The sequence below is a fragment of the Heteronotia binoei genome, chromosome 21 (assembly GCF_032191835.1).
Source record: "Heteronotia binoei isolate CCM8104 ecotype False Entrance Well chromosome 21, APGP_CSIRO_Hbin_v1, whole genome shotgun sequence".
Taxonomy (NCBI): domain Eukaryota; kingdom Metazoa; phylum Chordata; class Lepidosauria; order Squamata; family Gekkonidae; genus Heteronotia; species Heteronotia binoei.
In genome coordinates, this window is record NC_083243.1 from 35,271,762 (window position 1) to 35,415,940 (window position 144,179).

Below are 144,179 nucleotides of genomic sequence, written 5' to 3' on the forward strand. Positions count from 1 at the left end.
CTGCAGACTAAATTGGGAATAAGTGCTATAGTAGTGAATGACGCATTTGAGATCACTCTGTAAAAATGTTACACAAGAATGTAAAAGTGGGCTTTCCTATCTTCAGGTGATTCCTGAAGATCTCTCACTGTTACAATTGATCTCCGGGTGACAGAGATCAGTTCACCTAGTGAAAATGGCTGGTTTGAAGGGTGGACTCTACGGCATTAGACCCTGCCGAGGGGCCTACCTTCCTAAACCCTGCCCTCCCCATAGGCTTGCCAATCCCCAGGTCCCAGTGGGGGTTCTCCTGCTTTCCCAGGGTCCTTCCCACCCCCAGTCAGCTGGCCGGTGGGGGGGGAGCCCCGCCCCCACAGTCCCCGTGTGCCTTTCCACCTCCGGAGGCTTCAAGCTCTGCTTGGAAAGGCTTCCTCTTGTGTCTGTAAGGTTGAATGGATGGAATGTCTGTGTCTTTAAGGCTGAATGGGGGCAGGGAGTAAGCAGAAGAACATGGCTGCTCCCAGTGGCTGTGGTTGCACAATCTTTTCAGAGGTCCTTTGCATAGGAAAGGTAAACTTGAACCTTTGGTTGCTCTGCGTTACTTTGAAGAAGTTGGAAGTTCAGCAACTTGTGACTTAGAGATGCCAATCTGCCGCTTCAGAGTCATCAGAAATGGGGGGGGGGGGGGCGAGGGAAATGTCTGCTGGGCACTTCATTATTCCCTATGGAGATCGATTCTCATAGGTTATAATGGAGAATTTATATGGGGTATCTGGGGCTCTGGAGGGGCTATTTTTTGAGGTAGAGGCACCAACTCTTCAGCATAGCATCTGATGACTCTCCTCAAAATGCTCTCCAATGATTGGACCAGGCGGTCCAATTCTATGAGTCCCAAAAGAAGGTGTCCCTATCCTTCATTATTTCTAATGCAGGGAAGGCGTTTAAAAGGTGTGTGGTTCCTTTAAATATGATGGCCAGAACTCCCTTTAGAGTTCAGTTGTGTTTGTCACAACTTTGCTTATGGCTCCACCCCCAAAGTCTCCTGGCTCCACTCCCAAAGTTCCCAGATAGTTCTTGAATTGCACTTGGCAACCCTACAACCCTACACTCCCAAAATCTCCAGGTATGTTCCAATCTAGAGTCAGCAACCCTAGTGTAAAAGTTGCACACTTGTAAATGCGTGCTATCGTGTACTCATTAAAAAGTCAGGACTGGCTACAACTCCCTGTCTGATCCAGCAAGGCTCTTAAGTTCTTATTCTGGGGACCCAGAAGAAGCTGGGAATAATAGAGCACATACATAAGGAAAGATCCATCTCTTGCTGCAAAAAGGAAAAGTTATCAACAGGATTCCTCAAGATCAAAGCAGAAGGCCGAGCCCCTCTAACCAGGCCAATGGCTTAACAGATGCAAAGCAGAGAAGGGGTTACAGCAAGCAGCTTGCACCCACAAGCTGTCTGTGTGCTAGGCAGACACACTTCCAGCATGCGAAGCAATGAAGACTTTTGTCAAAACCTGTGCCTTTCCTCTCAAAGAGCTCTAGAATGCTTTATGGGGTTTAGCAGAGATTGCATCAAAATGGAAAACGAGAGCCATACTGGTCTGCAGACTCTGTGGGTTGTGCGGATCGTTGCTAAATTAGGTACATAGGAGTGTGATAACATGATGCACACCCAGCAGTCTTCTTAACCTAAGTATAACCGTATATTGCCACAACTGTCAAGTCTGCTTCAACTCTGGTCAAGCCTGTGTGTCATCTTTGGTTCAGGGGAAAGCATTCTGGGTAAAAGCCATACTGTATGCCAATGCTGCTAGCTCTACCCTTCCTCCTCCCCCCTTCCTGTCTTTTGTTATGTAGTTTTGCTCTGAAATGGAAGCATGTGAAAGAGATAATAGTGCCTTCTCAGACTGGGCAATGGGGGAGAGGCGCCTTGCCCAAGGCCAGCCGGCCTGAGAACGATTTGTAACATCAATGTGTGAATGTGCCCTGCATAGTACCCCCTCCCTAAAGAATTCCTTTGAAGAATACCTTATATGATTATCCTTACTGTATGTTCCTCAGTCTCTCAATCTCTTAGCTGTTGGATACAATGATTTCAATAAACTAGAAACTTTTTATCAAAGGGTCTCGTTATTGAATCAGCCGACTTGACAACAACTTCCCCCACATGTGTGTTGACAACCATCATCCTAGGGGAGCAGCATTTCAGTGGGGCATTTTGTGCTGCAGCAGGTGGGAGAAGCAAAAAAAGTCAGGCACCGCAGATGGGAATCCTTCCACCCAGGAAAATGTTTTGTTGGAGGCAAGCCCATGTTTTGAACCTCACTCCCACTCAATCAGAGACAGAGAGTGCAATCACATGAGAGCCTGATCATATGAGCGCATCTGCCTCCTGATTCCTGCTGATACCTACCTCGTCTCAGGATCGGCTGGGACTGAATTAAATAGCTACCGAGAATTTCCAGATAGCAAACCTCTAAATTGTATGTAGGGTGCATTCCCTTGCTGTCTGAATGGCTGGGCACACGCAGTGCCGGATTAAACTCTGTGGAGGCCCCAGGCAGTCAAAATTTGGGGGGGCCCTTTGCAAATTTATCTCAGAGTCAGAGCACCTGCCCTGCCACCCATGGCCCCTGCTGCAGCCTGCAGGCACCTTCTCAAAAGCCCCTTTGACAAAGCTGCGGGGGAGAGGCAGAGAGGGGCAAACTTGGCAACAACACCAACAGCAGTCGCACCAGGCAAGTTGGGCAAAGAGTGGCTCAGTTGCTGGCTGCGCGTGCAGGTTCCAAGGGCTGCAAGCAGGGTGGAAACTAGGGGGGGAGTCAGCCTAGGGCCCCTAAAGGCATGGGGGCCCATAGGCCAGTGCCTACTTGGCCTAGTTGTTAATCCGACCCTGGGCACGCACTGCTCCTGCTCCACCCCTGCTTGGCATGCACATGAGCAGTCTGAAGACTCCTCTCAGGTATATGTGGCTGGTGCCTCTCCCAGCAGCAGGATGGGGTCTGTGTGAATGACGGGGCACAGATAAAAGAGAACCGGCTTTTTCAGAGAAGGGATAATGCCACGCCTAATCTCCAGTGTGATCGCACCCCAAACCAGGGAGTTCAGACTCCTTCCTTCATAGGACAAACAGCCTCCCCTAATGGTGCATTTCAGCCACATTCTCTGCAGCCTGATGTAAATGCAGTGCTAGCAATGCAGCCCTGCCAGTTGGCATGCCAAAGGTTTCTAGCCTGGGTGGATGTTGTGCCAGCACACAAATTAAGTGGGTGTAGCTACTTTGCATAGGCAGCAGTCTAGAATCTGTACAAGCACAATGTCTCAGAAACAAGAGCTTTTCAGTGCAACCCTAGGCATTGTTACTCCAATCGAAGCCCACTGAAATTAATGTGCTTAGACTTTAGTAATTCTGCATATAACATCACTGTTTGTCTGACTGGTTCATGTTTAAATCAACTCATAGGTTACAGACGCAACTGAATGGCTCAGTGCAGTGCTTAGGTCAGTGATCATCAACATGGTGACTGCCAATGTGCTTCCAGCCTGCTTGCTTGTTCCCCAAGCATTACTTCACCAAAAGAGAGAGAAAGAGACTATCCTGGCTTTCCTCACTGGAGGAAGAGGTACTTCAGAAGAGGCCAGGAGATAGCACCTTTATGTTTGCAGCAAGTCCCCATTTGGAAATAGTTATATTCCATCATCGGAAGACCAGGGCTATTTTGTAGCAAAACCCCAGCAGAAACTCATATTAGGCCACACCCCCTGATGTCACCATTGATTCATATTAGGCCACACCCCCTGATGTCATCATTGATTCATATTAGGTCACACCCCCTGATGTCACCATTGTTTCAGGAACTCATCTGTATATCAGGCCACGCCCCCAACACCAAGCTACCAGAACTTCGTTTCTGTGCATTCCTGATCAAGAAAAACCTTGAGGAAGACACTTGACTTGAGGCCTTTTACAGTTTTGTAGGACTCTCATTATTTTGTTCTTCCCCATGACAGCCAATTTGTAGCCTCTTGCTCACACTTCCAAATCAGGGTTTGTAGGACATTATTTTGTTCTTCCCCATGACAGCCAATTTGTAGCCTCTTGCTCACACTTCCAAAACAGGGTTGATGATCCCTTTTTGAACACTTTCCCATATAAAATAAATTCCCTAAGGAGTAAAAAACTAGCATGGCAGGGACAAAGCATCTATCCCAACTAGGGTTGCCGAGTCCAAATCAAGAAATATCTGGCGACTTTGGGGGTGGAGCCAGGAGACATTGGGGTGAAGCCAGGAGCAAGGCTGTGACAAGCATAATTGAACTCCAAAAGGAGTTCCGGCCATCACATTTAAAGGGACCACACACCTTTTAAAATGCCTTCCTTCCATAGGAAATAATGAAGGATAGGGGCACCTTCATTTGGGGCTCATAGAATTGGACCCCCTGGTCCAATCTTTTTGAAACTTGGGGGGTATTTTGGGAAGAGGCACTGGATGCTATGCTGCAAATGTGGTGGCTCTACCTCAGCCCCCCCCCAGAGCTTCAGATACCCACAGATCAATTCTCCATTATTTCCTATGGGAATAAGTTTCCATGGGGAATAATAGAGTTCCCAGCAGACATTCCACCCCCCACCCCCACATTCTGATGATCTTGAAGTGGGGGGAGGGCCTCTAAACTGGGGGATCCCCTGCCCCCACCTGGGGATTGGCAACCCTAATCCCAACCCATTTCTTGCTGTTCTAATTTTCTTTTTGCTGAGAAGCCAGCCTTCCTTCCTTCCTTCCTTCCTTCCTTCCTTCCTTCCTTCCTTCCTTCCTTCCTTCCTTCCTTCCTTCCTTCCTTCCTTCCTTCCTTCCTTCCTCACACAGTGAAAACGCGATTCAAATGGCATGGCCCATCTAGTTCATTCTTCCGCTCCATTTTGCTGCTAATGCAGACCAGGCCCAGCCCTATCATTCCCTGGGAAAATAACAGAGGCTTTCCCAACATTCTCTCACAGCTCATTTGAGTTGCCTTGTGCTGTTTTGCCCTGCCTTCCTTTAAGGTTCCCTAAGAGGAAAATTCTGCCAAAGCTTTGGTTGCCCTTCGTCCTGGGACAGAAGGAGGTTTCTACTTGGGAAGAGACAGCAAGATGCATAATTGACGGGGGAGGCTGTCCTTGAGCCCAGTGGCCAGATGAGAAACCTTGGGGGCTGGATTCACATCTCTGCTGAAAGTTGCATCTCTGTTAAAGAAACAGTTTGCCTTTTGAATGCTTGTTGATTCCTGTGCCTTGTTGGCAGTTATCCAGCAGTGCATTTCTGTAGGTCTCAATGGGAAAAATACATCAGACAAGGAGGAAAAAATCTGGGGGAGCAGCAGTAGGGGAAGCAGGGGGAAGGAAGATGAAAAAGAACTGTGCCTTCCATCCAGGGGACAGGGGCTATAAATAAATGCTAGTCTAAAAGGAAGGTTTGAAAAAGTGATGGCTGGGTTCTGTTTTACTATTACTCACATCTCAGTAAATCTCACACTAAGCCCTAGCTGAGTGATGGAGCAGCCTGCATGTTTATCGATTGCTTCTTTATTTAGTTTCCCAGGCAGTGGGAACCCAGCACTGGGGGTTATTTGTTTCCAGTGACTTGTTAAACTCTCAGAAGGAACAAAAGGATGTGTTATTTCTGTAGGCAGGGGATGCAGCAGGGGGTGGGGGAAAGACCAAGGACGGATCGGAGAGACCTGATCTATCACACTGGGGACGGGGAAGCTGAGTAGGGGTGGATCCAGAGCTTCTTTTGTAGCAGGAACTTCTTTGCATATTAGGCCACACACCTCTGATGTAGCCAATCCTCCAACAGCTTACAGGGCTCTTAGTACAGGGCCTACTGTAAGCTCCAAGAGGATTGGCTACATCAGGGGTGTGTGGCCTAATACGCAAAGGAGCTCTTGCTACAAAAAAAGCCTTGGATGGATCTGACCGTTGCTGGAACCTTATATGAAAGCTCAAAAACTTCCTATCTGGAGAGCAGCCACATCCTCTGTGCAATGGTGCTCAGGGACAATAGCAGTGTCGTATAATCATTTGAAGAAGAAGAAAAAAACAGCTGACATGGCCACATAATCTGGCTTTGTGCAGACATCCAGCCACAAAACATGGTTTCTATCAAAAGAAGAGCAGCCTGAATAGACCAGAATAGCCTGAGTTCATTAGAGCTTGAAAACTGAGCAGGGTTGACTGTAGTTAGCGCTTGGATGAGAGAGCACCGAGGAGCAGGGATGTCATGTGGGTGCAGAGCCACTTTGGTGTAGTGGTTAAGTGTGCGGACTCTTATTTGGGAGAACCAGGTTTGATCCCCCACCCCTCCAATGCAGCTGCTGATGTGACCTTGAGTCAGTCACAAGTTCTCGCAGAGCTGTTCCTTTCAAGAGCAGTTCTGGAAGAGCTCTCTCAGCTCCACTACCTCTCAAGTGTGTCTGTTGTGGGGAGGGGAAGGGAAAGGAGACTCCTTCAGGTAGTGAAGGGCAGGGTATAAATCCAATCTCTTCTTCTTTAACTAAAGTTCGTCACAAATTTTGGCCGGTTTGTGGTTCATGAAGTGATGTTTGTAAACTGAAGAACCACCACAAACTTTCTTCACAAAAAACAGCTGAGTGGTGAGGAAAAGGAAAGGTCCCCTGTGCAAGCACCAGTTGTTTCCGACTCTGGGGTGACATTGCTTTCACAACGTTTTCATGGCAGACTTTTTATGGGGTGGTTTGCCATTGCCTTCCCCAGTCATCTACACTTCCCCCCCAACAAGCTGGGTACTCATTTTACCGACCTCGGAAGGATGGAAGGCTGAGTCAACCTGGAGCCGGCTACCTGAACCAGCTTCTGCTGGGATCAAACTCAGGTCGTGAGCAGAGGGCTCCAACTGCAGTACTGCAGCTTTAACACTCTGCGCCGTGGGGCTCTTTGAGTGGCGAGGAGCTCCTTGCTAATCTTCTGTTTGGAAACCCATACTTTCTGCTCCCCATGGCTTTTTGCAGGGAGCAGAAAGCAGGATTTAAATGGCTGGGTGTCATTTCTATGGTGGTACTGTTGCTCAGCTCTTTGGAACCCCCTGCTTTCTGCTTCCCATGAAAAGCCATGGAGAAAAGAAAGCAGGGGTTTAAACTTTAAATGGCTCATGAACTGATACAGACTGGGTCAGTTTTTGAACCAACCTTCTGGTCCATATGGTTCATATGGTCCGTATGGGTTCATGGTTCATAGCCATAAACCACAAACTGAACTGCAAAAATGCAGTTTGTTTCTATCCCTAGTGCTGTGCAGAAGAAGTCAAGGGCAAACCACCTCAGCACTTCTCTTGTCTTGGAAACCTGGTTACAGGGTCGGCTTGCCCACTAGGCAAATTGGGCTCTCCCCCCTCCCGGTACCCAATACAAATGCCTAATTTCCCCCCCCACACACCATTTGTCTGCCAGCTGGCAGCAGTGGCAGACCACCTTCCATGCCACCCCCCCCCCCCTCCGGCCCAAGGCTGCGCTTAGAGGAGCGCTGTCAGCTTTGGCCCTACCTGCTTTGACATGGGCATCTCAGCGTTCTCTCTTAGCGCTGGACAAGGCTTCACTCTCCTTCACTTCCAGTTCCAGAAAGGAGGGGAAATGAAGCCTCATCCAGTGCTCTCTTAAGAGAGAACACTGAGATGCTTGCATCAAAGCTGGTAGGGCCAAAGCTAGTGGCATTCCTCTGACTGTGCTGGGGGGGGGGGATGTGGCAGAGAAGAAGGGAAGGGAGGGGGAGGAGGGGGCGGCCTCGGGTGTGTGCACGTGCACCTAGGGCCCCCAGGGGATCAGGCCAGTGGGGCAGTGGGCAGTGAGTCTGCTGGGGCTCCATGTGCCCTAGGGCCAGCCTGCCTGGCTATAGGTATCTAGGGTTGGCAACTTTGTGTGTGTGTAAAACGCTGTCAAGTCACAGCTGACTTATAGTTACCCCAGGAAGGAGGTTCCAAGACAAATGAGAAGCGGAGATGGTTTGCCATTGCCTTCCTCTGCAGAGCCTTCCTTGGCAGATTCCCTTCCATGTTCTAACCCTACTTAGCTCCTGAGATCTGATGAGATCAGGCTATGCCATGCTGCCTTCCCTTCCAGGGTTGCCAACTACCGGGAAAAAAATTCTCTCTAATAGCAGTTTGATGGGATGCTATCTACCGGGTGATGTTGGTCACCTCCATGACTTGAAAACATGCAGCATTTAATTTCCATGCATTAAAACTCTATTAAAGATACAGGGCATTTTTTCCCTCCAGGCCTGTTGGTAACCCCATGCCATGCGTGAGAAATTTCCCCTTAGCATTGAACACAGTTCATCACCCCACCTGTGCAGGAGTGTTTGTTCCAGTTCATTTGCCGGTGCTTTGCCCAATGTTCCACTCTGTTTGGAGAAGCCTCGATTTGCTTTCTTGGCCTCAGGCTTGTTCTTGCATTGTGTGTGTTTCCAGCTCTTCCCTCTTAACAACAGAGGATAACGGGGATGGAGGGGGGGGGGAGATACAAATGCAGAATCCTGGGCCCTGATAACATAAGAAACGGGCTTCTATTCCAGGAGGAGACAGACTTTTTAAAAGCAAAACAACCCACTCCCAGGAAGGGAAACAAGCAGGAAAAATACCTCAGATTCATATGCACAGTTCAGTGCTTGCTTTCACATGGATGCATGAAGCTGTCTTATACTGAATCAGACCATTGGTACATCCAGGGCTTTTTCTGAGCAGGAGCGCACAGGAATGCCTTGGTGCCAGGGACATGGCCTAATATGCAAGTGAGTTCCTGCAAATGAGTGTGAAACAATGGTGGTGTTAGGGAGTGTGGTCTAATAGGCAAATGAGTTCCTGCTGGGCTTTTCCTTTTTTAAAAAAAGCCCTATAGATCAAAATCAGTAATGTCTACTCAGACCGGCAGTGTCTCTCTAGGATCTCATCTTTCACATCAACTATTACCTGTTCCCTTTTAACTGGAGATGCTGAGGACTGAACCTGGGTCCTTTTGCATGCCAAGCAGATGCTCTACCACTTTGCCACAGCCCCTCCCATTTCAGATAGGATGCTTGGCGAGATACCTGCTTAATACTTAACACTATGGATTTGTATGTAATATCCACCTGTCACATTACATTGGTTTAGATCCAACAGCTTTTCTGCTGGAAGAAGAGGAAGGAGACATCCCCTTTGAGCACCTCAAAAAGCCTATGCTAGTGAACATGATGCTTGCATGCAATAAAGCCATATACAACAGGAGCTATAGCAAGGAGAGGAATTGGGTGGGGATGAGTAAAAAAGATGGATGGATCCAACCCAAGACTGGTTGCCAACATGACCTGACTTTGGCATAGCCTATGGCTGGATGTAGATAGCTGAAAACAGAGGACCCTCTTTCCCCTGGCAAAACCATTTTAGGAATTCTATATGATTGCTAAGGGAAGAAGAAGGCAGGGGAAGATCTGCATCTAGTGCATCCAGCTCTCTCAACGTCTCCCAGTATGTTCCACAAAGAGAATCCAGTGTTATATTGGAAAGCTCCACCCCTGCCGCTGTAAGCAAATGGGCCTGTTCGCTACACATTAGACACAAATGTAGTTAACTGACTTCCAACGACAATTTTTAAATGAAAAGCATTTCAGGAGAGGGGAATTTAGACTGGAGAGGGGTGCTTAATCCCTTCCCTGTCTGCCTTCACCTCCCTGTGGTTTCTACCAAAGTTTTCAAAAGCTTTGTTGTGTGTGTGTGGACCTTAGTGAAGACTTCTTTGGGTGTTCCTGCAAGGCTCAGTCATTGGAGCCATAAGGACTGAGCCTGGGGACTCGGGAGCAATGGGCAGCAGCAGGATCCAAATCCATGCTGCCTTGATCCAATCATAGGCCCCCTGCTGGTTGAATGATTTAATAACGTGCCTGCGCGGGACCCCTGAGTTGTACCGTATTCGCCGGCATACAAGACGACTGGGCGTATAAGACGACCCCCCCCACTTGGAGGCATGTTTTTCAAGGCAAAAAAGTCATCTTATATGCCGGCAAATACGGTATCAACATTCACCAAGTTTCTGATATTTACTTCCAACAGCGTGACTTCCCACACAGATGTCACAACTGTCCAAAGTAAAACAGTCCCATCCGAGGGAGGCTTCGCTAGCGACGAGAAGGCAGGAGCCAGCCAGGCTCTGCCCCCCGTGTGAATCTGCCTCTCGCCGGCGGGGGAGGGAATCCGACGCCATTTCTGGTGGAGCGCAGCAGCAGCAAGCAGCCGGCTTTGGCGCTCTCTCCCTCTCTCCAACCGCCAGGGCTTGGGGGGGGGGGGGAAAGGGGTTTCTCTCCCCCCCAGCAGGCTGCGCTGTGATCAGCAGCAGCGAGTTGGGAATCGCTACTCTCTCCCCCCCCTCCCCATAGCCGCCTTCCCCCGTTTTCTTCTCCTCCCCTCGAAGCCCCCCTGAGCCGGGAGCTGCTACCGAGAGCGCTTCTCCGCTCGGCACCAGTCCCGCTTTGCGCGCCGGGAAGGGGAGAGCAAACTGCGGCGGCAGCGAGCGAAGGCAGCGCAGCACTGGGCTTCTTCCACCCCCCCCCAATGGATACCTTATGCAGAAAGGCGACGGGGGAGCTCCAGAGCTGATCCCCCTCCCGGCGGCTTGGAAGGGTGCATGGTTTGAGAAGCTCGCGTCCCCCACCCCCTTTTCCCGGGGGGCAACGCGAAAGCGTCTCTTTCTCTCTCTCTCGCTTTCTCTCTCTCCCTGCAACGTGGAGGCTTTTTTTTGTGTGTGTGTCTGCTTGCATTGGTTCGGGGCAAGTTGCGAAAGTTCACGCTCGCCCACCTGGCCTTCTGCGATTGAACTCGCCTTCTTCTCGTGTGCCCTCCTCCCTTAAAAACACACCGTTGCTGGGGGCGAGCTAGCAACTCGCGCCTCGGGTTTGTGGGTTTTTTTATACCGGCGTATAAAATGACTGGGCGTATAAGACGACCCCCCCACTTGGAGGCATGTTTTTCAGGGCAAAAAAGTCGTCTTATACGCCGGCAAATACGGTATATAGTGGGCCCTGTGAGTCAGTCTTATAGTGCAGCCCTACACTATGCTGTACCTAATAAAGAGCTGATGATCACTACCACCTCGCTTCTTCATTGCATTGAACCCACTATATTATAAGTTTGGTCATCAACATTATTATCTTCACATCATAAGTGAGAAGCTGGGGCTAAGAGAACTCTGGTTTTGTTAAAGCCTTTTAGGGAGCTCATCTCAGTGGTGAGATAAGAAGCATGGACTGTCCAGCTCCCACTCTTGACCAACAATGTGACATCAGCTCTCCTTTCTCAAACACTTTACTGTGGATGAAAGAAAGAAAAGGTATTCTGCCCATGTCATTGCTTGCCCTGGCATATATCCAAAGGCAAGAAAAAGGAAAGCCATTGAGAAGAAGAAAAAAGATTCCCCCCCCCCCCAGTCTTCTAAATGAATGTGAATTATTTTGCTCGCACATTTCCCCACCACCTCATTTTATCTGGTGATGGTATTATTTTGCTGTATAATACCTACACTTGTTCTCTCAGGCGTTGTGCCAGTCAGACCACTTAGCCATGAAGTTCTAGAGCAAGGTCATTTGTCATTTTGTAGTCTTCTCTGCACCATCCCACAGTTGACATGCGTGCTGTTTTACAGACAATGAACTGCAATTTGCAGGGATGGGATGCTTTGTGCTTACCATGCCAAACTGCCCTCTCCATTCCACCAATGGTTGATGTAAATTAGAGGAAGGGAGAGAAGACACTTCAAGCCACACCGAAGTAGCCAGTCATTAGCTCAATATGTCACACAAACAACTAGACCGTGTAAACAGATAGGGTGTACAGTTAGATAATTCACAGTGTAACCACCAAATGTGAGTAATGGTGACAACTGACAAGTTTGGTGGAATTGAGGCCATTATTTCAAAGCAATATATTTAATGATATTTCTCAATTTTGGGGCCTGGCCAACCCAGACATGATTATCCCCCAGTTTCTCAACATCTGATCCTTCCTTCATGCACATATCAAGCATTGTAGGAGGCCAGAACTTTTTTCGTAGTAGGAACTCCTTTGCATATTAGGCCACACCCCGTGGTATAGCCGATCCTCCAAGAGCTTAGAGGGCTCCTAGTGCAGGGCCTACTATAAACTCCAAAAGGATTGGCTACATCGGGGGGGGGGTCTAACCTAATATGCAAAGGAGTTCCTGCTACAAAAAAGGCCCTGTAGGAGGTGATTCTACATGCTGCTGCTGGTGGTATTCACATGAAACTATTCCAACAATGTAAGCACAATTGGTGGGGAGGTGGTTCCCATTGCTGTTGCTCAGGGTAAACAAATGCACAGCTCCTTTGTAAAATATTGCATTTGAGATGACCTATCAGAGAGTTTTCTTGATTATCACTTGAGGTTGGAACTGGGCAAAAAATTCTGTGAATGAAACAGAAGGGGCAATTTCTACCAATTTCCCTTTTCATGGCATTCCCAAGGGGTTCCCTATCCTTCAGGAGCAACGTTTTGTGGAGATCAGTAGTCTGCAGTGGGAGGGGGAAGGCAGAAATGTTCCATTCTGCTGCTGGAAAATTATTCTGGATCCAACCCTTGATGCTGTCCTCATCAACACAACAGATGTATATGTGAGGGCCAGTCTGTGGAGCAAAGGGGTCATCCCAGGGCTTTTTTTGTAGCAGGAACTCTTTTGCAAATTAGGCCACACCCCCTGATGTAGCCAATTCTCCTGGAGCTTACAGGGCTCTTAGTACAGGGCCTACTGTAAGCTCCAGGAGGATTGGCTGCATCAGGGGGTGTGGCTTAATATGCAAAGGAGTTCCTGCTACACCCCCCCCCCCCGGATCTTCCTTTTGCTATCTGAACTTGAACTCATAAGGCACACAAGGCAAGTCAGGTGGAGTTGGTCCTTGCGTATTTTTCTATTCTGCATTGTGGTGTGGGTTGAATTAGCAACGCCGAAGCAAAGATACGCAGTCATAACTGTGCTTTGATCGCTCCCCCATGCTTGGTTTTTTAAAGTGCTTTCTCAACATTAAGCCTCTTAACACCCCGCTGAGATAGATCTACATTATTATCCAAAGCAAAGAGAGGTTAACTGCCTTTCCCTGGGCACTGAGAAAGCAAGTGGTAAACACAAACCAAATTATAACCCTTCCTCTGGTTTCTCAGGCCTTCAGTATCACCAGAAGATTCTGCCTGTCATGGGGCCAGCTTTCAAAAGAGCTAATTATCTCCAATTAAAGTTGAATTTTTCCAATGTTCAGCTTTTGTCCTAAATACAGACGAGGGCTTAATAGTCTGTCTTGCAGCTAAGAGGAGAATAGGTGAAATGGTTACGGTACTTTCTACTACCCCAGCTAAGAGGAGAATAGGTGAAATGGTTACCTTCTACTACCCCAATTGCCGGCTTTAAGAAGCACTAGGTTTTTTAGTTGTTTTGGATCCACCAAAGGCAATATACTGGGCATACCCATTGTACAAGACAACTTCCAAATGTGCTTGGTTTATATTTTAACCTACAGCAGAAAGTGTGGGAAGGAATGGGTTTCAGGGCCGGCCCTAGGGCATATGGCGCCCCAGGCAGACTCATGGCCTGCTGCCCCTCTCCGCAGCACTGCCCTGTGGTGCTGTGCCCCACTGAGTGCATGGTGGACAAGTGACAGGGAGGAGGTGGGGCAAGAGACCTATGGAGGAGGGGAAGGGGCAGTCAGTCAGACAAAGAGGATGGCAGGGAGGGAGAAGGCAGGGTGGGTAAGAAGGAGGGAAAGGGGCGAGTGGGCAGGCAGAGGAAGAAGATGGATGGCAGGGAGGCGGGGTGGGTGAGCTAAGAAGGAGGGGAAGGGGCGAGTGGATGGGAAGAGGAAGATGACGGATGGCAAGGAGAGAGGAGGTGGGGTGGGCAAGCTATGAAGGAGGGGAAGGGGCGAGCGGATGAAGAGGCAAAATAGGGATTTGTCTAGGGCATGGGGGGGGCAATTTTGTGCCCTGCCCTGCCAGTCTAGTTTGCCTACTGGGCAAGACGGCTTTGATGGGTTAGATCCAGCAGTACTTTTACACCAACAGATTTTTGCTGTATTCCTTTTTCTGCTATAAAATAGTTATCCTTCATGCTGTTCCTGGAAGGGGGTCTCCTTTCCCCCCATGAATAAAATTTTGGGGAGCCCTTTGAGTGGCAGCAAAATGGGAAAGATGAGAAAGTTGCATTCTGCTGATGGAAAGTCCTTCCGTTAGAGCTATCCAAATACCTGAAAAAGAATTCTGTGGGGGTTAGAACGAGCCCTTGTGAATTTAGGGGAGGAATACATAGTCAAGAAAATGGATAACATAAGAAGTTTTCAACACACCAATCAGATTTAAGGGCTTTGATCCAGTTCTAGGTGCTTCTAGGAATGGTTCCCTAGGTTCCCTGAGGATTCGCAAGGGAGTTCCTGCTACAAAAATAACTCTGTCTTGCCCAGTTTGAAGGAGGGGAGGGCAGAGGGAGCTTCCCTGACCTCCTGAGGCCATTCCACAAGTGGGGCCACACCAGGGAGGGAAAGCACATGTGGAGAAGCCACTGAGAGGATCCCATGTATTGAGCAGAGGTCCATCAGTGGCTATTAGCCACAGGGTCCTGATGGAATTTTCTGTCTGGGGCAGTGATGCTCTGTATTCTTGGTGCTTGAGGAAGGGCAACAGTGGGAGGGCTTCTAGTGTCCTGGCCCCACTGGTGGACCTCCTGATTGCACCTGGGTTCCTTTGGCTACTGTGTGACACAGAGTGTTGGACTGGATGGGCCATGGGCCTGATCCAACATGGCTTCCCTTATGTTCTTATGTTATTCATATGGTGCCCCAGAGTTTCAAATCATTAACCATAGTCAACTGCAGTTTTTTGTATGTAACACTCTGAGGAGACTGAGCATATGTGGTGGGTATTGTGGTAGTCAACCCTGCTCATATCTTGCCCAGAAATCCTGCCAGTGTGGTGTAGTGGTTAAGAGCAGTGGACTCTAATCTAGAGAACTGGGGTTTGATTCTCCACTCCTTCCTGTGAGGCGTACTGGGTGATTTTGGACCACTCTCTCAGTCCCACCTGCCACACAAGGTATCTACTGTGGGGAGAGGAAAGGAAGGAGACTGTGAGATGTTTTGAGACTTCTTGGGAAAGTGGAGTATATAATCAACTCTTTTTCTGTTAATATCCTATCATAGGCAATACTTTCCAATTGGCATTCCAACAGCAAGTTACTGAGCAAGTTACCATGTTACTTTGCAACTTGGTGCCTGAAAACAAAGTGACCATTAGATCACTGAAGGATATCTTCTGTTTTAAAAAGGCTGAGAAATTGGGGTGAGATGGGGGAGGCTCTTCCATGGAGGAAATCCAGGTTAAACAAATGACTTGAGTGTCTCTGTAATGTTTGTTTCATGCTAAAAAATATAGCACATTTATTAAAAATAGATATTTATAAACCTTGGTATGAAGAGACAGATATCAGGCGGACGAGAGAGAAAAGAAACATGTCACAGACTTCGCCAAAGGTTTCATCTTTTGCTTTCTCAGGCAGCTCAACAAAATGGTAGTTTCCCCCCACCCACGCCACTGCATTATATGTCCCTCATTTTCATTATTTCTTTTATGTAAAAAAGCTTGTTAGCTTCAATGTAAATGAAAAGAGAAGATGATGTGATCTAAAAGACACAAAAAGACAGCTACTTAGCTATCTGTGGAACATATCTGGGCATGACTATGCTATACATTGGAAACTGTTTACAAGAATGTTCCATCTTCCTTTGGCTGTATCAAAATGTCCGGTCTGTAGTGGGTTCCTCCAGAGCTGATACTTACATATTTGCAGTTCTTTCTTGAGAACAAATTAAAACAGAAAGGGCAGAGCAGGCAGGCAGGGGAGAGTTCTGCTGATAACCATGTGAAAAAAGTCTTGTTAGATTAATTGTGCTTCAACCTCCAGCCCCCTGCGGGCAACGGTTTTATGGCATCTTAATACACAAAAACGTCTGTTCTCGTTAAACCACGTGTCAATAACGCACCACAGTTTGCTGTCACCTTGTGTCAGCTGTCTGGAATGGCTTGGCATCTGTGGTTCACAACGTTGTGTAAATGTACACAAAAATGATCACAATGAGGTTAAGGATTGTCCCGATGATTCCCAGCATTGCCAGGATGGTTTCTTCCTTGCTTTCCTTTTCTTGGTTGGCTTTTTCTTCTTCATTTCCACTGGTGATTACCATCTTGGTAGCCAGTTTCTTTACCCTTCTCCTCAGGCTAACCTAGTAGAAAAAGAGAACAGAGAAAATAGGGAGCATCAAACACTGATTTTGCTACCTCTAAAGGCCTGTTGGCTTATAATATTGAACACAGTAGGGTTGCCAACTTCATGGCGATTGGAGATCTCAAGGTGACAGAGATCAGTTCTGCAGGAGAAAATAGCTGCTTTGAAAGGTATGGCAGGGGTGTCAAACGTGTGATCCAGAGGCCGGATCAGGCCTCCAGAGGGCTCCTATCAGGCTGGCGAGCAACTCACTGTCATCTGCTTCCTTCTCTCTCTCTAACTTCCTTTTGCATCACAGCTTGCTTTGCCAGGCTTGCTCAATTGCGCAGAAGCTACAGAGTAAAGCCTCTTATTTTCTCCATTGGCTGACCAGTATATGACGCAACTTATGTACAAAAGCTTGCAATGCCCAGCCATTTCATGTTTTCCCATGGGACTTAGGCTCAAAGCATTGACCATGAGATTTCTGTAATGAATGAGTTTGACACCCCTGCTCTATGGCATTATACTCCACTCCTTTCCCCAAACCCTGTCCTTTCTTAGGCTCCACTCCCAAAATCTCCAGGTATTTCACAATCTGGAGCTGGCAACCCCAGAACACAGTAATGCAGTCCATAGGATTGCCAAGGCTCAGACTCTGCTGGTTTGGGGGGGAATGCTCAGGATGCTCTGCCAGCCATCAGTCTTGATGGCTTCTTTTGAGACTCCTGTGGATTTAGTACATAATTAATTGACATGTCATTTCACAGTGTGTGGACTCTTATCTGGGAGAACCGGGTTTGATTCCCCACTCCTCCACTTGCAGCTGCTGGAATGGCCTTGGGTCAGCCATAGCTATCGCAGGAATTGTCCTTGAAAGGGCAGCTGCTGTGAGAGTCCTCTCAGCCCCACCCATCTTACAGGGTGTTTGATGTGGGGGGAGATGATATAGGAGATTGTAAGCCGCTCTGAGTCTCTGATTCAGAGAGATGGGTGGGGTATAAATCTGCAATTCTTCTTCATTTTTTTGTACGAAGGGAGACTCACTGGACTTGCTGGAGAAGACCCTGATGCTGGGAAAGACAGAAGGCAGAAGAAGAAGGAGATGGCAAAAGATGAGATGGCTGGACAGCATTACTGATGTAACTGACACAATTTTGAGCAGACTTCGGAGGATGGTAGAAGACAGGAGGGCCTGGCATGACTTTGTCCATGAGGTCACAAAGAGTTGGATTCGACTGTGCGATTGAACAACAAAAAACTTTTCAAGGGACATAACTATGACTGCTCACATTTACAAATAATACATAGCACAACTGCTTGTGGCAGGTGGAAATCAATTGTTATTGGCCTCCCCCCTTTCATTCCATCCCAGTGTTATAGGACCTGGACCTGAACAATAGGCCATGTTTTTGAGGCAGAATTTGCCATTTTAGTCTCTGCTGTTACTCTGTAATTTTAGATTTTATATATTTTAATTGGTTTTAACTGTTGATTGTCTCTTATGATGTAATCCACCCGGAGCCTGTTCTGCAGGAAGGGTGGACTAAAAACAAACAAATAAATAAATATTGTCATGTGTAGGGTTGCCAGCTCTGGGTTGGGAAATACCTGGAGATTTTGGGCATGAAGCCTGGGTTCAGTGGGATTTGGGGAGGGGAGGGACCTCAGCAGGGTACAGTACCACAGAGACCATTCTCCAAGCAGCCATTTTCTCCAGGGAAATTGATCGTGGTCATCAGTTGTAATAGCAGAAGATCTCCAGGCCCCACCTGGAGATTAGCCAAAAATATAAAAGCAACCTTGAAGAATGTAAACAGGACCTGTTTTTTACAAAAAATATTTATAGGGAACCTGGGCAGTATAATAAAAAGTAGAGACATCACTCTGCCAATAAAAGTCTGTATAGTCAAAGCGATGGTATTCCCAGTGGTAATGTATGGCTGTGAGAGCTGGACCATAAAGAAGGCCAAGCTGGCTATAAAGAATAGATGCTTTTGAGCTGTGGTGCTGGAGAAGACTCTTGAGAGTCCCTTGGACTGCAAGAAGATCAAATCAGTCAGTCCTAAGGGAAATCAACCCAGACTGTTCCCTGGAAGGTCAGATGCTGAAGCTCAAATACTTTGGCCACCAAATGAGAAGAGAACACTCTCTGGAGAAGACCCTGATGCTAGGAAATACAAAAGGCAAAAGAAGAAGGGGACAGCAAAAGATGAGATGGCTGGACAGTGTTACTGATGTAACTAATATGAATTTGAGCAGACTTCAGAGGATGGTGGAAGACGAGGGCCTGGTGTGACTTTGTCCATGGGGTCGCAAAGAGTCGGACTCGACTGTGCGATTGAACAACAACAAAGTGTAAACTACATGCAAACTACAAAGTGCATTATTACATTAAAAGACATACAAAATACAGGTGGGAAATAAACCCTGCTGAAATGCAATCTTAAAAGGACTGAGCTGATAAACAATCCTCTTAGGCTGAATGAACAAGAAGAAGCAATCTCTGTAACAGCTGAAACCTTGAGCATGAAGACATCAAGGTTTGCAGTACATGACAGGTCTGTTTCGAATCCATATCTTTATCAAGCTGTTAGTCTTCATAAGGCTTGTGGGACTTTTCACTAGTTTCTAGCATTGCCAGGTCTTACCTGGCTGCAGCAGGGGAAGCCTCTCTTTTGCATGCAGCATGATGATAGCACATGAAAGTGACATCATCATGCCTGGCATTTTGGGCATCAATGGAGGTTTCAGGGGTGGGGATCCCCCAGCTGGCCAGCTCTGTGCTGGCAGGTTGGAGGCCCCCAAGCCAGGGGAAACCCTGCCCCAGTGGAAGGCTGGGAACCCTACTAGTTTCCAAGAGTTCACAAATGCATGGTGACAAGTGTCCTGCAGTGACTAGGGACTATCTGTGACTATGCCCCTACTTCATGATATCACCAGGACCTATCTCACATGCCTTAGAATTTGGGGACATAGCAAACTAAATCCAATCAGATATTCAACTTATGTTTAGGAAGTCTCCATTACAAAGTTTGAAATAGGCTTGCCAATCCCTAGGTCCCAGTGGAGGATCTTCTAGACTGGCAGGCTCTTTCCCTGCCCCAGTAGCCTCCATGTGCCTTCAAACCTTAGAAAGCTTAAGAAGATGCTTGGGAACAATTCACTTTTAGAAATGTGTGTGTGCCTTTAAATCTTGAGCCAGGCTGAATGGGGGCACGATGAGCCTGCAGAACAACATGCCTGTTGAAAGAGAGGGAAGGAGCCCAGAACCTCTGTTTGTTTTCCAGTACCTTAAAAAGCCATTTGCACACTAACAGTAACCTCTGGTTTCCCTGTGTAAGTCTGACGAACTGGGTTGAGTACAGAGCAGTCAACAACTTCCATGGTGAGTAAATTGCTGCAGTGAGACCACAAACTGTGTGCTTCCAAACTGTGTTTATTTTGGCTGCTGTGTGCCTCTGTATGTGTGAGAGAGAGAAAGAGTGGAAGTGCAGCCAGCTGCTGGGGGATGAGGAAATGATGACTGTATTCAGGGCAACTGCACTGCTGTATTTTTATTTATTTTAGGGAATGGGAAAGTCTCCTGGCTCTACCCCCAAAGTCCCCAGGTATTTTCTGAGTTAGACTTGGCAACCCTAGTTTGAAGATAGTTTTACTTTGGATTTGGCATCAGAAGGCTCCCACCCCAGGCCTTCTCTGGCCTCCACTGCCTAGGCCAAGCAGATACTACCTTCTATAGGCCCTCTCCAAGCACCAAAATGGGAGGGACAGTGGCTCAGTGGTAGAGCATCTGCTTGGTAAGCAGAAGGTCCCAGGTTCAATCCCCCCGCATCTCCAACTAAAAGGGTCCAGGCAAATAGGTGTGAAAAACCTTAGCTTGAGACCCTGGAGAGCCGCTGCCAGTCTGAGAAGACAATACTGACTTTGATGGACCAAGGGTCTGATTCAGTAGAAGGCAGCTTCATATGTTCATATGTACAATGTTTCATTTCAGGAGCTGCCAATATTGGCAAACCTAATTTCTGTTAAAATAGTAGGAAAACAACTGCCCCAGATCAGGATGTTCTTGGTCCTCACTAGAAAGGAAACAACAATGATTTTCTTATACATAATGCAGAATAAAACCAAGATGGAATCATTACTTTCTTTGCTTTTTATTTGCTCTTCTTCATATAAGGTATAAAAGGATTTGCAGTGCTGACAGCTGGAAAATTTCAGTTTATTTAGTAACGAGTTCTTCTGGACACAATAAAATGATGGTGTTGAGGTCTGAAAAGCAAAGAATGTCCAGGTTCTCCCAGGAGAGATTCATAAATCACCTGGTTCTGCCCTCCTCAGCCATAGTCTTGGAGCTAGTGTGGTGCAGTGGTTAGAGTTACAGGTGTGCATTCAACATAAACTGAAATGGAAAAAAACCCCAAAATACCTAAGCTAGTTGTTGATTGGGGCTTAATTTCTGCTATCCAAAATGGCTAAGTCCCCCAAATATTCAGGATTTTCAGGACTACTGGATAGCTGAACGTAAAGGGCATTTAAAGGAATTGTGGTTCCTTTAAATGTTTTCTCCAAGCTGTGTGACTCTGAGGCGAGCTCACCTAGAAGGTGTTTAAAGGGCTTGCAGTGAACTTGCCACTTGGAGGTATTTAAAATGTCTATGAACACTTTAAACACCTTCAGAGTTCACTCAGTGCAGAGTCGTGTGGCTTGGAGAAGGCATTTAAAGGGACTGTGATCCCTCTAAATGCCTTTTCCCCCTTCATTAAAAGCAATGGCGGATGGGAGCACCTACTTTGGGGGCCCATAGATTTGGACCCCCTGATCCAATCTTTTTGAAAGCTGGGGAGGTAAGGAGAGGGACCAGTACCTATGCTGTAAATCTGGTAGCCTTAAAAAACAGCCCCCCACCCCTGAACCCTAGATACCCCTGGATGTATTCTCTATCATACTCTATGGGGACTATAATAGGGTTTCCCAAATAGCATCCATGCATATTGAATGAAGCTTATTTGTCAGTACAGAATTTGCATCAGTGGGGCACTTTCCCCATGGACCAGAGTCCCAAACTGACTTTGGCCTGTGCATGGCAAGAAATTAAATTCCCAGAAGGGAACTGCCAGCACATGTCTGTCATAAGCCCTCATAGGAGCTGCAATGACTTTGCAACGTATGAATCAGTCCTCAGAGGCACACTGCCTTAGAGCACGGAGGCTGCATTTAACCATCATGGTCTGATAGACCTAAGGATGGATAACTGTATGGGGAGTTAAGACGAACCAGCCTAAATGCACTAAAATTCTGCAAATGCTAATGGGCCTTTCTATGGAAACATCTGTTCTTATTGCGGACCAAGGTAGGAAATCTTTTCATCCTACAGTGCAGCTAGGATATTCTAGACTCTGGACTCAATGATCTTATAACGTCTCTTTAGTCATGTATACAGTAAATGCAAAGCCACAGCTTGCTTCTGGGCCCCCACAGTTATGCTTGTCAGCCACAGCCCCAGACTTTGCCCCAAGACCCGTGCAATGGGCATTTATCCTTTGCTTGTCCTTCTGAGAAGAGGCGCCAGGGGAGGCATCTTTGGTTTCATCTACAGGACAGAGACCATTCACAGTTAGCTCGTTTGAAATCCTCTGCATTTGAGCATGCTGGTTAACCTCAACGGCAGGGCTGCATGCTTTAGAAAATGATAAATAACAGGAGAGAAAATAACAATCTTCCATTCTTTTGTCTCACTCCTAAGGCTCCTATGGAGTGCTGAAATCCCCCAGAATCTTCTCTTTCCTACTTTGTAATTTGATCACTGCTGGAGCCTCTTTTCTTTGGGAGATAAGAGAGATGCTATGCTCAAGGGGGGGGGGCATAACGAGAACTCATGCTCCCCGTTGTCCCCTTTTCTTCCCTGGGATCTCTTCCGTTTGCTAATCAAAGCAAGTTTCTGTTGTGTATCTCTCATCAGCAGAGGGCTATCCTCTGAAAATTAAAGTCCTCTTATCTCTTCATGTGTCATCACAATTAATAGCCTGGAGACAGAAAACACACATTTCAGAAACATTTGCCTGGCTGATTGTACCCGATTGTGAAATAAGAATACAGAACTGGTACAAGTAGCTGATAGTCAAGGTAGACAGAACAGAGGTGGTCACGATCCTCACAGGTCCTTATTTCTGCCCAATTCGAGTCAAGGAGAAGTTACCCTTGGCTTACACTATCAGAAGATGTGACCTTTTTTTTAAAAAAAAAATACATCCTTATAGAACAGATCCCAGTAGGCAGCCGTGTTGGTCTGAAGCAATAGAACAAAGCAGTAGACAAATGCACCTTTAAGACCAACTAAGTTTTATTCAGAATGTAAGCTTTTGTATGCTGCTTAAGAGCATACGAAAGCTTACATTCTGAATAAAACTTAGTTGGTCTTAAAGGTGCACTTGTCTACTGCTTTATCCTTATAGAACAGTTTGCCTTGTTTTGCAAAGCATCAGATATTGCTTGCTAGCAACATGTTGAGCTGGATCCAAGCACTGTGTCAAACAAGCTCTTTTCTGTGATGTGCTAATTAATTTCCTTTCGGCACCAGTGGAGCTGTAAGAGCTGAGGGCATTCGTCTCTCTACGGGACATGCTCTTCTTGTGCTAGCGTTGACAACTTCCAGGTGGAACCTGGAGATCTCTTAGAATTACTACAACGATCAGTTCCTCCTGTAGAAAATGGCGGCTTTGGAGGACGAACTCTGTGGCATTATATTCTGCTGCAGTCTCTCCCCTACCCAAATCTATATATACTTCCCAGCCTGAAGTTGACAACCCTATCTTGTGCATCTCTGTCAATTATCAAGCTTTAGCATGTATCCTTGGAAGTAAGCCTTTTTTATTCAATAGGAAAATGATTTTAGGATCACCACCTTAGAGGGTAATTCTAAACAGAGTTATATCATTCAAAGTCCATTGAGGTCAATGGGCTTAGAAGTGAGTTATTCTGTTGAGGACTGCACGGATAATCAGTGATTACTTACAGTGTAGACTTGCAGCATCTCAACAGTGTTCACAAGAGCTGCACCATCTTAGCCCATCCTACTAAAAAGCCAAAGTATTTCCTTCAAGATGCACTCCATCTATATATACAAGGGGTGCCCAAGAGGACTGTAGTATATGCATGTGGGTTTGTCTGTAGGCCATTGTCTTTCTTCACTAGGGTTGCCAGCTTTTGACCTGGGTACTGTAGCTGTGCCTTTAACAACAGGCTTACACATGACATGCATATCTATTCATGGTATGGAAATCTTATGATTTCTGCACATCAGGGCAAGGGATCTTCTTTTGGTCAGTAGGCAATGCTGGTCCTGATCTCTGGGTTAATGACCTGCTTTCCCAGATTCTCTTATATCTATAAGACTGCCAACTTTCCCTTAGCAGGGCTCCCAGTCCTTTCGATAGCTAATACATCTTTTCCCAGCAAGGAGAGACAGTGATGGCAAAATTTAGAGATTTTATAAAGAGGTGTGAAAAGGATGGTTTGCTGGTGAAGATTCTCTAGCTTGACTAAACTTTACATAAACTCTATAAATACTGAAACAACATAAGGGAATATTGGACCTTCCTGGTTTGGGTAGAAGAAGAAGATATTGGATTTATATCCCGCCCTCCACTCCAAATCTCAGAGTCTCAGAGCAATCACAATCTCCTTTACTCCCCCCCCCCCGCCCACAACAGACACCCTGTGAGGTGGGTGGGGCTGAGAGAGCTCTCCCAGCATCTGCCCTTTCAAGAACAACCTCTGTGAGAGCTATGGCTGACCCAAGGCCATTCCAGCAGGTGCAAGTGGAGCAGTGGGGAATCAAACCCGGTTCCCCCAGATAAGAGTCCACACACTTAACCACTACACCAAACTGGCTGTCATCATCATCATCACCATCATCTAGCATTGTGTGTAGAATAGCCAGAAGATCTTAAGATTGTCTGGCAGCCAGAATGTCTAACTATTTTAGTGTTAAGCCTCATTATGTGGTGTGCTAGACTTGTTTTTTAAGGCATGAGACATTTCAGAGGTGGTTTCCCATTGTCTGCCTCTGTTAACGCCCCTGGTATTCCTTGGAGGTCACCCATCCAAAGACCAGCCAAGACCGACCCTGCTTAGCTTCCGAGATCTGATGAGATTGGGCTAGCCTGGGCTACCCAGGTCAGGGCTCTTTGGGTACTTGTAGCCTAACAGGGAAAAATAGAGAAAGGAGTTCAGCATTAAGAGCTGATGCAACCTAGCAGCAAATGGAAGCCTCTGCTGCACACAGGCCCGTAGCCAGAACATTTTAGGTGAGGGGGGCCCAGGGAATAAAATTTTAGGTGGAGGGGCCCAGGGGCCCAAAATGATGTCACACACTTTAAAAAAAATAAATAAAAAAGGAGTGTGGAAGTGGCAAGAGCAGAAGGAGAGCAGGGGCCATGAAAGCAGCAACGGCGGCGAGTGTGGGGTTGGCAAGAAGAGGGCAGCAAGAGTAGTGGGGAGAGCAGGTGCAGCAAGAATAGGGCAGCAAGAGCAGTGGGGAGAATAGCAGTGGCAAGAATGGAGCAGGAAGAGTGTGGGGAGAGTAGTGGCAGGGAGAGCGGTGGGGAAGGAGGAGCCATACAGGTGGAAGGGGGGTTTGGGTGCGGCAGCCTGCCCCCCCCCCCCCCCGCTGTCTCCTGTAGCTACAGGCCTGGTTGCAGATGGCGCATTGGCTGGATGTGCAGGAAGTGGCCCTAAGCAAGCCACCCATTTTTAGTATGGGAATAATGATACACATCTACCTTAAAGGATTATTATAAAGGACTATGGAGATAACAGATGCAAAGTGACTTGAATGAAAAGAGCACTGAAGATGTGTTTAATATTAACTGGCCTGGAACAAGTGCAGGGAGCTGAAGTCAGTTTAGGCTGAAATGATAGGTTTGTATTATGCAGCGGGAAAGTACAAAACCAGAGGCTTTTGCAGCGGTAGGTAGCAGCTAGAAAGTGAAGGTATTTCTATATCGTTCTGCGCAGTTCTTAAAATGACCTCCTCCCCAGAGTTCATTTGGCGAGTAGGAACATTCCAGTCCAGATCCAGTGAACGGTGCTCTATGAACAATCGAAACCATAAAAGAGGGTTTTGTGCGGGAAGGATGTAATCCAATAAAATATAATGGGGTTAATTAAAGCTGGGCTGCAGAATGCCGCTGAAGGATAATATAAGGATGTAAAATTGGGCAAGGGAGACACATTGTGTCTTGGCATAAGGCTGTAAGCATGAAGCATCTTGCAGAACAGAGCTAAGGGTAAGAGGAGAAAGCTTTGTAGCCAGGAAGAAGGCTACAGGATACTGGAAGAAGTATGTTAGAACTTAAATGAACATTAAAGCATTTTCCCCTGGGTATGAAGTTCTCAAAGCTCATCACAGCAAATCTCTTTGAGTCAAGAAATTAACAGTTGTTCTGTTCGCGTGAAACAGCAATTCCACCTGTGTAGAATAGGGAATGTAGCATACAGGGCTTTTTTTGTAGCAGGATCTCCTTTGCCTATTAGGCCACACATCCCTGATGTAGCCAATCCTCCAAGAGCTTACAAGGCTCTTAATATAGGGTCTACTGTAAGCTCCAGGAGGATTGGCTACATCAGGGGTGTGTGGCCTAATAGGCAAAGGAGTTCCTGCTACAAAAAAAAGCCCTGGTGGTATATACTTTTACAGTCTTCAAGGCATCCTGATGGGATGTAACCCCTTATCCTCCAGCATGTGGCAGATATAAAGAGGGACACGTGACTAGGAATGAGTGAACATCTCCCATGTAATTTCTTATTCGAATCACGTCTATTCTTACCAAGAGTTTCCATTTTCTGCATTATGCTTGTGGTTTCCTAGGTTTGGTGGCACACGTGTGGTGCATGGTTTTTTTATACAGTTTATGTGGTCGTTATATGGACACTGTATGCCATCAATAAATATATGGAATTTACACATGTACTTAAGTGCTGTTGAGCTGCAACCAATTTATGGCGACCCCAGCAGCTGGCTTCCAAGGCAAGTGAGAAGCTAAGGTGCTTTGCCATTGCTCTCTTCTGCAGTGTCTTTCTTGGCAGATCCCCTTCCAAGTTCTAACTCTACTTAGCTTTGGTGGTTTCCCATCCAAGCAGTGACCCTGTTTAGCTTCCTGGATTGGATGGGATAGGGCTATACTGGAGTGGCCAAACTGTGGCTCAGAAGCCACATGTGGCTCTTTCACACATGTTGTGTGGCTCTCAAAGCCTCTACCACCACATCAGCCAGCTTGGAGAAGGCATTCATCTCTTTAAATCACTTCTCCAAGCTAAGCCAGCTGGCAGCTTGGAAAATGCATTTAAAGTTAAAGTTGTTTTCTTTCCACCTCTCCCTCCCTGTCTTGTGGCTCTCAAGCATCTGCCGTTCAGGTCTTGCGGCTATGACATTTTTTCTATGTGGCTCTGACATTAAGCAAATTTGGCCACCCAGTATTTACGTCCCAAAGAAATTTGTTTTCTATCAAACCAGGGACAGCACACCAGTTGTCTGCAGCTGCTTGAAAGATGAGTGATAACTCTTCTCCACTCTGTCCCCCCCCCCCCCAAAAAAAATCTTTCCGGTAGGCCACTATACAGGACTGCTGGGCTGCGTATGTCTTGGTGTGTTGCTAGGGTTACAATCCTTCAGGTGGGACCTGGAGATCTCCCAGAATTGAAAGAGATCTCTAGATCATAAAGAGAGCAATTTCCATGGAGGAAACGGCAGATTTAGAGTGTTGACTCTATAGTATTACATCCCTGCTGAACTCTATCTGCACTCCAAACTTTGCTCTCTGATAGACGTTGCAGTTTTCATGAAGTAAAACCTTTACTTAACCTTCAGATACACAGCATGGATAACTAAAGCTACAAGGCAAACTTCTCTCCTGCTCTGCAGCACAGTTTAGAGAGTGGCCAGCCTCCAGGTGGTGGCTGAAGATCTGCTATTACAACTGACCTTTGGGCGACAGATTAGTTCACTTGGAGAAAATGGCTGCCATGGAAGATGGACTCCATGGCATTCTACTACACTGAAGTCCCCCCTCCTCAAACCCTGCCCCCCTCAGGGTCCATCCCCCCAAATCCCCAGGTATTTCCCAACCCAGAGCTGGCAACCCTACCCAGAAAGCACCAAAAAAGAAGGAACAAGAAACAGAAACTAGAAGCTGTTCTAGGCCCCGATCCCTTAGCAGGCAACTTCACCTTCCCCTCTATTTGTTGAATACATTTATAAGTAAATTAACCCTTTAAATACCTCTCGGCTTCTGCAGTGTGTGTGGGATGGGATCCATCGCTATTGCTATCCTAATGCCCTCTCCGGGCACCACCTGCAAATTACCAAGAATTCCCAGAGCTAGGGGTGGCAGTCTTACATGTTACAATTTGCGCATCCCTGATCCAGAGCCAGATCTGGACTATTCATTAATTTAGTTTATAACTGAACTCTCAACATGCCCCCAACAGATTTTTGAGGTCTGTTCACAAAATAAAAGTAATGTAGGGCAGTGCGGTGAATGTTTCAATAGTAAATCTGAAAGTGGAAAAAATCCAAACGAAATGTCTAAAACCTCAAAACTATAGTGGCTCAGCTTGGATATCATGCAAAACCATGATTTAATTAAACCAGGTACTATGGTAGTCTTCGTGTGTGCCATTCCACTAAGTTAGGCTTCATCGAACCAGGATCTGAAGCTGCTTTATTCACCACAGTTAGTTTCACCTGGGCTTTTTTTGTAGCAGGAACTCCTTTGAATATTAGGCCGTACACCCCTGATGTAGCCAAGTCTGAATAATCCTGATACAATTCCGTGCTAGAGAGAGAAGGCAGTGCAACCGTATTTGTCAAAGCAAACCAGGACTCAATGGATCAAATGTGAGCCAAATCCTGGTTTCACCTACTAAGAAAATTTATTTCTTAATTACATTTATTAAATGTCCAAACCGCCCTCCCCTGTAAGGCTCAGGATGGTGCCCAACATATTATTCAAAATAAACCATGGTTTCATGTTATGTCCAAAGAGCCACAGAGGTTGAGCAGGATCAATCAAGTTTGAGGGCCAAAATATATAAAAGTCAGTATGGTGTAGCAGTTAACATGTCAGACTAGGACTAAATAGACCTGGGTTCAGATCCCACAGTCATGAAGCTCAGTGAATGACCTTGGGCCATTCATGCTCTCTCAGCCTAACGAGCCTCATTTTTTATTTTTTTATTTATTTATTTTTATTTATCTGGGATTTATATCCCGCCCTTCCCATCGAGTGGCTCAGGGCGGCTTACAACATATGTAAAACTAACATAAAAATAAATTACACTATAAAATTAACATTTCATTAAATAATTAAAATCCAACGTTTGTTATAAATGTACATGTCGTTAAAATCAGACAGCGGTCATAAAGCTACACTCTATTCAAATTCAAATACTGATTCGGTATACCGTCTTCAACATTTCGATGTTCCATATTCGATATTCAGTAGTCGGTATACAGGTATACAGAGATACAAGGAAACAAGGATACAAGGCCGGTTAGTTGTGGGCCAGCCGGAAGAGGGTTGTCTTACAGGCCCTGCGGAATTGAGTAAGATCCTGCAGGGCCCTTACCTCCTCCGGCAGCTGGTTCCACCAAAATGGAGCCATTACAGAGAAGGCCCGGTCCCTTGTGATCTTCAAGCGGGCCTCCTTTGGCCCGGGGACGACCAAAAGATTTTGAGATCCCGATCGCAGTGCTCTCTGGGGAACATGTGGGGAGAGACGGTCCCTTAGGTAGGCAGGTCCTAGACCATATAGGGCTTTAAAGGTAATAACCAGCACCTTGTACCGAACTCGGTAGGATATTGGCAGCCAGTGCAGAGTCCGAAGTCCCGGCTGAATGTGCTTCCATCTTGGGAGCCCCAATAACAGCCGGGCGGCGGCGTTCTGCACCAGCTGCAATTTCCGGGTTCGACACAGAGGCAGCCCCATGTAGAGGGCATTGCAGTAGTCCAATCTCGAGGTGACCGTAGCATGGATCACCGTTGCTAGATCGTCGCGTTCCAGGAAGGGAGCCAGCTGCCTTGCCCGCCTAAGGTGGAAGAATGCAGACTTGGCAGTGGCTGCTATCTGGGCCTCCATAGTTAAAGAAGGCTCCAGAAGTACCCCCAGGCTCTTGACCCTGTGCGCCGCCATCAGCGGAGCACCGTCAAAAACCGGAAGGGGTATTTCCCCTCCCGGGCCGCGACGGCCCAAGCAAAGGACCTCTGTCTTCGCTGGATTTAGCCTCAGCCCGCTCCGTTTGAGCCACCCAGCCACAGCCTGTAACACCCGGTCCAGGTCTTGTGGGGCGGAGACCAGCCGGCCGCCCATGAGCGGATAGAGCTGGGTGTCATCAGCATACTGGTGACAACCCAGCCCATACCTTCGGGCAATCTGGGCGAGGGGACGCATATAGATGTTAAATAACATCGGGGAAAGAACCGCACCCTGAGGCACCCCGCAGTCAAGCGTGTGCCTCCGGGACAGCTCATCCCCAATCGCGACCCTCTGTCCCTGACCTTCAAGGAAAGAGGAAAGCCATTGCAAGGCCGACCCCTGGATCCCCGCGTCGGCAAGGCGGCGGGCAAGTAACCGATGGTCGACCGGAAGAAGCCAGGCTATGCGTAACAAGATCCAGGGCTTTCTCGGTGGCAGCACCAGAACTTTGGAACACCCTCCCAGAAGCTATAAGGGCCCTGCGGGATTTGTCGGCGTTCCGCAGGGCCTGTAAGACCAAACTGTTTAGACAAGCTTTTCTGGTTGACTGAAAATGGGCTGCCACCGGACATCCTACAGAAGCTGGCGATCATAGTCAGAACCCAATACCGCCAGACTGGATTGAGACAGCGCAAATAGTTTTAAATTGATAAGTGAACTATGTTTTTATATGTTTTATGGAATTGATTGTTTTTATGATATTGTAAGCCGCCCTGAGTCCGCTTGCGGAGAGGGCGGGATATAAATGTAAAGTAATAAATAAATAATAAATAATCGAACGCTGCCGATAGGTCCAACAACATCAGTACCGCCGAACCGCCCCGGTCCAGATGCCGTTGCAGGTCATCTACTAGGGCGACCAGCACTGTCTCCGTCCCATGGCCCGGGCGGAAGCCGGACTGAAGAGGATCAAGGACGGAAGCGTCATCCAGGAAGGTCTGTAGCTGCACCGCCACTGCCCTCTCGATAAGTTTGCCCAAATAGGGCAAATTCGAAACCGGCCGATAATAAGCCAATTGGGCCGGATCTAGAGATGCTTTTTTTAAGAGGGGGCGGACCACCGCTTCTTTGAGCTGTGTTGGAAATTGCCCTTCCGCGAGGGATCTATTTATGATATCCCGTACAGGATATCTAAGCTCCCTCTGGCAAGATTTAATAAGCCAGGAGGGGCATGGGTCCAATTTGCAAGTTGTTGGGCATGCAGATAAGAGAATCCTGTCAACTTCCTCCAAACTGAGAGGGCTGAAACCATCCAGAACAAGATCCGAAGACAGGCCCGGAGCCTCGGTTTCACTAACTGCCTCCAATGTGGCAGGGAGGTCAAGGCGGAGCGATGCGACCTTATCCGCAAAAAAATTCGCAAAAGCCTCACAGCCAATTTCCAATTCCTTACAATGTAGTCTGCCCTGAGGCAGTGTTGTTAAGTTCCGAATTATACTAAATAATTGTGCCGGGCGCGATGTTGCGGACGCAATCTCAGCTGCAAAGTATGTTCTCTTTGCAGTTTTGATTGCCACCTCATAGGACTTCAAATTCTCTCTATAAGATGTTCGAGTCGCTTCGTCTCGAGTACGCCGCCATTGCCTCTCTAATCGTCTGAGTTCCCGTTTTAGTCGCCGCAACCCCTGGTTATACCAGGGAGTCGGCTTCAAACGGGGGCGCAGAGGACGCCTAGGTGCGATTTCTTAGATAGCTCTGGAGAGTCTATCATTCCAGGACTCCACCAGACCATCCAAGGAATCGCCAGGGGGCCCAGGGTCCTCATGAGCTGCCTCAAGAAAGGGGAGACCCTGAGCTCCTTAATAGAAGGGCAGGACCGTATCCCACAGTCTTTTCAGTCCATTGGCTGCTTCTTGGGGGTGGGTGGGCAGTAAAGCACTGAGGGCAATGTGCTTTCTCTCACTGGATGGGGAGTCATCTGAGGAGGTGGCCTGTGTATTTATAGTTCCATGGCCTTGGGTCAGCCATAGCTCTGGCAGAGGTTGTCCTTGAAAGGGCAGCTGCTGTGAGAGCCCTCTCCAGCCCCACCCACCTCACAGCGTGTCTGTTGTGGGGGAGGAAGATAAAGGAGATTGTGAGCCGCTCTGAGACTCTTCGGCGTGGAGGGTGAGACACTGAGGTGGAGCCAAAAGCAAGGGTGTGACAAGCATAATTGAACTCCAAAGGGAGTTCTGGCCATCACATTTCAAGGGACCGCACTAGTGTTGCCAAGTCCAATTCAAGAAATATCTGGGGACTTTGGGGGTGGAGCCAGGAGACTTTGGGGATGGAGCCAGGAGACATTAGGGGTGGAGCCAAGATCAAGGCTGTGACAAGCATAAATATGGTGCCTCTACCTCAAAGAACATTCCCCCCCCCCCCAAGAGCTCCAGATATCCGTGGATCAATTCCTCATTATTCTTGCAGGGAATAATAGAGTGCCCAATAGACATTTCCCTCCTCCCTCTGCTTTCTAAAGCGGGGGGAGGGCCTCCAAACTGGGGAATCCCCTGCCCCCTCCCTCCCTCCCCCCCCCTCTCTCTCTCACACACACACACACTTACTGGGTCTGGTTCCTCCACAACTTTACTTACACTGAAAACAAAAGCAAAACAAATGGAGGGTCTGTGCTCTGACGAAACTGCTGCTGACCCTTCCCCATGAAGCGCTTCCTGTTTCCTGCTTCCTGCTCAACTTTAAAGGCACACATTTTAAAAACGGATCTGTTTGCAGGTTTCTAACCCTGCCAGAGCTCTAGAGATACATGGTGACTGTGAGGGCGGGGCTTCCCCCCACCAGCCAGCTGGCTGGGGGCAGGGGGAATCCTGTAATACTGGGGGATCCCCTGCTGGGACCTGGGGATTGGGAAGCCTAGCCCCACTATGTGTGAATGTGAACTGTAAATAATCCAATGGTCAGTTCGTGGGGTAGCATTGTTGTATGAACATGGTGAATATGCATGTTGCCCCTTGTTCTCACAGTATGGCAACTGCATGTATTGGGAAGATCTACACAACAGCTGGTAGGCCCCTGGTAACTGCAATGTCACAGGAACCCACACGTGAAGCTGTCTTATATTTAATCAAACCATCAGTCCATCAGGGTCAGTATTGTCTATTCAGATTGGCAGCAGCTCTCCAGGGTCTCAGGCCGAGAGGTCTTTCACATCACCTACTCCCAGATCCCTTTGAATTTATTTATTTATTTCAATTTTTATTCTGCCCTCCCTGCAAGCAAGTTCAGGGCGGATCACAACAACAGTATGCAGGAGCAAAACAGTAATCCAGTGATTAAAACAGTTAGGAATAATATGAATTAATAATAGGTAGCACTGTCAGTTAAAGTGTAATAATCTCAATGCTAGAGTCACTATGCCCAGGCCTCATTTTGGGCAGGAGCTCACAGAAGCAGAGCTCCTGATCCTCTAAATTTGATCATGCTCTTTCTTTTTTGCTGCCCCCCCCCAAAAAAAACTTGCTTCTGGGCTACATTGTCCAAACCCCTTCTGCAGAATTCTAAGATTTGACAAACCTTCTAATATTTTTCCCCGCCAAAAAAAGGGGGGGGGGACATATAAAGAACATATAAAGCAGACAGATGGAAATCTTCATCATGCACTGGGGCCACATAGGAGAAAGTAATTTTAAAAAGTATGATGGGAGTAAGGTTTTATTATGACAATTATAACTCAACAAGCATTTTAAGGTAGATGCTGATATAATTTAGAACCCCTTCTGGTGATGTCAGGGCCGGGTATGTGGCATATGCAAATGAGTTATACAAATGTCTTGTGCTAATGAGCTCCGGCACCATTTTTTCTACATAATGACCCCTGACTATGCCTATAAAATCTACTCAGTCTGGGCTGCTTAAAGATGAAGGGAGGCCGACTTAATTGGACGCCTGCCACCTCATCCGAAGGCCTGGTGAGACAGCTCCATTTTACAGGCCCTACAGAACAGTAGAAGGTCCAGCAGGGCTCTGATCTCAAGTGGGAGCATGTTCTACCAGGCCAGGGCTTTTTCTGGCCCTTGTTGAAGCTAAGTGGACATCCTTTGAGGCAGGGACAACCAGCAGATGTTGATTTGTTGAGTGTAAGGCTCTTCAGGGCAAATATGAGAAGAGGTGGTCCCTCAGATATGTTGGTCCCAGGCTGCGCAGCGCTTTGAAAGAGATGCCAGGGCTTGAACCTTGGACCTTCTACATGCAAAGCAAATGTTCTACCACTGAGCTATGCAGGGCTTTTTTTGTAGGAAAAAAAAATCAGCAGGAATTAATTTTCATAATAGACCACACCCCCTGACATCACGATTGTTTCACACAGGACTTTTTTGTGGGAGTTCCATTAGGAACTCATTGCATATTAAGCCACACCCCCTGACGCCAAGCCAGCCGGAACTGTATTCCTGTGTGTTCTTGCTCAAAAAAAGCCCTGGAGCTATGGCTTCTGTCATAAGAGTTCTGAAATATTAGACCAAATGCCCAGCATCCTCTTTCCAACATTTGCCACATCTAGGAAGCTTGCAAAGCAGATTCCAGAAGCCCAGGCTGTCTTTTAAAGCACCTCCTGCTTAAGTTGCAGGCAGCAACTTAGAATGGCACTGGAGAAAATGAAAAGAGTGCTGAGTCTGGCAAGAAGAAGAAGGAAAAGCAAACGGAATTGCATGACGTGGCTCAAAGTACATCTGGAAGATCTGCAGCGGTGTGCAAAATCCACCCCACTGTGAATTGCTCACTGTGAGTTTGTGCTCGCAGTGAGCATTTGGGGTTGCCAACTCATCCCTGCTGCCAACATTAGCAGGAGATAATGTTTCTCTCCATGCCATTAAAAAAAACGCTCCATGTGCAGATTGAGCAATGGATGGAAGACACAGGAGCAGCCCCATGCCAAGGGCTTTGGTTCTGATCAGCTGGGAACCCTGCAAGCAATTCTAACAAAAGCAAGTGGCCATGTACAGTGAGCAACTCAGACTTCAGCAGGCCACAAATTCCAAGCCTTTGGAGGACTAGAGGCATTTGTGTTTCAACAGATGATGAACTGAGGATTTTTGCCCCTTCTTTAGGGTTGCCAATCCCCAGGTTGGGGGGCAGGGGATCCTCCAGTTTGGAGGCCCTCCCCCTGCTTCAGGGTCATCAGAAAGCGGAGGGGGGAGGAAAACATCTGCTGGACACTCTATATTCCCTATGGAAACCGATTCCCATAGGGTATAATGGAAAATTGATCCATGGGTATCTGGGACTCTGGGAGGGCTGATTCTTGAAGTAGAGGCACCATATTTTAATCATAGCATCTGGTGCATCTCCTCAAAACGCTCTATGAGCCCCAAAAGAAGGTGCCCCTATCCTTCATTATTTCCATTTTAAATGTTTTATTAGGTTTCAAGGGTGTTAGGGAACAGGTTGTGGAGAGGGATATAGGGAAAAGAGTTGTTACATGTTTACATTACTGATATAAAGCATAAAAAGATCTTACATGCATAAAAGAGAGAAACAAAAATTACTAACTGTAAGTCACAAATTGCTTTCTAATCCTTAATTATTTCTAATGGAGGGAAAGCATTTAAAAGGTGTGCGGTCCCTTTAAATGTGATGGTCAAAGCTTCCTTTGGTGTTCAATTATGCTTGTCACAACCTTGCTCCTGGCTCCACCCTCAATAACTCCTGGCTCCACCCCCAAAGTTCCCAGATATTTCTTGAATTGCACCTGGCAACCCTACTCTTCTTTCAACACTTACTATACCAGTTAAGGTTGCCAAATCTAATCTGAAAATTTCCAGGAGATTTGGAGATTGAACCTGTGGAGGGTGAGCTCTGGGAAAGGGAGGGATCTCAGGGAGGTGTAATGGCATTGGCATAGAGGTCCCCTCCAAAGCTGTGGTTTCCTCGAGGGGATCTGTAGTCTAGACTAGAGATCCATTGTAATTCCAGATCTCCCAGCCCCAACCAGAGATTGGCAACCCATACTCCATCATTAACCTAAATTTTATGGAGGACTTATATTTTACTTAGAGTTGCCAGCTGTGGGTTGGAAAATACCTGGAGATTTTGAGGTGGAGTCTGGGGATGGTGGGGTTTGGAGAGAGGAAGGACCTCATCATGGAACCATGCCACACAGTCCACCCTCCAAAGCAGCCATTTTCTCCAGGAGAACTGGTCTTGGTCATCTGGAAATCAACTGTAATAGCAGGAGATCTTCAAGTGCCACCAGGAGGCTGGCAACCCTAATCTACTTCGAAGTCCAACCCTTTCTTAAAAGAACTCAGGCCTACTTTGGGGCTAAAGTTCAAACAAAACTTGTGATTAGGGTTTGTAGAATCTTTCGGGCTCAAGTGCCGTGTTTCTACTTTCCCCAGTAGAACACGGCACTTGAGCCCGAAAGATTCTACAAACCCTAATGATGTTACCAGCCGTGAAAACCTGAAATCTTTGAAAACTTGTGAGTTGCCCTCATTTTGGGCAGGAGCTCACAGAAGTGGAGCTCTGGAGCCTCCCAATTTTATTGTGCTCTTTCTTTCTTACCCCCCCCCCCCTTAGATACTTGCTTCTGGGCTCCATTGTTCAAACCCCTGTGAGAATTTGGCTGAACTCTAAGATTTGACAAACTTTGTTATATTTCCCTTCACAAAAAATGAGAAAATAACCAAAACATATAAAGCAGACAGACTGAAATCTTCATCCTCCCTTTGAACAACTTAAAATAACAACTGAACCAACAAATGGTTGGAAACCATTGATGTGTAGGATTCCTGCAAACCATAGAGAGAGAGATCAAGATGGCTAGCTGTTTTAGACTGCCTGACTGTCTGTAGCAGTAGAAAAAAGCAAGAGTCCAGTAGCACCTTAAAGACTGAAGTGTATAAAAAAGTGAGCAGTGACTCATGAAAGCTCCTACCTGGCCACAAATTTCCTTAGTCTTTAAGGTGCTATTGGACTCTTGTTCTTTCCTGCTGCTGTAAAACATAATTTCCTGCTTCACTTTAAATGTAATGGCAAACCATCGCTTTATTTATATATTTTATTTACTTCATTTATATGCCACCTTTCTTCCCAAAGGGGGCCCAAACTGGCTTATACCCTTCTCCTCTTCCCTCCTCCATTATTCCCTATGGAGACTGATTCTCATAGGGTATAATGGAGAATTGATTTGTGGGTATTTGGGGCTCTGGAGGGCTGTGTTTTTAAGTAGATACACCAAATTTGCAGCATTGCATCTGATGCCTCCCCTCAAAACACTCTCCAAGTTTTAAAAGGATTGGACCAGGGGGTCCAATTCTATGAGCCCCAAAAGAAGGTGCCCCTAACCTTCATTATTTCTAGTGGAGGGAAAGCATATAAAAGGTGTGCAGTCTCTTTAAATGTGATGGCCAGGACTCCCTTTGGAGTTCAGTTATGCTTGTCACAACCTTGCTCCTGGCTCCACCCCCAAAGTGTCCTGACTCCACCCCCAAAGTCCCCAGATATTTCTTGAATTGGACTTGGCAACCCTAGGCCTGCGTTTTAGTATCAAGTTAGTGTCCCAGCCTCCCTTCAAGGAACTTGGGTTAGCATACATTTGGGGCTTTGCTACCTAAACAACGCCATGAGTTTCAGAGTTATTTTACATCTCACGGCTCTGTTGAATTATTTGCAATTCTGGGCAATATTTTTTCTGTCTGCAGTGGTGGGTGTGCTACATAAAGAACATATTTTGATGTCTGATGTAATTTAACATACACATCAGGCTGCCTCAAGGTCATAGTACGTCCTATTGCTTTGCATGATGCATCCTGACATGTTCTAATGTATTGGCAGTAATTTGAAAGAATGCTTATGCAAAGCAGAAAAAAAAGCAGGGCTTTTGCTCAAAAACAAATTGCATATTGCTTCCATCTTGCAGGGGTGGTAGATTTTAGAGCAATACAGATAAGAAGGCTTTATCTGTGGCTGTTCTAGAAAGGCTGTCAGGTCATTACATTCAGGTCATCATTTGAGGTTTCTCTTCATAGGTTTTCAGCAGGACACTCAGGGCTGGCCCTGCCACTAGGCAAACTAAGCAACTGCCTAGGGCACCGGCCTTCTGGGGGCGCCAAACTGAGTGCCCCCCATGTGTCTCGGTGATGTTATCAGCATGGGGTGTGTGTGCCAGAAGTTAGTCTCGCCTAGGGTGCTTGACAGGCTAGGGCTGGCCCTGAGGACACAGAGGAAAAAAAGCCAGAAGGGTCATCGATGTACATAGCACCAATCTAAATTTGTGCACAAGCTTAACTCTTTGGTACTCAAGCAAACACACAACCCAGTGGTGGCTGGTGAGATATACGTTTTCATTGATGGCACTGTTGGCATGTGTGTGGGGTGTGTGTGTAATTAAAATGTGCAGTGATGTGATAGTAAGCATGACGGTGAGCATCGATGAAACAAAAGTACATTGAAGAAATTGTTCAACAAGAGCTCATCCTACTGAAAATATTACTTTCAGGAGATTGCCAAGGTCGGTGTCATCTTAGATTATCTGCAACTCAATGCAAGCTACACAAGCTAGAGTCAGCCAGGGGCTTTCTTCTCTCAGGCAGAAGGTCACTAAACACTCATGGTTGATCTATGGCTCCAGAGACACGAAGAAGAGACCAGTACCAGAACAGAACAACGCATTGCATTTTAGTTGTGGCTCATTTCCATGAACCTTCAAATGTGGGATTGTGATACTACCCCCACCTCTTTGTACAAAGGGGGCAGTGGTGAGCAAATGCTCCACCCAGATGACCAAACTTGCTGTCCCCTCCCCAACTGCCAGGGGGCTGAGTTCTGTTCCAGACCATGAAGTTGGTTTCTGGGTGGAAGTCAGGACTCGAGACTCAGGCAGAGCCACCACCAACTGATGGTGACCTCTGGAAGGAGCCTTCAGGGCAAGGGAGAAGCAGAAGTGGTCTGCCATTGCCTTCCTCTGCAGAATCTTCTTTGGTGGCCTCCCATCCAAATACTAACCTGGTTAGCTTCTGACATCTGACAAGATTGGGCTATACCAGGGGTGTCAAACATACAGTTTGGGGGCCGAATCAGGCCCCCGGAGAGCTCCTATCAGGCACCTGAGCAACTGTCTGTCATCTGCTTCCTTCTCCCTCTCTCTTGCTTCCTTCTTCATCACAGCTTGCTTTGCCAGGCTTGCTCAATTGCACAGGAGCTGCAGAGCAAATCCTCTATTTTATCCATTGACTGAGGCTCCTCCCTTGAGGAGGAAGGGGGGAAGAATAGCTTGCTTTGCCAGGCTCTCTCAATTGCACAGCAGAGCTACTGAGCCAAGCTTCTCCTCCTTTTTTTGACTGAGGCCTCTCCCAGTCCCCTGGGAAAGGAAGGAAAGAGCCAGAGTTTCCTTTGCCCAGTTCCCTGGATCCCATGGGAGAAATACAAAGAAAGCATCTTTAAGACCAATGATTGCTTATGTTTTAAGCATGTTTTAAGTTTTTTAAATATATATATATTTGTGTTTGTCTGTGTTCCTTATAAAATTTATAACTCTGCTACCTAATCTTAAATAGGTGCAAATGTGGCCTGGCCTGACATGGCTTGGCCCAACCCACCATGGCCTGGCCCAACAAGGTCTCATTTATGTCAGATCCAGCCCTCATAACAAATGAGTTTGACACCCCTGGACTATACCATGCTGCCTTCCCTCCCATTAGGCAGAATATGCTCAGTGGTTGCTGAGCAAAATGGTTTGTCTTCCTTTTGTTGACAAGTCACATCCTTCCTCAGTTCCTGTCAGTCAAGAAAGTCTTTGCCAAACCCTTCCAGGTTTCATGAAAAGATGGAAGGGGCGCAAACTTTAGTCTTTCTGCCTCAGGAAGAAGGGAGTAAAAGAGGTATCGAAGAGGAGTCTGAGGTAACTGAGAAGAAAAATGGAAGGGAAAGACTCATATGTGTAAGGGCAATAATAACTGGGATTCTAGGACCCGTACTCCCATTGCAGCTCCAGTTCAAAATTCATTCCTCACTTTTGTAGTACTTCTTTTTTTCTTGGATAAGATGTTTCAGATCTCTCTCTCTGACCGATTTCTCACTCACCCTTACGCCGCTCTCACATCCGTCTTCGCAGTGCTGCGTCCTCCCAATTTCCCAATATTTGTGCCAGGGCTTGCCAGGGCTGCAGCAAACATTGCTGTTTATGCGCAGCAAATAGAAACAGCTAAAAACCAGTTTCTGTTTGCTGCACGAAAACTGCAATGTTTGCTGAAGCCCCGACGCAAATAGTGGGAAATAGTGGGACACCGCGCTGAGAGGATGGATGTGAGAGCTGCATAAGGTGAGTGCGAAATTGGCCTCTCTCTCACTCTGGATCTCCAAACCCTTTAGGACAATGCAGAGTCTCCAATTGTCTGAAATTCTGAATACTGAAGGACTAAGAGTTCCAGGATAGCTATTTCAGACTGAATACAGAATAAGTGGCCATCACTTTTGTGTCTAGGGGGTGTTACACCAATGTAGCCCCCAGTATAGCTGTTTCAAAACTAGGCTTGCCAGTTTCCAGGTCCTGGCGGGGGGATCTCCTTGTTTTGCAGGCTCCTCCCCACCACCAGCCAGCTGGTCGTTGGGGGGGAAAGCCCTGTCCCAACAGCCACAATGTGCCTTTCCACCCCAGAAGGCTTAGAAGAAGCTTTGAAGAAGCTTGGAAACTTGGAAGGTTTGTGTGCCTTTAAATCTCTGAATGAGCAAGGCTGAATGGGGGTGGGGCGAGCCAGCAGAGTCATGTGTTCCTGGTGAGTCTGTGAAGCTTTGAGAAATGAAGAGAAGCCAGCACAGTCCCTCCATTTGTTTGACATTCCTTTTAGAAGTTGTTTGCATAGGAAAGAGTAAACTAGAACCTTTCATTTCCTGTGTTAGTTTGAAGAAGCTGATGAAAATACAGCAGCTTCCATGAGTTAATTGCCCCAGTGAGATCACAAACGTGTGTGCTTGCAAACGGCATTTGTTTTAGGTGCTTTGTGAGTGTGTTCACTTTCGTTTAGTGGAAGTGCAGCCAACTGCTGGGGCACAAGGAAATGAAGATGGTATTCAGGGGAACTGCATTGCTGTATTTTTATGCATTTGTTTTAGGGAATGGGGAAGTCTCCTGGCTCCACCCCCAAAGTCCTCAGGTATTTTCTGAGTTGGACCTGGCAACCCTATTCAAAATGAGCAACATATGCACCAATCAGGTAGCCCCAAGTAATAGATGTCACATCCTGGACCAGTTGCAGTTTCTGGATTGTCTTCAAAGGTAGCCCAACACAAAGCATGTTACATTAACCCAACTTTGTCATTACAGAAGCATTGATCAGCATGGCCAGATTGACTGAGTCTAAGAAATGACAGGATTGGTAAACAAGATTGTAGTTGAAGGTGCTCTTCACCATTGCATCAAACACTGAGCATTCCAAGCTATTAATCTGCTCTGAAAAAGTCAGCTCTGTTCTTTCTAGGGCAAGTGGATCCAGTCCCTCTAGAACTGAATGCCTTCCTGACTAGGGATGGGCACAAACCAGTTCAAAAGTTTGTGATGAATTTTGGTGAAGTGAAGTTCATGGCAGGTCAACTGAAACAAACTTTCCATGAACTTTCAAGCAGTTTATGGAGGTTCATGCTGGTTACTGAATAGATACATTTCCAGACAGACTGTTTCAAACAAAATGTTTACCAAACTTTAAAGCAACGGTGGGGGAGATTGGAAACACTCTTGAAGACACTACTGCCAGCCTTGGACACACTCTTGAGAGTTTCAAACTAGTCATGTCAGTCTCAAGAGGGTTCCCCCCTCCCTTTGTTGGTATTCCTTTGTGTTCACTTCCCATTTTCTTGCACAAGGCTTGCAGAATCCCCCACCCCCAACTTGGATTGTGATTCTGTACTTCACGTCAGTCCTGTAGAGCAGGCATTGCCATAATGACACTATGTTCTGCTGGGCACTAGTACATTGCAGTGGTTCTGCTGGGCTTGCACCCCCCACCCTTGCTTGGGGAGTGATTCTGGCTTCACATCAGTCCTGTCCAGCTGGCATTGCTACAATGGCATTGGATTCTGCTTGGCAATCTTTGCATTGTACTGGTTCTACTGAGCTTACAAAAATGTCCCCTTCACCACCTTCAGTTTCTACTGCAGAGATTCTCTGGCTTGACTGTAGCCCTGTGGAGTTTGCAGTGCCACAGTGGATATGGTTCTGCTGGGCTTGCAAAAATGCCCCCCCCACACTTCAACTTCTACTGAAGAGAGTCTTTGGGACTTTCAATCTGTTCATCTGGGTTTATACTGCCCTTGCTTTTTTTAAAAAAAATGGTCTTTTTTCCTCCATTGGAAACAATGGATAATGGGGATACCTTCTCGGGGGGGGGGGGCATAACTCAGACCCTGTAAAGCCAATCCTCACCAAACTTGGAGAGCAAGAGAGCCACACATAGACTTTCTGAAAGTTTGGTGTCACTAGCACGTTGGAGGTCGTTCTACCATGTCACAAACATCACAAACGAAACCGGTTCATTTGGCCATAAAAGCTTGTGACACTTTGTGTTTCATGAACCAGGGATGCCACAAATGGTCACAAACTATGTTCATGCCCATCCCTATTCCTGACCACCATTACTTCTGCCCTGTCAGGATTCAACTTCAGCTTGTTTTACCGTAGTCATGCCACCATTGCTTCAAAGCACTAGTTCAGATTACAAATGCAAACACACAAAGAGATGTTGTGACACGGACAATGCATGCAAAACATTTGCGCTTAGGGATAGTAGCTACTTGATACAGTACAGAGATGTGCTTGCTTATAATTGGGAATGGTAATAGAAAAAATGAAGGGAAATGAGGGAAAATATCTGTCTTTCTTGACCCTATGGAACACAATTTCAGAAAGTTAGTACCTCATTAAAGAGCCACTAACTTTCCCACAAAGAAACTGGAAGCATCAGGGCAAACAGGTCTCTATATTAAGTACAGACTATGTATAATTGTATTTTCTTGCATTCATTGTTCTCTTTCTTTTCTTTCTCCTTACATTGCCAAAATTTGGAATGCAAGCTCCTCAGGGCACATCTACACTTTTTTTCCCTTATGCTATTTGATAAAATGTTATGCACACCAGTGGGGCTATGTAATTAATCACATATCCAGTGCTGTACTGAGCCATAGAGAATGGATTTATATGTCAGCAAAATATAGCTAGGAACAGAGGAGGGGATTTCTCTATGAACTTGATGGAAGTCCCAAGTTTGCAGAAAAATCTGAAATCTTATTTTTAAAAATCTGAGGAATAAAGATCTACCAAATAACAGAAAAAAATGCCCATAGCTTTAAGAAAAGACTATCCACTGAACTCTCCATGATGCTAGACAACCACAGGGCTTTTTTTAAATAGCAGGAACTCCTTTGCATGTTAAGCCACATCTCCTGCCTCCCCCCCCTCCCATGTAGCCAATCCTCCAAGAGCTTACAGGGCTCTTCCTACAGGGCCTATAAACTCTTAGAGGACTGGCTACATTGGGGGTGTGTGTGTGTAGGCTAATATTCAAAGGTGTTCCTGCTACAAAAAAAGGCCTGAACAACCACAACAATATTCCTAAGCCTTCTGAGTCCTTGTTTCTATAAAGCAAAGCCATGGCAAAGGATGGAGTGGTCTTGGACAAAACAGCCCATGGAACAGCATGTCTTCTGATGGAGGAAGACTTACTAGAGACAGATCCAGCAGCAACCACCAAAGACTCACTACTCACACCACTTGGCCCCATCCAGTGGCTACAGTCCAACTAAGCCCCAGGGCTGGTATCAGCACACCATCAGCATTGCTAACCTTCAGATGATGGCTAGCGGTCTTCTGGGATTACAACTGATCTCCATGCAACAGAGATGTGGCTATGTTGGAAGGTGGACTCTGTGACATTATATTCCATTGAAGTCCTTCTCTTCCTCAAACTCCACCCTCTTCTGGCTCTGTCCCCATCTTCAGGTGAACTCAGAGCTGGCAACCTTAGAAGTGGAGCAGCTGGCAGGGTTAAGGGCTTCTGGTGGGGACCACTGTCACCACCCTCCACACCTATTCACCTCCCCTGCTACCTGCCCATGTGCCTATCCTTGCCCATTTGCTTGCATGCACTCCAAAACCCATGCTCCCATTTCCCCAGCAATGATGGGGAAGTGCATGCAAATGGTGCTTAGCACAACCAGTGCTGTTGGGGAATGGGCATGAATGTGCTGCAGGAGGCTTTGAGGGTCATCTAATCCAATCGCCTGCACAATGCAGGAAACAAATACTTCCCCCCACACACCCAGTGATACCTACTCCATGCCCAGAAGAAGGTAATCCCCCCCCCCTCCAGGTTCTCTGGCCAAACTGGCCTGGAGAAAAATTTCTACCTGACCCCAAAGTGATGAACAGCATTCCCTGGGCACGGAAGAAATGTCCATGAGAACTAAGCACTGATGCAGCCCTTCATGCCCTCCTTCTCATGATCTGCCTAAGTTTACAGAATCAGCATTGTGCAGATGGCCATCTAGACTCTCTTTAAAAACCTCCAAACCACCACCTCACAAGGAAGCCTGTTCCATTGAAGAATAGCTCTAGCTGTCAGGAAGTTCTTCCTAATGTTGAGCCAGAAGCCCTTCTGATTTAATTTCAACCCATTGGTTCTGGTCTGACCTTCCGGGGCAACAGAAAACAACTCCACACCATCCTCTATATGTCATTCCTTCAAATACTTGAAGATAGTGATTGTATCTCCTCCTGAAGCTAAACATACCCAGCTCCTTCAGTCTTCAGACAAGGGGAAGAATTTACAGGTCATGTAAAAACACACACAGATGGATGGGTGGGAAGAGAGGCATAAGGGGGTCTGGTGGTGGGCAAGAAGGGGCCCCTGTCTGCCCAGGGCCTCCCAAGGAAATAGGGCTGCCAGGCTTCCGGTATAGGCGGGGTTTCGCCACCCGGGAGGTTCCCAATCCACCGGCTCACATTGGGCCTGCAGGGGGAACCTCCCTCTACATCGCTGGCATGATGATGTCACCCGGAAGTGACATCATCAAAATGGCGGTGCACATGCGGGGCTGCTCAAGGTGTTTCCAGGAAAACGCTATGGTTTAATAGGTACCATAGAGTTTTTACCTCTCAAATGGCTACAGCGTCTGGGAAAACTATAGAGTTTTCCTGGGAACGCCTAGAGTGACCCATGTGCGCACTGCCATTTTGATGATGTCACGTCCGGGTACTGTCATTGTGTCACATGTGTGCAAAGTGCGTGCAAAACTCCCTCATTACAGGAAGCTGGGGACTTGGCAACTCTACAAGGAAATGGTACTGCCTGGGCTTGGCCTAGCAGCAATGGCTACTCACTGCTGCTAGGCCAAGCCCAGCAGTACCATTTATGTCCTATGACTTGTCCCATTGTCAGAAAGAATATCCTGCTTGCAAAGGAGCCAAGGGGTTAACTGGTTTGATAAGGGCAGCGACTGTACTGAAGAAACAAAGCTGCACATTTGACAAAAGGCTCAATGCTTCTAAGTTGAATAAAAAAAATTAGACCAAGGGCTCACAAACTCTAATTTAAAATCGCAGCAGGGCTGACATTTAGGTTGAAGCAGAGCACTCTTTTTAAATATGTGTTTGTCCACTGACTTTCGCAAGAGAAGCTTTCCTTCCCTGGTTCCAAAATTTATATTCCTTTTGTTATGTGAAAGCCTCTCTTGAGACATATAAACTCGCCCGGTGCTGTAATTACACTTGCTTCCTTTTTGTGTGTTCTGTGCATGTCGAGTGGAGACCTGTAGGCACACTTTGGCGAAGCTATGGAGAGACCAGGAGTGTAACTGCATGCCATTGGTTCTGTGAGAACAGGCAACGTTGCTCCTACTTTTTTTTTTTTTTTTGTAGGATCTGGCCCCAGTTATCTGTGCTCTGGTCATATATAGAATGGATTACTGTGGTGCACTTTAATGGGGATGCCACTGATTACAAGTAGTCCAAAATACAGCAATATGAGCTAGGAAGTCATATCTAACTCTTGTCAAAAGAGTTTCGCTGGTTGTGCATCCAACCACAATTCCCTCCTCAAATGATTTTTAAAGCCCTAAATAGTTTGAGATTACCTTGCTCCCCTATGAACCTGCCTAAGAACAGAGATTGGGACTTTTTTGGGGGGGGGCAGAAAAAGCCCAGCAGGAACTCATTTGCATATTATGCCAAACCCCCTGATATTACTAGAAGAGACATCACCCATTCTGTAGGCTACTTTCTGCATATTGACACAGAACAGTACAGTGCCATCAGCTGCATTTCATGGATCTGTGTTCTCACACAACCCAATGAGGGACCTTGTTTCACACACACACCCTTAAAAAAACCCACAGTCAGAGAAAGAGAACCACATGCAGCAGAGTGGGCAGCAGCAGGCCCAGCTTTTCCTGGGAGGGGGCACTCGTGGGCAGCTCCGTGTCTCTCACTCTCTTTGCAAGCCCACTGGAGGCTGGAGGTGGCAGAGAGGATGGAGCATGCACTTTGGAAGTGCATAGCTGCCTAGTACCTTCCCTCCGCTGGAGACCTTTTTTGAGCCAGAGCCCGGCCAAGCCAGCCAGAACTGCATTCCCACTCAAAAAAAAGCCCTGACTGAGATAATCTTGAGAGGCTTTCATTTGGGCATCCGCTCTTTCAGAAGTGGTGAGTGGAGACTCACAGGAACATACGAATTCACTGCCCACTCCCTATATGTAGGACTGCTAATTCCATTCCATACTATTGTCTGACAAAGTATGCTTTTAGCACACAAACGCTCACATTTTGAATTAAACTTTGTTGGTCTTAAAGGTGCCACTGGATTCCAGTTTTGTTCAGTCTCTTACAATGCAACACTGTCATTTCCAGCTTCATGACTAGAAGTGATATTGCATCACAGGACTCTCTAGCATTTCCCTCTAAATTCTATAGTTTTTATCACAGAGTTTCAGATAAATGATAGAGCTGTTGGTGGTGACGTCACCTCTGACTATGAAGCCAGAAATGACACTGCAGTATTGCCAGATGCCCCTCCCCCCTGCCTTTTCTCCCACAAGCCTATTGAATTCTGGCAGGGAACAGGAATCCATCTAGAGGAGTCTCTTTGCTGAAAACAGGTAAATGGTACCACCTAGTCAGAAGTGAGATGGAAGGCTAACCAAGAGAGGACCTTGTCATGGTACCCCATCTGTGGGATGCCTTCTCTACAACTGTTCACCTGGCAGGCCTTCTCAGTTTTAGGTACCTGTGACCAAGCCAAATCTCTTCTGATTATCTTGGCTTTTGTTTCATATTTCAGGCTGCTTTGGGTTTAACAAACCCAATTCTGAACCTGATTTCAAATCTAATTTAATTTTTATTAGAGTAAGAATTTTCAAGCAGCCCCTCACAAATAGAATGCTGGAAGAGGAAAAGGCCTGCCCCCTACATATGCTGGGAAGTCCCACTATTTAAACATAAGCAGAGAACTGGTGGTACTAATTTAATTTCCTTTTTAAAAACTTCTGAGCCACCTGTCTCCCTCAGGAGTCCTGAGGTAGCTTACAAAATGCTGAATTCATAATAACAATAGACTAAAGCTAGCTTGAAAACCCCAAATAATGAGAGATTAATAACTAGCAATATCTGCTATATGCTTGTTAAGTACTATCTGAGTACTTAACAAGAAAATGAATAAGTTGACACCACTGAAGGCTTACTGGAATAACGTCTTTTTACACCTTTTACTTATGGCAAGAGATCGGGGGAGAAACGCACAACCTCCAGCAGCGCATTCCATAGCACTACGGGTGCCACAGAAAATGCCTGAGGCTTTTTTTGTAGCAGGAACTCCTTTGCATATTAGGCTACACCCGCCTGATGTAGCCAATCCTCCAAGAGTTTACAGGGCTCTTCTTACAGGGCCTACTGTAAGCCCATGGAGGATTAGCTACATCAGGGAGGTGTAGCCTAATATGCAAATGAGTTCCTACTACAAAAAAAGCCCTGTCTGAGACCAGATTCAAACAAGAGGATGGCAAGTAGGCCTTTTATAAGAGGAGCCAAGGGGGCACAGTGGACCATGAAGGGAGGGGCTGTGGTTCAGTGGAAGGCCTTCTGCTTTGCATGCAGAAGGTCCCAAGTTCAATCCCTGGCATCTTCAATTAAAAGAACCAGATGGGAGGCGATCTGAAAAACCTCTACCTAAGACTCTGGAGAGCTGCTGCCAGTCTGAGTAGAAAATACTGGCCTTGATGAACCAAGGGTCTGATTCAGTATAAAGCAACTTCATATGTGTTCATGCTTTAAGAGACAGTCCTTCAGGCATGGGGGTTCTGAGTAATGAAGGACTGTATAAAGATTAAAACCAGTGTTTTGATTTGGACCCAGAAATGCACACATAACCAGTGCAAAGGTTTAAGCAAAGGCATAATGTATGTGAAGCAAAATATCAGCAGCTGCATTTTCAATCTATTGACCATGTGGAAGATAGTCTCTTGTAGAGTGTAAAGGCAGCCTCTTGTAGAGTGTAAAGTTTGAGTCCAGTGGCACCTTTAAGACCAACAAAATTTTATTCAAGGTATGAGCTTTTGTGTGCAAGCACACTTCTTCTTGACCTAAAATGAAATGGAAGAAAACCATTCAATCTTATAGACAGGGGCTGAATAGCAAATTACTATTAACATGAAGACATTTTGAGACAAAAATGGAACAACAAGCCAATTCTATTGCTTCAGATCAACATGGCTACCCACCTGGATCTATCTCAATCTAAAATTCTGGTCACCACACCTCAAAAAAAAATTATAGCATTGGAAAAAGTCCAGAAAAATGCAACTAGAATGATTAAAGAATTGAAACACTTTCCCTATGAAGAAGGGTTAAAGCACTTGGGGCTTTTTAGGTTGGAGAAACATCTACTGAGGAGTGACACTATAGAGGTTTACAAGATTATGCATGGGATAGAGAAGGAACAGAAAGAAGTACTTTTCTCCTTTTCTCACAATACCTGTGGGCACTCAATGAAACTGCTGAACAGTTGGGTTAGAATAGATAAAAGGAAGTACCGTACTTCTTCACCTAAAGAGTGATTAACACACTCAAAGAGTGATTAACATACCCAAAGAGTGATTAACACAGGAAGTGGTGCCAGCTACAAGCATGGCCGGCTTCAAGAGGCGATTGGATAAACATATGAAGCAGAGGTCCATCAGTGGCTATTAGCCACAGGATATAGATGGAACTTTCTGTCTGGGGCAAGTGATGCTCTGCATTCTTGGTGCTTGGGGAAGGCAACAGTGGGAGGATTTCTAGTGTTCTGGCCTCACTAGTGGACCTTCTGATGGTGCCTGGTTTTTTGGGTTTTGGTTTTTGGCCACTGTGACACGGAGCATTGGACTTGATAGGTCATTGGACTGATCTAACATGGCATCTGTTATGTTCTTATCTTGTTGAGTGTGCCATGGTAGCTCATTCTTGAAGTTACTGTGGGATAGATAAGCAGGGCCAGGTCAGTTGATGCCAGGAAGAAAGATAATTGGCACTCTATAGGCAGCTGGAATAAAGCGTTTTAGCTGTTGCCATAATTTGTTGTTGTATGAGATACAAGAAAAACTTGGGAAGGGATCTCAGCTTTGTCGCAGAGCATTTAATTGGCATCCAGAAGGTCTCAGGTTCTATCCCGGACATCTCAAGTTAAAGGGATCAGGTAGCAAGTGACATGAAGGACCTCTGCCAGAGAACCTGGAGACCTGCCACTGTCAGAGTAAACAATATTGACTTCAATGGACCAACGGTCTTGTTCAGTATAAGGCAGGTCCATGTAGTTCAAGACACCAAGATTTCATTGAAGATTTAACGGGAACTTCAAATCATCCAGGATAGAAAGCCATTCATGTACTTCACTATATAAACCTGAGAATTGCACTGGCTACCAGTTGAATACTGGATCCATTTCAAGCTCCTATTTAAAGCCTTACGTAGCCTGGGACCAACATACCTACAGGACCACCTCTCCCCATTTGTGCCCTGAAGATTGTTACAACCCAGCTCACAACATCTACTGACCATCCCTGGCCTGAAGGATATCCGACTTGCCTCATCCTTTTCAGCCTTGGCCCCGGCCTGATGGAATCACAAACCATTTGCATCCACAAGAAAACTAGTACATGTGCAACAAACTAGTTTCATGGCTGCCAAACTCAACTGTGTACAGAAGACAGGGGATTTTTAGAGGCAGCTGTAATAGATCCATCCTCGATACTGGGAAACATTTTAGGTCCTGCTTTGGTCTCTGGCCAGCAGGATCTGCAGAGAAAAGGAGCTACTTTTCATTGGCCAAACTGATGGATACTTCGTAGAGCAGAGGTGTCAAACTAATTTGTTATGAGGGTTGGATCTGACATAGGCTTGCCAATCCCCAGGTCCCAGCGAGGGTTCTTACGTTTTCCCAGGCTCCTTCCCACCCCCAGTCAGCTGGCTGGTGGGGGGAAGCCCCATCCCCAGAGGACCATGTGCCTTTGGAGGCTTCAGTCTCCAATTGAAAGGCTTCCTCTTGGGATGGTGTGTCTGTGTTACTTTAAAGAAGTTGGCAGCAACTTATGAGTAGAGAGGCCAATCCCTCGCTTCAGAGTCGTCAGAAATGGGGTTGGCGGGGGGGGAGGGAAACGTCTGCTGAGCACTTCATTATTTCTTATGTGGAGATCGATTCTCATAGGGTATAATGTGGAATTGATCTGGAGGTTTTGGGGGCTCTGGGGGAGCTGTTTATTGAGGTAGCGGCACCAATTTTTCAGTATACTATCTATTGCCTCTCCCCAAAGTACCCCCCAAGTTTCAAAATGATTGGACCAGGGAGTCCAATTCTATGAGCCCCAAAAGAAGGTGCCCCTATCCTTCATTATTTCCTATGGAAGGAAGACATTTAAAAAGGTGTGCTGTGCCTTTAAATGTGATGGTTAGAACTCCCTTGGAGTTCAGTTATGCTTGTCACACCCTTGTTCCTGGTTCTACCCCAATGTCTCCTGGCTGCACCCCCAAAGTCTCCTGGCTCCACCCCCAAAGTCCCCAGATATTTCTTGAATTGGACTTGGCAACCCTTATCTGACATAAATGAGATCTTGTCAGGCCGGGCCACGTGTGTCATAAAATGTAATGCCAGTTAGCAGAGATATAAACTTTATAAAGGACACAGACACAATTAAAATTTTTTAAAACCCTTAAAATAAAATATGCTTAAAACAGAAGCACTTGTTAGTCTTTGTATTTCTTCCGTGTGATCCAGGGAACTGGACAAAGTTCCCCAGGGGACCAGGAGGGGGAGGAGCCTCAGCCAATAGAAGGAAGAGAGGCTTGGCTCAGTAGCTCTGCTGTGCAACTGAGAGAGCCTGACAAAGCAAGCAATTCCTCCCCACTTCCTCCCCAAGGGAGGAGTCTCAACCAATGGAGAAAATAGACTCTGTGCTCTGTAGTTCCTGTGCGATTGAGCAAGCCTGGCAAAGCAGGCTGTGATGCAGAAGGAAGCAAGAGAGAGGGAGAAGGAAGCAGACGACAGCCAGTTGCTTGCAGGACTAATAGGAGCCCTCTGAGGGCATGATTCAGCCCCTGGGCCGCATGTCTGACACCCCTGTGAGCTTCCAGTATTCACTGAGTTTTGGATCCTCTGCCTGATAAGGTTTTACGACAGTTATATTTGGATGGAGCTCCTAGATCAGAGAACCTTCTCTAAAAGGTCAGAAAGAGCTCAAGGCTTCTTTTCCAAAGTGTTGCTTCCTTCCTTTGAAAGTGGTCTTCAAAGAGCAAGATTTGCTACTCAGGTTGAGCTGGCTGGGCCAAGGACATTGGAGAGGACAGGAACTCTGTACATCTAAGCAAAGTGTGCTGGCAGGGCATTTTTCATACCTGATGCTAAGATCACCTTGTAGTTTCCACAGCATCATGTGCAAATGTTATCAATAAGGTTGGGGAAGGGAGAAAGAAGGATTTTAACTCCAGTGTACATTCCAGTCAATAGAAGAGGGGGAGATTGAATTTATACTCTGGCCTTCACTATCCAAAAGAGTCTCCAAGTGGCTTACAATCTCCTTCCCCTTCCCCTCCCCACAAGAGACACCCTGTAAGGTAGATGGGGCTGAGAGAGCTCTGACAGAAACTGCTCTTGAGAAGAACAGTTCTGTGAGAACTTTGACTGACCCAAGGTCACACCAGCAGCTGCATGTAGAGGAGCGGGGAATCAAACCTGGTTCTCCCAGATTAGGGTCTATGCTCTTAACCACTACACCAAACTGGCTCTGTACTTATGAAATATGATTCCCACATTTGAGGAGGGCAATTATCAGATTAAGTTTCACTTAGGTAAATGGTCATGTCCTATTCTCAGTTGAGGGGGTGGGTAGCATTTTTCTCAATATACAGGAGCATATATACACAACAAAAGAATCTTAATATAAGTACATACATACTTCATGGTTTTTTTTTCTTGCAGGGCATCATCAGTGCGTGCACACACACATATACACACACACATCAGCAGGACTTCTTTTTTTTTTCTGGAAAAAGACATGCTGGAACCAATGTTCCCTCTAAGCTGTGGAGTCTTTTGAGCCAAAATTCTATTTTGTGAGCTACTGGCATTAAGGTTGTGAGCAACTGGATAAATTAGTTTGCTCTGGGGCTGTCCTTCCTGAGATAAGACAAAAATGTGTGAGCCAGAGGTAAAAAAAAAAAAAACCTGAGCTAGCTCACAGTAAATCAGCTTAGAGGGAACACTGGCTGTAACTCTCAAGAGGGAAATGAAGGAGAAACACATGGGTGCCCCTCATGAACTTTTAAACTTGTTTGAGAATTTTGTGTCCATGAAGATGTTCTGGAACTCCATTCTGCTGCATCCCCCCCCAAACCCCCCCCCCCCTTGTGCATCAGTAATGCAGGTATGGGCAAAGAGACAAAGTAACCGAATGAACTGAAAGCCACAGTTTCAAGTGCATGCTTCAATTCCAGAATTAAATGCAGAAATTATCCTGGCTGAGCCAGCATTAACAAGAAGCAAAACACAATACAGAGAATATTTTATTTCCCTCCCGGGATAAGGATCACTAGGTTGTGCCCCTTTTATACACCACCTATTAACTGTATGTTGTTTTATTGAATTGTTGTTTTATTGAATTGTTTAAATATTTTAATTGCATGGAGTGTTTTATGAATGTTGCTACCCGCTCTGAGCCCTGTTATACAAGGGAGGGAGGGCTAGAAATTGTATGAATAAATAAAGAATAAATGAGCAATAAGTGTACAGAACAGGAGGAAACTGGTGCATCCCTGTTTTACACCTCTTTTCAAGAACGGTAAGAGAGCAGAACGAACATTTATGAGGGATAAGCAAGAAGATGGCAGGAAACGCCACCCAACATGCATGCATGAACTGTATGTATGCAGCATATGCATGTACACATGCATGGTGCAACTGTGAACCCTACTTTTTCAGAGATCCCTATGCACATGTCCTTGTACACATTGAAGTGCACATTCATTCCAATAATTATGCATGTATCAGGGTTAGGGTTGCCAGCTCCAAATTGGGAAATACCTGGAGATTATAGGGGTGGAGCCTGAGGATGGTGGGATTTGGGAGAGGGAGGAGCTTCAATGGAGTAGAATGCCATTGAGTCCACCTTCCAAAGTGGTAGTTTTCTCCAGGTGAACTGATTCCAGGAGATCTCCAGCCACCCTCTGGAGGTTGTGCAACAGGAAAAAGGTCACACGGACAGGAGACCTCTTGTCTATTTATTGGGGAAGGCATCTTTATTGAAAAATTTTGTGAGTACTCTATATTGGGCAAGAGGTACTTTACACACGGAGCTGTTGCTTTTATTTCAACCCTCTGGTGGTTGGCAACCCAGGCGCAGCACTTGCCGCTATGATTCAATTCCCCCACTCTTTGAATTAATCCCCCACATCTGAATATGGCATATTTCTACAGAAAGTGGCCTGTATCCAATTGCACAGGTCCTCCGATACACATCATTTCTGTTTCAAAAAACCAAGGGCTGTAATTTGTGCTGCTTGCCCCCTTCCACCACAGATGCCTCATTTTACAGAGCCCTCACTTTGCCCTCTCTGCTGTTCCTGAATATCTGCTGATACCCTGGAACAAACTGTCAGGGGTCTGCAGAAGTAGGAAGAAGTGGGGAAGTCCTTGTCCACAAAGTCAGTGAATAGCTGGATATGTACTGCCATGTTTCTTGAGCCTAGGATCGCCAGGTCTCCCACTCAGTTGGGAGATCTCCCATCAGCAGCCTCCATTTCCTGCTGTTGCTCCACAGAGTGACAGGAAAAAAATGGGAGGGAACAGTTGTCACTCTGCTATCACAATGTTACTTCTAGCACAAAAACCAGAAAGGGCTTCATCACATTGGGACAACAGGCTAGGGTTCCACTGAAATCACTATTGTTGGAAGCCGCCCTGAGCCACCCGTGGGAAGGGCGGGATATAAATTCTAAATAAATAAATAAAATAAAAAATAAAACTATGATGGTGATCCCACCATCGGGGAGGGATGGTGGCTCAGTGGTAGAGCATCTGCTTGGTAAGCAGAAGGTCCCAGGTTCAATCCCCGGCATCTCCAATTAAAAGGGTCCAGGCAAATAGGTGTGAAAAACCTTAACTTGAGACCCTGGAGAGCTGCTGCCAGTCTGAGTAGACAATACTGACTTTGATGGACCGAGGGTCTGATTCAGTATAAGGCAGCTTCATATGTTCATATGTTCATGCAGTTTTGGGGAATCCTAGAGCGTTGGCCCAATGTAATGATGTCATTTTTGGGTTCACACTGGAAGTGACATCACAGCACAGAGTGATGCAGGCAACCCTTACTTCAGCCTAGTGTCATAATGACATAAAAGAAGCCTCTCCTTCATGTACTGGCTCAAGGAAAAGAACATGGCTCCAAAGAAGGTTTAAACCCACTTTTTTTTACAATCTTTTCTTTGACTTTTTAGCTGGGCAGAGAGGATTTCTCAGAAATGCTCTAGATAACTGCCCTTCAAATGTCCTGGATGATTTAGTAATAATATAGTGAATGAGTATGGTGATCAATAATAGAATAGAAAAACACTATATGTGGATGTCTAATATCTAGGATTATTGCATGATTGGGCCTAGAAACACACATTTGTCTTTAGGAACAGATGGGCAGTTTGTTTTTTAGTGCTAAGACTCAAAAGCTGCTTTTATATGGTGTTGATGACCAATCTCCTACTATGCTGTGGGAAAGGTCCAGCTGGTAAACCCACATACATGATTACTTACTGAAGCTCTTATTATTGGTCTAAACAGCATAGACCTGTTACAAGCATTAAGATCACACAAAAAGATAAAATAAATTAACTAAGCAGATAACAAAACTGTGCTATGAGTGGGAGTTGGGAGGGTTGTCATAGAATGGTGTGGGGCCATGCATGGTTTGCCACAGATGGGACATCCCTTCCACAGATCACTCTCTCCCAACACACCCTTTTCGTTCCTCCTGCCCTCTGCAGCCCTAGAGCAGGAAAGCAACAGTGGGGACTGGGGACCAAGGAGGATCCACAGGAACCCTCCTACTAGAAGCAGGAAAGTGGCACTCTAGTGGTAGTTAGTGGAGTTTGTGGCCTTATGAGGGACACCCCTTCAGATTGTACCATATGTGAAGCTACAGACTGACTTTTGGGGCTCCAGCTCAACTTGTATGCCAGGGCCATGGACCTCCACCTCAAAGTTCAGTGCACCCAGAACCTCTGCTCATATCAAATAGCAATTTTTTTTGCCATCTGTTTCTTAGGTCATATGGTAACACCCTAATGTTTCTTTGTCTCACACAAGTTTAATGATGGTTGAAATGTGGCTAGCCACCTCTTCAGAAGAGGCAGCAGTACTAGGGTTGCCCATCCCCAGGTGGAGGCAGGGGATCCCCCAGTTTGGAGGCCCTCCCCCCACTTCAGGGTCATCAGAAAGCAGGGTGGGGGAGGGAAATGTCTGCTGGGCACTCCATTATTCCCTATGGAGACAGTTTCCCATAGGGTATAATAGATAATTGATCTGTAGGTATCTGGGGCTCTTGCGGGGGGGGGACTGTGTTTTAAGACAGAGGTACCAAATTTGTGCCATAGCATCCAATGACTCTCCTCAAAATACTCACCAAGTGTCAAAAAGATTGGGCCAGGGGATCCATTTCTATGAGCCTCAAAAGAAGGTGCCCCTATCCTTCATTATTTACAATAGACGGAAGGCATTTAAAAGGCGTGTGGTCCTTTTAAATGTGATGGTCAGAACTCCCTTTGGAGTTCTATTATACTTGTCACAACCTTGCTCCTGGCTCCACTCCCAATGTCTCCTGGCTCCACCCCCAGAGTCCCCAGATATTTCTTGAACTGGACCTGGCAACTCTAAGCAGTACTCAGTCATTTTTTATGACAGACTTCTAGAGGTAGCTGCTGGCATTAGGCCGTGACCTGTTTGGAACAGATAATACTAATATATCTATCTATCTATCTATCTATCTATCTATCTATCTATCTATCTATCTATCTATCTATCTATCTATCTATCTATCTATCTATCTATCTATCTATCTACCTACCTACCTACCTACATACACAATTAGAGTTGCCAGCCCCTGCTGTATAAATGGTATGGGGAGTATAGAGATGCTGTTCTTTCAAGAGTCTGGTTTGTACTTTTCACTCATTCCTTCACCTAATGGAGCTGTCTTAAATGGACAGAAGCATGATTGGGAAATCAAACTTTTTGGACAGAAAAAAGCAAGAGTGTATCGATCCTCCTGTACTTATACACAAGTGAGCTGATCCCACATTCTCCAATCAATTGCTTATAAAAGCAGGAAATCCAGATGCTCAAGTCATCAGTGCACTAAAAAAAGATGAAACACTGTTAGAACCGGGAAAGAGAATGGAACATGAAGGTGTCACCATGTAGATGGCAAAAATGAGCACATGGCCTGTCCAGGACATAAAACTGTCTGCCAACACACTGCGAAGCCTGTGCAGTAAAAATGAAGCTCAATTTTTATTCGTTTTTATTTATTTAGGAGATTTGATGCTGCTTCTCCAGCATTCTGTGCAAGGTGATGTATATGAAAAATAATAGACTGTCAATATAAAAACAAGCAAGCCATTAAAACAATTCCAGGGACACAAAGCCAGCCTAAAACTATCTATAAAACAGACCGCAGACTAAAATCAGACCATAAAACAGCTGGAAAAATAAAATCCCTAATTCAATGTTTTTGGCCTGGCACCTAAAAGACATAAAAGGGTGACTGGGTGAGGCTCAAGGGTAGGGTTACCAAGTCTAACTCACAAAAAACTGGAGACTTTGGGGGTGGGGCCAGGAGACTTTCCCATTCCCTAAAATAAATAAATAAATAAAAGACAGCAGTGCAGTTCCTCTGAATACAGTCTTCATTTCCCAGGCAGCTGGCTGCACTTCCATTCTCTCTCTCTCACACACACACACAGAGCAGCCACCAAAATAAATGCAGGTCGGAAGCACACACTTTGTGGTCTCACTGGTCTCACTGGCTCTCAATTTGCTCACCACTTTACTCTGCAAACAAGAAACAGAGGAACTGGGCTGCTTCCCTGCCTCCTTCCCATGTCATTTTGCAGGCTTACCGCACCCCCATTCAGCCTAGCTAAAGATTTAAAGGGACACACACCTTTCAAAGAGCAAATTGTTCCCAGCGTCTTCTTAAGCCTTCCCAGGTTTGAAGGCACATGGAGGCTGCTGGGCCAGGGCTTCGCTCTCATCAGCCTGCTGACTGGGGACAGGAAAGAGCCTGCCAAACCAGGAGATCCCCCACTGGAACTTGGGGATTGGCAAGCCAACTCAAGGAGAGCTGCCACCATGGAAAATTCCGTTTCTATTCACCACCTGCCTCAGCTCTGAAGGTGTGGGCCCACATAGCAGGGTTCCGAAGACAGATTTCAGCCGGTGGGCTGGGTGATATGGGAAGAGGTGGTGCTTCAGATACCCTGGACTCAAGCTGCTGAGGGCCTTAAAGTAAGAACCAGCACTTTGAATTGTGCTCAGAAGCAAATGGGCAGCCAGTATAGATCTTCCAGTACAGAATTTGTTTATTTTTATTTATTCCAAACGTTTCCAAGCGAATGAGAAAAACATTAAAACAAGATTAAAAACACATAGTTGTGTGCATGTGTGTATGTTTGCATCCATGTATGCATATAAAACTATTAAAAACCATTAAAACAAAACACGTAAACACATGGATGGGAGAAAAGGAAAATGAGAATCAGTGATAGAATGCCAGACAAAACAGAAAAGCCTTCACCTGCTGGCAGAAAACACTGATCAAAGGGATTGATACATTCCCTGTAACCAACCCCTGAGAGTAGCCTGACTGCCATGTTTTGGACCAATTGTTTTGGACCAAATTTTCAAAGGCAGCCCCATGTAAGGTATATGTTATGGTAGTATGTACTGTGTGGCCACCCTGAAGGGTTTTCAAAGCATGACAGCTAGTTTGGTGTAGTGATTAAGAGTGTTGACTCTAATCTTGGAGAACTGGGTATGATTCCCAACTTCTCCACATGCAACCACTGGGTGACTTTGAATCAGTCACAGTTCTCTCAGAGCTGTTCTCTCAAGAGCCATTATGTGAGAGCTCTCTCAGCCCCACCTACCTCACAGGGTGTCTGTTGTGGGGAGGGGAAGGGAGAACTCTTGTCTGTAAGAGTTGCAGGGTGCCAGTTCTGGTTGGGATCATGGGGCAAGGAGACAAAAGACCCCTGCCTGTCCCCTGCACTGTTTCCCTGATCTGAAATTGAGCATGGGGGAGTCAGGAAAACAGCATGGGGGAGATCAGAACTCCTGTTCCCCCACACCAAAGTTCTGTCCAGAATTAGGGCCCTGCAGCACTTTTAGAGGAAGTTCTCCACAGTGACCAGCAGCTGGTGTAAGGCTGCCAGTCCCCATGGAAGTCATGTGACTGTATTATGTCTAGTTTTGCCCTTATAGTATAGGAGACCCATGTTCAAATCTCCATTCTAACATGGAAGTCCACTGGATGACCTTAGCTTAGTCACTCTCACTCAAACTAACCTAGTTATGAGGAGGAGGGGGAGGAGATTGGATTGGATTTATATCCCACCCTTCCCTCAGAGTCTCAGAGCAGTTTACAATTTCCTTCCCTTCGTCTCCCCACAACAGTTCTTGAATGATCTCTCTCAGAAATTGTAAACTGCTCTGAGACTCTGAGGGAAGGGTGGGATAGACGCTGAGAGCACTGTGACTGACTCAAGATCAGATTGTCAGCAGTTGCATGTGGAGGAGTGGGGAATCAATTCTGGTTCTTCCAGATTACAGTCCATGCTCTTAACCACTACACCAAATTTAGCCTCAGTATAATATAATGGAGGAGATGAATGCAATGTTCAAGCTGTATTGAGAAAAATGGGGGACAAATATCTAACCACACAAAAAACCTGATGATTTTTAAGACCCCTGGTGAGGAATCTAAATTGATAACCCAGTAACCATGGGCATTCGGGTTCCAATGTGTGCATATTCAGATGCAAGTAATTGACTGCGAAGTCAAAAGACAGACTACCCATTACCATATGCAGTTGTTTTCTAGAACCAGAGCAGATTTCAGTTCTCTCTCTGTTTGTTGCTTACTAAACTACTCCCTCATTGTTTAGAGTTGATGCTAAGTTGGTTGCAATGGGTTTCTGGTAAGCAAATGGATATTGAAGTGCTGCTACTCGGGAAACCACTGGGATTGCAGAAATGCAGACCTTAAATAGCAAATCCCTTCAATGTGGCAGAATTTATTCTGAGGCATAAGATGAGGCATTTCCCCCTGGCTGCTCTCCTTTCTGCCATCGAATCCTTTTGACTTCCTCTGCCCCTCAAAAAGAGTCTCAGAATGACACTTAAGTGAAAAGGGCTTTGTATGATCTTCTCTGCATATGAGAAAATTACCATCCTAAATTAAACAAGCCATTACAGGTGTTCAGAACATCTGTGCTTATTACCTTTTCCCCAGAATTAAATCGTTAACTTGCAATAAGCAGTACTTATATAGATATGAGGACATAGGAGAGATGTACAAGATTATGAACAGTGGACAAAAGGGGAACCATTTCAATCCCTTTTTCAGAATATTAGGCTATTACAGCAGGCGTCGCCTCATGAAACTGATTGGCAGGAGGAACAGATGGGGGGAAAGGAAGACTTTAAATACATACAATATTGAATTAAAATATGACATTCTTGGAAGCCAAGCAGGGTCGATTCTGGTTAGTACTTGGACTGGAGACCACCAAGAAAGTCCAGGGTTACTATGCAGAAGCAGGCAATGGCAAACCACCTCTCTAATTGTCTCTTGGCTTGAAAACCCTAGGTGGTGACCATAAGTCAGCTGCAACCTGATGACACTTTCCACTATTAAGGGATATACTATTTCACGATTGAAGGGTGCACTTATAAGAACATAAGAGAAGCCATGTTGGATCAGGCCAATGGCCCATCCAGTCCATGTCACACAATGGCCAAAAAACCCCAAGTGCCATCAGGAGGTCCACCAGTGGGGCTTGAAGCCCTCTCACTGTGCTCCCCACAAGCACTAAGAATACAGAGCATCACTGCCCCGGACAGAGAGTTCCAACAACAGGCTGTGGCTAATAGCCATTGATGGACCTCTGCTCCATATGCTTATCCAATCCCCTTTTATTTATTTATTTATTTATATTTGGACTTATATCCTGCTCTTATGGCAGACTTGTGCGGTTTGTATATTATGACTTTCTATTTACTGTAATATATCCTGACCCTGTTGATGAAGAGAAGTGGAAAGAAGGTGAAATTCCTCCATCTTTTACCATCTTCTTCACTTTTTACCTATATTTTCTTGCTTGATTAAACAGATTAAATACAGGGACTAAAGTAATCTTCTTAGGGAGCAGTCATGGCTCAGTGAAGAAGACCTCAGATTTATACCCCATACTTCTCTCTGAATCAAAGTCTCAGAGCTGCTCACCATCTCCTTTACCTTCCTCCCCCACAACAGACACCCTGGGGCTGAGAGAGCTCTCACAGAAGCTGCCCTTTCAAGGACAACTCTGCAAGAGCTATGGCTGACCCAAGGCCATTCCAGCAGCTGCAAGTGGAGGAGTAGGGAATCAGACCTGGTTCTCCCAGATAAGAGTCCGCACACTTAACCACTACCGGGGGGGGGTTTGTAGCAGGAACTCCTTTGCATATTAGACCACACACCCCTGATGTAGCCAATCCTCCAAAAGCTTACAGGGCTCTTAGTTCAGGGCCTAGTGTAAGTTCCAGGAGGATTGGCTACATCAGAGGTGTGCGGCCTAATATGCAAAGGAGTAACTGCTACAAAAAAGCCCTGACCACTACACCAAACTGGGTCTCATAGACAGAGCATCTACTTGAGCATACAGATGTTCCCAGATTTAATCCGTTACATCTCTAGTTATAAGAATCAGGTAATAAGTGATGTGAAGGACTCTGCCGGAGACCCTGGGGAGCACCATGGAGAGCTCCTGCCAGAGACAGTATTGACAATGGTTCAGTATAAGACAGCTCCATGTATCCATTTGTGATGCCAGGATTTAAATCTAGGATCTTCTGCATGGAAAGCAGATGCTCTGCATTGGGGCACCACAGTTGCTTCTGAAATAGGAGTAATAGAAATAGGATCACCTAAACTTTGGCTAATAAAGTTAAGCAAATAAATGTTTTCATCTGCTGTTGGAGATTGAACAAAATACTGACCTGGCAGGACTTCTGAGCAGTGGTGTTACTACAAGAGTCCTTCCTTCTCTTCCCTAGAGAGCCAATTTGGTGTAATTGTTAAGACCATGGACTCTAACCTGGGAGAACCAGGTTTGATTCCCCACTCCTCCACATGCTCCTGCTGATGAGACCTTGGGTCAGCCACAGTTCTTGCAGAGCTTTTCCTCTCAAGAGCAGTTCTCTGAGAGCCCTCTCAGCCCCACCTACCTCACAGGGTGTCTGTAGTGGGGAGGGGAAGGGAAAAGAGATTGTAAAGCACTCTGAGACTCCAAGTGATGTGGGGAATAACAACAACAACAGCCAACAACAGTAATTCTGCTGCTGCTGCAAGACTAGCCCCAGACCAAGGAGACGCTTGAAGCATAACTAGACTAGATACAGAAAAATCATTTTGCTTTATAAAAAACAACAACACAGCAACAGCAGCTGTACAAATCTGTAATTCCAGCTGGGGAGGGAAGGAGATTTAACTCTTCCATCCCTACACATTTGTTAATCAAAACCACCACCACTCCACACACATGGCCTTGGAAGGAAAATGAATGCTGGAAATCCAGCTTTCATTTCCTTCAGGGGATGATAACAGTGTGGGAATGAGGTAGTTTTGGCTGATGAAAGCATATAGGAGTGTAAAAGTGAACCCCCTCTTTCTGTGGGCATGGGTCTGATCTGGATTGTAGACCCTGTGCAGCCAATATCTCAGTTTTAAAAACTCTGGGAAGATCCAGTCATGGATTTCCCTCCATGGCTGTCTTGTTACGTACTCAGAGCAAGGCTTACCCACAGAGCTTTGAGACACATAGCAGATGTTCTCACATGCTAGTGGCAGAGTTTTTGTTCAAGAAGCTATGGACTTTGACTTCATGGGGCTTCTATGGCAGAAGGTAAAACTAGGATTTTACCACAATACTGAACCAGAAATTATAGGTTTGTTCCTTAAAGTCTAGCCAAATTTGCTAATGGGGGGGTGGGGGGTGGGCTCCCTCTGGGAATCCTACCCCCCCAGGGAAAGTGCATGCGCAATACATAGCCTCTCCTCTCCCGGTGTAGTGAACGCCGCGTGGTCACTGTCTGGCTATGCCTGGCAGATGGTCACTGCAATGGCCTCTCCTGCATTACTGCATCCGTAGCAACACCTTCTCGCTGGTCCCCCCCCTTTTCACAGAGTTTGCTACGTCATGGTGCGACCGAATGTCCGGCGGTATAACCAGATGGGCAGGCTGGGCCCACCAACCTCGCCAGCCTAAGAGAAGGAAAACTCTAACATCAAACCCGGGCAGATAGAGCTCGTTAATGTAACACCTACCACCTGGAGGACTCGCTGCCGGCGTCCCGGCTTACTGGGCCATGGCAGATGACCCCCAGGTGAAAGGGTGGAGCCAGTACCGTGCACACTGCGCTTCACCTAAAAAATTCCTCTGCGCAGGCCTGAAGGGCATATCCACACACACAACACACAACGCATCAAGTCCTGCAGCGATGGGCAAGGGGCGAAACGGCAGGTGGAAGGTGCCACTGGAAGCCGCAGTCCCGATCCTGCATGTAGGCGGTTCAGGGTATTGGTCGCCTGATGCTAACCCGGAGACGAAAGCATTTTTCGGCAGCACCCTGAACGACCAAGCAGCCTTATCTAGGGACAGCACTGCTTGCTCCACACGGAGAGGGGCCTAAGAATCGCACTGCTACAGGACCAACCCTAAATCAGACTTTTCCCTGCAGCCGCTGTGGCCGGACCTGCCTGTCCCACATTGGTCTTGTCAGCCACCAGCGAGCCTGCAGCAAACGTGGACTATTGCACCCTTCTTAAATCTTCGTTCGCGAAGCCAAGCCGAGAGAGCCAAATTTGCGGCAGGGCATGAGCTTTCATGAGTCACTGCTCACTTCTTCAGATACAGCTAGAATGTGAGTCCATCTGTTTTAATTATTGGAAAGTGGAGGGGTTTCAGATGCGAATAACATTAGCAGGCAAATGACAATAGCAGGTGTGATATGCAGAGGGATAGAAGGCTTGTTTGGGTTTTTTTTACTCTAAGTCAGTGGTTCTCAAACTTTTTGCAGTTTTCGGAATCCATTTGCAAAGCCTGCACACCTTCCTTTTCCCCATCATAAAACTCAGGAAACTCACAGCAGAAACACTGAATGCGTTTATAATTTATTTTTCAAGCTTAGTATTCATAAATATGTAACATTATTGAGCAACCGGCTGTATTTTTGGGCCACAAGGCATATATGAAAAAACAAACCTGAGTTTGCCATCCTGCCTCCCTGAGCATCTTCCACCTGCTCACTCTGGTTGTCCTCCAACACCTTCCTTGCCTGGCAACACACCTGAAAGAGAGCTGCTATCCACTTAGGGGTCCCTTCCCACAGCTTGAGAACCACAGCTCTAATCACTGGATCATGTTGTCTCTAGAAACAGATGATACTTTTTAAGAGCATTAAATGATATGGAAGAGGTATCATATTTCGTACTGTGATAGGTTTCCCCAGACAACATATGCTGTAGATAGTATCCAAGGAACCACATGGAGGATGCAGTTATCTTCATATTCAGTGCTGAATCTACCAAACTTCATAAATTGCACACTGCTGATTTGCATTGCTTTATATAGCTGTGGTTTGCTGTGTCACAGACTCCTGGGGGCATGCTTCCAGCCAGGGCTTTTTTTGTAGCAGGAACTCCTTTGCATATTAGGCCAAACACCCTTGATGTAGCCAACCCTCCTGGAGTTTACAGTAGGCCCTGCACTAACAGCCCTGTAAGCTCTTGGAGGATTGGCTGCATCAGGGGGGTGTAGCCTAATATGGAAAGGAGTTCCTGCCACAAAAAAAGCCCTGCTTCCAGCCTTACTACAAACTCACCACACCTCAAAAAGGATATCATAGCATTAGAAAAAGTGCAGAAAAGGGTAACTAGAATGATTAACAGTTTAGAACACTTTCCCTATGAAGAAAGGTTAAAACGCTTGGGGCTCTTTAGCTTGGAGAAACGTCGACTGCGGGGTGACATGATAGAGGTTTGCAAGATTATGCATGGGATGGAGAAAGTAGAGAAAGAAGTACTTTTCTCCTTTTCTCACAATATAAGAATTCATGGCCATTCAATGAAATTGCTGAGCAGTCGGGTTAGAACGGATAAAGGGAGGTACTTCTTCACCCAAAGGGTGATTAACATGTGGAATTCACCGCCACAGGAGGTGGTGGCGGCTACAAGCATAGCCAGCTTCAAGAGGGGATTGGATAAAAATAGGTCCATCAATGGTTATTAGCCACAGTGTGAGTATGTGTGTGTGTGTGTGTATATATATATATATATATATATATATATATATATATATATATATATATATATATATATATATATATATATATATATATATATATATATATATATATATATAAAATTTTTGGCCACTGTGTGACACAGAGTGTTGGACTGGATGGGCTATTGTCCTGATCCAACATGGTTTCTCTTATGTTTTTATGTTCTCTGTACCAGTTTACTCTTCCTTTATTTGGAAGAAACTTAGAAAAGTCACCCAAGAAACAAACTCTAATTTCTCTCTGGAGACCCAGTTTCATGTAGTAGTTAAGTGCATGGACTCTTATCTGGGAGAACCGGGTTTGATTCCCCACTCCTCCACTTGCAGCTGCTGGAATGGCCTTGGGTTAGCCATAGGTCTTGCAAAAGCTGTCCTTGAAAGGGCAGCTGCTGTGAGAGCTCTCTCAGCCCCACTCACCTCACAGGGGGGAGAAGATATAGGAGATTGTAAACTGCTCTAAGACTCTGATTCAGAGAGAAGGGTGGGCTATAAATCTGCAGTCTTCTTTTTCTTCTTCTTCTACTTCTTCTTCTTCCCTGGATTTTCAGATGCTGATATACTAGATAGTCTCTGCTGCATTTGTCCCCTTGCCACTCCACTGGATACTAGCAGGAGATGGTGACTATCAGTGGGTGCTCTGCCGCTCCTGTTGGGCAGCCGGCAATCTTACTAAACAGAGTTACACCCTTCTAGGCTCTTTGATTTAGGATGACATCAAAACTAAATCCTGTTCATCGGTGTATTAGGAAAATTGTACACTGACTCTCCAGACCTGCTTGAGGTGGCTTGCGACTAAAACAATCCAGCAAAACCAACCAGGACAACAAAAAAACATGTATCAAGAAGAGCAGATTGTTTCAATAAAAACAGGCCCATAAAACAAACCAAGCCAATAAAATGTAGAAAACAAGTCAGTATCCACATGTAAGGTCATAAGAGGGCCCCAAATAGAGTAGTCTAAAATGATATTGATAAAATAATCTTCAGTCGAGAAGCAGACCGTAAAACACCTTTAAAAGATGGAAGTGCTTTGTTAAAAGCCTGGGCTAAGAGAAATGTTATACTCCAGTGTCTAAAGGAAAGTAAGGTAGGCCCAGATGAGCTGCAAGAGGGCAGGCTTTCCAAAGGGCAAGGTCCCACCACCATCACCACCACCATTTTTATCTTGCCCTGCACATATAATTTGTCCTGCCTTCCTTTGTAACAGGGTTGCCAGCCCCCAGGTGGGGTCTGGAGATCTCCCGCTTTTACAACTGATCTCCAGCTGGCAGAGGTCAGCTCCCCTGGAGAAAATGGCTGCTTTGAAGGGTTCATTCTATGGCATTGTACCATGCTGGGGCCCCTCCCCTTCCCAAACCCTGCCCTCTCCTGGATCTATCGCCAAAGTCTCCAGGTATTTTCCAACACAGTCCTGGCCAGTGGCAACCCTATTTTGTAACCATAAATCGATCAAAGATGGAGGTCCTGGTTTTTGTTTTTTTCAGTCAAGAGCTGAATACAAATAACGATTCCCTTTCTTCCAAAGTTTTCTGTTTGCATTCTGCATTTCAACAGATCTCTTGCCTTGGCAAAGTGTTCCCTGTGTTATGCTACTAGTTATATAACAGGGAATGATTGAGAATGTTAAACAAATTCCCTTGTTTTGTTGTTCAGAAAAATGCACACTGTATAGATTTCCCCCTCTCCATCTTCCCATGAATTGAAGATCAATGCAAAAAAAAAAAATTCAAATTCACACTCATCTTTTGGCTACAGTAAAATTATATATACAAGTTGCCTTGCTACCAACCAGTGGCTGGTAGCATTTGTTCCACAATGACTGGGCCTGACAGGTCAGTAGCCAGTTATGGTCAGGTGGACAAATATGAGGAGAAGAAGAAGACATTGGATTTATATTCTGCCCTCCACTCAAGAGTCTCAGAGCGGCTCACAATCTCCTTTATCTTCCTCCCCCACAACAAACACCCTGTGGGGTGGGTAGGGCTGAGAGGGTTCTCACAGCAGTTGCCCTTTCAAGGACAAGCTCTGTGATAACTATGGCTGACCCAAGGCCATTCCAGCAGCTGCAAGTGGAGGAGTGGGGAATCAAAACCGGTTCTCCCAAATAAGAGTCCGCACACTTATCCACTACACCAAACTGGCTCTCTGGTGGGTGAGGGCTATAAATGTTGCCCAAATGCCAAAATCCTGCATTTCTGGATCCACTACACACACAGCTGACCTCTCAGCACCAGCCTCAAATGATTCACAAACACAGAAAGGGTGATTTTAGCTGCATGTCCTACTGCCTGTCTCTGATCCCCACCCTTGCTAATTTCAGGAGGGAGAGAAACAATAGGACTGGAATGACATTGATGGTGATGCTCTAGGAATTTTCCACAAGCTCTACAGTAAGCACCACAGAGATAGGGAGGATTCCTACAGCACCTCTTGGAAGTGACATCATGTCCACTGACCTTCCACCCAGAAGTGACATCGTATCATCCATGCCAACCCTGCAGCCAGAAGTGATGTCCTATCCTCCATGGCTGTCTGGAAATTTCCCAATTTGTATGGTAAAGACCATGGAGATTAGGGAAATTCCAAGAGTGTCACCTGGAATGATATCACATCTCCTCAAAACTCCACCTTCCCTAGATACCCTCTCAAAAATCTCCTGGCACATGTTGGCACAGAGCTGGCAACCCTAGCTGATGTTTGGGAAGCACTTGGCCCACACCAGTCTCAAGGCAAAATGCAAAGAAGCCCCTTGCCTAGTTCATTTGTAACAGCAAATCTTCAGAATTTGCCTTGAGACTCTAGTTGCTCATAAGGAACCAGCAAACTGAAACATTACAGGAACACATGAAATTGCCTTACAGTGAATCAGCACCTTGGTCTCCCAAAGTCAGTATTGTCTACTCAGACTTGCAGTGGTTCTCCAAGGTCTCAGGCAAAGGTCTTTCACATTACCTCCTACCTGATCTTTTAAGTGAAGATACCTGGGATTGAACCTGGGACCTTCTGCATGCCAAGCAGATGCTGTACCAGTGAGCCACAGCCCTTCTCTATCATGCCATGCATGTAAAGGGCTCCACACGCTGTTTGGCTAGCACTGCAATTCTAAACATCCTATACTCTTCCAAGCCCACTGACATCCATGGACTTAGAAGGGTAAGTCTGCTTATTGGCTGACATCAATGGACTGACTGACATCAAACGCCCACTGAGATATGGAAACAGAGACTGGCTGACTTCACTCCATTTCTCATTCCCCAGTTTCTTGGCCTGCAAGCTTTCACAAAGTGTCCTGTACCTTTTAACTTTCCCCCTCTCAACTGGGAGGGTTTCTCCTGATCTATCCTGGAATTGGGTTTGAATTCCCACATGAGCTGCCCTACACCTTTCCCCAGTCACACCAAGGCCAGGAATCCTGTTTGTTTGTTTTTGCTATCTCCAGGGCATAGAGCATAGGCTGGGGGTGGGGGTGGGGGGTATTTGCGAGTTTCATATATTGTGCAGGGGGTTAGACTAGATGACCCTGGATGTCCCTTCCAACTCTGTGGTTCTATGATTCTAAAGCACACATCCTCCACTTTTATTGCCCAAAGCAGTGAACTATTTTGCTTCTTCCTGCTAGAAGAAGAAGATATTGGATTTATATCCCGCCCTCCACTCCAAAGAGTCTCAGAGCGGCTCACAATCTCCTTTACCTTCCTCCCCCACAACAGACATCCTGTGAGGTGGGTGGGGCTGGAGAGGGCTCTCACAGCAGCTGCCCTTTCAAGGACAACCTCTGCCAGAGCTATGGCTGACCCAAGGCCATTCCAGCAGGTGCAAGTGGAGGAGTGGGGAATCAAACCCGGTTCTCCCAGATAAGAGTCCGCACACTTAACCACTACACCAAACTGGCTAGGTGCACAAATGGTCACCACCATCCTGAAGATTGGTCTCCATCCATTCTCAGTCTGAAATTTGAGGAGTTTATGGAGGGGGGGAGGGGGGGCTCCCTCTTGGGTATCCTGCCCCCCCAGGGAAAGTGTATGCGCAATACATAGCCTCTCCTTCCCGGTGTAGTGAACGCCGTGTGGCCACTGTCCAGCTATGCCTGGCAGATGGTCACTGCAATGGCCTCTCCTGCATTACTGCATCCGTGGCAACACCTTCCCGCTGGTCCCCCCCGTTTCTCACAGAGTTTGCCACATCATGGTGCGACCGAATGTCTGGCAGTATAACCGGATGGGCAGGCTGGGCTCACCAACCTCGCCAGCCAAGAAAAGGAAAACTCTTAACATCAAACCCGGGCAGATAGAGCTCGTTAATGTAACACCTACCACCTGGAGGACTCGCTGCCGGCGTCCTGGCTTACTGGGCCATGGCAGATGACCCCAAGGTGAAAGGGTGGAGCCAGTACTGCGCACACTGTGCTTCACCTAAAAATTCCTCTGCGCAGGCCTGAAGGGCATATCCACATCCACAACCCACAACACACCAAGTCCTGCAGCGATGGGCAAGGGGCAAAACGGCAGGTGGAAGATGCCACTGGAAGCCGCAGTCCCGATCCTGCATGTAGGCGGTTCAGGGCATTGGTCGCCTGATGCTGTCCCGGAGACAAAAGCATCTTTCGGCAGCACCCTGAATGACCAAGCAGCCTTATCTAGGGAAGAATTGCGCTGCTACAGCACCAGCCCCAGATCAGACTTTTCCCTGCAGCCACTGTGGCCAGATCTGCCTGTCCCGCATTGGTCTTGTCAGCCACCAGCGAGCCTGCAGTGGACATGGACTACTGCACCCTTCTTAAATCTTCGTTCGCGAAGTCAAGCCGAGAGAGAGAGAGAGAGACATGAAAAGAGGGTGGTCTATCTCAGAGCCAGGGCCTCGTGTCAATGGCTATGATAGAGAATTGATCTGGGGCTATCTGGGGCTCTGCTTTTTGAGGCAGAAGCACTAAATCTGCAGCATAGTTTTGGTGCCTGTCATCAGAAACCTCCCCAAATTTAAAAAAGATTGAACCAGGGAGTTCAATTCTGTGGGCACCAGAAGGAGGTGCCCCATCCTCCACTGTTTCCAGTGTGAGGTTGTGAGCTGAAGCAGAAATCCCTTGAGCTGGCCCTTAAAATGTTTTGGGCTGATGCCCCCTAGTACAGCTTAGAAGGAACCATGGGACCCTCCCAGTGGGCAATTCCCACAAAGGTCAGGTGGTGGTGGTGGCTGAACAGAAAGAGAGAGAGAAACCCCTCCAGACTTTGGGAAACTGTGGGAGGGCATAGTGGAACAGGGGCTGCAGGTCAGACCAGTACCATCCCATGACAGACTCCACTATTGCTGGAGAAGCACGTTCATGTAGCTTTAAAAAAAAAATGTTTTCTTCCATCTCCATTTCATCCAGAAGATGGCACTCTACCTTGACATCACCCATCTGGCCATGTGGATCCATGACCTTGAAGCAAGACTGTTGTAATGAAGTCTACCTTTCTATCTGCAAGAAATATCCATCTGAAAACAGCTTCCTCTATTGAGGAGGAAGCTTATCTTGGAACATCCTAAAATTCTGTAAAACCTCCCAGTGTTTTGTGATTGGGACCCACTGCTATGGAAGCCATTTTGTGAACAGTTCCTCCCCCTATCTCAACTATTTTATTCTGGCACCCAATACCTATCCTCAAAATTCCAGCAGGGCCACAGATTAAAAAGATTGGGGACAACTACTTTATATTATTTCTTAAACCAAAAAAGGGACTCCAACTGGATCATGACAGAGATGTCAAACAGAAAAGGCAGAAGGATGTTTTTCTTGGAGATACCATAGTATGTACCAAACTGCTTTGGGCATCCTTTCTTTGCATTTTTGATCTCTTAAACCAACAAGTTGAGACCTAAGGTCTCCTCAACAAGCAAGTTGATTTATGTTTTCATCTTTCTGTTTACCAAACAATGTCTATCCGGCTTGTGTTTTCAGAGATGTTCTATCTAGTGAGAACAATGCATTTAATTGAATTGTCTCCTCCTGATAATCTCATATCTAGTTAAACTGGATGGAAAACAATGCTCTCCATCATTTAAATCATCTGCTGCTCTTTCGCATGGAACAGCATTTGTTGTTTGCATAGGTAGATGCCCCAACCCTGCTATTTATCTTCACAGGCATATTGTGATAGAATTATTTCCAAAAAAGACTGGTGTCTTAATAAAAGCTGTCCCTTTGGTGGATAAAATGTTTTATTGATAGCATAAGGATGATGAACTGAATTCCCTTCATTTTCTGATTTATTTCTGGGAACGCTTCCCACTAACCCTCCAAACAATTTTTCCTTCCTTCATATAAATGTGAGGGATTACTTCCAATCAAAGAGTTACCGCATCCTTATTAAAGGCATCCATTTCCTACCCATGTCATATCTTCCTAGTTTTGTGCACAAATAACGCTATTAATATTCTGTGCAAATTTCACATAATAAATGGCTTTTCTTTGATATTCCTCAGCAGGATAGTTTTCCATTACCTTTTAGGATTTATTTATGAATATTCTCAAATATCTGCATAAACACACCATGAATACATAGCTGCAGAAACTATGAAGACACATATGCACCCCTGATATTCATGACCCAGCTACATCTTCACTCTGCAGATAATTGAACTGTAGAAATCATTGCCAGTGGATACAGTGAGACCACAAGCATGGATAGCTTTAAAAAGGGATTAGAAAACATTCCTGGAGGATAGGTCCATCAGTGGCTAGTGGGACCTCCAGCTTCAGAGGCAGTAAACTTCTGAATACCAGTGCCAAAATGCAATATCAGGGATGACTTTGGACTCTATGGCTTGTTTGTAGGCCACAGTGTGAAATGGGATTAGAGCTGCCAATCCCCATCTGGGGACAGGGGGTCCCCTGGTTTGAAGGTCCTCCCCTCTCTTCAGGGTCATCAGAAAGCAGGGAGGAGAGGGAAATGTCTGTTGGGCACTCCATTATTCTCAAATAGCATCTGCTGCCTCTTCTAAAAACACCCCCCAAGTTTCAAAAAGATTGGACCAGGGAATCCAATTCTATGAGCCCCCCAAAAAGGTTCCCCATCCTTCATTATTTCCAAATGGAGGGAAGACATTTAAAAGGCATGTAGTCCCTTTAAATTGCCTAAACTCCCTTTAGAGTTCAATCAAGCTTGTCACACCCTTGCTCCTGGTTCCGCCCCCAAAGTCCCTAGATATTTCTTGAGTTGGACCTAGCAACCATAAATGGAATGCTGGACTCGAAGGACAACTAGTGTGATCCAGCAGGGCTCTTATGTCCTTATGTAGGTCCAAACCTCATATTTTTTTTAAAAAAAAATCTATAAGAGCTAGCGTAGCAGTGTGGCTAAAAGGAAGAACTAAAGTCCAGGAGGTAGTTGGTTCCAATCTCAGTCACAAAGTCACTAGGTGGTCTTAAGAAAGACATTCTCCTTTGGACTCAGGGCCACATCACATGCCACAAAGTCCTTGTGACCATCACCAGAACTGTGGATCAGATGCACAGCTAGAATTCCATTATCGGAAGTGAATTCCCAAATGTGCAGGGACCCAATTTAGATCAGGAACCTGGTGCTCAGGCTGAAGGGACTTTAGCCTCCCCCTATTGTGGTTTCCCTTACCAGAATTGGCCCTCAGAAGTTGCTATTTGTCCTGCTAGGGGAGCTTCCATGAACTGATGATTACACATCAGTTTCCTCAGTAGAGGAAACAGCAGTATTATGTCAGGGTGGGAAAACAGTGGGGGGAATGCTTAAGGCTGCCCCCACACCATGGTCCTGATCTAAATTTGGCCTGACTGCACCTATGCATAAAGTCCCAAGCATGGAAGTCCCAGACTCATTTGTCAAAAATATATCTGGCAGCCCCAAGAGCTTCATCATAATGTGAATCGGACCGGAATCAGTCCCTCAACTTCAAATTAAGAATAGTAACACAGGACCTCGTTACAGAACTATTGCAAGGCTTGCTGTGACAATGCATAGGAGATACGTTGAATACTGGAAGAGTTATATAAGTGCTAAGTAGTACAGCATTTTCCTTAGGGACCAACAAGAATTTCAGGGTATAAGCATTCAAGAGTCAAAGGGAACTTCAGCTCTCAAAAGCTTGCACCCCCAAAATCTTGCTCTTCTCTAAAGTGCTACTGGACTCAAATTGACCAGCACAACTACCCTCTGAAATATTTTCCCCTTATTTTCAATCATTATGAAATATTTTTGTACATTCCATCTTATGTCCCAGTGTGTTCCCATCAGAGCTTTTTTGTAACATAAGAACATAAGAGAAGCCATGTTGGATCAGGCCAATGGCCCATCCAGTCCAACACTCTGTGTCACACAGTGACCAAAATTTATACACACACACACACACACACACACTGTTGGACCTCTGCTCCATATTTTTATCTAACCCCCTCTTGAAGCTGGCTATGCTTGTAGCTGCTACCACCTCCTGGGGCAGTGAATTCCACATGTTAATCACCCTTTGGGTGAAGAAGTACTTCCTTTTGTCCGTTCTAACCCGACTGCTCAGCAATTTCATCGAATGCCCACGAGTTCTTGTATTGTGAGAAAGGGAGAAAAGTACTTCTTTCTCTACTTTCTCCATCCCATGCATAATCTTGTAAACCTCTATCATGTCACACCGCAGTCGACGTTTCTCCAAGCTAAAGAGCCTAAAGTGTTTTAACCTTTCTTCATAGGGAAAGTGTTCCAAATCTTTAATCATTCTAGTTGCCCTTTTCTGCATTTTTTCCAATGCTATAATATCCTTTTTGAGGTGCGGTGACCGGAATTGCACACAGTATTCCAAATGAGAACGCACCATCGATTTATACAGGGGCATTATGATACTGGCTGATTTGTTTTCAGTTCCCTTCCTAATAATTCCCAGCATGGCATTGGCCTTTTTTATTGCAATTGCACACTGTCGTGACATTTTCAGTAAGTTATCTACCATGACCCCAAGATCTCTCTCTTGGTCCGTCTCTGCCAGTTCACACCCCATCAACTTGTATTTGTAGCTGGGATTTTTGGCCCCAATGTGCATAACTTTGCACTTGGCCACATTGAACCTCATCTGCCACGTTGATGCCCACTCACCCAGCCTCAACAGATCCCTTTGGAGTTCCTCACAATCCTCTCTGGTTCTCACCACCCTGAACAATTTAGTGTCATACACAAACTTGGCCACTTCACTGTTTACTCTCAACTCCAAATCATTTATGAACAAGTTAAAAAGCAAGGGACCCAGTACTGAGCCCTGCGGCACTCCACTGCTTACTGTCCTCCACTGTGAAGACTGCCCATTTATACTCACTCTCTGCTTCCTATTAATTAGCCAGTTTTTGATCCACAAGAGGACCTGTCCTTTTACTCCATGACTCTCGAGCTTACTAAGGAGCCTTTGATGAGGAACTTTATCAAAAGCTTTCTGGAAGTCAAGGTAAACAATATCTATCGGGTCTCCTTTGTCCACATGTTTGTTCACCCCCTCAAAGAAATGTAACAGGTTAGTGAGGCAAGATCTTCCCTTACAGAACCCATGCTGAGTCTTCCTCAATAACTCGTGTTCATCAATGTGCCTACTCATTCTGTCCTTGATAATGGTTTCTACCAACTTTCCCGGTATTGAAGTCAGACTGACTGGCCTGTAGTTTCCCGGATCTCCTCTGGAACCCTTTTTAAAGATGGGGGTGACATTTGCTACCTTCCAGTCCTCAGGAACGGAGGCAGATTTCAATGAAGGATTACATATTTTTGTCAGAAGATCCACAAGTTCACCTTTGAGTTCTTTCAGAACTCTTGGATGTATGCCATCCGGACCTAGTGACTTATTAGTTTTTAATTCATACATCAGTTGTAAGACCTCCTCTCTTGTCACCTCAATCTGACTCAGGTCTTTCAACACCCCTTCCAAAATTAGTGGTTCTGGAGCAGGCAAACACTTCTCATCTTCCACAGTGAGACGGAGGCAAAAAATGCATTCAGCTTCTCAGCCATTTCCCTATCCTCCTTCAGTAATCCTTTGACACCTTGGTAACAGGAACTCCTTTGCATGTTAAGCCACACACCCCTGATGCCACCAATCTTCCAAGAGCTTACAGTAGGCCCTGTATTAAGAGCCCTGTAAACTCTTGGAGGATTGGCTACATCAGGGGTGTGCGGCCTAATATGCAAAGGGGTTGCTGCTACACACACAAAAAAGCTCTGGTTCCCATCCTTCCACCATTTTTTTTTTCATTTCCTGTATTTCTAAAATTAATCTGTTGTTTTCACACATTAAGTATATGCTCAAAGTTATTAACAAATGTTAAAAAAGAATAGGACAGGACAAGACAGAAGCTATTTTAAAAGGATAATTGTAAATTTTGGTAGAACAAGTTTGAATCCAGTGGCACCATGGAGACGAACAAAGTTTAAATTTAGGTATAAGCTTTCTGAAGAAATGTGCATGCACACAATAGCTCATACCTAGACTCAAACTTTGTGGGTCTCAAGGGTGCCAAAGGTCTCAAACTTTGTTCTGCTGCTTCAGACCAACACAGCTGCCTACCTGAATCTATAATTTTTGGTGTACCCTTTCAAGCTTAAGCATGGAATGAAAAACATAAAGAAGTCACGGTATTCAGGTGGATAGTTTCCAGACCAAAGGGACTAAGACTCCAGTATTCGTTTGCATTTTTGCTGCTATCTACCATTAGTGTTCCATCAGAGAACACAGGATTCTCTCATGAGACAAGGGCTCCCACCTCACCATTGTGTTTTTCAAAATGTTACTTTTGCTGTTGGTATTTCGACAGAGTGCTCTAGAAGCTGGGTTCATCAGCATTCCGTCCTTCCGAAATCGGTAAAACGAGTACCCAGCTTGCTGAGGGGAAAGTGTAGATGACTGGGGAAGGCATTGGAAAACCACCCTGTAAAAAAAGTCTGCCATGAAAACATCGTGATGCGACATCACCCCAGAGTTGAAAATGACTGCTGCTTGCACAGAGGACTACCTTTACCTTTATGTCTCAGCAATCCGCTTCTCTTCTCCCTGCCCTCTCCCAAACAAAAACTTCAAATAGTAGCTTTTTCCAAATTGTTCCTAGCTCACAAACATCTTGTTCAGAAGTCTGTACACAAAAATAATTCAGATGTAGGAGATATGCCATGCAGTGCTATTTCTGGAATTATATGTAGCTGTAATTCAGGATGTCAGCATTGATGTGGAGATTACCTTATGTGTTTCGTAATTTCTTTTCCTTAAATGGTTCAGTAATGTCAGAGGTGAAATCCATGTCTCTGCCTCTATAGCGAAATACATAAGATGGCCATGATTCAGGAACATGTCTCTTCATCTCCAGAACAGGTTTAAAAGAGAGACAGTTTGGTGTAGTGGTTAAGTTCACGGACTTATCTGGGAGAACCGGGTTTGATTCCCCACTCCTCCACATGCAGCTGTTGATGTGACCTTGAGTGAGTCACAAGTTCTCACAGAACTGCTCCCCTCAAGAGCAGTTTCTGTCAGAGCTCTTTCAGTCCCATCTACCTCTGTTGTGGGGAGGAGGGGAAGGGAAAGGAGATTGTAAACTGCTCTGAGACTCCTTCGAGTAGTGAAGGGCAGAGTATAAATTTCTTGTTGTTTCAGACATTACAAAAAAAATACAAGGCAGAGGACATGTGAAGAGGAAGTATGAATTATCCACACTCCTCTTCTCTGGAAATATGGTTGCCTCTGTATTAGATTGTCCTGATGTGGATGGACAGGCTAGTCTGATGGCCCAGGTTAAGCAGGGTCAGTACTGGTTAGTACTTGGATGCAAGACCACCAAGGATGTCCAGGGTTGCTACACAGAAGCAAGCAATGGCAAGCCACCTCTGATCATTACTTGTCTTGAAAACCCTATGGGGTTGCCATAAAGTGGCAGTGGCTTGATGGTGCTTTACCATGTAGAGAATCACTGAAACATTTCCCATCTGTGGAAGAGCTAGTCTCAGCGTAATAATAGTAATAGCAAGAAAGAAGGAGGAGGAGACTGAATTTATACCCTGCCCTTCACTTGGAGTCTCAGGGCAGCTTACAATCTCCTTCCTTTCCTGTCCCCACAACAGACACCCTGTGAGGTAGGTGGGGCTGAGAGAGTTCTGAGAGAACTGGGACTGACCCAAGGTCACACAGCTGGCTTCATGTGGAGGAGGGAGTTGGGAATCAAACCTGGTTCTCCAGATCAGAGTTCACCTCTCTTAACCTCTACACTGCACTGGCTCTACTAGGAGCGTATCTAACGGCAACCTACAATAATGTAGGTAAATAGTTTGCAATCCAAGTGGCATGGGAAAGGGTTCTCCTAAAAGGGTTTCCAGCAACCTGGAGAAAAAAATGTCCTGTCCATCACCTGGTAAATAACATTATATTAAGCCTCTGTAAAATAACAGGACGTTTTTCTCCAGGTCAGTTGGCAACCCTACCTCTCATAGACTCCTCTCCATTCCATTAAACTTTTTCGGGGGGGGGGGAGTATGAGAATCCCTCCCTACTGGATTTGGCTGATAGTCTTCCATCATGAAGTAATAACTTGGCCTTTTTGGAGGGCATTTCATGCCAGCTGATTTATTTAAAAAGAAAACAAAATACCTCTTGTATCCATTTCGTTAGAGAAGTTTCTATGGCTGTTTCATCAAATGCTTGATCACGTCCACCTATGCAGATATGTGCAGAAAGCTTTTTACAAAAGCTGAATGGAAGTCGGGGGTGTGTGTATGTGCTTTTTTCCCAAGAGGGACTGCTGTTTTGATGACCAGGAGAGTAAAAAGTCTTTACATTGGCAACTACTACAGTGCCCTCTGCCCCCCATTTGGCAAGTACTGCGACAAAATGCAATTCTTGTTTTTATTATTCTAGAAGAACATTGTTCCTTCAAAGAAAGACTCATGCCTACCTAAAGGCACCTGTGGAAAAACGAAAAATTCAGCACCCTGTGGTTTCTTAAATAAGCAAATCAATTAAAAGAATCACAATGCTCCTGCTTTGGTTGTCTTTTGATGTCACTAAATCAAAAAGAAATATGAACAAACTATGACAATATGAGCGGCTCTTTTTAAAATGTATTTACTTATGCCTCTGGACCTGTATTAATGGCAAATGTCGCTATGTGCAAACCTCCCCTTGTTAAATAATGCCTAAAATAGAACTTAAAATATTTGGATATCCCTTATTGACCTACTTTGCTTGTTGTAATTACATGGTAAAGAGAGATTTATGTGGGCAAGAAAATAATGTTATTAAAGTGACTTTGTTTAGAAGAGAAACAGGAATTCTGCCCCAAGCTTAATGACTCTGCTGCCATGACAATCAAAGAACTCGACTTGACAAACTCTTTACTCACATGAGTTGTTTTCATTCATGTTAACCTCCCCTCACTTTTCTTCGGTGTGGTTGTTGTACAGAAAAGTTTGCCTCAAACGTTACAGCTGAGCAACATGAGTGGCTTCCAAAAACAAGTGTTTTCTCAGGATGCAGTTAAAGGCATCTCAGGGTGCATTAAAAAGGCATCTTCCAGACCTGGATAGTCCTGGCTAGCCCAATCTCATCAGAGCTTAGACGCTAAGCGAGGTCAGCCCTGGTTAGTATTGGTATGGAATACCGAAGTCACTCACTGTGCAGAGGCAGGCAACGGCAAGCTGCTTCTGCTAGTCTCTTGACTTGAAAGTTCTGTGGGGCTGCCACAGATCAAAAGTTTTAAAATACAACAGAGTGCGACCACAACATTTCCTCTACACCAAAAACATACACTTCCTCTGCACACTTCCTCTACCCCAAAAAAGTCCTTCCTGACCAACAATGTTCCCTGTAAGCTGTGGAGTCTTGTGAGCAGAAATTCTACTTGGTGAGCTACTGGTATTAAAGTTGTGGACTACTGCATACATTAGTTTGCTGTGGGGCCATTTTTCCTGAGCTAAGACACAAATGTGTGAGGTGGAGGCTAAAAACCTGTGAGCTAGCTCACATTAATTCAGCTTAGAGGGAACACTGCTGATCACCTAGGCAGTTGTCATAAGTCCACTACAACTCAATGACACTTTACACATACACAATCAGTGTCTTTACTTTACACAGACACAATCAGTCACACCAGTGCCCAAGACAAACAGGTACCATTTCTAATAATGAAAAGAACCCCCCCCCCCCAGTAGTTTATGACTATGATGGTAATTTTACTTTATTCTTGCTTATAACATTATAAACCCATCTTTCTTCCAAAACAATAGGACCTTAAGGCTTGGATCTAGACTAAATTTTTCACTCCCACAAGGGAACGTCCCACTTCCACTGTCCCACTGAGGCCCCCTGATCTCCCCAAAATTATGTTCCGGGGAACAGGGGAAATAAGGGGCCCTTGGAAACAGCATGAGAGGTCAATCAGGCATCTGTAGCAGGAAGAAGGAATTAATGGAAATTGGCAAGAAATTTAATCTGGATCCAACCTTGTGGCTGCAATACTAAGAAGGATTTCCTTTGAATAAATTGAGACTTACTTCCAGGCTGCTGAGGACTGCAATCCTAAACAGATTTATGAGGGAAAAGGTCTTTCTGCATATACAGGTTTAGGATTGCACGGTAAGAAGCAATGTTCCCTCTAAGCTGAGTTAGTATGAGCTATTGCACAGTTTTTTAGCCTCCAGCTCACACATTTTTGTCTTAGCTCAGGAAAAATGGCCCCAGAGCAAACTAAATTTTGAAGTAGCTCACAATTTTAATGCCAGTAGCTCACAAAGTAAAATTTTTGCTCACAAGACTCCAAAGTTTAGAAGGAAGAAGGCTTGTAATTCTACGTGAAGGAGTCTCACTTTTTTTCTACCTGAAGGAGTGTCAGAGTGGCTTACAGTTGCCTTTCCCTTCCTCTCCCCACAACAGGCACCTTGTGAGGCAGGTCTGGCAGAAATAGTCCTGAGAGAACTGCTCTCTCTTGAGAGAGCAGCTCTTTCAAGACCTGTGGCTGACCCAAGGTTCACCCCGGTGGCTTCGTGTGGAGGAAGAGTGAAGGAATCAAGCCCGGTTTCGAGTCTGCTGCTTTTAACCACCACACCGGCTCTAATAGTAATGGAGTAGCCCTAATGAGAATTACATGATTGACTTCGCTACAGCAAGGGCCTCAATGGATTTGGGATGGTGTATAATTCTGCTCAGGATTGCACTGCTAAGACAAAGGACATATGAAGCGGCTTTCTAATGAGTCAGTTCATTGGTCCGTCTAACCAGCTCTGACTGTAAACAGATCTCCAGGGTCTTGGGCAGGGAAAGGGCTGTCCCAATGGCTGCTACATAACTGGAGATGCTGGAACTGAAGCTGCGAACGTATGCCTTCAAAACCAGACAATCTAGTCTTCTCTGACTAACAGCACCTCTGCAAAGCTTCCAGGCAATCCAGTCCTTTAACTGGAGGTGCTGGGAATTGAACCTGAAATGTTCTGCAAATGCATATGCCACAGAGCTGTGATTTTTTTGGTAGAAGAGCTATGATCAGGGGGGGGGGGGTAGAAAAAGCCCAGTAGGAACTCATTTGCATATTAGGCCACAACCCCTGATGGCAAGCCAGCCGGAACTGTGTTCCTGTGTGTTCCTGCTCAAAAAAAGCCCTGGCTATGATCTCTCTTCCAAGGAGTCATTTACAAGAGTCAAAACAAGATATAACCAAGCTCAAAAACTACCACTTACAACATCACACTGGAGCCTGCACACAAAACACTCAAGCTCTCATAACAAAGTAGGTCAAAATCATTAACAAAGCACATCGCTGAGTAGGATAGCTTTTGTCGTCTGCCAAATAATATGGAGAGTTGGCCTTAGGTTGGCCTCCCTCTGGAGGGAACACCAAAGCTGTCCACTGTCTTGGTGATTTACTCCTTCTGGTTTTTAGTAGTAGGTGTTGATAATGATGGCCCATTTTGTCCCAACATTATTGGTAAAGATGTTTGGGTTTTGTTTTTTGTTTGTTTTGAAAGCATGGTGGCAGCAGTGTAGCAAGACAACTAGAGTTCAGGAGCATCTGTCAAAAGGAAGCATTGTAGGAAGCTCTGCAGGAGTTGATCTCTCCTGTTGTAAAAGCACTACTATTGCCATCACACACTGTGTATTGTCATAACATCAACCTACAGTCCAGCATTAGTGCTACACAGCATTACAACTCACTATCCTTCCCCGTGTCTGCCTAGTGAAAATGGATTTTTTAAAAAAAGAGTGCCAACACAAACAAAATAAATTCCTAATAGAGAAAAGATGAACTATTGTATTGGTATATCGGTATAGTATTCAGAACAACATATAGCAATTGTTATCCTCACACTTGAGGGGAAGCAGATGGGCATCATAAAGTTAACTTGCTCACAATTAGAAAAGATTCTCTTACTCAATCATCTCCTATTTTGACATATTTATTGCATCAACTGTTGTTTCCTCTTAATTGGATCCATTCAGCTGTTGACCCTGCGCATTTGGCTTGTTATCCCTGCTTTTTCTCAAAATGCCCATATCAGGTTATATTTTTTGTTTTTTTCTCAACCCTGTGTATAAGTTTAAATGCTTTTATCCCATTTCATTGTACCCAAAGAAGTGTGCATGTACACATGAAAGCTCAGGGGTTTTTTTGTAGCAGGAACTCCTTTGCATATTAGGCCACACACCCCTGATGTAGCCAATCCTCCAGGAGCTTACAGCAGGCCCTGTAAGAAGAGCCCTGTAAGCTCTTGGAGGATTGGCTACATCAGGGGGTGTGGCCTAATATGCAAAGGAGTTCCTGCTACAGAAAAAAGCCCTGCGAAAGCTTACACCTTGAATAAAACTTTGTTGGTCTTAAAGGTGCCACTGGACTCTAACTTCATTCTGTTGCTTCAGACCAACATGGCTACCCACCTAAATCTATACCGGAGTTTCAGACAGACTGAATATTATCTGGTAGACTCCCTCCCATGTTACCTTTTGCACCATTTTGCTGTGCTTCCCTCCTATTAGCTGCCCCTATTGGCACTTGCTCAGGCAATGCTTTTTGTTTGTTTGTTTGTTTGTTTGTTTGTTTGTTTGTTTGTTTTGAAGAGGGCTGATGCCATTGCTTGCAATGTGATCCATCCGACCCGGGATCATCAAGCCAGGATAATGAAACAGAGGGCAGAAGGCATCTCTTTCCATTGACAGTATGTGGGAAATGAATGTAAAATTCTTACCGTGGGGTGGAGACCGTGGCCCAGTAGAAGAGCACTTGCTTTGCATGCAGAAGGTTCCAGTTGGAAGAATTAAGTTGGAGGTGAAATCCTGCCAGTCAGAGTAAGCAATACTGGCTTTGATAGGCTAATGGTCTGACTCAGTAAAAGCCAGTTTCCTGCAGTTTTAATCCACCAAAGCGGAAAGAACCCTTCTAACCATGAGAGCAAAGCAAAGGTGGGAAAGCACCCCAGAAACCAAACATTTGACAGAATCATAATGATGTCCGTAGGTACAAGAGAGACATTATTGCTTGTTCCTGTCTCCTGAGCTTCGTCATTAAACCTCACCTGCAAAACTACTAATGGTTCCAACTTTTTTTTTCTTTTATCAATGCCAATGGGAACTGCCAGTGACAGCATTCATATTTCACATGCCTAGCGTTCATTTTGCTCTGTATGAGTAAATTCTAAGCAAACTGGCAGAACTAAGCCAGGACCTACTCTTAGTACCAGGTTATAAACAATTTGTAGCCTAAATGAGACATTCTAATGAAGATAGACACCAAGTGTTTAAAGAAAAGTCCCCCCAACAACTGCTGAAACAAAATGCATGCTGTCATTTGCAGCCACCGCCCAAAACCAGCTTCTATACTTCTTGTAATGTGCTGATACATGTTTTCATCTACAGGAGGCAGGCTCAAGGTATCATTCAGTTTTCTAAACAATGAACACCCAGTATGTGGCCCTGTTTTCCAGTACTGTTTCAGGAATGTGTAGGTTTTTTGTCAAGTGATTCAGGGCTTCGCTCAGGAATCTCATGGTCTGAGTCAGCATAGTAATATGTTGTAGCCAGTGTGTGAAGACATAAATCTGCCTTTGACTGAGTCAGACCTGTGGGACTGCCAAGGTCAGAATTATCTGGCAGTGGCTCTGTAGGATCTCAGTCACAGGTCTTTCACATTACCTCCTTTTAACTGGGGACCCAGGTATCGAACCAGGGACCTTTGGTATGCAAAACATATGCTCTACCACTAAGCCACAATCCCTCTGCAAGCACAGATATGCAAATTGGTTCTTTTTGTTGGTAGGTAGTATGAGGTTTCTGGATTTGCCTGACTAAATATATTGGAAGATAGATATAGCATAACAAAGTGAAAGGATTGATCATATAAGGATGGTGTGGAATTGTTTTCTGTGGCCCCAGAAAGCAGGACCAGAACCAATGGGTTGAAATTAAAACAAAAGAGTTTCCGGCTCAACATTAGGAAGAACTTCCTGATGGTTAGAGCGGTTCCTCAATGGAACAGGCTCCCTCAGAAGGTGGGAGGCTCTCTTTCCTTGGAGGTGTTTAAACAGAGGCTAGATGGCCATCTGATAGTGATGAAGATCCTGTGAATTTAGGGGGAGGTATGTGTGAGTTTCCTGCATTGTGTAGGGGGTTGGACTTGATGACCCTGGAGGTCCCTTCCAACTCTATGATTCTATGATTAAGGCTGTACTTCCTAGGAGGAGCCAGGAATTAGGAACAGCAACACTCCCTTTCTTTTTATGCTGGACAATTGGAAACTTGCCCTTCCTTTCTTGTTGGTTGTTATTTTTTTTCCTCAGTGTATTGTTAGCTGCTTTGAGTTCCCCATAGACAGAAAATGGGAATGGTGGTGTTAGAAAGTGTCACCAAGTTACAGCCAACTTATGGTAAACCCCATAGGCAAGAGATGGTTTGCCATTGCCTGCTTCTGCACAGTAGCCCGGGACTTCCTTGGTGGTCTCCTACCCGCCAAGTACTAACCAGGGCCAACCCTGCTTACCTTCCAAGGTATGATGAGATGGGGCTAGCTTGGACCATCCAGTTCACAGCAGAAAATCAGAATACAAATATATTAAATAAGTAAATTACACTGCAGGGATCTTGGGCTAAAGGTCACTGCTTCCAGCTACTGCTCTCTGTGGTCCTTGCCCAGTTCTGATTGTTTTATCATATAGTAATTTTAACCTATGGATCTTTCAGTAAGTAATAAATTATAACTTGTATGCGCTAGGCTTGAGAACAACAGCCCTCTACGGTCCAATGCCGGATTAAACCCTGTGGAGGCCCCTAGGTAGTCAAAATCTTGGGGGCCCACTTGCAAATCGGAGTGCCCGCTCCACCACCTGCGGCCCCCACTGCAGCCTGCAGGCACCTTCTCAGAAGCCCCTTTGACAAAGTTGCGGGGGAGAGGCAGAGAGAGGCAAACTTGGCAAGGAAGCCAGCAGCAACCACACTAGGCAAGCTGGGCAAAGAGCGGCTCAGTTGCTGGCTGCACATACAGGCTGGAAAGGCTGTGAGCAGGGGGGAAACTGGGGTGGAGCCACCAGGGCCTTTAAGGCATGGGGGCCCATAGGCCAGTGCCTACTTGGCCCAATTGCTAATCCAGCCCTGCCTCTACCATCTGTACCTATGTTATACAAATGTTTTTCTATATGATGGAAAACATTTGTATAAAGCTGCTATGAACATGACTGTATCTAACTCTCACCAAGCCAATGACTGAACTAATCTCTGATAGGTGAGCTTATATGAACAGTAACTTGACCAGATGTGAACAATATGAGCACAGTAGATGGAGAACTACTGCTTTGTATCCATTGGGCTTGGTCAATCCTACACCTGCCTCATACCTGCTATTGAATCTAGTTACCATGTTCACAGACTGACAATGGTATCTACTAACATGTTTCAGGTTAGCAAGCCAGTGTGGTATAGTGGTTATGAGTGATAGACTCTAATCTGGAGAACCAGGTTCGATTTTGCTCTCCTCCACATGAAGCCAGCTGGGTGACCTTGGGTCAGTCACAGCTCTTTCAGAGCTCTCTCAGCACCCCCCCCCCCCAAATAAGTCTAGCTCACCACCTAGTGGTGCATAACACTAAAAGGGCTAGAACTTGAGGCTGCCAAACAATCTTAGATTTCCCAGCTATACTACACACAATGCCAAATGATAATTAATTAATTAGTTTTGGGTTAGCACTGACTTACACTTACACGTTCATCCCCTGATAACTTCAGCCATCAAATGAGGAGTTGTATGTGTGAATGGGCTATCAGACAGAACTTCACATAACATCTCTTCAAATGTGAACATTTGTCAGTGGAATCTTTTCTGGTGGCAGCTCTCAAGGGATGAATATTCCACTGTTGGGAAACCAAGGAAGCTGCATGTGGACTAGTCACTGTTACCACTTCCTTAGTCTGCTGAATGCTCCTATCTGCTGTGCCAAGTCTCAGTTCGGTTCTGCTTGGTCCAATTGTCCTTGTGAAATTGATTGCCTAGTTTTAATGCTAAATTCTGGACTTGGGCTATACATACTAATCAATAGGCCTTTCTGGCTTGTCACTTAGCTAAGCCTGCTCTTATAACTTCAGGGACTTTTCTGTGATGACACCTAGCAAAATGGTCTCAGTCAGCCTTCACTTGTTCTGCTGCACATGTCCTTCATGTTCAGATCCCGGCTACATACTCCCTCATTCTCTCAGCAAAACATCTGACCTTGATCCTTATGGATTTTTTTTTAAAAAAAAACACCAAAGGATTTTAGCAGCATGCACCTTAATTGTCTTTACACTACAATCCCTTACTGGTACAAACATGAAAGTAGCATTAGAAAGCAACTATTTGATTTTCCAGTTATTTTGCGTTCTTTGAACAATTGTCAGAAATGAATTCTAAAATCCTTTTTTAAAGTTAGAAAAGAAACGCTCCCCTTGAGAGAATACACCAATATGCGATCAATCTTTGTATTCCTCCCTCCAAATAATTCAATTTGCACTTCACGGTTCTTCTGCAGATTAATATCCCAGCAGTATTTTTGTCTGAGGAGTTCAGAAACATTCGGGAGCACTGAACTCATACTGTAGTCATGTTTTGTGAATTACACATCAAGATGGGTAGCTGTGTTAGTCTGTCTGCAGCAGTAGAAAAGAGCAAGAGTCCAGTAGCACCTTAAACACTAACAAAATTTGTGGCAGGATGTGAGCTTTAATGAGTCACTGGTCACTTCTTCAGATCTGAAGAAGTGACCAGTGACTCACACAAGCTCATACCCTGCCACAAATAAGGGCAAAAGTCCAGCAGCACCTTTTCTGCTGTGAATGATATATTTCATTACTCAAATTAAACTGTCAGCTTAATCCTAAACACATCTATTCAGAAGTTCCTTTGAACACAATGGGACTTAGTAAAACTACTCAGAACTGCAGCCTAAGAAAATTCCCTTCAGTCTCTTGTAGAAAATAACAGGAATTGGAATAGGCTGCTGAAAAGATTGGCTAAACTTAGGATGGTTCATGGACTTTTTTTGGGGGGGGGGGCGGAGGGACATTTTTTTTCTCCACCCATGCAATCCCATGCTTGCAAGTACATGGAGAAAGTATTGCGTATACGTAAAGTAGTAATTTCTTTGTAGCAATTTTCACCACAATCCCAGAGGCATCACAAGGTGCTGCAACATTTGTGGAAATCGTTGCAAAGGTAAATACGTGTGTCATTTTCTCACACAATGCTTTCCCTGTGTGTTTGCTGGCCTACCAGTACCAAAAAGATGACCGTGCAGAGAAAATGACTAGGGAACTGGCTCTTTGTTATGAACTTTTTTCTCTCCCTGAACTTTCTTTCTCTTCTAACCATCGGTAGAAGCCAAGTTTGACATATTGGAAGTCCAAGCAAGCCAGTATATATATTTTTTAAAACCAGGATAAATAAAGTTTCATAGGGTAGCCATATCAGTCTGCAGCAAAACAATTAGATTTAAGCCCAGTAGCACCTTCAAGACCAACAAGAGACTCAGGGAGTAAGCTTCCATGATTCAAAACTCCTTTTGTCGGACACAGTAGAACCAAATAACTAAAGGTAAGTAAAGTATCTGTTAGCACACAGAGAAATCTTTAACAGTCGCCTTAGCCTGACCGTAGATTGAAACAACCAAACTTCACTTTCAGTCATGCAAGTAAGTTACTCATCTGTAAGTCCCACCGAAACCAAAGCAACTTACCCATATAAAAGGAATGGGCAGAATAAGATCCATAATCTCACATTCCCTATCAAAACAGATAACAAAGTATAGCCCCACCATTTTTTTTTTTTAAAAAGAAGAAATCAGTAGAAGATTAAAGTGACAACTGGTGAGGATCTGGACCCTGGGATCAGGAGGAAGGCTCAAGCATCATTCTGCCCATTTTCTCTTGCAAACGAAAACCAGTGAACCAGCAATAGTGTTCTCTGTGGGGAGAGAGAAAAGGCCTTACCAGACAGTGCATCAGGAGGAGAAAATCACCAAGCCCGCTGCAGAGATTAAGCTCAGCACGGCATCCAGGCGCCCTTTGGAATGGGTGAAGATTGTCCAACCCATCCTTCCCAGCCGAGTGGACAAGTTTTCTCTAGACTTGCATTTGTCACCAGAAGTCAGAGCCTTACAGTACATGGTATTTTCCTCGTCGGGAGGTTTATTTCCTCCAGTGAAGCTTCAGCCCTGCCATGCCATTTCCAATCAGCTTAGAGAAGTTCTTCATCCCCAGAGCTGAGCTGTCATCCGAAAGACTCCAAGGGAAACGGGGGAGAGAGACAGAGAGAGACAGAGAGAGAAAGAGAAAGAGAAGGATCTTACTAAAGCTCTGAAGTAGCTATCCAAAAAGGAAACAGAAAAAGCCTTCTCCTGCACGCTGTTGCAAGTGCGGGTTTTTTTTCTACCTGCACGTTCTCTTGTGACAAACTTTCCGCTAACTGATTTGGCACCGGTTTTGTAATTCAGTTTGGCAGAGCAAGTGACTCTCCCCAGCCTTCCCTCTTTTCCCCTTTCCCTAACCTGTATTAGGTCAGGCGTTACAAATTCTCTCTTTGCGTTGGAGCAGTAGAGGTTCCCACATTCAGTGTAATGGAAAAATCTCCCCATCCGGAGAAGGAAAGGCCACGGGCTATTTGTCTGAATCACTCTGGGAGGTGGGGTGGAGTTCAGACTCTGGATTCCAAAGGGAAATGACCCCCAGAACCCGACTCCACAAAGACGGAGCGAAAGGGAGGGGGGCCAATTTCCAAGGTAAAGGAGCTTCCAGCTGCCCTACCTTCTCACTGCCTGCAGCTTGGGCTTCCCCTGTTCTTTCTGCAGAGCATATTAATTGATTCCGGTTGCTGAGCAACTAACTCTGGGGAGCCACACTGGATGCTTTCTCCGCCACAGCCCAAACAGCACTAAGTAGGGGAAGATGCAGAGGGGATGAGAGCATCTTCCTCCTCCTCCCCAGGGCTCCTCATCTGCGCGCCAATTTAAATTCTCCCACAATCCACTCTCTGCTGCCCTGCAGGTTTGACTGAATTGCTCGACATCCCTCCCTCTCTTTCTTTCTTGAGAATGGGAAAGCTTGTATTCAGAGGATGGGACAGGGCTTTATTTCTCCCCACCTCCTCCCCAATCTTGTTAGGACTCTGCTATGAAGCCGTGATCCATCTGACGGCAGTGTCTCCATTGCAGCTACAAATAAAGTCCCTCCGTGTCTGCACCCATCAGTGACACCTTGGGGTGTTCAAGGCAAGAGATGCTCATAGGTGGTTGGCCATTGCCTGCCTCTGCCATGAAACCTTATGCTGGAATAAAAGACTAAAGTCTTTAAGATTCTTGTTTATTTTAACCCCAATCACAGTGTTCCATTGTTCTTCTTAGGAGCAAACAGTAATCACTCATGGGAGAAAATAAGGGGGTGAACTCAAGGGCACCATTGATTTGGGAGGATCCCATTGAGTATAGCCATGGAAAAGAAAATGTCCTCTTCATGACATCAGTTGAGGAAGTGGGCATCTCCTTGTTATTAGGCCTCCCCCTGGGCCCCAGGGTTGCCAAGTCCAATTCATGAAATATCTGGGGACTTTGGGGGTGGAGCCAGGAGCAAGGGTGTGACAAGCATAATTGAACTCCAAAGAGAGTTCTGGCCATCACATTTAAAGGAACCGCTCACCTTTTAAAGGCCTTCCCTCCATTGGAAATAATGAAGGATAGGGGCACCTTCTTTGGGGGCTCATAGACTTGGACCCGCTGGTCCAATCTTTTTTAAACTTGGAGGGTGTTTTGAGGAGAGGCAAATTTGGTGCCTTTACCTCAAAAAACAGCACCCCCCCAGAGCTCCATATACCCACAGATCAATTCGCCATTATACCCTATGGGAATCAGTTTTCATAAGGAATAATGGAGTGCCCACCAGACATTTCCCTCTCCCCCCCCCACACTTTCTGATGACCCTGAAGCAGGGGGAGGCCTTCAAACCAGGGGATCCCCTGCCCCCACCTGGGGATTGGCAACCCTACAGGGCCCTGATTGATCAACTGTAACTGTAGCTGTCAAGGCAGTGTTAAATAGTGGATTCGATGCATGCAAAGGCTGGGTTGCAATGATCAAAGCTCTTTATTCGGTTACAGCATGGTAACGGATAGGCTAAGACTGCTAAACTGGGCCAACAAGGCCAACTATATACACTCCAAAGTTCCCACGCTAGAACACTGTTGGGTCATTTGAACCAGCAGTGATTGGACCGGGGAAGCAGAGATTTGGATCCTGCTTCCCATTGTTCCCAAGTCCAGTCCTTAAGGCTCCAATGAGCCAGGCAGGAATGAACAATCCACATGAAACACAGAGTCACATATGCACAACACTATGGTTGTTCAACTTTTGGATGTTTTAATGTGGAATTTTAATGTTGTATTTTTTATTGTTGTACAGATATGATGAAACCTGCCCTGAGCCTGCTTAAGGAAAGGACAGGATATAAATTCAGTAAAAGAAAATAAATAACCCCATTCTGGCGGCTTATTCTTTGGCTACAACAGAGTGTGGTGGAAACACAGCTTATAGAGATCTGATATATTGCTAATAACTTGTGTCGGCTAAACCTAATGAGCTATGGCAAATTGTAACTTGACTTTTTTCCGGGGGATTTATTGTAAACAACTTTCTATGTAAGGGTTCCAGCTTACTACACAAATGTTTCTGGGTTAGTGCACAGAGATGGTGCTGGGGTTCAAGCACATCTGCAAGCTATGAAAGTTCCACTGGATTCCTTGAACCATCAGAAGAGAGAGGAGAAGGGTGGGATTTATACCCCACCCTTCACTAGGAGTCCCAGAGCGGCTTACGATTTCCTTTCCCTTCTTCTCCCCTCAACAGATACCCTGTAAGGCAGGTGGGGCTAAGAGAGCTCTTTTGAGAGAGCAGTTCTTTCAAGAACTGTGACTGACCCAAGGTCACATCAGCATTGGGATCCCAGCCTCCTACCAGGGGCGGGAATTTTCCTAATTTCGGGGCCTCCGATCTGCCCACACAGAACTGACCAGAGGGGAGCCTCTCCCCAGAACACCACCGACAGAAGTGACGTTATCGTGCCAGGCACGTCATGAGGGGACACTCTAGCATTTGGGGGGAAAGTTCTATGATCCCCCCCCCCCACACACACACAGGAGACAGGCAAGACCTGGCAACCTTACATCAGCAGGTGCATGTGGAGGAATGGGGAATCAAACCCTGTTTTTCCAGATTAGAGTCCACACTCTTAACCGCTACACCAAACTGGTTCATTAGTGATCCATAGATGGGGAGAGGCTGCTGGCTCAGTGGTGAGGGAAAGGCATGATGCTCCTTAACCTTAGAGGCACTTGCCTTCCTTGGAGTGAAACCTTCGCAGTGTTTGTCAGATAGAAATAGGGTGCAAATCCTGTCCCTCTCAGGCTAATACCAGTGCAAGGTACAGTTGCCAATGCCTCAACAAAAATACCTTCTCCTGTTAATAGAGGTTCAATGGGATGTTATTTACCAGTTTTACCCCCTCCCATGTTGTTAGGAACTTCCACTGCAGTTTCCTACATGTTAGACCTCTATTAAAGAGCCAAGACACGTTTCTCCAGGGCTGGCTGTGAGTTTCCTGCAACCAGAATGCAAAGGGAATCTTATTTTTATTGCCCAGCCATGGAAGTGGGGTGGACAAGATAAAGCTCTCCTCTCTGCCACATGGTCGCAATGCAGACTGGGGCTTGAACAGCTACTGGTTCTATGAATCATGCAGTATCCTGTCCACCTTGACACCCCCCCCCCAACACTTTCATTTTTTTTTTAAACAAAACACAGTTTCTTGGTTTGAGTCCTCATAGGACCCTGGCTAGACATCGTGGTTTTCCAGTGCCTTCCATTATTTAAATATAATTTGTTTTGTGTTTAGTGATCCCTGAGATTATTTATTTGTTGCTATGGTGTGAGGAGGGGCTGTGGCTCAGTGGTAGAGCCTCTGCTTGGCGCACAGAAGGACCCAGACTCAATTCCTGGCATCTCCAGTTAGAAAGGACCAGGCAGTAGGTGATGGGAGAGATCTCTGCCTGAGACCCTGGAGAGCAGCTGCCAGTCTGAGGAGACAATATCTTCTTCAGTATAAGGCAGCATTTAGTTTCCTCTGCAGAAAACATTTTTTAAAAGGATTGTAACTGAATTCATCAGTTAGATAAATTATAATCCAGGAGCAGGAAAGGGCCGGGATGTTAAAACAGCCCAGGAGTGAGCAATGACAGTAATGGTGTAGGCTTGCCCACTGTCTCCTCAAATGCTGCTGCTCTGTGTGTCTAAAGGGCCCCTAGATTATTACCAGCAACTCGAGCTCAATTTAGCTTGCCTTTGGCCAACAGTAGCCATCCAGCCTGAAGCAAAATCTCCTGGTAAACTGAAGAGCTGGTCCACCCCTCCTTGTGAATGTCTTTCTTCTTAAGATTGCTGGTGTTTCTTGGGGGTGGGGGCAAGATTATGCCTTGCAATTTGTGTAGCCCCCCCCAAAAAAAAGATAAATATTTTTTCCTCAGTGGAACAGGCTTCCTCAGGAGGTGTTGGGCTCTCCTTCCTTGGAGGCTAGATGGCCATCTGACAGCAATGCAGATCCTGTGAATTTAAGGGGAGGTATTTGTGAGTTTCCTGCATTGTGCAGGGGGTTGGACTAGATGACTCTGGGGTCCCTTCCAACTCTATGATTCTATTAAATAAAAGTTGAGAGAAAGCATTTCATATTTCTCAGCAGCATCACTTTGAGAGGCTTTATGACCTGTAGTGGGAAAGGGGGGTGAGAAAGCCAGAGGATGTGGGCAAAAATCCTTCTGTATGTAGAAATGTGCCAGTGGATGAATCTTAGGCAGGCGATAGTAGCAATGGGCATGCAATTTTTCAGGAAAGTGTTTTTCATATGTTGCCTGTGTGTGCCTTTTTGCTCCATCCATTTTTATTGTTGGTGTTTCCTCCTCTCTCTCTTTTATCTTTTAGGGATTTTTGTATTATTTTACTGCAATTTCAACCTCATTTTGGTGCCATACTGCCATTCATGCACACACACACACACACACCTCAACAATTCAAAAACACATTTAATTCAGAAAATCTGATGTGATCAAACACAAACATGAGGTTTTCCAGTTCCATGTAAAAAAAGGAGAATTCAAAACCACAAGAAGAAACAAGTGGTGGTGGAAAGCAATATCAAGTCACAGCTGATATATGGCAAGCATGTAGGGTTTTATGAAAAGAGATGATCAGAGAGAGTTTGTCATTGCTTGCTTCTGCATAGCAACCCTGGACTTCCTCAGCCCTTCCAAGTACTAACCAAGGATGGATCCTACTTAGCATCTGATTTCTGAGAAGATTAGGCTAGCCTGAGCCATGCAGGTCAGCACAGAAACAGGAAAGGGTGTGAAATCTGGTAATATTCTCAAAGTATGGTTGAAGGTTTGCTGGGAGCTCCTAGGAACAAATGAAACCTTCATAGGGATGTATATGAGGCAGTGGGAAGGAGGAGGAGGAAGAGGAGAAGAAGAAGAAGAAATTGGATTTATATCCTGTCCTTCACTCAGAGTCCCAGAGTGGTTTACAATCCCTTCCTCTCCCCTCAACAGACAACCTGAGATGTAGATGGGGCTGAGACAGCTCTGAGAAAACTGCTCCCGAGAGAACAGCTCTTTCAAGAACTGTGACTGACTCAAGGTCATGCCAGCAGTTGCATGTGGAGGAGTGGGGAATCAAACCTGGTTCTCCCGGATTAGAGTCTGCGCACTTAACTGCTACAACAAACCAGCATAGTGGTTACAGCACTCTCAGCCAGGTGGTGGAGCTTGCAGTCATACATTTGTATGGATGCATATTCAGGCTTCTTGCAGACAACTGACCAGGATCCTGCACCCATTTCCCCTTGGAAGACAATTCTCCATCACAGAGTGTGTTCTTCTGCAGCTAAACACTTCAGCTGGGTCAAGAGCAACATCTCCAGATGAGCTACAGATAAACCTAGTGCTGGAGGAAAGCACTGCATGGAAGAGAATTCTCTCCACAGTGGAAGAGGTGCAGCAAAAATGGGAGCAAAGACTGAGGTCCAAGCTGCTGGAGTGTACATGTGTACGTCCAAACACAAGGTTTTGATCTGTTCCCTATCCTGCTATTCCACTAAGAAAGCTTATCTATTTATTAAAATACTTATACCACAACTACCCTATTGGCTCAAGACTGAAGCCTTCCTAACCATGCAATACAGCACAATTGGCTTTTTATGCATATACATTCTCATACTGAGTCCCACCACCCTCAAATCCTTGATGTATGACTGTTCCGCTCAGTAGGCAATTGTTTAAATGGGCAGCCAAATCAGTCATGAATCCTATAAAATGGAAGTCCGGAAGCACCTTCAAGACTAATACCGTTTTCTCACACAGCTTACCTCGCAGTCACAATCCTGTTCCCTCCGCAGCGTCCGGTTGGATTTCCCACCATCTGCGCCGGTGTTACAGGAAGTGCCGTGGCTTTTGTGTAGCAAACGTAAACCGCTGAAACCCAGTTTACATTTGCTACACAGAAGCTGCGGCACTTCCTGTAACTCCGGCGCAGATGGTGGGAAATCCGACCGGACACTGCGGAGGGAACAGGATTGTGACTGCGAGGTAAGCTGTGTGAGAAAGCGGTATAACATTTTATTCTAACATGAACTTTCACACTGGAATAATTTCCTGGAATAATAACCACTAGAAGATGCCACTAGACTTCTGTTTTATTTTGCTACAAATCATATAAGTCCGTCATAAATAAATGTTGTGTTGTAATAACATCCCACTCTTCATCTAAGTAACTAATCTAAGTAATTTCTTACAACAATAATGGTGGCTGATCAGTTTGTGACAACAGTGTCTTTGCGCATATGCAGTTTGGGGAGGAAAAAAGCAAAATTCTTCAGCAGGCTTTGCAGCTGTTCAGGGTCAACCAAGTCCACAGGGTGACTGGCTCACATTTGATCAACACCTTTGATCACCGTAAGTTCAACTATCAAACCTGTCTGTGGTGAAATTCACGTCCCTAAATGCACCTACTACAAAGTGGGCGAAGGAAGTGGATCTCTTGTCACCATGGCCCAGGTCTGGGATCACGTGTAGGAACTAGCAAATACAGATCACAAATGGAGAGGTGTGCAACCCTTGTGTTGCAATCAATGTTCCTTCTAACCTGCCCCCACCTACTGAGTGGAGCAGTTCACATCCTAAAGAGACTATAACAGCTGTCATCTTAAAATGGGCAAGGGGCAGTGCAAGACCCTACATAGCTCCAGATGGCTGCTGAGTGGGGCTTCCTGGGTTAATAAGCGGCTCCTTGTACACAGATGGAGGGAATGCTGGCTGCTATGGTTGTCGGGGTGCAGTTCTCGGGCAGCAGCCACCCATGAAGCAATGTTTTCCTGGCTCTTCTCTTGGATTTCACCCAGTGAGTCACAGGAAGACAACACATTCTCTCAGCCAATCAGTCTATTCTGAAAGTGCCACTGACTCTGAGAATATAGGGAGGGGATAATTTAGTCTCCTGCCATGCCCTCTCTGTCCCTTCTCATGCTTCATGCACAAAAGTCCCCTACTGGCAACCATCCTTTCACGATTGTGTTTTTGTATTTTTGTAGTTATATGTGCATGTGAGCATGTGCGTGTGCACCAGGAAGTCATGGCACCCTTTGGTGACTGACCCCTACTGGGGGCCTGAAGGATATTCAGGGATATAATGTCAAATAAAGCCTGCACCCACTTCCCAGTATTCCAAGGAGATCTTCCATCCAAGCACTTGCCAGAGTCCGATCCTGCTTAGCTTCCGAGATCTGACAAGATTGGGCTTGCCTGGGCTGTTCAGGTTGGGAGGGACCATCCTTCCCCCACTGATAGCCTTCACATGCATGGGGAGTTGTACTTGAGGGAAGCCAAACTGTGCAAGAGGACCATATCAGTCCCATAATATTGAGCCAAATTTTGTCCTCTCCATTCACACCATATTTTCTCAGAAAATGTAGTTGTAATTGTAAAATACGTAGGGGGAACTATAAAAGTGTATCGATAATATGGAAGAATTTGCAGAATGTCCATAACCAATGTGTTAAAGAATCAAATCTTCTCTAAATATAATGCAGCAATATATTTGCCCATTCTCTGTTTGATGCTGAAGCTCATCGAGAAAATCATAATCTTTCTGTACAGCCATGTAATAAAACAGGACAAGCGGTGTGTGAATTCTCTGATTCTCTAGGGTTATTTGTCTCAAATCTCTTTAAACCTAAATAGATACGCACTTCAAAAAGGAAAAGCTCTTGAGTTAAGCTAATTAATACTTGTAGCTACTAGAGAGGTACACATATTATTTTTGCTTTATAAATCCAAACTGAAAAGAAAAAAATTGCACCAAGTTACTGAAGGTTGGCAGAGTCATCTTCTCAATTAGTCTTATTAAAGTTTGTTAAGCTTCCTGGTTTGCAAGCTGTTACTTGCTTAATATTATCAATTGGAAAATGACTTCAAGGTCCATGGCAAATCGCAGATTTTAAAGCTTATGGAATTTCTTTTCATTGGATTAGCTTCCAGGAAAACAAAATGAAATTATAAATTTTGAATTATGCAACCAAAAATTAAAGCTGTGTGCTGCAAAATCTTAGACTTTGATATTAATAATTTGGATGCCTGCTTTGTGTCCAGTTTCATCTTGAAGTGCTGGATAATTTGTTTAGGCTTCAAAAGCTTGTTAAAATACTTTGGATGGAAATTAAGACATCAGGGTGGAAGACGGAATTTAGAAAGTTATTTTTACTGAAGGGTTTTGGGACATTTCTCCATACAACTCTGGTCTCTTATTAAACTAGTGTTTTAATGAACTTTTTTTAAAAAAATCACACAGCAGTCCACTGATAGCTAATTTTAAATACACTTATTGTGGAACAAATCCAGTGAACACAATGGGACAATTCTAAGAAAAGATGATTAGGACCACACAGCAAGTCTGTGTGACCCTATAAGCACGTTTGCTTGCATGTGAGTTCCAGACGCACAGCTACAACTCTCTTAAAAATATGGGTAGTTAAGATGTGATCACAATCTGAAAACTTCAGTGGAACCAAAGACATTTCAGTTCGACATTCTAGCTGAATCTGTCTGGTCAACTGTCAAATAGATCTCTATTATCAAAACAGTGACACTCAAACAAACCCATCCTCTGTCTTAACTACAGAGAACTGTTTTCCTAACTGAAAATGAAAGCATAATGCAGATCTCTTTTCCTGTTGTCATACATATATACGCATGTGATTCAGTTGGCTTATGGATCCTTGTTGTTGTCCTTATACTTTATCGTTAATCCAACTGTTTGCTTGCTGAACTCTTTCTGTGCTACCGTCACACCTTCTTTCCTGCCTCAGTCATGAGTTAGCTTGAACTGTTCCATGAGCTAGGCTGCCAAATTAATATGTAGTGAAGGAAAGGATAATAGCTCTATCTAATGTTAATTAAGGATGCATACATTCCTAGGTTTTATTTAATTTTTTTTTCTTCTGCCAGCATGCTAAAATGTAAGCTGGCATTGAAATTAATTGCTTTCCAGAAACAAATATTCTCTTTGCCTTTTCTTTAAAAAAAAAAAGAAAATATTTCTGCTGCCCCCTTCTTAATACCCAAGCCGTTATTCTGAAGACAATATTAAAAGATTCACATGTTACAATCCCATTAAAATATATTCCTTCAGAAATGATGGAAATGCAACCGAAATCTACAGAGGTTGTTTTTTTAAAATACTGAACATCTTTCTCATAACATCTTTCTCAACCATCCAGATTCTTCAGAAGGTACCATTTGTATCTTGCTTCGAAGTGCTAGCAAAACCCATGCAATAGCTCAAGTTGAAAACACACAGAGACACACATCATTACAAGGCCATTAAGAAACTTTAGGCTGACCAAGAGACTTCGTTCACTTCACCAGCATTTGAAATATCCATCCCTTGAATTCTAACTAGTGTAACAATCAAACGTAAAGCAAGATCTTGGTGATGGCATATAACAAATACTAAGAAGAAATTATTTTAAGAATCACACATTCTGAATCAATGCAAGTATGTTTGGGAACAAGTCCCACTGAATTGCATGGGACTTACCCCCTATTAAATGCACCCTAATATTTCAGTCTAAAATGGTTGGCATGTCCAACCAATCATGTCCAGTGACTTCCAATCTTGCAACATCTTTGCATAGTTCTTTCTGAGGACTTGCTACAGGAAAAGCTAAAAGGTGTTAATGGGGGGGGGGGGGTGGACAACTCTGACAAAAAAAAAATCTTTAAAGGGCAATGAAGGCATTCAGATAGTGTGCACATGAAACCAGAACCATGCAATTCCCCCCCCCCAACCCATGCTGATAAGAAAAATAGTCTTAACACTCACCCATTCCACGTATAGAAGATTTTAAAAAGTTTAAGCCATCGACCTTTTCAGCTCTCCCCTTTCTCAAAGGACCAGCCCTTCAGTTTTTAGCTTCTGTGAAAACAATGACATTATCTCCTGTTCTTTTCCTTCTCTGTTGATGACAGTTCTTTACAGATGCCAGCTGTCTTGCTCAAGTATTATTGTAATCCATTCAAGCTCACTCCCCTCCTGATTGCTCAAGTGACTAAGTCTGAAATATACATCATTTTTACTTTGGTGTGTCTGGCTGGATGCTTCTCTTTCTGCTTCCTTCCTTCTAGAATGCTTGGATCCCTCCAACTGGATGTAGCACGCAGGCTTGGCTATTTATACAGTGCTCTGCTCTCCCTGCTTGGTACAGACAGAAGGCAGCAAGAACGAAACTGAACTCCCCAGCAGTGAAACACACTGTCTCCCATGCATTTCCCCAGATCAAATGGCTTTCAATTTTTTTGTTTGCTTGTTTGTTTCAGAGGCAGCCCCTGGGTTCGAATAAACGCAAGTGAGCCAACCCAGATACAAGCGTTTGGTCTAGGGGAGACAGAGTAAGGGAATGTAAAGGAGAAATAAGTAGCAGCAGGAAGGGTTGGGCATCTTGTGATTGCTTTGAATTAATACTCCTCAGGGGGAGATTAAAAGGGGGGGAGACACTGCACAAACACAGTAAAGCCTGTCTCACGGAGTAAAATCTGTTGGATCAAACAAGCTCTTCTGGAAAAGTTATACAGTCTGTGTATTTATTTTGTTGGGGGGGTGGTGGTTAGTGCTACTGTGACAGCACTATAGTAACGATGAAATTAAGCCACTAGATGTGTCTTTCCTGAATTATCACCTTGGTCCTGATCTGCAGAAATCATTGGACCGTTGACTTAAGGCACTCTCCCCTGTGTTGTAATAAGATGGTTCTGAAAGGTCAAATGAGGTTAAACTGCCCTTACACGGTTGAGTTCCCGGTCATGTAAGGATGGCCAGATTTTACAGCAGAAGTTGGTGTGGCTCTCTGAAAAGTACATGACCCTTGAAATCATGTTCTCCCCCCTGGGTCCTTAATTGGCAAAACAAAGAGGGGTGTCTGGAACTCCTGCTACAGCCACTTAATCACCGTGGGAAGCAGAAGAAGACAGGGCACTCGGAGGTATTTCTTTATAAACAAGAAAAGTGGAGCACTGGAGAATCCCAAATTAACTCATGTTAATTCCCAGGGAATATAAACATCATTCATTGCTTCTCAGATTTTGAAGATCCCAAATCATTTAGTCCTGTCTCCAAACAGGAAATGATATCTTCAGAATCTTCCACAGATTTTTTTTCCCCCCTCTTAAAATTTGGTTCAGAGGACTTTATGTGCAGGGTATACCACATCGTTTAGTTCCTTCTGTTCATTAGAACCATTTCCCTCGTCTTCATTGCCTGTGTGGTTGCATGCAGATTTGATTGGTGTGTTTTGCATGTTCACAGCGGCACATGTGCACATCAGTAAAACCGCAGCACAAAAAGAAACTCAGTGGAATTATGCACACGGTCATATCAAGACTGCTGTTTTAATACATGTGCATGCATTTGTAGGTGAACGGTAGTACAAAAGGAGGGGAGATAGAAAAGTACAGAAGGAACCTAAGGCACATATTCCAATAATCTATTTCAGAAATGCTCCTAGTTAAACTGGAATTCGGAGGAACAGATTGTGGGGCACAGCAAAATTTCAGAATAATACGGGAACAGAATGGGGGAAATCCATTCAACCCTATTGAGTCCATTGTCAACCAGACTGATAAGTCCATGTACACTGTTACACAGGCAGGCAGAAATTAGCAAAGGCTGTAGGCTGGCACAACACGACCAGCAGAGATCAAATGTGCAACTCTCTCTCTTTCTGTTTCACACACAGAGGTATAGGTTTACCCTTAATGTGCCTTTTAATAATCAGAGCTACACTCTACATTTAACCAATCTAAAACCTGCCTTGACTCTCCCCAAGGAACCTTGGGAACTAGAGATTTGTGATAGCTATAAAAGATTTTTTTAATTGAGAACCCTAGAACACACCTATCTACAGATTCCCAGATTCTTCTCTAGGGACAGGCTTGATAAAATGGGCCAGTCCTTCCTGGATAGTTGAGATGTATGTTTCCCAACTAGCTTCACTGGTTGCACTGCAAGATTTAGGACTGTTGGAGAAAGAGGTGGGACCTTGAAGGGTGTGCCATAGACAGCACTCTTCTTCCAAGCACCCACACCCAACCACTCCATCCCCCCGCCACACACCTTCCTTTTCTCCTGCCCCCTTCAGCCCTGGAGCAGCCAGTGGCCTTAAATAGCTGCCACTGCTCCGGATCGTCTAGGGCAGGAGTGGCCAAACTGTGGCTTGGGAACCACATGTGGCTCTTTCCCACATATTGTGTGGCTCTCAAAGCCCTCACTACCCTTAATTGGCTGCTAGGGGTGGTTGGCTGGCCACTCTCCTATTCCAGAGATTGTTATGCATCTGTACCTACTATTCAATGGACAAGATAGGTGGGGAGGAGGAGGGGGGCTGTTAGAAAGGTTCAGGAGCTGCACTCCTGTGAGCTCCTGCGAAATTCAAGGTCTGGTTCTTACTCTACTTCATTATCTGATTTCAGAAGGTCAGATACCCCCCACTAGGACTGGCAATCCCCAGGTGTGGGCAGGGGATCCCCCTGTTTGAAGGCCCTCCCCCTGCTTTAGGGACATCAGAAAGCAGAGGTGGGAAATGTCTGCTGGGCACTTCATTATTCCCTATGGAGATCAATTCCCATAGGGTATAATGGAGAATTGATCCACTGTTATCTAGAGCTCTGGGAGAGCTGTTTTTTTGAGACAGAGGCACCAAGTTTTCAGCATAGGATCTGGAGCCTCTCTTCAAAATACCTCTCAAGTCTCAAAAAGATTGGATCAGGGGGGTCCAATTCTATGAGCCCCCAAAGAAGGTACCCCATCCTTCATTATTTCCAGTGGAGGGAAGACATTTAAAAGGTGTGCAGTCCCGTTAAATGTAATGGCCAGAACTCCCTTTGGAGTTCAGTTATGCTTGTCACAATCTTGTTCCTGGCTCCAAGCCTAAGGTATCTTGGCTCCACCCCCAAGGTCTCCTGGCTTCACTCCAAAGTCCCCAGATATTTCTTGAATTGAACTTGGCAACCCTAATCCCCATTGTGGAGTGAGGGTTCAAGTCCTTCCAAGGACTTACTACTGCTCATGCTCAGGGATTGAACACCCTCCCTCTTTGTGGTGGGCTTTATATTGCTGGACAGCAATTGGTGCCTGGACAGCAATTGGTGCCTGTTTTCCCTCCATTTTTCCATAGTCCAATCCTGAAACTCAGACAGTGCCTGGGTAATAAAGGCCTGCAGGGAAATTGGCAATTAGGCCTGATACCGGTTTGTGATGGAAATGCTGTCTTAAGGACAGGGTGGCCAGGTCTGAGTTGGAAAACACCTGGAGACTTTGGGGCTGGGGCCAGGGGAGGGGAGGGGCCTCAGCATGGTACTATGCCATAGAGTCCATCCTTCAAAGCAGCCATTTTCTCCAGGGGAGCTGATCTCTGCCAGCTGGAGATTACTTGTAAAAGTGGCAGATCTCCAGGCCTCAACTGGAGACTAAAAACAACAACAGGGTGATAGGGAAAGTTAACCACAAAAGGAATCATGTATATAACACTACCAACAACTCCACAAACAATTCCAACAGTAGTTTCAACTTTATGGATAATAATATAATAATATCCCAGACCAAATACAGGTTAGTTTGACAGGAGTTACATGTAATGTATGAAACACAAGTAACACTGGGTTCAGTCTCTGGCCACCTGAAGAATCTATATGATGGCTGTTCCATAGACAAAATTGATTCCAATTCCATATGGATGTGGAGAGGTGTGGTGGCATGTGTCCTTTGGTTACATTATTGCATGTTTCAGAAGAATATATTCATCTGGACACCTTCGTTTGGTTGGAACCACTGCTCTAACATTCAAGCGCTAATCACTAGTCAAAGCAATAATCTTGGCAGAGTCATTCTTCAACTTGTGACTGACCCAAGGTCACACCAGTAGCTGCATGCAGAGGAGTAGGGAATCAAACCCAGTTCTCCCTGATTAGAGTTCACACTCTTAACCTTTGGAGGATGAAAATGACTGCTATGATACATCCGCCTCCCCAAATCTCTGTCTCCCCAGGTTCCATCTCTAAAATCTCCAGAAATTTCCCAACTTAGATTTGAAACTCTATTGGAGGTTCCTTTTGGGGCAAAACTGAATATTTTTGAAGGATGCCAAAGAAGTTTGATTTTTAATAAATAGAAATGGTCTAAGTAATATATTGTGTACATGTTCAAACTATCTTTTTCGTGTACTGGAATTCTAAATTCCAAGATGGAATCCACCCATATGTATTTTTTGGTATTTTATTACTGATTCTAGGAAATTGATTTCTAAAGTGAATTTCTTTATGGAAACTTTTTATCAATTTAATAAATATTATTTTAATTTAGTGAAAATTCCCAGGAGATTTCTGTGCATTCCAAATTTTATGCATTGTTGCCTAAAGTGAAATTCAAAGTCAATCTGAGAGGTTCAACTCAGACAAAACCTGGGATGAATTTCATGGCAAGCCAATGGAAAAATTTTAATTAATCTAACAAAATCCCTTTGAGAGATTTCACAGATCAGATAATGACTCCATAAAATGAAAATTGTTATAAGCTTTGCTTCCACAAAGGAGTGTCGTGTCTCATATAAACTGTTCCAGAAATGCTCCAAGGACTGATTCAGAAGGAGTTTCACCAAGGGGTGATTTTCATCCCTGAACAATGGGGTAAGACAACAGGAAAGGAACATACGCAAAGGTTTTACAAATATCAAAATCCAAGAGCAATAACACAGACAGGGATTCATACAATGAGTTGAAAAATCCGCTTAAACAAATCAAATTGATTGAATGCCTGAAGTTTAAGTGAGGGGAAAGCAAACACTGAAAACCTATGATTTGGTATATGGAGCACAATATTATAGAGATGTCTTCCTTTCCCGAGAACCCATATTCCTATAAATGGATTAGGTGGACAATGATATTACTAATTTACTTAGTTCTGAGATCTCAATAAAGCCACAGCAACAATTAACAAATGCCCCAAAATGTGGTTGAGGTTCTTGACCTACACAGAAATCTTACCTACTTTGTTAATACTGCTTTCCAGCGGCAGCCCACTGCATTCAGTTACAAACTTAATGTTTGTAACTGCATTCAGTTACAAACATTTAAGAAAGAGACAGGGCTGGATTGGGGGGGGATGGGACACCTGCCCCAGTCACTGCATGAGGGGGCAACAAAGTGGGCACCCCCAAGGATGGAGCAAATGCCTCTACATTGCCCCCCCCCCCACTTTTCTCCTTGCTGGGTCTGTGCACAGACCTGGGAAGAAGAGCAACTTGGTGGCATGTTTGCTGCATCCTCGGAGCCTGCCTTCCAAGGGAAGACAAGCTTTGAGGCAGAACAAAAGCCATGCTGACCCCCCAACCCCTTCTCCTTCCCAAGTCTGGGCACAGACTCTGCAAGGAGAAAAAGAGTGGGGGGGGGGAGGGTTGCATGGTGGCATTCTCAGAGCTTGCCTTCTCAGGCTCCAAGGATGGAGCACACACCGTTGTGCCACCCCCTGCCCCTTTCCCCTTCCCAGGTGTGCTTTGCCCACATGGGGCCCCCTTGCATGGGGCAGGCATGCCCCCCACATCATTTTTTGAGTGGAGGTGCCATTTTATAGTTTTGCCCCCATTCAAAAAATAGGTAGATCCTGCCCTGGAAAGAGATCTGATGCATGGTTTTATGGCATGATCTCCCAGCATGGCTCCCTGTGGCTCCAAACAAAATCAAAGTCTTCATTAGCCAATTAAAACTGGGGAAGGTTCCAGGCCCAGATGAACTTCCATCTAAATTATTTAAGAAACATCTAGAATGGTGGGCTTCTCTTTTAGTAGGGTTCCCAAGTTCCCCACTGCCTCTGGAAGTGACGTCATCAAACTGGCAACATTGCTTGTCAGCCACTCTAGGTGTTTCTGGTATAACTCTATGGTTTTCTCAGATGCTCTAGTGATTTGGGAGGGGAAAACTCTATAGTACCTTCTGGGAGACGTCATCATGCTGGCAACGTTGGGGGAGGTTTCTCCTGCCGGCCCAATGTGGGCCAGTGGGTTGGGAACCTCCAGGGTGGGAGAACCCCCACCCAGCCCGGGAGCTAGGCAGCCCTATCCTTTAGGTACCCTTCTTACCCTTACTGACAAAACAGAGAGGGTGCCCAAAATTTGGACTAAGGCCATATTGGTCCCAATCTTCAGAAAAAGGGACCCCAAACCCCCTGGGAATTATTGCCCAATAAGTCTCCTCTTGGTCATGTGAGTAAACTCTATGCGAGATATCTGTTGGATAAATTATCCTCTTGGCTGAACGATCAAAAAGTCTTGGGTCCTGAGCAGATTGGGTTCTGTCTTGATAGATCTACTCTTGATTACTGTGTTACCCTTGCTCATCTCATTGAGAAATATAGAGGCACTGGTTGAGGGGACTGCATTGTGACTCTCTCAGGCTGAAGGGGCTTTTGACTCAATCTCTAGGAATCCGTTGTGAAATAAACTGAACCGTGTCCTGATGCACAAAAGAGTGTTCTTTCTAATCCACAAATTTATAATCCTCAACCAGCTGTCAAGTCTGTTATAGTAGACAGGATGACTTAATTAGTGAGATTCCTGCCAATGGAGGGGGGGGTCAAACAGGGGTGTATCTTGACCCCCTATTTATTTAATTTATTTATGAATGGGTTGGTGCCTGCTTGAAGATTGTGGATGGCCATTTTCCTATATTAGGCTCTCGTCATAGTCCTCTTTTGTTATATGAAGATGATGCTGTGGTTTTATCTTGTACCCGACTGGGCCTCAAGTGTCTTTTGACTGCATTTGCAGGCTACTGTGACTCTAACTATTAATTCTGAAAAAACTAAAGTTATGGTCTTCTCTAAAACCTGAAGATTTCTTTGTTGGAGAGTGAAGGGCAAGTGTATTGAACAAGTAAAAACTATAGGTATTTGGGTGTCAACTTTCAATAGAACAGCAGATGGACATATCCTAATTATGCACTCAACTTGGCTAAATGCAGCATGTTGGCAGTGGTACATTTTTTGATGATCATGTGGCCAATATATCCCTGCTGCCATCCGTGTATTTAATGCAAAACCAGTAACTCAGTTATGGGATCCCCATTTGGATTAGTGCATTCAAATTAGCTTGTTGAGAAGAGCCACATTCTGGGTGTCTCAGACTGCACAGGATATGCAGCCGTGGGCTGAATCTCTTAGAAACTAGGGCCTGGCTACAAGCTCTGAAGTTCTGGCTGTGCATTCACTTTCTATGAAAACATCCTAGTTATGTGCATTCTATGCTGTCCAACTCTTTTTCAAGTAATTGGTCACACCTACTTTTATGGAAAATCAGGTTGATTGATGTCCCACTCAATTTCTATTTGCATGCTTGGGAAACAAGCCTTCAAACTGTTGTCCAAACCAGTGCCAGATTAAACCCTGTGGAGGCCCCTGGGCAGTCAAAATATTGGGGACGCCCTTGCAAATTATCTCAGAATTGGAGTGCCTGCCCCACTGCCCATTGTCCCTGCTACAGCCTGCAGGCACCTTCCCAAAAGCCCCTTTGACAAAGCTGTGGGGGAGAGGCAGAGAGAGGCAAATTTGGTGACGACGCCAGCAGGAGCTGGGCAAAAAGCAGCTCAGTTGCTGGCTGAGCGTGCAGACTCTGAGGGGTGGTGCCCGTACTCCAGTGCTTACATGGCTTAATTGTTTATATGGCCCTGGTCCAAAGACCAATGAATATTGATAGACAGATCTTGTACTAGCGCTGCTAAGCCCCCAATCCAGGCAGGGATTCCCCTGCTCAGGAGGTTCCCAACCCACTGGCCCACAATGGGCCAGTGGGGGGAACCTGCCCCAATGTTGCCAGCAGGATGACATCACCCGGAAGGCCACTCTAGGCCACTCTAGAGTTTCCCCTCCATTTGGGAGGGGAAACTCTATGGTACTGCTGCTGAACACTGGGGACTTGGCAACCCTATCTTGTACTCACTACACTAGGTATATTGGGGCCCCAGCTGGCTTTTCTTTAATTTTTGCATGTTAAAAAAAGGTAAAGGTAGTCGCCTGTGCAAGCACCAGTCGTTTTCGACACTGGGGTGACGTTGCTTTCATGTTTTCACGGCAGACTTTTTACGCGGTGGTTTTACGCACCTTCCCCAGTCATCTACACTTTCCCCCCAGCAAGCTGGGTACTCATTTTACCGACCTCAGAAGGATGAGTCAACCTGGAGTTGGCTACCTGAAACCAGCTTCCGTTGGAATCGAACTCAGGTCGTGAGCAGAGGGCTCAGAAACCAGCTTCCATTGGAATCGAACTCAGGTTGTGAGCAGAGGGCTCAGACTGCAGTACTGCAGCTTTACCAGTTAGATTCCCACAAATTCACATAGGGCGTTTTCGCACTCACCTTAATCAGCAGCAACGCCCCTCTTCACCGCGCAGGATCTGCACGGATTTCGCACTAATTGCCGCGGAGCACCCGGAAGAGCCGGAAAGTCCCGGCGCTTTTGCGGCGCAAATGGAAACTGGTTTTTGGCGGTTTCCGTTTGCGCTGCAAAAGCACTGGGACTTTCCGGCTCTTCCGGGTGCTCCGCGGCAATTAGTGCGAAATCCGCGCAGATCCTGCGCGGTAAAGAGGGGGTCGCTGCTGATTAAGGTGAGTGAGAAAACGCCCATAGTTTTTATGCTTACAGGGTTTCATATCTTGCTTACCGCAGTCTTTTATGGCAGGCTTTCATGGATGCCTTTTCACAAAAGATGCTGCCAATATTGGGCTAATGTATCCAAAACCTTATCCCATGGGCTGCTCTATTGTAATCTCTACTTTGAGCAGTGGAATTCTTTAATCAACCCCTCAAATGTAAATTCGCAGGTCACACTGAAAAGTAGCTAGTTTCCTACATCTTATTTGATCATAACCTTCCTATTACTAGTCAAGCTGTTAGGTTTCTTCCAGCTGCTTTGAGGTTACCTGAATGGTTTGTAAACAACTATTCTCCCTTTCCCCCCTGCTGCCTGTGTTCTCTCCACCAGTTGCGTTGTCAGTTAAGTAATTCTAGTTCTTTTTTTTCCCTGCCTCATTTTACCTTTACGTGTTTGTAATTAATGCCTAATGAAGTTTTTTAATTTGTATTTATACAGATGTGAAGCTGATTTTAGTAAACAAAGGATACTGTTTTTGTGATAGAGTTACTGACCTCTAGCTGATAGCTGGAGATCTCCTGGGATTATAACTGATCTCCTGGTAATTTGGAAGATGGACTCTGCAGCGTCATGCCCCACTGAAGTCCCTCCCCTCTCCAAACCCCACCTCCTGAAGCTCCACCCTCAAAATCTCCAGGTATTTCCCAACCTAGAGTAAGCAACATGATGCAGTATAATGTTTATTTAATACATTAATTTGGTTTTTAGATGTAACAGATTGTTTACTGTTCAGTAATGGTGTCTATATTTATACGTTTATTCCTATGGCCATCAGTACATCTTCTGTTAATGTTTCCATCATTTTAATAGTGAGTAAAGACCTTAATTCTTTAAACTACAAAATAATTTGGGTATTTTAACCCTTTGTGCCTAAAAAGTTGCTGCTCGTGATCTTATTAAATCCCAGCTTTATTGCATTTCAGATAGAAAACTGGTTTAACCTCTAGACGGCCTCAGTTTTGTTCTTTCCCCTTTCACTGGTGGCAGATATGGACATGCTTAGTTATCGATTTCCTCCCCCCCCCCACAAGTCCCAGATGTAAGATGTTTCAGATATATCAGCAAATTTCATAAACAAAAATGTGTCAAGGGCATATTGAAGAATGCAAGTCACCCGGCTGCCGTTTTGCTACACTGGACATATTTAAGTCCTCTAAGTCAGGAATTCTCAGACTCTGCCACAAGATGAGAAAAAGACCATGCATGTTATGCTGAACCAATATATTCCTCCTCAGAAATTATGGATGCTTGAGATGTTCAAAGGTTGTGGAACCAATAGTATTACTGGTAGCTATCCAAAGGTGGTATTCTGCCAGCAAGGAGCACCTTAAGAGACCAACAGTTTCAGAATATGAGATAAATCTCCCTTCACCAGATATGAGTTGGGATGGAGATCTCGGAGTCTTTATATTCCAGTCAGAGGGGGGGAGGGGTAGACCAAAGAAAGAACGCAGGATGCAGAGGTACGATGCATGTAGTGATCAGCTTGATTGGAGCCTAGGGGAAATGTTTGGCAAAAAAATTAGCCTCTGCAGTGAGATAAGAATCCTATGTCCCTATTCAGCCCTGGGGGATCCATTGTTCTGAATGTCTGAATTAACTCAAGTTCAGCAATTTCATGTTGCTAATCTCCCCTTGAAGAGTCTCTGTTTGAGAACTGCCACTCTTAGATCAGCAATGGAATGACTGGGAAGACTGAAATGTTCTCCCACTGTCTTTGAGTGCTGTGGCTTTTAATATTGGATTTATGTCCATTTATTCTTTCGCATAGAGACTGATCAATTTGTCTGATGTAGAGAGGTATCCTATTTGACACCCCCCCCCCCAAAGCTATGCTAGAGATTGTGGGGCCTGTAAGTACAAAAGCCACGTGGGATAGATGCTGTAGCATGAAAGAGGATTGGCTGAGATTGTGTGGATCCAACACATTCCCCCTCACTTGTAGCTGACCTGATGTTGTGCTGATTGTTTGCATCTCTTGTTGTTGATTTTGATGTTGATGGTATTATTAGAGAGCCAGTTGGATGTAGTAGTTAAGTGCACGGACTCTTATCTAGGAGAACTGGGTTTGATTCCCCACTCCTTCACTTGCAGCTGCTGGAATGGTCTTGGGTCAGCCATGGCTCTCATAGGAGTTGTCCTTGAAATGGCAGCTGCTGTAAGAGCTCTCTCAGCCACACCCACCCCACAGGGTGTCTGTTGGGGGGGGGAGATAAAAGAGATTGTGACCACTCTGAGATTCAGAATATAGGGAGGGATATAAATCCAATATCTTCTTCTTCTTATCTCTTTAGTTGGAAACTATTTTGAGTGTATTTTAAAAAGGAAGGAAAGGTCCTCTGTGCAAGCACCAGTCGTTTCCAACTCTGGGCTGACGTTGCTTTCACAACGTTTTCATGGCAGACTTTTTACGGGGTGGTTTGCCATTGCCTTCCCCAGTTTCCATGAAAAAAGTAGTATATAAATGTTTTAAATGAATACATAAAAGGAAGGTAGAGAATAAATCCAAACAGAGGTTCAGAAGACTGGAGGAAAGAAACAGGTCCTCACTGATGAAATGGAATTAGTAGAATTAATTCATCCTCGCACCAGTCTAACAGATAGGTACTAGGAGTGAACATATATGAACATATGAAGCTGCCTTATACTTAATCAGACCCTTGGTCCATCAAAGTCAGTATTGTCTACTCAGACTGGCAGCGGCTCTCCAGGTTCTCAAGCTGAGGTTTTTTCACACCTACTTGCCTGGACCCTCCACCCTTAGTTGGAGATGCCGAGGATTGAACCTGGGACCTTCTGCTTCCCAAGCAGATGCTCTACCACTGAGCCACCGTCCCTCCCAATCCTAAACAGAGTTACACCCTTCTAAGCCCAGGGATTTTAATGAACTTTAAAAAGGATAACTTTGCTTAGTACTGCACTGTATGACAGGAACTTGCTCAAGGAGACACACAATGACCAAACTGGAGGATCTGAGTTCAGATCTTGTGGTCCAAAGCAAACTAAATCACATTAGCTGCCATGCTTATATACAGAAGTAATACAATAGCACAGGTACTGGTGTATTAAGCACAATATATCCTTCAAAACCTCACTGGTTGAATTATCACTCACACAGAAAAAGTGCATAAACAAACATTTAGTGCTCAGTTTATAAGTCCATACAGTAGATGTGATTTTAGAAAACAGTCTGGGGGAACATCGTGTGGGTGTTTGTTCTATTATTTTGCTATATGGACTTATAAACTGTGCACTAAATGTTTGTTTACACACTTTTTGTGTGTGAGTGATAATTCAATTGGTGAGGTTTTGAAGGATATATTATGCTCATATACAGGGCTTTTTTCTGGAAACAGAGGTGCCGGAACTCTCAAGAGGAGAATGAAGGAGAAATACACAGGTGCCCCTCATGAACTTTTAACTTTTTTTTAAAAAAAAAATTGTTTCCAGAAAGAGGTTCCAGAACTCCATTCTACTGCATTCTCCCAGGGAAAAAGCCCTGCTTGTATATTACTCCAGTCCCATCAGCAGGCCTCGGATTCAGTGGGAGCTCCCAGGAGCACAGCTCCTGAACCCTTCTGAGAGTTCCACTTCCTCCTTCCCACCTTGTCCATTGAATAGTAGGTGCAGCTGCATAACAATCCTGGATGAGCTCCACCACCTATTTTTCTACAAAACGACCTCTGCCCATCAGGAACAACTGTGTTTGAGCAACTTAAAAACACTCTGTCCGGTTTGGTGTAGTAGTTTAGTGCATGGACTCTTATCTGGGAGAACTGGGTTTGATTCCCACTCCTCCACACACACCTGCTGATGTGACCTTGGGTCAGTCAGTCACAAATTCTCTTGAAATTGTTATGCTCATGGGCAGTTCTGGGAGAGCTCTCTAAGCCCCACCTACCTCATAGAGTGTTTGTTGCGGGGAGGGGAAGGCAAGGGAGATTGTAAGCCACACTGAGACTCCTTTGGGTTGTAAAGTGTGGGATATACATTCACAATCTCTTCTTCTTCTTCTTCTTTCTCTTCCTCCTCCTTCTCCTCCTAATTAGAGAAACAATGTTTTAGTTTCCATTTCTGCTTACTCATGGGAAGTCTCCAGCGCTTTCCTCCAAATAATAAGCCTCCAGGACTAGATTTTTGCTTCCATCATATCTGCCTAAACCCCATTCTAATACCTTGAACAGATGTGAGTCTTTATTAGCGCTTGTCTTCTCATCTGAATTTTTCTCTAATTTCATGCCCCGAAGAAAGGAAAAAAGCCTGAGTATTATGAATGTATAATAAGAATAAGAAGGGCAGCTCAAACCAGATGTCTATGAGATCTGAAAAAGAAAGACGTGTGGCTTTTGTTGCTGTGCTGTATGCAGCAGAGCAAAGGGGCTTTATATGTTTGCATGCAAGTTGCCATCTCAGATAGACCAATAGGGAGCAGAAAATCCTGAGACATGTTGTTCAGTTCAGTACCAAGGATATTTGCTATTATGGTATAATACGGCTGGGCACAATCCAACCAAAGTGAAGCATACTAAAGAAGTCCTATGCACATTCGGCAGAGAACCAACCCCACTGATGAAAAGAAACAAATAAACATACTTCTGAGTAAATACACACAAGATTGGGCTGTGTGTCATATCAGTTTCAGTTAAGAGAATTAAGCATGTGGCTGGATCATGCCCCGTACTGGCTGAATTGATAGACCAGCTTCAGTATTACGGAACAGGAACTACAAAACTGGCAGGGTGAGAGCTCTGATTGAACCATCCTCTGTGATTATGGAAGGTAGCGTGACTGCCTCTTGTATTTTTTTTTTCCAGCTTCAGCTGCTGGGTTCAGTAATACGGAGTTCATCAGACAAGGCACCATGAATGGTGCCTAATTTCCTAATTTTGGAACAGGCAAGGGATGCAACTGAGAGTTCTTGACTTTGATGGATTAATAGTCTGATTCAGTATAAGATACCTTCATGTGTCTCATGTGTGTTCATCTGACTCTAAGAAATACACTTCCAAAGATACTTGAATAGAGCTGGATGGATGAGAGGAGAAGAAAGAAAAAGATGGGGAGTTGCAGAGAACAGTTACAGAAATAAAATATGCATGCTAAGACCTGTCGCATGTTGAAAATGCACTAGGATGGCCTGGCTTCTTTCACTGAGGTTCTAATTCTGTCACAGTTGAGGAAATAGGTGCATGCAATATTGAGCTAGCCGTGCATGGGATGTGCATTAAAAGACACACTCCAACAGTTCAGCAAGGCCTGGACAATCCTCATGGGTGTGCACCACTAGCAGTGAGTGTTGCTAGGTCTCAGAGTTCAAAGCAGTGTTTCAGGGTTTGGGGACTTCTACATGAGATCTCTAGGGAAACAGCTAGAATGTCAGGGTGATGTTCCTCAAGCACATGGCAGGCTATTTTCCAAGAGGCCAGCCTCCAACCTCATCTTTCAATCTAACTGTCTTTCACTTCCCCGAGAGAGAATGTTTGAGAGACAGACACCAAGACGGGTTTACTGAATACATTTTGAAAACACAGATGAATACAGCACAGGGAATCCATTATCAGGAGATGTTTGATATCCCTTTATTATAAACCTTCAGCTCCAACAGGTTCCACCCTTGAATTCCCAGGCTCCACCCTTCAGTCTCAGGAGATGGATCTCAGGAGACCAAACATCAGTCCTGTCTGCTGATTGGTCAGGGCAAGTGGGATTAATCATCATTATCTATCTTGGATGGATGATGTGGGAATGCACAGTATTAAAAAAATTATAATGACTGTTGCTTACTTAATATGAGGATTATTCTCGGAACTGAACAGCAAGGCTTGAAGTCAGAAAAGAGTTACCACCTCTGGGTAGGGAAATTTCTGGGGATTTCAGGCTGGAGCCTGGGGAAGGCAGGGTTTGGGGAGAAGAGGGAGCTCGCGGGAGATGTGATGCCATATAGTCTGCCTTCCCAATCAGCCATTTTATCCAGGGGAAATGGCCTCTGTCATCTGTAGATCAGCTGAAATTCAGGGAGATCTCCAGCGCCCACCTGAAGAAGGAGGAGGAGATTGGATTTATACCCCACTGTTTATTACTCGAAGGAGTCTCAAAGCAGCTTGCAATCTCCTTCCCCTCCCTACAACAGACATCCTGTGAGGTAGGTGGAGCTGAGAGAGCTCTGACAAAAAAACTGCTCTTGAGCAGAACAACTTTCTGGGAACTTGTGACTGACTCAAGGTCACATCAGCAGGTCATGTGAAGAAGTGGGGAATCAAACCCAGTTCTCCCAAAGGAGTTTGCACACTTAACCACTACACCAAACTGGTTCTCATTTTGGCAACCCTACTTAGAGTGTTTCAATGATTGGAAGAATATCCCCTTACAAAATGCAACTTTCTTACCTCCCCATCCCACAGCAGCCTGAAATGTCCCAGGAAGTCTATTCTCCAGGGAATTTAAGCCATGAACAATAACTCTAGATTTCCCCCCTTCCCTAATCTATGTGAGAATGGTTTTTGCCTAATCTTAATGGTCCACTGGCAATCACTTTTAAATCTGGCAACAATTAATACTTCTAGCAGCAGTAACTTTAATTTGAATCCCTTCCATTCATTTAAGAGAGAGGACACTGGTAGTCAAATTAATGTGTTTTCAAAAGATTACTACGTATCTCGTTCCTATGTGGAAGTCTGGCCAAAAACAACACACTTTTTAACCAAGAGAAAAGGACACACTTAAAAAACACAATTCAGAACTTGGTCTTTTAATTAAAATCACACACTATATAGAAAGAAACACAATTATTAGCTGTTTACTGGCAGCAGGCAAACCTACAATAGCATATAATTGGAAGTCAGGAAAAATGCTAATTATGGGCAGTGGATTAACACAGCTTTGTTTGGGCTCAAATCCTTAGAGATCCTGAGTTAAGATTCCTCCAGCTTTTCTGCTGACCAAAGAGGGAGGAGGGCAAATTTTGTCCCCCTCTCCCCCAATGGAGAAAGCATGTGGTACAGGATGAAGCCACATTGAGGAGGAGAATCCCTCCTTCATCCATGGAAAAGTTGGTAGGACTCTAATTTTGCACCACAAGGATTTTAGTAAATAAAAAGCAGACCACACAAGCTTGAAGTCAATTCGTGGCTTTACTATATATGGAAAATATTTAAGCAAACGAATAAGACATGTGAAATAATGGTCACAGCTACAAAGATAACCCCAATTTTGGCTCCATTTGGATGTCTGCCACACAAACTTACATTAAAACTTGAGAGAGAGAAGTAGATGAGGAAGGAAGGAAGGAAGGAAGGAAGGAAGGAAGGAAGGAAGGAAGGAAGGAAGGAAGGAAGGAAGGAAGGAAGGAAGAAAGAAAGAAAGAAAGAAAGAAAGAAAGAAAGAAAGAAAGAAAGAAAGAAAGAAAGAAAGAAAGAAAGAAAGAAAGAAAGAAAGAAAGAAAGAAAGAAAGAAAGATGCCACATACAATGTTCCCTCTAAGCTGCACACTCTTGTGAGCAAAAATTCTACTTTGTGAGCTACTGGTATTAAAGTTGTGAGCTACAACATCAAAAAACTAAGATCATGGCATTTGGCCCCATCACTCCTTGGCAAATAGAAGGGAAAGACATGGAAGTGGTGACAGACTTCACATTCCTGGGATCCAAGATCACTGCAGATGGTGACTGTAGCCATGAAATTAAAAGACATTTGCTACTTGAGAGGACAGCTATGGCGAACCTAGGCAGTATAATAAAAAGCAGAGACATCACCCTGCCAACAAAAGTCTGTACAGTCAAAGTGATGGTATTCTCAGTAGTAATGTATGGCTGTGAGAGTTGGACCATAAGGAAGGCCGAGCGCAGAAGAATAGATGCTTTCATGCTGTGGTGCTGGAGAAGAATCTTGAGAGTCCTTTGGACTGCAAAAAGATCAAATCAGTCAGTCCTAAGGGAAATCAACCCTGACTATTCCCTGGAAGGTCAGATGCTGAAGCTGAAACTGAAATACTTTGGCCACCAAATGAGAAGGGAGCATTCACTGGAGAAGATCCTGATGCTGGGAAAGTCAGAAGGCAAAAGAAGAAGGGGACGGCAAAAGATGAGATAGCTGGACGGCATTACAGATGTAACTAACACGAATTTGAGCAGACTTCGGAAGATGGTAGAAGACAGGAGGGTCTGGAGTGACTTTGTCCGTGGAGTCGCAAAGAGTCGGACTCAACTGTGCGACTGAACGACAAGAACAAAAAAACTGGCATTAAAGTTGTGAGCTACTGCATAAATTAGTGTGCTCTGGAGTCATACTTTATGAGCTAGGACAAAAATGTGTGAGCTGGAAGCTTAAAATCTGTGAGCTAGCTCAACCTAACTCAGTTTAGAGGGAACACTGGCCACATACCCTCTCTTTGCTTATCTGCTAAATTTGCAGATTTATTCCCTTCTTCCAGACACTTGATCATGGGAGCTGGGACACTTCAGCACTGGAGCTGGGCCTGCTACCTTGCAGAATCCTAGAGTGTCAGCCAGCATAATGACATCACTTCCAGTTTCATAGTGAAAGTAACGTGCATCAGCACAACACTGAATCCCTTGTCTTTACCTCCTGATCTCTCTCACTGAGCTTTCAGCTAGACCTGCAAACCTTACTTATAACATTTGCAAGGCTCAAAGTGATATTAAAATGATGTTAAAATAGTGTAAAAAAAATTCCAGCAACAAAATATCAATGAGGCTTCCAACATTTGGGAAAGGATGGGACAGACATATTTATGCACCCCTAGTAGTAGAAGAAGAAGAAGATATTGGATTTATATCCCGCCCTCCACTCAGAAGTGTCTCAGAGCGGCTCACAATCTCCTTTACCTTCCTTCTCCACAACAGACACCCTGTGAGATGGTTGGGGCTGGAGAGAGCTCTCACAGCAGCTGCCCTTTCAAGGACAACCTCTGCCAGAGCTATGGCTGACCTAAGGCCATGCTAGCAGGTGCAAGTGGAGGAGTGGGGAATCAAACTCGGTTCTCCCAGATAAGAGTCCACACACTTAACCACTACACCAAACTGGCTCTCCGAACCAAGATCTATGTTCAGAATATTATGATAGAATGCATTGTTTGTTCAATTATCTGTAGTGCTCTGCATAAAACTACCCACTAAACCCCAATCTGGATTAGGACACCACATCGATAACATTTTGCACAGATAGAGAAGAATCTGGGTGTCACTGTGCAGCACTCACTAGAACAGGGGTAGGAAAGAGGGGAAAATGGAGGCACGATGTTCCAAGCCAGTTTGCTAATTATACATGGTCTGCCTATCTGCATCAGCAGGACAGAGAAGGTGACCATTTTTGACGAGGCACCTAGTGCCAGGCAGAGACTTTCCAGTCGCTTGAGCAGCGTGAGGGTTATCATTAATGAAAAGGCTCCTTGATTCTGTCTTTTGTAGCACGCCGGGAATGTCACACCAAATCACTTTTTGTAGCCTCGTCCTACAGACACATTGCGAGGCCAATTGAAAATCTCAGATATTCGGCTGAAAACTTCCACTCCGGTTTCTCTTCTCAAATGACTTCTCCAAGTTTCATAAATGTTGCATGATGCAGCCTGCTGAAAGGGGCCCTTTCTGAAGCTAAAGCAAGTTCAAGTGACAAATCGTTTGCACGCCAAATGTCCAGATTCTCCCCAGGCTGTACCAAACGATGGTGGGTTTTTGGAGCGCACAGTCTGTTTGAATGGTTTTGGTAACAGCTTACGGAGCACATACCTAGTTCGACATACTGTCCTAAGCAGGACTCCACTTCAGGGCTTTGGGGCCCAAACCAGCTAGCACTACGTTCATGGAAGGTCATGATCTTATTCACACTTGCTTGGGAGTGAGTCCCACTGAACCCAGTGGAATGCTTCCTGGTCAGCTTTTGTGCTTCATGCTCCTTCCCAAGGACCTTTTAGTCCTTGGGAAGGGCTTCAGGATGCTGCACCCTTCCTGCAGATTTAAGCTGGGCTATCAATTAGGGTTGCTAGCTCCTTCCTGGCTGCCAACAGGGGGACAGGGGGTAGGATTGCCAGCTACAGTTTTGGGGACTCCTGGAGATTTGGGAGTGGAGCCTGGAGTTCAGTGCCATAGATTCCACCTTCCAGAGCATCCATTTTCTCCAGGGGAGCTGACCTCTGTAGTCTGGAGATGAGCTGTAACTCTGGGGATCCCCAGGTCCCACCTGGAGGCTGACATCACTACAGTATCAATGACCTGCAGGGTCACTGCATCCCAGCTCTCACTGAGGCTATCATTCCTCCAAGATTCAAGGACTCCTAGCCTAATTACCTATTAGGGTTGCCATCTCCAGCTTGGGAAATACCTGGATATTTGTGGTAGGGAGGCAGAGTTTGGGAACAAGGGAGCTTAGTGAAGATGTGATCATGTGGAGTCCACCATCCAATGCTGCCATTTCCTACAGCTGGACTGATTTCTATAATCTGGAGAACTGTTGACATTCTAGGAGAATTCCAGGCCCTACCTTGACTTCCACAAAAGATGCTCCAATTAATCCTGGGCTGGGCCATTTTGACACCCCAACCCACCCTTAACCTCAGCATCACACCACTGCATTGCCATTCTCCTGCAAGGGTGAGAAGGCAAAGGAAAGCAACTAATAGCAAATGTGGTCCCAGAAGCTGAAATGACAAATTGAAGTGATTCCCTGCAGATGCTCCCCTGATCCGCTTTTAATCTTTTATTTAATATCCTGCTCATATTCATTATATGAAAAAATGTTAGCTTACCCATTTTCTCAAAGCCTTTGGAAAAGGAAAGAATTGTTCCTCCGTAGCTGAAGTGACAAACGCAACCCGAATCTATAAATAAATCACAAAAGAATACTTATTAGATAAGATAAGGGGAAGGGTGGGGGGGAACTCAAAATTGCTGACAGGACTTTAATAATCATAATTTGTGCACACTTTATCTAGGCAGAAAACAAAAGTCTTCTTGGAAAGATAAAGGAAATCCTCCTACCCATCTGACAAATCTTGCAGCAAATATTATGCATAGCCAGCTCAATACACAGACCCATATGCTGCGCTCATCAAAACCGTGAAGGTTGTGTGATGTTCCACCAAAAAAAAGGATGTTGGAAAGAAACAGGCAGTAAGCAAATTTCTTTTTATTAGCTAACTGGTCTACCCTGAAGAGAGTTATAACCACTAATTGATAGATTGGGGTTTTTCCCTTCTCCCTGAAGTCTGCTTTTTCCCAAGATCTTCAGAATCATTATGGGCTTTGTACTGAGTTTCAAGATGAATAAAAACACTAATTGGTTTCCTAGAAAACATACATGGTTTGGAAATAATTTTAAAAGTAGGGCAGAGGAAGGAAGGAAGGAAGGAAGGAAGGAAGGAAGGAAGGAAGGAAGGAAGGAAGGAAGGAAGGAAGGAAGGAAGGAAGGAAGGAAGGAAGGAAGGAAGGAAGAAAGAAAGAAAGAAAGAAAGAAAGAAAGAAAGAAAGAAAGAAAGAAAGAAAGAAAGAAAGAAAGAAAGAAAGAAAGAAAGAAAGAAAGAAAGAAAGAAAGAAAGAAAGAAACTGTAATTCCAGGGGATCCCCAGGTTTGAAAATGAACTATAATTTGAGGGGATCCCCAGGTCCCACATGGAGGCTGGCATCCCTAGGAGAAGAGCAACCCAGAGCTGTTGCTGGTCACAAAGAGCCAGCTGAAGCAGTTTGGGCATCCTAGCTTACAGAGTCCAAGACATCCCACCACTATGGGGCAGCAGTGCCATTCCACTTTGCACAGGAAGGAAAGAAGCTGCCACTGGTCCTTTCATCTACACTTGTGGCCAGGAAGGATGCAGGGTGGGGTTTCCAGACCCAACCTTTGCTTTCTATAATGTGTGAGCCAGCTTCCTTCTGCTACCTCCTGGCTGGCCTGTCTCTTCCAACCACTGCTTCTTTTCTTCATGATTCTCCGATAGGGAGAGCAAATGTTCCTGCTGCTGCTCCCCACTGCTACCTGTTCATCCAAGAAACTACCACTGAAAACAATGTCACTACAACCACTTCTGAGGAGGACAGAGGCCCAAGCCCCCAAAAGATATGGCTGCAGTTCTGGGTTGGGAAACCCCTGAAGATTTTGGGGGTGGAGTCTGGGGAGGGTGGTGTTTGGGAAGGGGAGGGACCTCAGCCGGCATAATGCCATAAGGTCCACTCTCCAAAGCAGCCATCTCCTCCAGGGGGACTAATCTTTGTTGTCTGGAAATCACTTGTAATCACAGGAATCTCCAGGTGCCACCTGGCGATTGGCAGCCCTACCAGGTGAGCAGAAGAAGGTGGCATAAAAGCAGTAAAGTGGCAATTGGTGGGAAGTAAATACAGGCCACCTAGTCCAGAAGCAGCTATGTGGGCCATACTGTGAGGGACAGTCATAGTCAGCAATCAGAGTTGCCAGCTTCCAATTGGGGCCTGGCGATCCGGATTTACAACAGATCTCCAGACTACAGAGATCAGTTTTTGGGAATAAAATGGTGGCTTTGAAGGATGGACTGTGGTATTATGCCTCAGACATTCCTCCCCTCCACAAACCCCATCCTCCTATGGTCTGCCCCCAAATCTCCAGGAATTTTCTAGTTGTAGCTGGCAACCTTCTTAAATAGCAACTGAAAAGTAGTGGATCAGATGATATAGTGATTCCAGCATAGCTCTTTTATTAGCAAAAACCCAACTGAAAACACACGCAGCTAGCCACAACTATATACACAGAAACTCCACCCAAAGCACACCTCCAGCAATAAACAACCCAATAGAAAAACAGGTGCTTGGAACCCTCATTTGCATGGGCTTCATTCAAATGGATATTACCAAATTGGCTGGCTCGGCAAGGTCAGCCACTCTGAGTGTAGCTGCAAGGAGCTTCTCAAGCAATGGGCTTCATTCAAATGGATATTACCTGACTGGCTGGCTCAGCAAGGGCAGCCACTCTAAGTGTAGCTGCAAGGAGCCTCTCAAGCAATGGGCTTCATTCAAATAGATATTACCTGATTGACTGGCTCAGCAAGGGCAGCCACTCTGAATGCAGCTGCAAGAAGCCTCTCCAACAAAGGGTCTTTGTTTGAAGCTTCCAGTACACTATAGCAACGCTTTTGCAAAAGCCCATATCCAAATTTGTCCCTGAGGTCTGGAGTTTCAGGCAACTGACACTGCTGTCCTAAGCAGAGTTGTACCCTTCTAACTCTACTGAAGCCAGTGAGCTTTGAAGACTGTGACTCTGCTTCAGGTTGCACCGTTTGTCTGGCTTGCAAAGTGGAACTGATGCATTAGGAATCCTCCATTGTTCCACTCTGACTTCTTTGGATTTTGTACAGGGAATTATGCATGCAATTTGCCACAGCTGTCAGTTCCTTCAGTTCAATGGCATCTCCCCACCTCCATCCTCCATTACCAATGAATGTGTGAACATTGACCAAAAAAAGAAATGCAAAGATCAACTTTTATGACTACATAGCAATATCAAGGCTCTTTTTTGTATAGGTTTTTACCAGCCTGCTGGAACCCCATGTGCGTGTAAAACTGTTTGCAAACAACAATGATAATTGTGAAATCAGTATACATGCAATAACAACATTGTTTCATTATACTGGAGCATACGTGCAAGCAGGGCTTTTTTGTAGAAAAAAACTCATTTGCATATTAGGCCACACCCCTGACACCAAGCCAACCAGAACTGTGTTCCTGTGTGTTCCTGCTCAAAAAAAGCCCTGTGCGCAAGTCTGAAATGCAAAGGAGACAGGGAAGGCAGGGCTTTTTTTGTAGGAGGAACTTCTTTGCATATTAGGCCACAGCCCCTGAAGTAGCCAATCCTCAAAGAGCTTACAGGGCTCTTAGTACAGGGCCTACTGTAAACTGCAGGAGGATTGGCTACATCAGGGGTGTGTGGCCTAATATGCAAAGAATTTCCTACTACAAAAAAAGCCCTGAAGGCAGCAATGAATTGAAAGTTCTGGCAGGATTTGGATGTTCCACCTCTGGAAATCATTTTAGCAATTCTGCTAGTGAAATGGAATTAAGCAGCCATAAAATGCAGCAGGCTGAAATTCCAGAAAAATAAAAGCCATGAACGGAGGCATCTCTTCCTCCCCAACTGTAGTTTTCTGCCAGCAGGCTGCTTTGGGAAGAGATCATAGCTCAGTGTTGGAGCATCTGCTTTGCATTCAGAAGGCACCAGGTTCAATCCCTGGCATCTCAAATTAAAGGTTCAGGTAGCTGGCATGACAGCCCTTTCTCTGCCTGAGACATTGGAAAGCTTCTGTCAGTCAAGGTAAACAGTTCTGAGTAAAACTGTCTGGTTTAACAGAATGGTTTGAGTCAACTTAAAGCAGTTGCAGGTGTTCAGAGCAGAAGACAAGCTCTTCTTGCAACAGAGGGAGTCCTTCTGCTAAGAGGTCTGTAAATTTATACATGTCCCAGAGAAATTAGACAAGGAGGACTTCCCCTTCTTCCATAATACTAGAACTCAAGAGCAGCCAATAAAATTGAGAAGCAATAAATTCAGAATAGACAAAAGCAGGGCTTTTTTTGTAGCAGGAACTCCCTTGCATATTAGGCCACGCACCCCTAATGTAGCCAATCCTCTACTGTAAGCTCTTGGAGGATTGGCTACATCAGTGGGGCGTGGCCTGGTATGCAAAGGAGTTCCTGCTACAAAAAAAGCCCTGGACAAAAGGAAGTACTTTGGTGTGGTGTTTAAGAGCGGTAGACTCTAATCTGGAGAATCGGGTTTGATTCCCCAGACCTCCACATGCACCCAGCCGGGTGACCTTGGGTCAGTCACAGTTCTCATAGAGAAGAGCAGTTTCAGTCAGAGCTTTCTCAGCCCCACCTATCTCACAGGTTGTCTGTTGTGGGGACAGGAAGGGAAGGAGATTGTAAGCCACTCTGATACTCTGAGTGAAGGGTGGGGTATAAATCCAATCTCCTCCTCCTCCATGAATAATTAACTTGTGGCATTTGCTTCCAGTGGACATAGTGATGGCCACAAGGGGATCAGACACATTTAGGGTTACCAAGCTGCCCTTGCTGACAGGCAACCTACCACCATTGGTCTATAGCTCCTGGAACTGTTCACGTAAGCACCAGCAGAAGCAAGTACACATGCAAATCATCCCAAGAATTTCCCTGATTTCTCCAGTTTTTACAACAGAGACCAGGAAATCCTTAGAGTATGGTGTGATGACATCACTTCTGGGTGTTGTTGTTGTTCCGTTGCACAGTCAAGTTTGACTCTTTGTGACCCCATGGACAAAGTCCCACCAGGTCCTCCTGCCTTCCACCATCCTCCGAAGTCTGCTCAAATTCATGTGAGTTACATCAGCACACTGTCCAACCATCTCATCTTTTGCCATCCCCTTCTTCTTTTGCCTTCTGTCTTTCCCAGCATCAGGATCTTCTCCAGGGAGTGCTCCCTTCTCATTTGGTGGCCAAAGTATTTGAGTTTAGCTTCAGCATCTGACCTTCCAGGGAACAGTCTGGGTTGATTTCCCTTAGGACTGACTGATTTGATCTTCTTGCAGTCCAAGGGACTCTCAAGAGTCTTCTCCAGCACCACACCCAGAAATGACATCACACAGAAATGACATCATGGTATTGCATGGTGCCATTTTTGTCAGCTTTTGCCCCCATCCCCAATGCGTTTGCTGGTTGCCAGCGACAGGCCAGCAGTCTTAGATTCATGGGGGAGAGGTCTGCTAATGGCAACTAGTCATGGCGAAAGTGTTCCGATACAGGGAGCACAGCTTAAACCCAAGCTGTATTGTGTGGGTCTTTCCTGTTGTTAAATATATAGACTATTAGTATGCAGTAAGAATCCCCCTTCAGTAATTTGTTAAAAGTTTTATTTTAAGTATCTTCCATTCATGCAGTATATCTTCTTCATTAATTCTGAGAATCTTTTAAAATAATAATAGCTCAAGTTTTCAAATATTCATAGAATGAGAGATGTTTAAATAATCCCAGAATGTGAGGTTTTCATTTTCATCAATCTTTTAAAAGAATGTTTGTTTGCACTTTCGTAATAGTGACAAAAATGGCCTTCTTAACTGGCCCAGTATGACAATTGAGCTCTTTTTAAAGGAAAAATTAGTTAATAATGTAAGGACAGGGGATCTGAACTGCATTGATATAATATAGCATCTATTCGCCCCCCTCTGATCTAATGATCATTTCAAAGTGGTTGAAATATTAGCATTAATGCCTTATGTGGTGTTCTGAGCATACGTTAAAAAAGGAAGAAATGGGACCAAAAAATTACACAAGTATATTTCATTAATGTTTAATTATGTGCTGCCATGTTGGCCCTGGGTTGTCATTGGGCTGGAAATAGTGTCCTTTCCCTTGCTTAATTTCTTTTGGCTTGACTCTCTGCTTGGACATTGGATGAGTTGGGCTTGCCATATTGGCTGTGGTTCTGCTGGGATTCTCTGGTTTGATGTTGATTCTGTTGGGCTTGTTGGTTCTGTTTGCATTAGAAGGCTTTTGGCTAGTGGTTGCTTGCTCTTGTGTGTTTGGCTATTCTTTTCCCTAGAGGAAAGCATGGAATTCCCCCCCCCCCTGCAGGAAACCATGGAGGATCTCTGGAGACATCTTTTCAGGGGCCCATAAAATTGGATCCCTTGGTCCAATTCACTTGAAACTTGGTGAGTCTTTAGTTGACAAGTAGGACAAAGCTCTCTGCCATTTGTGGTCTTTGTTTTAAAAATAGCCACTCCCACCCCCAAGATTCCACATAGAGAATAATGGGTCCCCAAAAATTCAGAATTTGGGGGAGGGCATTAAATCAATACTAAACCTGTATTTGGGACCCAAATAAGGAAGAATACCAATATTTATGCCCTTCTTGAAATTCAAATTTGAAAGTACTGATTTTTTTTCCAGTTACACATTCCTACATGTGTTCACTATAACTGGCGAACAGGGGCTTCAATGTGCATTTATTTATTCTTTGTATGGGTGTTGAATAATCCTTTCCTTAGATCCAATACAGGCACAGCTGAATGTTCAACTGAAACTACACATTTATCCAGGTACTGGTTTTATACTTAAAGTGTACACCGTTTTCTCTTTCTTGCAGACATCTACTGCAATGCGTGGACAGGACCTGAAAGCCAGAAGGAAAATCTAGTTGGGCATCCTTTTGACCACCTGTTAAGACAGTTCTAATTTGGCCTCTAAGCATACCCAGAATGCTAATTCAACATTCACCTTGCACAACTATACATTCTTCCACAGATATCTGAGGCAAAGGGTCATTTCACCACAAAGTGCCTTACAGTAAACCAACCTAGACATAATCAGAATATGCGTTACTTTTTGACAAGCAGACATAGCCAGAGCGTGACTTGAGCGTGCTCTAATTTGTGAGAGACAAAATGGGAACTTCTTGGTTCAGAGGCACTACAGCTTTGAATGGCAGGTGATGAGGATGAACAGCACCCAGCTCCGTCCTATCACTTTGATGCACATTTCTGGAAAGGACAAAAGGCCAAGCTGGGCTAGATAAGTCCTCATTCTGTGCCTAAGGCAGAGCTTGTGTTCTTAAGACTGACAACATTTCAAAAACATTCTCTGGGCTTGGTGGGCTGCTTTCCTCTGAACATTTAAGTGCATGTTGTAGCACAATTTGAATCCTGGCATGAGAGCCAGTTTGGTGTAGTGGTTAAGTGTGCGGACTCTTATCTGGAAGAACCAGGTTTGATTCCCCACTCCTCCACTTACAGCTGCTGGAATGGCCTTGGGTCAGCCATAGCTCTCATAGGAGTGGTTGTCCTTGAAAGAGCAGCTGCTGTGAGAGCCCTCTCAACCTCACTTACCTCACAGTGCGTCTGTTGCGGGGGGGTGGGGAAGATATAGGAGATTGTAAGCCGCTCTGAGTCTCTGATTCAGAGAGAAGGGTGGGGTATAATCCGCAGTCTTCTTCTTACAGCATTGACTGTATTTATTAAAGTGCGACCAAATGAAAACTGTTCAGAGCATCCAAGAATGAAAAGTCGGGGTGGGATGGGATGAAGAGCCTGTTTTCTTAGGTTGTAGTCAACATGGATTTTTGTTCTCGCTGCATCCTAATTACGATTGTTCTGACTGACTAGTTTTTCTAATGAAAAAGGATCTTTTGATACTGGCAGAATGTGGCAAATAGTGCAAAGGAGGAAAGTGTCAACATGCCGGGATGGGGAGAGGGCTGTTTTGTCTCTATCACTACGAGGTGGCACAAAGACACAGGAACAGACTTGTGAAAAGATCTGCCAGACGCTCAGTCATTCCCGTAGAAGCTTTGGCACCTCCTTCGGAATGGACAGAGAGGTCGTTAAAGTCTCCGCTCCTCCCAGCCATTCCTTTCATCACTGCAAGGATGTTTGGAGTGAATTCTGTCAGTTCCTTTTAAAATCCATTTTGTTATGTGCAAAAAGGAGTTACCAACCTCCAGGTGGCATCTGGACATCTCCCACCATTACAATTGATCTCTCCGTGACAGAGATAAATTCCCCTGGAGAAAATGGCTGTTTTGGAGCATGGGCTCTATGGTGTTATACCCTGGTGACTATGAGGACCCTCCCCTCTCCAAACCCTGGCCTCCCCAGGATCCATCCCCACCATCTTCAGGTATTTCCTAACCCAGAGCTGGCATCCCTAAATTTGGTCCCAAAGCAGTATCCATCACTCCCTCTGGGGACAGCGTGGTGTCAGACTAGGACTTGGGAGAGCCAGCTTTGAACCCCCACAATGCTGTGGAAGCTCACTGGGTGACCTTGATCCAGTCACACACTCTCACACTCACTTACCTCAAAGGGTTGTTGTGGGGGAAAATGGTGGTATGGAGAATGTTGCTGGATGAACGTTTTGCTGAATACAGAATCTCAGCTTATGAATATCAAAATAAAGAAGCTGCTTTTGAATTGACAATGTCTTATTAGTCTGTGCTGCAAAGAAGCTTTTTTCAATCTCCCCTCCCTATTTATTTCCTTCCTGTTTTTCTCCCCAGTGGGAACTGGAAGCCAGTTACAAAAATATTATTTAAATAACAAAAGGGAGGGGGGAGTACATCACATCTTGCCTAAGAAGGCCCAAGAGCCCTTTCACTTATGTTTAAATATCTGCAACAGAAAAGGAAACAGTGCAGTCCAGATCTTTCCAATAAACCTGTTGTTCCTGAGTATCTCCGTCCTCTGGACTCCCTCTTTCTTGCCCTCTGTGTCTCTCTCCCTGATATTAATGTGCATAAACATACAATACATTAACATTTTCAAATCCTCTGTAACATTGGGGACAAAAAAACAAGGTGGTACATTATCTTGAAATTTACAATTCCAGCACATAACGAAAAGGACTCAATAAGCACATTCAATTGAGAATTAATGACCATCCACCCATAATATGGTAATTTCGACAGTAATGCAGTGTCCTATATTCTTTGAAACCACTCTGTTATAGGGAGCGAAGTAATTTTCTGCCTATAAGAAGAGAGGCATATTTGGGCAACCATAATTAAACTGAAGACAATTCTTCATCTGTCTTCTTCAGCCTTTCCTTTAGATACCCAAACAGAACAATCTCAGGATCCACAGACTTGGCAACTAACAAGATTGTTAGTTCAATGCTTTCCTAGTCAAAGTATGGATTTCCTTTCGTTTCAGGAGTGGGGTATAAAAGCTGCTTTCCCATTTTTCTGCTTCCTCTTATTCCACCCCATTAAATGATCTTACCTTAACAATTCCCATGACATTTTTAAAACCACATTTCGGTTCCGTGGCAACAGCAGCTAAAACCCATTACATCTTCATTTGCTGTTGTTGCAAATGGTCCGAAGCTACATGGTGAAACATATTACAAGGGTGAAAATATATTTCCACTTCTGAATGAAATAGGTACTAAGGTATAGAAATGGCTCACCATCAGTCATAAGGGATGAATCAACTGCTTTGTGGAGAAAATTCATCCATGTTTATTCAAGGAACTGATGTGCTTGTCTACTGCTTGATGAAAAGCAGGAAGGAGGAAATAGGGTTTGATTAAACAAAGACACTGTATTTTGCACATGAGCTATTGCATCTATTTTTGGTGTGTTGACACAAAAGGAGTGACCCAGTATAGCAGGGATGGCCAACGGTAACTCTCCAGATATTTTTTGCCTACAACTCCCATCAGCCCCAGCCAGCATGGCCAAAAAACATCTGGAGAGCTACCATTGGCCACCCCTGCAGTATAGGATACTTCTGAAATTCTCCTAAGAATGTGGAGTTCTAAATTACCTCATCTTGTTTCTGAAGTACAACTGATCAGGGCTTTTTTTGTAGTAAGAATGCCTTTGCATATTAGGCCACACACCCCTGATGTTGCCAATCTTCCTGGAGCTTACAGTAAGCCCTGTATAAAAACCTTGTAAGCTCTTGGAGGATTGGCTGAATTGGGGGGGGGGGGGGGGCATGGACTAATATACAAAGGAGTTCCTGCTACAAAAAAGCCCTGCAACTGATGCATTAGGCATTCTCTATTTTTTTATTTCCAAAAGTTAGAAAGAGCACTTTGTAGCTGTGGATTGCAGTAGCTTGTTGTGTCTTATGTTTGTGCATGATCTCCTCAATCTACACCACCTTTGAGCACGTACCCATGGATAAAACCAGGGCTTTTTGTAGCAGGAACTCCTTTACATATTAGGCCACACACCCCTGATGTAGCCAATCCTCCTGGAGCTTACAGTAGGCTCTGTACTCTGAGCCCTGTAAGCTCCTGGAGGACTGGCTACATCAAGGGAGTGTGTTCTAATATGCAAAGGAGTTCCTGCTACAAAAAAAGCCCTGGATAAAACATTGCAGAGATGCAACTCAAGTATAATTGTATCTGAAGAAAAAGTATTCGAGCATGCACATGCACATCAGTAAGCTCCAAACAAAAAGATTGTTGAAGTAATCACATGTATAACCACAGCAAGATTTCTTGAAGTGTTTTATAAAAGCACATGTGTGCATCAGTAATACAGGTGGAGGGAAATGGCCCAGTATATTCAGTAACTGTCCATTTGGGCAAACAGATGGGTTAGCAACATTCTTCCAGGTGACTTGGATAATACCAGATTATATTCCCTTTGATGACCAGAGTGGTCAAGATGACTTGTCACAAATACTACCTTTGTAATCTTTAGCGAATAAATTACAACTAACACTCTGGTTCTTACATTTCTGCTTGTTGTGGAGACAAAGAAACCATTTCTTGTCAACTCTGGGTTTCATCCCAGAGACCGTGACACACAGCATTCCTGTTAGTTACAAGGACTTCTTTCTTGCTGATATCAATTGCAAACATTGGCCATGTTTTCAATCATGCTTGTATTGAAGCCTTGAGTGATTTCTGTGTCTCTTGGAACATCTCACCATAGAACAGTGATACTCAGTGACTTGGGAGTCAGATCTCACTCAGTGGCTTGGGGACTCTTTGACATGCACCTGAGTCTCTTCTGAGCACTGTTTTCCAGTGTGACACCTGCTTCATGTCCCAGGAAAGTGAACAAGTCTGGCAGGGCTTGTGATTGGCACATGGTTCCCACCTTAAATGCTGCTGTCAGAGTGACCGGATTCTGGGCAAGCTTTGAATCTTCCTGAACTTAGAGGGGGGCATACTAGGGATGAAAATAAACAGCCTAGCCTCTCCAAGACCCCCCCCATCCCCTTTGCAGCCTCTCCATTCTCATCCTAGGACTAGGGCAGCTGGTAGGAGAAGAGAAAGATGGTCACAGGTAGCACAACCATTGCTGTGGCAAGCACCTGGGAAAAGAGAAAGCTGGTCACAGTGGGATACCGGTGCTCTTACTCCCCTTTCTCCATGACCAGCTCACTCTCCTTGGGGGCCCCTTGGAAGTCTTCAGGGCAGCTTAGAACAAAATGTAAAACAAAGCAACATGTATATTTTAAAAAGCTATCAGACTTGTGGGGTGGAGGACAGAAACCCACGACTGTAATTCAGAAGCCACAGGGCCTCAGAAAAGTACTGCCTTAACTGTTCAACAAAACCCCAGCAATGTAGGAACAAAGCAAATCTCTCTTTGAATCACTTTTTAGAACTCTGATGCCACCATAGAAATGGTCCTCTGTCTCATGTGATCATTCAAGATGGTAGGAGAACACAGAGAAAGGTCTCTTAAGATGATCTGGGTAGGGGGCTTATGGAAGAAGGAGGCCCTTGAGATATCCTGGTTTCAGGCAGTTTATGGCTTGATTTGGGTCCTCGGATATTAGTCTATTGATGGAACAACTTTTCTGTTTGCAGAGGACGAGAAGGTGATAGTTACCTATTCCCCCCCCCACCCTAGACTCCCACTCCCCCCACTACTCCTCCTGAGGGGTCCACTGACCTGCAGGAGCACATTTTTAGGAGGCACAGAAAGTTGCAGTGGGAGGGAAAGCAAAGAAGATGCTTTCCACAAGTACAAATCTGCTTGCATCGCTTAGGTGCTAAACCCATGGGTAGAAAGTCGATGAACACTTTTATCCTTCCAGCCTTAAGGAACACAAACTTGGCACAGGTTGCGAGTCAACTGTGTTGTTTGTAGGGTTGTCAAGGTTTACCTTGGTTGTGGCGGGGGAGTCCTGAATGCTAGAGTGTCTCTGTGCAACGTACCCAGTATGATGACATCACTTCCGGGTGACATCATCATGCTAGGCATGTCACACAATGATGGAGCTCTTTGGGGTCAGAGATCCTCCTGATGGCTCACTCCATGCTGGTGGGTTGGGGGCCCCCAAACTAGGGAAAACCTCACCCCCAGTGGGAGCTTAGCAGCCCTAGTTTGTTGAGTACTCAGGCACCTCAGATGAAGACACTCCAACACTTGTCAGGAATAGAAAGTGGAAAGAACATACTTAAACTGGCTGGCTTAGCCTGCTGAATGTACACTCTAGGTTCTCCCCTTTGTCTGCCATGGAAGTCTTCCCCATCCAGCTTTCCTTTGATCCTGAAACCTTTGTGGAGATGGACTAGATGCAGTAGACACTTGACTGCATTCATTTTCATGTTTGGCTGCCAAGGCTGCTCTTCTGAGGCTGACAATTCCCTGTCTGAAATAAAACATTGGAACTGCGCTGTGTGGATTGTACTGCTTTATAATTAGCTTACTTATTCATGATTCTCTTCAGTTAAGTAGCTCTGCTCAAACCAGCCCAGATCCCTTTTTGAATTCTTTATTGTCTTCTGCTGTGACAGGGAACATACTTTTGTTTTGTTTCAAGATTGGCCTCCATGTTTTGCTAAGTAGCCATCAAGCCGAAGGTGAGGGTGTTTTATTAGTGCCCTATTGCCTGCCATATGGCACATTTCCTCATAGTTTTGTGCCGGTATGATTCAATGGCATGCATCCTACCAACGTTTCTGCTGATGTAAAAGGAAGGAGGCGACCCCACCGACTGCCAAAAAGGGATATGCTGGGGAACATGGCACCTGCATGCGGGGCCGGCCTCAGCATCCTTTGAGTTGGGGCAGTTTCCAGGGACCAGGTCTTCCAGTGGGGCCCACTGCTACTGATGCCCACACTCCCCCTGCCACCTATCTGTACACTCTTCCCCATCTGCTTGCTTGAAGTGCTCTACCGCCCATGCTCCCAGTGTCACTGGGGTAGGGCATGGGGGTGGTGCACAGTGGTGATGCTCACAGTGGCCACGGCAGCAGCACTCCCAGCTGCATGCAGTGGCCAGTACTGTTGGTGGTGCGGGCAACTGAGTAAGAGTGATGGGAGGCCTTGAAAGTGGGAGAAGGATGCACAGGCATGCCCTGACCTGGATAGCCCAGGCAAGACCAGTCTCATCAGATCTCAGAAGCTAAGCAGGGTTGACTCTGGCAAGTACTTGGACAGGAGACCTCCTTGGAATACCAGCAGTCAGGAGGACTGGGCAGGCTTTATTCAGCCACCTCTCTGAATATCCTCCAGGCCCCCAGTAGGGGTCAGTCATCAGAGGTCACCAGGTGCATACTGACACCCACACAGACACCCATGCATATAAAAATACAAAAATACCACAGTGACCCCCCCCCCCAAAGGATGCACAGGCATGTGGGGGAGGCACACAGGTGAGAGTTGAAAGGGGCATGGGATGGCTGGTGGTGTACAGACAGGGACCCCCAGGGCACTGCCTGGCCAGGCTCCTCAAAAACATTGAATTGGGCCTAACTGCATGTCTGAAAACTGTGTTGGATGGGGGCTGTAGGGAGCAGGGGAATCAGTTAAGACCGAATGAAAAAAAGTGGCTGGATCCAACTCAATTTCTAATTCCGCACAAGCCACCGGCGCTGGACCTCCATTGTCCAATGTCAAATCCAACATCTCACCAAGCACGAAAGAGGATGACTTTAAAGCAATATGTTTCAAGTGCTTCCTTAAGAGTATTGGCTGTGACATTGCTACGTGGGGGTCTCTGTCCAATTTATCTCTTAATGCACAGACCGGCCCTGGACTGCAGAATGAGATTAACAAGTGGAACAGCAAAATACATGGTGATTCATCATCGTAACAAAGCAGGGCAAAATTATCAGGGATTTCAGGTGCCTGAAGCCTTTGGAAAATTACATGGAAACAAATTCTTTGGTCTGCTCTGTTTGGAGTGAAAGAATATGCTGTAGATAAGTAGAAAGCCATAGCTTTCAGCCATTGCAGTACCTACAAATTACCCTTTTGTGGTGCAACCAAATTTAATTTACTGTTCATTTTTCTTATGGATGGGGGAGGGTGGCTGTTGGGGATTTTCTGTTTGGAAGCAGCTCCTCTTTTGTGAAGGGAAACATGTGTCTAGAGTCAACCTATAAGTCAGAAAAATGATGGCAGGACAGAAATTGGCCTCCATCCATAAAGCAGGAAATCAACAGGTTCACAATGTGATTTGTTGAAGAAACAAGGATGCATTAGTCTGGAGTTTATATGGTCCTAAACAGGGGTCATTTTGTAGACAAATAGGTGGTGGAGCTCATTAGCATAACTCGTTAGCATATGCCATCTCCTCCCACCAGCCAAAAGCAACTCAGCACAAGAAAGGAGAACCCTGGGTGAGCAAAGCCTGCTTGGGCTGGCTAGAGATCCAGCTAGCCCAAGCAGGTCTCACTAACCTGGGGCTCTCCTTGGCTGCCTCCCCCCACAGTCAAAAGGCCAGCAAGCCACCCACCACCCCAAATCACTTAAGAAGTGGAGAAAGGGTGGTGTGGGCTTCTCCAGGGGTTAATGAGGGCTGCTAGGAGTGTGGTAAAGCTCCTGGTGGCTGGCTGCCTGCCTGCTCTCCTAATCCAGGGATTGTTATGCAGCTGCACCTACTATTCAATGGACAAGGTGGATGGGGAGGAGGAGGGGGAGCATCAGAAAGGTCCAGGAGCTGCGCTCCTGCTGAATTCAGGGCCTGGCCCTAAAGAATTGTCTTTGTTTGACATGGCTTGCTGAGGAAAGGTTAATTAATCACCAGCCAGCATGGGGTAGTGGTTAAGAGAAGCAGACTTTAATTTGGAGAACTGGGTTTGATTCCCTATTCCTCCTCCACATGACCTTGGATAAGTCACAGTTCTCTCAGTACTCTCTCAGTCCCACCTGCCTCACAAGGTGTTTGTTGTTGGGAGGGAGGGGAGGGAGAGGACGGGAAGGGATTGCAAACCACTTTGAAGCTCCTTAGGGCAGAGAAGAGGAGGGTATAAAAATAATCTCTTCATCTTTTTGAACATGAAGCTGCCTTATAGACTAGTGGTGTATCAAGATCAGTACTGTCTCCTCTGACAGACAGTGACTCTCCAGCATCTCAGTCCCCCCCCCCCCGCCCCAAATTCTGTTTTTGCCTCCCACCTATCTGCTTTGCCCTTTGGGAAGGTGCTTTCTTTGAAGGTTTTCCCAAAAGACAGCTCTCTCTCAGCACAACAATTAAAACTGCAGCGGATTTACATGAAAGTTTTCTCTGCTGTCTACAAACTATGAAGATCTATTCTAAGGAAGCAGGATTCGCAGACAAGGCTGTAAATGGTTTGTACTCTCTTCAAAATGTGTGAACTGAACTCAGAGCTTGGCATAAGAAAATGACTGGACTGCAGACTCTGAGAGGTACACCCTTGGCAATCTCTCAAACACATGTTAGTAATAAAACTCATGATAAAAGTGAATGACTTAATCAGGGGTCGTTTTGTAGAAAAATAGGTGGCGGAGCTCATCCAGGGATTGTTATGAGCTGCATCTACTATTCAATGGACAAGTATGGAGGAGGAGGCGGAACCTTCAGAAAGGTTCAGGAGCCGTGCTCCTGTGAGCTCCTGCTATATCCGAGGCCTGGACTTAATACTTAACCGTGGCTCATTCACTGACCAAGTTATTCACTTATTGAATAGCCTACCCAGACCCTTGCCTTTAACATATGTACATATTCATACATCAAAGTTCGAGTCCAGTGGTACCTTTAAGACCAAAAAATCCTGGTGCATGCACACTTCTTAAGATTTATTTTTTTAAATTGGACTTCTAACACACCCTCTCCTGCACTACAAGCTCAGAGCAGGGTAAACATTAAACAATACCATAGATTTTCAAAAATTACAACATAATAACAGTTTAAACTAGAAATCAGGTGGTGCCTTTGGCATTAAATATATATCTGAAGAAGTGTGCATGGCCATCAAAGCTTATACCCAGAATTAAACTTTGTTGTTCTTAACGGTGCCACTGGACTCAAACTTTGTTCAGTCGCTTCAGACCATCATGGCTACCCACCTGAATCTATACTCATATACCGTTGTTTTGAGATCTAAAGCCTTGATCTGCTTGAACCTTAAATACCAAAGAAATTGAATTATCCCTCTGTATTGCATCGGGGGGGGGGGGGTTAACACCAATGGAGAATTTCCTCTTAATTATCAAGCTGTAGAACATCTTTTGGTGCAGCAGTTTGGATAATAGGTGACTCCCTGTGGCCCATTGGAACATCTGGTGAAGGTTAGTTAACATAGACAGGCCATGCAATGTGTCTGCTGCCATAGAGGGAATGGAACAGATTTACTTCTCAATTTGTGTAATCTCTTGGTGAGGGAATGAAGCATAGTATGATTCATGAAGCATAGTATGATTTCAGTCCAGGAAAGATTTTTCAAGGATCTGTAGACTCGTGAGTCTGTGATAGGAATAGTCTATCTGGAAAAAGGGAAACACATGAGGTCGGGGAATGTTAGGAAGTTATCAGTACAGTTTCTGATTCTAAAAAAGTGACCACCTTCTCACAAGATGGCTACTGTATGGAGATTACTCAACACTGGAAGAAAACCAGAGGGGTTAAGTGAAGAGATTCAGGTTCCAGAATGGAAAGAAGTTGGGGAAGGATCAGGGCAGTGGGTCCAAGCCAACAGCCTAACTCTTCCTGTAGCAAGCTGACATGCAGGAGGTTTTTTTTAGCAGGAATGCACAGGAACAGTTCTGGTGGGTTTGGTGTCAGGGGTTGTGACCTAAATGCAAATGAGTCCCTGCTGGGCTTTTTCTACAAAAAAGCCCTGTGCAAAACAATGGTGATCTCAGGGGGTGTGGCCTAATATTCAAATAAGTTCCTGATGGGCTTTTTCTACAAAAAAAATCCCTGCTGACATGTGGTCGGAGACAAAGGGTGGCACTTGGTGAGCAGATCTCCTCACGACACCCACTTGTATGTGGTGTCCCTCAGGGGGCAATTCTCCCACCAATGGTGTTCAACATCTATATGCATTACCTTGCACAGTGAATCTGAGGTTTGGGGCCAATATGTGGATGACACCCAGCTCTGTCTGTAAATGGATGGCCATCCAGACTCTACCCCAGATCATCTGGCTGAGGCTTTGGGAGCTGTGGCTGGGTGGTTGCAACAGAGCTGGTTGAAGCTTAATCCAATTAAGATGGAGGTCCTGTACCTTGGCCGAGGTGGAGAAGAGTCAGGTATCTGACTTCCAGCCCTGGACAGTACATTACTTACGCTAGCCCAGAAGGTGAAGAGCTTGGGAGTGACCTTGGATGCCTCCATTTCTATGGAGGCACAGGTCACTATGGTTGCCAGATCTGCCTTCTACCATCTTCAGCAGTTCAGGCAGCAAGCACGCTATCTCTCCTCTCAGGACTTGACTAAAGTAATCCATGCAATGGTCACTTCCAGGTTGGATTACTGTAACTCGCTCTACATGGGCTTGCCCTTGAGGCTAATCTGGAAACTCCAGCTAGTATAAAATGCAGCAGCGCATTTGCTAACTGCATTGCCTGCATAGGCAAGCATACGGCCAGAGCGGCACCAATTGCACTGGCTACCTTGTGTCTGCATAGAATATGGGGGGATATAAATATAACGTAAATAAATCAATAAATAAAATTGAGTACCGGATTCACTTCAAGGTTTTGATACTGACATTTAAAGCCCTGTGCAGCCTGGACTGATATATCCGAGGGAGACCGCCTCTCCCCATATCTGTCCCAAAAGACTTTACGTTCAGCTAATCACCATCTGGCTGTTGTCCCCATCCTGAAGGATGTCTGTCTTGCCTCAAGTAGAACCAGGCTTTTTCTGCACTGGCTCTGGCTTGGTGGAACATGCTTCCGTTGGAGATTAGGGCCCCCTCCTACCTGATTTACTACCTTTTCATAGGGCCTGTAAAACAAAGCTGGTCTGCCAGGCCTTCCAGTGAGGCAGCGGACACCCATAGTACATTGAGTCTGGCCTCCCTGTCACAGCATGCCATCGTGGTATTGGAACATCATTGGTTCCAGCTCTGTTGCATTATGGCCTGATTAGTTGTCTTCTACCTGAATGGAGTAATTTTATTGTTTTAAACTGTTTTATTGTTCTAATTGTTTATTTATCTCTAAATTTATTTCCTATTTTTATTATTTAACTCTGTTGTGATCTGCCTGAGCCCACTCCTGAGATAGGGCAGACTAGAAATAGAAAGAGAGAGAGAAAGAGAGAGAGAAAGAGAAAGAGAAGAGAGAGAGAGAGAGAGAAAGAAAGAGAGAAAGAAAGAAAGAGAGAGAGAGAGAGAAGAGAGAGAGAAGAGAGAAGAGAGAAGAGAGAGAAGAAGAAAGAGAGAAAGAGAGAGAAGAGAAAGGGAGAGAGAAGAGAGAAAGAGAGAAGAGAGAAAGATGAGAAGAGAGAGAGAGAGAGAGAGAGAGAGAAAGAGAGAAAGAGAGAAGAAAGAGAGAAAGAGAGAGAGGAGAAGAAGAGAAAGAGAGAAAGAAGAGGAAGAAAGAGAGATAGAGGAGAAAGAGAGAAGAGAGAAAGAGAGAAAGAAAGAGAGAAGAGGAGAGAAAGAGAGAAAGAGAGAAAAGAGAGAGAAAGAAAGAAGAAGAAAGAAAGAAAGAAAGAAAGAAAGAAAGAAAGAAAGAAAAGAAAGAAAGAAAGAAGAAGACAACAAAAGATCTTTCCTCTAATCTATCAGAAAGTTCTTTGTTTTAATGAGTCAAATATTGCCCAGCAGATCTTACAACATGGAAATGAAATGAGGGGGTCAATCTGCATCAAACCAGTATGCACAATTGACTTGGCCAGTATGAGCCAGTGTGGTGTAGTGGTTAAGAGTCGCAGACTTTAATCTGGAGAACTGGGTTTGATTCCCCCACTCCTCCGCATGAAGCCTGCTGGGTAATCATGGGCCAAGTCACAGTTCCCTCAGAACTCTCTGAGCTCCACCTACCTCATGAGGTGCCTGTTGTGGGGAGAGGAATTGAAGGCAATTCTAAGCCACTTTAAGATGTGTTAAGGTAGATATTCATTTGAGGGTATAGGTTTGAGGTTCATTAAGTGGGGTATAAAAAACAAACTCTTGTTCTTGTCATGCGGGGCAAAAACCAAGTGCCAACTCTCAAAAGGTCTCCATACCACAGCCACATCACGACTAGCAGCCTAGAGGTTTTTTGCTAGGGACAAGGTTGAAGAAGATGAAGCAATCCAGGTCAGTGAGGCAAGCCAGACAGATGAGGAGCAGTCATTCTGGTAAGCTGAGAGATCAGGGAGTTTAGAGCCGGGGGGTAGGCTGGATCAATGAGAGGACAGTTTATTTTTTATTTAAAAGATGTTAACTTGAAATGACAAGCCAGGACAGAGTGAGAAGTTTTATAAGGTCGGGAGAAAGTGTCTTCATGTCAGTGACCACTGCTGAGCTCATAGTATCTCAGACCGGCAGCACAAAGACCCACGTTTAAATCAAGCCTGATAACTCTCTAGTGACTTTGGACCAGTCACTCTCTCAGTCTTACCTACCCCACAGGCTGTTTTGAGGATAAAATGGAGGATGGATAGATAGATAGATAGATAGATAGATAGATAGATAGATAGATAGATAGATAGATAGATAGATAGATAGATAGATAGATAGATAGATAGATAGATAGATAGATAGATAGATAGATGTCCTCCATTTTATATATATAATTATGCAGGGCTTTTTTTGAGCAGGAATGCACAGGAACACAGTTCTGGCTGGCTTGGTGCCAGGGGTGTGGCCTAATATGCAAATGAGGTCCCGCTGAGCTTTTTCTTTAAAAAGCCCTATGTGAAACAATGGTGATGTCAGGGGTGTGGCCTAATATGCAAATGAGTTCCTGCTGGACTTTTTCCTACAAAGAAAGCCCTGTAATTATGTATATAATGCTGCCCCTTCTTCTACCCACAGGAATTCAGAGACATTTGTTTTTCATTAGAGATCCTTTGCACCTTAAGATAAAGGTAAAGATTCTTGTAGGGTTTTCTTCAGATGGTGGCTGGAAATCTCCTGGAATTACAGTTCGTCTCCAGGTTACAAAGATCAGTTCTCCTGGAGAAAATGCTTTTGAAGGTGGCATCTATAGCATTATACCCCATGGAGGTCCCTCCTCTCCCCAAACCCTGCCTCCCTGGGGTCCACTCCACCCCTCCCCCAAATCTCCAGGTATTTCCCAACTCAGAGCTGGCAACTATAACTTTCTGCCCATTATTCTAGCTCAAGGTTTTACTACTATGACATATATGAAAATAATTTTAACCATAAGCTTTTTTCAGTCAGTGAATTCCAAGCCTCCCTGATGCGCAAGGTTTTCCTTTTCCTTACTTCCCCCTCCCTTTTTGGTATTTTTGTATTTTTAAATGTGTGTTTGTGTGTATGTGTGTCTGTCTGTCTGCACTTGGAAGTCATGGAGACCTTTGGTGACTGACCTCTACTGGGAGCCTGGAGGTGGCTGAATAAAACCTGCCCCTGCCTCCTGGTACTTCAAGGACATCTCCCATCCAAGTACTTGGCAGAGTCAACCCTGCTTAGCTTTTGAGATTGGGCTTGCCTGGGCTTAAGAGCCCCATGGCGCAGAGTGGCAAAGCTGCAGTACTGCAGTCCTAAACTCTGTTTACAACCTGAGTTCAATCCCAGCAGAAGCTGGGTTCAGGTAGCCACCTCGAGGTTGACTCAGCCTTCCATCCTTCCAAAGTCGGTAAAATGAATACCCAGCTTGCTTGGGGGAAAGTGTAGATGACCGGAGAAGGCAATGGCAAAACACCCCATAAAAAAGTCTGCTGTGAAAACGTTGAGATGCGATGTCACCCCAGAGTTGGAAACGACTGGTGCTTGCACAGGGGACTACCTTTACCTTTTACCTTTCCAAGCCAGGGTACTTCCCCCCCCCCCCTTATTTTACTCAACTTATATTAAACAACCTATGCAGGCACCCCAATAACAATTCCTGAACATTTTTGTTAATTTAGGGTAATGTCATCTCCTTGCCAGATGTGTGCTGGTGAACTACATAAACCTCTCAGCTAGATAAAGAAGATTCTCTGCTTTGTTTTGCCAAGAGTGTTGTCGGATTGTTTAGCAGAACATGTTGTGACAGTGACTAAGTGCCATTATTTGTCCACTGGAGCTTTGATCTCAAGTGTGACGCTGCTTGTGCCTTCTTGAATTCTAAGGTCACAGATCAGGATCAGCAATCAACATTCAGCAGCTGTTCACGAAAAAGAGCTGATGAACAAACTTCATAATGACTGGTTCCCCCCTTACACACACACACCAAATGATTATTGCTGAAGTGTGCATGTAACAATTTTTGATCCAGCAAGCAGAACTCTAGAACAGGCCTATACTAGGTCTGCTTCAACACAACTGAACTGTGATTTTTCTTAGGGTTGCCACCTCAACCCTAAGAGGTCTCCCAGAATTACAATTCCCCTTCAAACAACAGAAATCAGACCCCCTGGAGAAAATAGCTGTTTTGGAGGTTGGACTTTACGGCATTAGATCCTGCTGATGTCCCTCCCCTTCCCAAACCCTGCATCCCCAGGCTTCAAGGAATTTTCCATCCTGGAGTTAGCAACCCTGTTTTTTCTAGCCAACAGCTAATAATCCCCATTCACTTATATGTGGAAAGGAGCATATAAACCATAGATGGATTCAGGGTTTTGTTTTGTTTTGTAGCAGGAACTCCTTTGCATACTAGGCCACACATCCCTGATGTAGCCAATCCACCTGGAGCTTACAGCAGGGCCTATATTAAGAGCCTTTTAAACTCTTGGAAGATTGGCTACATCAGGGGTGTATGGCCTAATATGCAAAGGAGTTCCGGCTACAAAAAAAGCCATGGATGGATTACTTATTTCCTTGCTTGTTTCTCGCAGAGCTTACAAAGGCGACGTAAACCAGATTCATGATGTGGTCTGAATGCTTGACATCTGGACAAATTGGAGTTTCTTTTCCACAAACCAGGATTCTAAATCATGTTTTGGTTCTGGTTTAGAAATGGAACTTAAATATAAGTCAGACTAGAAAAATAATTTGCTATGTGATTATATGATTGAGTTGTGGGAAATGTTCCAGGGCAATAAAGAGAATGTTGTTCTATTTTTTCTGAAGCCCTTCTTTGAGCTTTTGTAGTAAGGTATATACTTTTCTGGGAAGCTTTTAAAATAATCTTTATTGATAGGCAGGAGTTCCATCTTACACATATAATATTGGCTTGTGCATATAATATTAATGACAAGATCCCTAAGGGCTGGAAAATAGGTATCACAGGACCTGCAAACAAATACAATACCGACCAACAGGTATTCCAAATGTTATTTCAAATCTACATGTGTGTCCTCCTGAATAAATTGGAGAACTGAGATGACTGAAATGATATTATCACAGTGGAACAGGCAGACAGGGTTTTAAAACAAAACAAACACAGAACTGAAGAATGTCACGTTCTTAATTATCATGATGTAAATGGGCTATAGGGCCACAAACCTTATATTAAGGGGGTGAGAAAAGTCAGCTCGGGATCCTTACTATTTTAAAGCCTTGAGTCTGTTTCTTTAATATCAGAAATAAAGCTTGTTGTGTTGGCAAATCAATTTCTAATAGGTGTCAGTGGAAACTGAGGTGTAAGTTACTCCCCTTGCCCCCAATTATGATGAAAGTTTCAAAGGTTATAACCCTCAGTCAAGGCATCCTCAGAGTCCCCATTTTAGAGGCAATTAAAATTTTCACTTGTGGAATTAACACAGGGAGAGGTGAACCAGTGCAAGAGTTAGATTTTTGCTTCTTCCCCAGCGTCCTCAAGCAGTGGTTCAGGTGGAGTGAAAGTTGGGTTCAGCTTTTTCTAAAAAAATTACATGAAGGGAGTTTAAACTTTGTCCATTCCCAGGTTATGTTTTGCTATGCTTCAAGCATCTTTCTCCCACCCCGGCCGATTATCCTTATTGGGGTGCCTAGAGGGGTCAGGGAGGGTTCATACAGCAGAGCACAACAAGGTAACAAGCGAGGGTGGGGGGAAAGCAGTTAGCTGTCCTTGCTGGCATGCTCCAGTTTTGATTTAAGATAGACACACAAACTGGCAAATGCATGCCTATTAGGTCTCTCCACAGCTGTATTGCTTGTATATACAAAAAAGACATTGGATAGTTCTTGGATCCAGAATTTCTTTTGCATAGAGTTGATACGATTCTCTATCACTACTGATTTCTGTCACATCCCTGTGTGTGTTTGGGCATGTTTGCTCTTTACATCTGGCATGCCTGCCTTGCTTCTGAAACCCCCAGCCACCTATGCAGGGGACACAGTGCTTAAATGGGGGTGGGAGGTAGAGGGGTGGACTCAGGTCACATTGTCAGCATCAGATTTTATCCAAGAAATCAACTGCACAATCAAAGCCGACATGCACTGCATGCGTTTATATCCTCGACACAGTGTACTGCTAATCCAGAATATGTTATTTTCTCAATATTTCTATGGTTTAAAAGAAATGCATGCTTTGGGGAATATTTTCAGAATGATAACTACTCCGTGAGGTGGCTTGGGAGGGGGTAGAAATTCCAAATCATGCTTTCACAATGTAGAATGCTGCTATAAAATTACAACAGAACAACACTGTTGCATTTGTGGAGCATGCATAGTTGGAAGAGCTGTGACATTATTTATTATAGTACACTGTATATTTTTAACCAACCAACCAATAAATTTGGGAGGCATCTTAGGCTGGAGCCATTCTATCTGTGGTGCGTTCCGCTACAGAACTCGCTGTTTTGTTTGTTCTCAGTAGAGTATTTTTACCTTTCCAAGTGTCTGATCTATGCTTCCCTTCTCTGTGCGGCTTTACACTGTCGTTAGAGCATAAATTGTCAGCTTTGCAGAACAGCAACTGGTCTACTTTGCTTATGTTCCTTTAAAAAGCACCATTCTGCATTGTCAGGATGGCAACAACAGTAATTGTTCTTTTCTTTGGGGCTGACAGAATGTCAGAAAATACTTCAGTGCTATGCTATTTCTCTCTCAAGGCAACATCATAGGGATTGGTGGGAATCATAACTGGCATAATGCAGTGGCATGACTGGATCCTTGGGCTACTAGCTATGGGAGCTTTCCTATGCCGAGACAGCAAACTCCTGAATACCAGTACTGGGAGTAAGCATCAAGGGGAGGCTTGGGCTTCTATGTTGTTCATTGCCTCTACAGGATAACTGGTTGGCCACTGTGTGAAGCAGGATGCTGAACTAGAGAGGCCACCAGTCTGATCTAGCAGGGCTCTTATGTTGGGTGGTGCATAGCCTCCTAATGGCACCTGAGTTATTTTGGCCATTGTGTGACAGAGCATTAGACTGGATGGGCCTCTGGCCTGCTTCAACATGGCTTCTCTTATGTTCTTAACTCACAGCATTTCCAGGCTGAGTGACAGATCTGTGGGGAAGCAGTGGTTCCTCCCAGGAGCACAGCTAGGGTTGCCAAGTCCAATTCAGGAAATATCTGGGGACTTTGGGGGTGGGGCCAGGAGACATTGGGGGTGGGGCCAGGAGCAAGGGTGTGACAAGCATCATTGAACTACAAAGGGAGTTCTGGCCACCACATTTAAAAGGGACTACACACCTTTTAAATGCCTTTCCTTCATTGGAAATAATGAAGGATAGGAGCACCTTCTTTTGGGGCTCATAGAATTGGACCCTATGGTCCAATCTTTTTGAAACTTGGAGGGTGTTTTGAGGAGAGGCACCAGATGCTATGTTGAAAATGTGGCGCCTCTATCTCAAAAAACAGCCCCCCCCCAGATACCCATGGATCAATTCTCTATTATTTCCTATGGGAATTGCTCTCCATAATGAATAATGGAGTGCCCAGCAGACATTCCCCCCCCCCCCCGCTTTCTGATGACCCCTAAGAAGGAGGAGGGCCTCCAAACTGGGGGATCCCCTGCCCCCACCTGGGGATTGGCAACCCTAAGCACAGCACAAAGTATGAAAGTGCTCAATTCATGGTCTGCAATGGTGCATTTCATCAGAGTTTGAATCATTTCATCCATGTTTATGTAAGGCCCATTCATTATTTGCATTTGCCATCTAAGGTCAAGATGATCAGTACACCATGTTTTCATTCAGTCTAGAGACACACATCCCAAGCAGTGCTTGCATAATGAAACTTTGCCAAGTCTGCCTTTCCACTTTTGCAATTGAACTCCGTCAAATTGTGATTCCAGAGTGGAGGGCGGGGGGAACTGATGGACCCTCATGAAGAGTATGGATGCCTTACACAGGAAGGAGGTTTTCACAGAAATTTAGCTTATATTAAGCTAAATTAAGTGGCAGTGTTGCTTACATTAATGGGAGTAGCCTTTTGGATCCAACCCTCCACCATGAAACCACTAGATGACTTTGGGCCACTCATTTTCTCTCAGCTGACTTTACCTCATGAAATTACTGTCATGAAAAAGCAGGGAAAGAATGAATCATGTGTGCCACCCTAAGCTCCTCAGAGGAGGGTTGGGATAACAATGTCCTCTTTGTTTTATGCTTATTCATTTAATTATGCATACTCTACTTTGCTCCCCAGCAGGGGTTCAAAGTGGCTTATACCACTGTTCTCCTTTACTCCCTTAAAATGTCATCTGCGTCATGGCAGAAAGAATCAGTCTTCAAAATGGAAAAACAGAGGCCTGTCTGTCAAAGATCATCCCAAAGTCCCCCAGTGAGCTTCCAGGGAAGAGTGGAGATTTGAACCTGGCTCTTCCAGATCCTAGCTCAATAAGGGTTGCCAAACCCCAGTTGGGGGCAGGGGATCCCCTGGTTTGGAGACCCTCTCCCCACTTCAGGGTTATCCGAAAGCAGGGGGTGGGGAATGTCGATTGGTAACTCCATTATACCCCATGGATACTGGTCCCCATAGGGTATAATAGAGATCGATCCACTGATATCTGGGCTCAGTGGGGCTGCTTTTGAGATAGAGGCACCAAATTTTCAGCATAGCATCTGGTGCCTCTCCTCACCCCCCCCCCCAAGTTTCAAAAAGATTGAACCACGAGGTTCAATTCTATGAGCCCCCAAAAGAAGTTCCCACCATTTTCCAATTCTATGAGCCCCACAAAGAAGATGCCCCCATCTTCCATTATTTCTATTGGAGAGAAGGCATTTAAAAGGAATGCAGTCCCTTTAAATGTGATGGCCAGAAATCCCATTGGCGTTCAGTCTGCTTGTCACAACCTTGCTCTTGACTCCACCCCCAAAGTTCCCAGATACTTCCTGAGTCAGACCTGGCAACCCTAAGCTCAATTCTGTTGACATACTAGCTATCTAGACAGATAGGATCCAAGGGGCTACAGCACTTAGCATGGCAGATTCATTGTTATTCTCCCTCTTTTTCTTAAAGCTTGGCAACGACGTGATCTCTACTCTCTTAACAAAGCAGCATCCCTGACTCATGCAAAATGCATCTAGAAACCAACAGGAAAACTCGGTACTGGAATACACAATATCTAGTTAGTCACTGAAAACAAAGCCTGCCTGACATTAGGGACACAATTCTGAACTTCTGTGATGGGAGAGAATATTAATTGCCAGATAGTTTCTGCCAACAACTGAGCCAAGTTGGGAGCATGGCTGGTTCCAGCCACATTTGCATTAAAAAAAGCAGAATTTCCAGAGGTGAGGCTCTGTATACATTTGGCATGTAAAGCAACAGCCAGGGATTCTTGTGCTGCTTGAGAAATACTAACAAGTTAATTGTCTCAATGAGACAAGGCATTTGGTAAGAGACTGAGAAACAAAATGGAAGATGTCTCTGCTGCTTCCCATAGATGCAGAATGCAGCTGTCCTTGATGGCTTGTAGAAACAACTAGGGGTGCCAACTCTGGGTTGGGAAATTCCTGGAGATTTGGAGGTGGAACCCAAAGGAAGTAGGGTTTGGGCAGGGGAGGGACCTCAGTGACTATAAGGCTGTAAAATCCACTTTCTGAAGCAGCCATTTTCACCAAAGGAATTGAAATCTGTGATCTGGAGACCAATTGTAATTCTGGGGAATCTCCAGACCTCACCTGGAGGCTCAGCAA

General features: G+C 45.1%; 1 protein-coding gene across 2 annotated transcripts; it reads right to left on the reverse strand.

The window, feature by feature from the left end:
- Positions 1–15,404: 15,404 nt before the first annotated feature.
- On the reverse strand, positions 15,405–97,788 carry TUNAR (TCL1 upstream neural differentiation-associated RNA). Of its 2 annotated transcripts, XM_060261891.1 has the most exons (3): positions 97,537–97,780; positions 87,059–87,350; positions 15,405–16,276 (listed from the first exon to the last, which is right to left on the reverse strand). In XM_060261891.1, exons 2-3 carry the CDS (start codon positions 87,068–87,070, stop codon positions 16,091–16,093), a joined length of 198 nt encoding a protein of 65 aa, XP_060117874.1. In that variant the 5' UTR covers positions 87,071–87,350; positions 97,537–97,780; the 3' UTR covers positions 15,405–16,090. The 2 variants fall into 2 exon arrangements, with proteins under 2 accessions (XP_060117874.1, XP_060117875.1); XM_060261892.1 differs by lacking the exon at positions 87,059–87,350 and having other exon boundaries at positions 97,537–97,788.
- Between the last annotated feature and the right edge of the window lie 46,391 nt (positions 97,789–144,179).